The following is a 143186-nucleotide window of genomic DNA, read 5'->3' as shown; positions in this document are numbered from 1 at the left end:
GAAGCAAGGTGCTTTAGGGGCCATCTGCCCTTAAGGAAAGAAGGCAGCACTTTGTGCCTTGCAGCTCTAGGGCAATGTAGCACACCCAGAGCAGATGTTCTACTTCTGCCAGGTCAGGCCTGCAAAGAAACTTCGTTTCACAGGCCTTTGTAAGAGATGTTGCCGGTAGGCTGTAAGAGCACTGTGCAGAGCGACTTATTTCTTAGCTTCCCAGAGAGCTGGAAGCAAGATGCTTTGGGGCCCTTCTCACCCTTTGGAAAGAAGGCAGCACTTTGTGCCTTGCAGCTCTAGGGCAATGTAGCACACCCAGAGCAGAAGTTCTACTTCAACCAGATCAGGCCCGCAAAGAAACTGCGTTTCACAGGCCTTTGTAAGAGATGTTCCCGGTAGGCTGTTAGAGCACTGTGCAGAGCGAGTTGTTTCTTAGATTCCCAACGAGCTGGAAGCAAGATGCTTTGAGACTCATCTGCCCCTTTGGAAAGAAGGCAGCACTTTGTGTCTTGCAGGTCTAGGGCAATGTAGCACACCCAGAGCAGATGTTCTACTTCTTCCAGGTCAGTCCTCAAAGAAACTTCGTTTCACAGTCCTTTGTAAGAGATGTTCCCGGTAGGCTGTGAGAGCACTGTGCAGAGCGAGTTGTTTCTTAGCTTCCCAAAGAGCTGGAAGCAAGATGCTTTGGGGCCCTTCTCACCCTTTGGAAAGAAGGCAGCACTTTGTGCCTTGCAGCTCTAGGGCAATGTAGCACACCCAGAGCAGAAGTTCTACTTCAGCCAGATCAGGCCCGCAAAGAAACTGCGTTTCACAGGCCTTTGTAAGAGATGTTCCCTGTAGGCTGTTAGAGCACTGTGCAGAGCGAGTTGTTTCTTAGCTTCCCAAAGAGCTGGAATCAAGGTGCTTTAGGGGCCATTTGCCCTTAAGGAAAGAAGGCAGCACTTTGTGCCTTGCATCTCTAGGGCAATGTAGCACACCCAGAGCAGATGTTCTACTTCTGCCAGGTCAGGCCTGCAAAGAAACTGCGTTTCACAGGCCTTTGTAAGAGATGTTCCCGGTAGGCTGTAAGAGCACTGTGCAGAGCGACTTATTTCTTAGCTTCCCAGAGAGCCGGAAGCAAGACGCTTTGGGGCCCTTCTCACCCTTTGGAAAGAAGGCAGCACGTTGTGCCTTGCAGCTCTAGGGCAATGTAGCACACCCAGAGCAGAAGTTCTACTTCAACCAGATCAGGCCCGCAAAGAAACTGCGTTTCACAGGCCTTTGTAAGAGATGTTCCCGGTAGGCTGTTAGAGCACTGTGCAGAGCGAGTTGTTTCTTAGATTCCCAACGAGCTGGAAGCAAGATGCTTTGGGGCCCTTCTCACCCTTTGGAAAGAAGGCAGCACTTTGTGCCTTGCAGCTCTAGGGCAATGTAGCACACCCATTGCAGAAGTTCTACTTCAGCTAGATCAGACCTGGAAAGAAACTGCGTTTCACAGGCCTTTGTAAGAGATGTTCCCTGTAGGCTGTTAGAGCACTGTGCAGAGCGAGTTGTTTCTTAGCTTCCCAAAGAGCTGGAAGCAAGGTGCTTTAGGGGCCATCTGCCCTTAAGGAAAGAAGGCAGCACTTTGTGCCTTGCAGCTCTAGGGCAATGTAGCACCCCCGAGCAGGTGTTCTACTTCTGCCAGGTCAGGCCTGCAAAGAAACTGCGTTTCACAGGCCTTTGTAAGAGATGTTCCCGGTAGGCTGTAAGAGCACTGTGCAGAGCGACTTGTTTCTTAGCTTCCCAGAGAGCTGGAAGCAAGATGCTTTGGGGCCCTTCTCACCCTTTGGAAAGAAGGCAGCACTTTGTGCCTTGCAGCTCTAGGGCAATGTAGCACACGCAGAGCAGAAGTTCTACTTCAACCATATCAGGCCCGCAAAGAAACTGCGTTTCACAGGCCTTTGTAAGAGATGTTCCCGGTAGGCTGTTAGAGCACTGTGCAGAGCGAGTTGTTTCTTAGATTCCCAACGAGCTGGAAGCAAGATGCTTTGGGGCCCTTCTCACCCTTTGGAAAGAAGGCAGCACTTTGTGCCTTGCAGCTCTAGGGCAATGTAGCACACCCATTGCAGAAGTTCTACTTCAGCTAGATCAGACCTGGAAAGAAACTGCGTTTCACAGGCCTTTGTAAGAGATGTTCCCTGTAGGCTGTTAGAGCACTGTGCAGAGCGAGTTGTTTCTTAGCTTCCCAAAGAGCTGGAAGCAAGGTGCTTTAGGGGCCATCTGCCCTTAAGGAAAGAAGGCAGCACTTTGTGCCTTGCATCTCTAGGGCAATGTAGCACACCCAGAGCAGATGTTCTACTTCTGCCAGGTCAGGCCTGCAAAGAAACTTCGTTTCACAGGCCTTTGTAAGAGATGTTGCCGGGAGGCTGTAAGAGCACTGTGCAGAGCGACTTATTTCTTAGCTTCCCAGAGAGCTGGAAGCAAGATGCTTTGGGGCCCTTCTCACCCTTTGGAAAGAAGGCAGCACTTTGTGCCTTGCAGCTCTAGGGCAATGTAGCACACCCAGAGCGGAAGTTCTACTTCAGCCGTATCAGGCCTGCAAAGAAACTGCGTTTCACAGGCCTTTGTAAGAGATGTTCCCGGTAGGCTGTAAGAGCACTGTGCAGAGGGACTTGTTTCTTAGCTTCCCAAAGAGCTGGAAGCAAAATGCTTTGAGACTCATCTGCCCTTTTGGAAAGAAGGCAGCACTTTGTGTCTTGCAGGTCTAGGGCAATGTAGCACACCCAGAGCAGATGTTCTACTTCTTCCAGGTCAGTCCTGCAAAGAAACTTCGTTTCACAGTCCTTTGTAAGAGATGTTCCCGGTAGGCTGTTAGAGCACTGTGCAGAGCGAGTTGTTTCTCAGCTTCCCAAACAGCCGGAAGCAAGATGCTTTGGGGCCCTTCTCACCCTTTGGAAAGAAGGCAGCACTTTCTGCCTTGCAGCTCTAGGGCAATGTAGCACACCCACAGCAGAAGTTCTACTTCAGCCAGATCAGGCCCGCAAAGAAACTGCCTTTCACAGGCCTTTGTAAGAGATGTTCCCGGTAGGCTGTTAGAGCACTGTGCAGAGCGAGATGTTTCTTAGATTCCCAACGAGCTGGAAGCAAGGTGCTTTAGGGGCCATCTGCCCTTAAGGAAAGAAGGCAGCACTTTGTGCCTTGCAGCTCTAGGGCAATGTAGCACACCCAGAGCAGATGTTCTACTTCTGCCAGGTCAGGCCTGCAAAGAAACTTCGTTTCACAGGCCTTTGTAAGAGATGTTGCCGGTAGGCTGTAAGAGCACTGTGCAGAGCGACTTATTTCTTAGCTTCCCAGAGAGCTGGAAGCAAGATGCTTTGGGGCCCTTCTCACCCTTTGGAAAGAAGGCAGCACTTTGTGCCTTGCAGCTCTAGGGCAATGTAGCACACCCAGAGCAGAAGTTCTACTTCAACCAGATCAGGCCCGCAAAGAAACTGCGTTTCACAGGCCTTTGTAAGAGATGATCCCGGTAGGCTGTTAGAGCACTGTGCAGAGCGAGTTGTTTCTTAGATTCCCAACGAGCTGGAAGCAAGATGCTTTGAGACTCATCTGCCCCTTTGGAAAGAAGGCAGCGCTTTGTGTCTTGCAGGTCTAGGGCAATGTAGCACACCCAGAGCAGATGTTCTACTTCTTCCAGGTCAGTCCTCAAAGAAACTTCGTTTCACAGTCCTTTGTAAGAGATGTTCCCGGTAGGCTGTGAGAGCACTGTGCAGAGCGAGTTGTTTCTTAGCTTCCCAAAGAGCTGGAAGCAAGATGCTTTGGGGCCCTTCTCTCCCTTTGGAAAGAAGGCAGCACTTTGTGCCTTGCAGCTCTAGGGCAATGTAGCACACCCAGAGCAGAAGTTCTACTTCAGCCAGATCAGGCCCGCAAAGAAACTGCGTTTCACAGGCCTTTGTAAGAGATGTTCCCTGTAGGCTGTTAGAGCACTGTGCAGAGCGAGTTGTTTCTTAGCTTCCCAAAGAGCTGGAATCAAGGTGCTTTAGGGGCCATTTGCCCTTAAGGAAAGAAGGCAGCACTTTGTGCCTTGCATCTCTAGGGCAATGTAGCACACCCAGAGCAGATGTTCTACTTCTGCCAGGTCAGGCCTGCAAAGAAACTGCGTTTCACAGGCCTTTGTAAGAGATGTTCCCGGTAGGCTGTAAGAGCACTGTGCAGAGCGACTTATTTCTTAGCTTCCCAGAGAGCCGGAAGCAAGACGCTTTGGGGCCCTTCTCACCCTTTGGAAAGAAGGCAGCACTTTGTGCCTTGCAGCTCTAGGGCAATGTAGCACACCCAGAGCGGAAGTTCTACTTCAGCCGTATCAGGCCTGCAAAGCAACTGCGTTTCACAGGCCTTTGTAAGAGATGTTCCCGGTAGGCTGTAAGAGCACTGTGCAGAGGGACTTGTTTCTTAGATTCCCAAAGAGCTGGAAGCAAAATGCTTTGAGACTCATCTGCCCCTTTGGAAAGAAGGCAGCACTTTGTGTCTTGCATGTCTAGGGCAATGTAGCACACCCAGAGCAGATGTTCTACTTCTTCCAGGTCAGTCCTCAAAGAAACTTCGTTTCACAGTCCTTTGTAAGAGATGTTCCCGGTAGGCTGTTAGAGCACTGTGCAGAGCGAGTTGTTTCTTAGCTTCCCAAAGAGCTGGAAGCAAGATGCTTTAGGGGCCATCTGCCCTTAAGGAAAGAAGGCAGCACTTTGTGCCTTGCAGCTCTAGGGCAATGTAGCACCCCCGAGCAGATGTTCTACTTCTGCCAGGTCAGGCCTGCAAAGAAACTTCGTTTCACAGGCCTTTGTAAGAGATGTTGCCGGTAGGCTGTAAGAGCACTGTGCAGAGCGACTTATTTCTTAGCTTCCCAGAGAGCTGGAAGCAAGATGCTTTGGGGCCCTTCTCACCCTTTGGAAAGAAGGCAGCACTTTGTGCCTTGCAGCTCTAGGGCAATGTAGCACACCCAGAGCAGAAGTTCTACTTCAGCCAGATCAGGCCCGCAAAGAAACTGCGTTTCACAGGCCTTTGTAAGAGATGTTCCCGGTAGGCTGTTAGAGCACTGTGCAGAGCGAGTTGTTTCTTAGATTCCCAACGAGCTGGAAGCAAGATGCTTTAGGGGCCATCTGCCCTTAGGGAAAGAAGGCAACACTTTGTGCCTTGCGGCTCTAGGGCAATGTAGCACACCCAGAGCAGATGTTCTACTTCTGCTAGGTCAGGCCTGCAAGGAAACTTCGTTTCACAGGCCTTTGTAAGAGATGTTCCCGGTAGGCTGTAAGAGCACTGTGCAGAGTGACTTATTTCTTAGCTTCCCAGAGAGCTGGAAGCAAGATGCTTTGGGGCCCTTCTCACCCTTTGGAAAGAAGGCAGCACTTTGTGCCTTGCAGCTCTAGGGCAATGTAGCACACCCAGAGCAGATGTTCTACTTCTTCCAGGTCAGTCCTGCAAAGAAACTTCGTTTCACAGTCCTTTGTAAGAGATGTTCCCGGTAGGCTGTTAGAGCACTGTGCAGAGCGAGTTGTTTCTCAGCTTCCCAAACAGCCGGAAGCAAGATGCTTTGGGGCCCTTCTCACCCTTTGGAAAGAAGGCAGCACTTTCTGCCTTGCAGCTCTAGGGCAATGTAGCACACCCACAGCAGAAGTTCTACTTCAGCCAGATCAGGCCCGCAAAGAAACTGCCTTTCACAGGCCTTTGTAAGAGATGTTCCCGGTAGGCTGTTAGAGAACTGTGCAGAGCGAGATGTTTCTTAGATTCCCAACGAGCTGGAAGCAAGATGCTTTAGGGGCCATCTGCCCTTAAGGAAAGAAGGCAGCACTTTGTGCCTTGCAGCTCTAGGGCAATGTAGCACACCCAGAGCAGATGTTCTACTTCTGCCAGGTCAGGCCTGCAAAGAAACTTCGTTTCACAGGCCTTTGTAAGAGATGTTGCCGGTAGGCTGTAAGAGCACTGTGCAGAGCGACTTATTTCTTAGCTTCCCAGAGAGCTGGAAGCAAGATGCTTTGGGGCCCTTCTCAGCCTTTGGAAAGAAGGCAGCACTTTGTGCCTTGCAGCTCTAGGGCAATGTAGCACACCCAGAGCAGAAGTTCTACTTCAACCAGAGCAGGCCTGCAAATGAACTGCGTTTCACAGGCCTTTGTAAGAGATGTTCCCGGTAGGCTGTTAGAGCACTGTGCAGAGCGAGTTGTTTCTTAGATTCCCAACGAGCTGGAAGCAAGATGCTTTGGGGCCCTTCTCACCCTTTGGAAAGAAGGCAGCACTTTGTGCCTTGCAGCTCTAGGGCAATGTAGCACACCCATTGCAGAAGTTCTACTTCAGCTAGAGCAGACCTGGAAAGAAACTGCGTTTCACAGGCCTTTGTAAGAGATGTTCCCTGTAGGCTGTTAGAGCACTGTGCAGAGCGAGTTTTTTCTTAGCTTCCCAAAGAGCTGGAAGCAAGGTGCTTTAGGGGCCATCTGCCCTTAAGGAAAGAAGGCAGCACTTTGTGTCTTGCAGGTCCAGGGCAATGTAGCACACCCAGAGCAGATGTTCTACTTCTGCCAGGTCAGGCCTGCAAAGAAACTGCGTTTCACAGGCCTTTGTAAGAGATGTTCCCGGTAGGCTGTAAGAGCACTGTGCAGAGCGACTTGTTTCTTAGCTTCCCAGAGAGCTGGAAGCAAGATGCTTTGGGGCCCTTCTCACCCTTTGGAAAGAAGGCAGCACTTTGTGCCTTGCAGCTCTAGGGCAATGTAGCACACCCAGAGCAGAAGTTCTACTTCAGCCGTATCAGGCCTGCAAAGAAACTGCGTTTCACAGGCCTTTGTAAGAGATGTTCCCGGTAGGCTGTAAGAGCACTGTGCAGAGGGACTTGTTTCTTAGATTCCCAAAGAGCTGGAAGCAAAATGCTTTGAGACTCATCTGCCCCTTTGGAAAGAAGGCAGCACTTTGTGTCTTGCAGGTCTAGGGCAATGTAGCACACCCAGAGCAGATGTTCTACTTCTTCCAGGTCAGTCCTCAAAGAAACTTCGTTTCACAGTCCTTTGTAAGAGATGTTCCCGGTAGGCTGTTAGAGCACTGTGCAGAGCGAGTTGTTTCTTAGCTTCCCAAAGAGCTGGAAGCAAGATGCTTTAGGGGCCATCTGCCCTTAAGGAAAGAAGGCAGCACTTTGTGCCTTGCAGCTCTAGGGCAATGTAGCACCCCCGAGCAGATGTTCTACTTCTGCCAGGTCAGGCCTGCAAAGAAACTTCGTTTCACAGGCCTTTGTAAGAGATGTTGCCGGTAGGCTGTAAGAGCACTGTGCAGAGCGACTTATTTCTTAGCTTCCCAGAGAGCTGGAAGCAAGATGCTTTGGGGCCCTTCTCACCCTTTGGAAAGAAGGCAGCACTTTGTGCCTTGCAGCTCTAGGGCAATGTAGCACACCCAGAGCAGAAGTTCTACTTCAGCCAGATCAGGCCCGCAAAGAAACTGCGTTTCACAGGCCTTTGTAAGAGATGTTCCCGGTAGGCTGTTAGAGCACTGTGCAGAGCGAGTTGTTTCTTAGATTCCCAACGAGCTGGAAGCAAGATGCTTTAGGGGCCATCTGCCCTTAGGGAAAGAAGGCAACACTTTGTGCCTTGCGGCTCTAGGGCAATGTAGCACACCCAGAGCAGATGTTCTACTTCTGCTAGGTCAGGCCTGCAAGGAAACTTCGTTTCACAGGCCTTTGTAAGAGATGTTCCCGGTAGGCTGTAAGAGCACTGTGCAGAGCGACTTATTTCTTAGCTTCCCAGAGAGCTGGAAGCAAGATGCTTTGGGGCCCTTCTCACCCTTTGGAAAGAAGGCAGCACTTTGTGCCTTGCAGCTCTAGGGCAATGTAGCACACCCAGAGCGGAAGTTCTACTTCAGCCGTATCAGGCCTGCAAAGAAACTGCGTTTCACAGGCCTTTGTAAGAGATGTTCCCGGTAGGCTGTAAGAGCACTGTGCAGAGGGACTTGTTTCTTAGCTTCCCAAAGAGCTGGAAGCAAAATGCTTTGAGACTCATCTGCCCTGTTGGAAAGAAGGCAGCACTTTGTGTCTTGCAGGTCTAGGGCAATGTAGCACACCCAGAGCAGATGTTCTACTTCTTCCAGGTCAGTCCTGCAAAGAAACTTCGTTTCACAGTCCTTTGTAAGAGATGTTCCCGGTAGGCTGTTAGAGCACTGTGCAGAGCGAGTTGTTTCTCAGCTTCCCAAACAGCCGGAAGCAAGATGCTTTGGGGCCCTTCTCACCCTTTGGAAAGAAGGCAGCACTTTCTGCCTTGCAGCTCTAGGGCAATGTAGCACACCCACAGCAGAAGTTCTACTTCAGCCAGATCAGGCCCGCAAAGAAACTGCCTTTCACAGGCCTTTGTAAGAGATGTTCCCGGTAGGCTGTTAGAGAACTGTGCAGAGCGAGATGTTTCTTAGATTCCCAACGAGCTGGAAGCAAGATGCTTTAGGGGCCATCTGCCCTTAAGGAAAGAAGGCAGCACTTTGTGCCTTGCAGCTCTAGGGCAATGTAGCACACCCAGAGCAGATGTTCTACTTCTGCCAGGTCAGGCCTGCAAAGAAACTTCGTTTCACAGGCCTTTGTAAGAGATGTTGCCGGTAGGCTGTAAGAGCACTGTGCAGAGCGACTTATTTCTTAGCTTCCCAGAGAGCTGGAAGCAAGATGCTTTGGGGCCCTTCTCAGCCTTTGGAAAGAAGGCAGCACTTTGTGCCTTGCAGCTCTAGGGCAATGCAGCACACCCAGAGCAGAAGTTCTACTTCAACCAGATCAGGCCTGCAAAGAAACTGCGTTTCACAGGCCTTTGTAAGAGATGTTCCCGGTAGGCTGTTAGAGCACTGTGCAGAGCGAGTTGTTTCTTAGATTCCCAACGAGCTGGAAGCAAGATGCTTTGGGGCCCTTCTCACCCTTTGGAAAGAAGGCAGCACTTTGTGCCTTGCAGCTCTAGGGCAATGTAGCACACCCATTGCAGAAGTTCTACTTCAGCTAGAGCAGACCTGGAAAGAAACTGCGTTTCACAGGCCTTTGTAAGAGATGTTCCCTGTAGGCTGTTAGAGCACTGTGCAGAGCGAGTTTTTTCTTAGCTTCCCAAAGAGCTGGAAGCAAGGTGCTTTAGGGGCCATCTGCCCTTAAGGAAAGAAGGCAGCACTTTGTGTCTTGCAGGTCTAGGGCAATGTAGCACACCCAGAGCAGATGTTCTACTTCTGCCAGGACAGGCCTGCAAAGAAACTGCGTTTCACAGGCCTTTGTAAGAGATGTTCCCGGTAGGCTGTAAGAGCACTGTGCAGAGCGACTTGTTTCTTAGCTTCCCAGAGAGCTGGAAGCAAGATGCTTTGGGGCCCTTCTCACCCTTTGGAAAGAAGGCAGCACTTTGTGCCTTGCAGCTCTAGGGCAATGTAGCACACCCAGAGCAGAAGTTCTACTTCAGCCGTATCAGGCCTGCAAAGAAACTGCGTTTCACAGGCCTTTGTAAGAGATGTTCCCGGTAGGCTGTAAGAGCACTGTGCAGAGGGACTTGTTTCTTAGATTCCCAAAGAGCTGGAAGCAAAATGCTTTGAGACTCATCTGCCCCTTTGGAAAGAAGGCAGCACTTTGTGTCTTGCAGGTCTAGGGCAATGTAGCACACCCAGAGCAGATGTTCTACTTCTTCCAGGTCAGTCCTCAAAGAAACTTCGTTTCACAGTCCTTTGTAAGAGATGTTCCCGGTAGGCTGTTAGAGCACTGTGCAGAGCGAGTTGTTTCTTAGCTTCCCAAAGAGCTGGAAGCAAGATGCTTTAGGGGCCATCTGCCCTTAAGGAAAGAAGGCAGCACTTTGTGCCTTGCAGCTCTAGGGCAATGTAGCACCCCCGAGCAGATGTTCTACTTCTGCCAGGTCAGGCCTGCAAAGAAACTTCGTTTCACAGGCCTTTGTAAGAGATGTTGCCGGTAGGCTGTAAGAGCACTGTGCAGAGCGACTTATTTCTTAGCTTCCCAGAGAGCTGGAAGCAAGATGCTTTGGGGCCCTTCTCACCCTTTGGAAAGAAGGCAGCACTTTGTGCCTTGCAGCTCTAGGGCAATGTAGCACACCCAGAGCAGAAGTTCTACTTCAGCCAGATCAGGCCCGCAAAGAAACTGCGTTTCACAGGCCTTTGTAAGAGATGTTCCCGGTAGGCTGTTAGAGCACTGTGCAGAGCGAGTTGTTTCTTAGATTCCCAACGAGCTGGAAGCAAGATGCTTTAGGGGCCATCTGCCCTTAGGGAAAGAAGGCAACACTTTGTGCCTTGCGGCTCTAGGGCAATGTAGCACACCCAGAGCAGATGTTCTACTTCTGCTAGGTCAGGCCTGCAAGGAAACTTCGTTTCACAGGCCTTTGTAAGAGATGTTCCCGGTAGGCTGTAAGAGCACTGTGCAGAGCGACTTATTTCTTAGCTTCCCAGAGAGCTGGAAGCAAGATGCTTTGGGGCCCTTCTCACCCTTTGGAAAGAAGGCAGCACTTTGTGCCTTGCAGCTCTAGGGCAATGTAGCACACCCAGAGCGGAAGTTCTACTTCAGCCGTATCAGGCCTGCAAAGAAACTGCGTTTCACAGGCCTTTGTAAGAGATGTTCCCGGTAGGCTGTAAGAGCACTGTGCAGAGGGACTTGTTTCTTAGCTTCCCAAAGAGCTGGAAGCAAAATGCTTTGAGACTCATCTGCCCTTTTGGAAAGAAGGCAGCACTTTGTGTCTTGCAGGTCTAGGGCAATGTAGCACACCCAGAGCAGATGTTCTACTTCTTCCAGGTCAGTCCTGCAAAGAAACTTCGTTTCACAGTCCTTTGTAAGAGATGTTCCCGGTAGGCTGTTAGAGCACTGTGCAGAGCGAGTTGTTTCTCAGCTTCCCAAACAGCCGGAAGCAAGATGCTTTGGGGCCCTTCTCACCCTTTGGAAAGAAGGCAGCACTTTCTGCCTTGCAGCTCTAGGGCAATGTAGCACACCCACAGCAGAAGTTCTACTTCAGCCAGATCAGGCCCGCAAAGAAACTGCCTTTCACAGGCCTTTGTAAGAGATGTTCCCGGTAGGCTGTTAGAGAACTGTGCAGAGCGAGATGTTTCTTAGATTCCCAACGAGCTGGAAGCAAGATGCTTTAGGGGCCATCTGCCCTTAAGGAAAGAAGGCAGCACTTTGTGCCTTGCAGCTCTAGGGCAATGTAGCACACCCAGAGCAGATGTTCTACTTCTGCCAGGTCAGGCCTGCAAAGAAACTTCGTTTCACAGGCCTTTGTAAGAGATGTTGCCGGTAGGCTGTAAGAGCACTGTGCAGAGCGACTTATTTCTTAGCTTCCCAGAGAGCTGGAAGCAAGATGCTTTGGGGCCCTTCTCAGCCTTTGGAAAGAAGGCAGCACTTTGTGCCTTGCAGCTCTAGGGCAATGTAGCACACCCAGAGCAGAAGTTCTACTTCAACCAGATCAGGCCTGCAAAGAAACTGCGTTTCACAGGCCTTTGTAAGAGATGTTCCCGGTAGGCTGTTAGAGCACTGTGCAGAGCGAGTTGTTTCTTAGATTCCCAACGAGCTGGAAGCAAGATGCTTTGGGGCCCTTCTCACCCTTTGGAAAGAAGGCAGCACTTTGTGCCTTGCAGCTCTAGGGCAATGTAGCACACCCATTGCAGAAGTTCTACTTCAGCTAGAGCAGACCTGGAAAGAAACTGCGTTTCACAGGCCTTTGTAAGAGATGTTCCCTGTAGGCTGTTAGAGCACTGTGCAGAGCGAGTTTTTTCTTAGCTTCCCAAAGAGCTGGAAGCAAGGTGCTTTAGGGGCCATCTGCCCTTAAGGAAAGAAGGCAGCACTTTGTGTCTTGCAGGTCTAGGGCAATGTAGCACACCCAGAGCAGATGTTCTACTTCTGCCAGGTCAGGCCTGCAAAGAAACTGCGTTTCACAGGCCTTTGTAAGAGATGTTCCCGGTAGGCTGTAAGAGCACTGTGCAGAGCGACTTGTTTCTTAGCTTCCCAGAGAGCTGGAAGCAAGATGCTTTGGGGCCCTTCTCACACTTTGGAAAGAAGGCAGCACTTTGTGCCTTGCAGCTCTAGGGCAATGTAGCACACCCAGAGCAGAAGTTCTACTTCAGCCGTATCAGGCCTGCAAAGAAACTGCGTTTCACAGGCCTTTGTAAGAGTTGTTCCCGGTAGGCTGTAAGAGCACTGTGCAGAGGGACTTGTTTCTTAGCTTCCCAAAGAGCTGGAAGCAAAATGCTTTGAGACTCATCTGCCCTTTTGGAAAGAAGGCAGCAGTTTGTGTCTTGCAGGTCTAGGGCAATGTAGCACACCCAGAGCAGATGTTCTACTTCTGCCAGGTCAGGCCTGCAAAGAAACTGCGTTTCACAGGCCTTTGTAAGAGATGTTCCCGGTAGGCTGTAAGAGCACTGTGCAGAGGGACTTGTTTCTTAGCTTCCCAAAGAGCTGGAAGCAAAATGCTTTGAGACTCATCTGCCCCTTTGGAAAGAAGGCAGCACTTTGTGTCTTGCAGGTCTAGGGCAATGTAGCACACCCAGAGCAGATGTTCTACTTCTTCCAGGTCAGTCCTCAAAGAAACTTCGTTTCACAGTCCTTTGTAAGAGATGTTCCCGGTAGGCTGTTAGAGCACTGTGCAGAGCGAGTTGTTTCTTAGCTTCCCAAAGAGCTGGAAGCAAGATGCTTTGGGGCCCTTCTCACCCTTTGGAAAGAAGGCAGCACTTTGTGCCTTGCAGCTCTAGGGCAATGTAGCACACCCAGAGCAGAAGTTCTACTTCAGCTAGATCTGGCCTGCAAAGAATCTGCGTTTCACAGGCCTTTGTAAGAGATGTTCCCGGTAGGCTGTTAGAGCACTGTGCAGAGCGAGTTGTTTCTCAGCTTCCCAAACAGCCGGAAGCAAGATGCTTTGGGGCCCTTCTCACCCTTTGGAAAGAAGGCAGCACTTTGTGCCTTGCAGCTCTAGGGCAATGTAGCACACCCAGAGCAGAAGTTCTACTTCAGCCAGATCAGGCCCGCAAAGAAACTGCGTTTCACAGGCCTTTGTAAGAGATGTTCCCGGTAGGCTGTTAGAGCACTGTGCAGAGCGAGTTGTTTCTTAGCTTCCCAAAGAGCTGGAAGCAAGGTGCTTTAGGGGCCATCTGCCCTTAAGGAAAGAAGGCAGCACTTTGTGCCTTGCATCTCTAGGGCAATGTAGCACACCCAGAGCAGATGTTCTACTTCTGCCAGGTCAGGCCTGCAAAGAAACTGCGTTTCACAGGCCTTTGTAAGAGATGTTCCCGGTAGGCTGTAAGAGCACTGTGCAGAGCGACTTATTTCTTAGCTTACCAGAGAGCCGGAAGCAAGATGCTTTGGGGCCCTTCTCACCCTTTGGAAAGAAGGCAGCACTTTGTGCCTTGCAGCTCTAGGGCAATGTAGCACACCCAGAGCGGTAGTTCTACTTCAGCCGTATCAGGCCTGCAAAGAAACTGCGTTTCACAGGCCTTTGTAAGAGATGTTCCCGGTAGGCTGTAAGAGCACTGTGCAGAGGGACTTGTTTCTTAGCTTCCCAAAGAGCTGGAAGCAAAATGCTTTGAGACTCATCTGCCCCTTTGGAAAGAAGGCAGCACTTTGTGTCTTGCAGGTCTAGGGCAATGTAGCACACCCAGAGCAGATGTTCTACTTCTTCCAGGTCAGTCCTCAAAGAAACTTCGTTTCACAGTCCTTTGTAAGAGATGTTCCCGGTAGGCTGTTAGAGCACTGTGCAGAGCGAGTTGTTTCTTAGCTTCCCAAAGAGCGGGAAGCAAGATGCTTTGGGGCCCTTCTCACCCTTTGGAAAGAAGGCAGCACTTTGTGCCTTGCAGCTCTAGGGCAATGTAGCACACCCAGAGCAGAAGTTCTACTTCAGCCAGATCAGGCCCGCAAAGAAACTGCGTTTCACAGGCCTTTGTAAGAGATGTTCCCGGTAGGCTGTTAGAGCACTGTGCAGAGCGAGTTGTTTCTTAGATTCCCAACGAGCTGGAAGCAAGATGCTTTAGGGGCCATCTGCCCTTAAGGAAAGAAGGCAGCACTTTGTGCCTTGCATCTCTAGGGCAATGTAGCACACCCAGAGCAGATGTTCTACTTCTTCCAGGTCAGTCCTCAAAGAAACTTCGTTTCACAGTCCTTTGTAAGAGATGTTCCCGGTAGGCTGTTAGAGCACTGTGCAGAGCGAGTTGTTTCTTAGCTTCCCAAAGAGCGGGAAGCAAGATGCTTTGGGGCCCTTCTCACCCTTTGGAAAGAAGGCAGCACTTTGTGCCTTGCAGCTCTAGGGCAATGTAGCACACCCAGAGCAGAAGTTCTACTTCAGCTAGATCAGACCTGCAAAGAAACTGCGTTTCACAGGCCTTTGTAAGAGATGTTCCCTGTAGGCTGTTAGAGCACTGTGCAGAGCGAGTTGTTTCTTAGCTTCCCAAAGAGCTGGAAGCAAGATGCTTTGGGGGCCATCTGCCCTTAAGGAAAGAAGGCAGCACTTTGTGCCTTGCATGTCTAGGGCAATGTAGCACACCCAGAGCAGATGTTCTACTTCTGCCAGGTCAGGCCTGCAAAGAAACTGCGTTTCACAGGCCTTTGTAAGAGATGTTCCCGGTAGGCTGTAAGAGCACTGTGCAGAGGGACTTGTTTCTTAGCTTCCCAAAGAGCTGGAAGCAAAATGCTTTGAGACTCATCTGCCCCTTTGGAAAGAAGGCAGCACTTTGTGTCTTGCAGGTCTAGGGCAATGTAGCACACCCAGAGCAGATGTTCTACTTCTTCCAGGTCAGTCCTGCAAAGAAACTTCGTTTCACAGTCCTTTGTAAGAGATGTTCCCGGTAGGCTGTTAGAGCACTGTGCAGAGCGAGTTGTTTCTTAGCTTCCCAAAGAGCTGGAAGCAAGATGCTTTGGGGCCCTTCTCACCCTTTGGAAAGAAGGCAGCACTTTGTGCCTTGCAGCTCTAGGGCAATGTAGCACACCCACAGCAGAAGTTCTACTTCAGCTAGATCTGGCCTGCAAAGAAACTGCGTTTCACAGGCCTTTGTAAGAGATGTTCCCGGTAGGCTGTTAGAGCACTGTGCAGAGCGAGTTGTTTCTTAGCTTCCCAAAGAGCTGGAAGCAAGATGCTTTGGGGCCCTTCTCACCCTTTGGAAAGAAGGCAGCACTTTGTGCCTTGCAGCTCTAGGGCAATGTAGCACACCCACAGCAGAAGTTCTACTTCAGCCAGATCAGGCCCGCAAAGAAACTGCGTTTCACAGGCCTTTGTAAGAGATGTTCCCGGTAGGCTCTTAGAGCACTGTGCAGAGCGAGTTGTTTCTTAGATTCCCAACGAGCTGGAAGCAAGATGCTTTGGGGCCCTTCTCACCCTTTGGAAAGAAGGCAGCACTTTGTGCCTTGCAGCTCTAGGGCAATGTAGCACACCCATTGCAGAAGTTCTACTTCAGCTAGATCAGACCTGCAAAGAAACTGCGTTTCACAGGCCTTTGTAAGAGATGTTCCCTGTAGGCTGTTAGAGCACTGTGCAGAGCGAGTTGTTTCTTAGCTTCCCAAAGAGCTGGAAGCAAGGTGCTTTAGGGGCCATCTGCCCTTAAGGAAAGAAGGCAGAACTTTGTGCCTTGCAGCTCTAGGGCAATGTAGCACACCCAGAGCAGATGTTCTACTTCTGCCAGGTCAGGCCTGCAAAGAAACTGCGTTTCACAGGCCTTTGCAAGAGATGTTTCCGGTAGGCTGTTAGAGCACTGTGCAGAGCGATTTGTTTCTTAGCTTCCCAAAGAGCTGGAAGCAAGAAGCTTTGGGGCCTTCTCACCCTTTGGAAAGAAGGCAGCACTTTGTGGCTTGCAGCTCTAGGGCAATGTAGCACACCCCGAGCAGAAGTTCTACTTCAGCTAGATCAGACCTGCAAAGAAACTGCGTTTCACAGGCCTTTGTAAGAGATGTTCCCGGTAGGCTGTAAGAGCACTGTGCAGAGCGACTAGTTTCTTAGCTTCCCAGAGAGCTGGAAGCAAGATGCTTTGGGGCCCATCTGACCCTATGGAAAGAACGCAGCACTTTGTGCCTTGCAGCTCTAGGGCAATGCAGCACACCCCGAGCAGAAGTTCTACTTCAGCCAGATCAGGCCTGCAAAGAAACTGCGTTTCACAGGCCTTTGTAAGAGATGTTCCCGGTAGGCTGTTAGAGCACTGTGCAGAGCGAGTTGTTTCTTAGCTTCCCAGAGAGCTGGAAGCAAGATGCTTTGGGGCCCGTTAATTTTATACCCTGCTACTTTGCTGTAGTTGTTGATTATTTCTAATAGTTTTTCTGTGGATTCTTTGGGGTTTTCTATGTATAAGATCATGTCGTCTGCAAACAACGCGAGTTTTACTTCTTCGTTACCTATTTGGATTCCTTTTATTTTTTTTTCCTGCCGAATTGCTCTGCCCAGCACCTCCAGTACTATGTTGAATAGGAGTGGTGAAAGTGGTCACCCTTGTCTTGTTCCTGTCCTCAGAGGGATGGCTTTCAGCTTTTGTCCATTGAGTATGATGTTGGCTGTGGGTCTATCATATATGGCCTTTATTATGTTGAGGTACTTTCCTTCTATACCCATTTTACTGAGGGTTTTTATCATAAATGGGTGTTGGATCTTGTCGAATGCTTTCTCTGCGTCTATTGAGAAGATCATGTGGTTTTTGTTTTTCATTTTGTTGATGTAGTGTATCACGTTGATTGACTTGCGGGTGTTGAACCATCCCTGTGTCCCTGGTATAAATCCCACTTGATCATGGTGTATAATCTTTTTGATGTATTGCTGTAATCGGTTTGCCAAAATTTGGTTGAGGATTTTTGCATCTATGTTAATCAGTGATATCGGCCTGTAGTTCTCCTTCTTTGTGTTGTCCTTGTCAGGTTTGGGGATCAGAGTGATGTTGGCTTCATAGAATGTGTTAGGGAGTTCTCCATCTTTCTCAATTTTCTGGAACAGTTTGAGGAGAATAGGTACAAAGAACTCACACTGGTTAACAACAAAAAAACAAACAACCCGATCAAAAAATGGGCAGAGGACATGAACAGACATTTCTCAAAAGAAGATATGAACATGGCCAATAGACACATGAAAAGATGTTCATCATCGCTAATCATCAGGGAAATGCAAATCAAAACTACACTAAGATATCACCTTACCCCCGTTAGATTGGCAAAAACATCCAAAACCAAGAACGACGAATGTTGGAGAGGTTGTGGAGAAAGAGGAACCCTCATACACTGTTGGTGGGAATGCAAACTGGTACAGCCACTATGGAAAACAGTATGGAGATTTCTCAAAAAGTTAAAAATAGAAATACCCTATGACCCAGCCATCCCATTACTGGGTATCTATCCTAAGAACCTGATATCAGATATCTCAAGAGTCCGTTGCACCCCTATGTTCATCGCAGCATTATTTACAATAGCCAAGACGTGGAACCAGCCTAAATGCCCAGAAAGTGATGATTGGATAAAGAAGATGTGGTATATATACACAATGGAATACTACTCAGCCCTAAAAAAAGACGACATTGGCCCATTCACAACAATGTGGATGGACCTCGAGGGCATTATGTTAAGCGAAATAAGTCAGTCAGAGAAAGACAGACTCTATATGACTCCACTCATAGGTGGAAATTAGTATATTGAGAAGTAGATCTGATCGGTGGTTACCAGGGAAAAGGGGGGGTGGGGGGAGGGCACGGAGGGGGAAGTGGTGTTCCCACAACATGACTAACAAAAATGTACAACTGAAATTTCACAAGCTTGTAATCCATCATAACATTAATAAACAAAATAAAAAAAAAGATGCTTTGGGGCCCATCTGCCCCTATGGAAAGAACGCAGCACTTTGTGCCTTTCAGCTCTAGGGCAATGTAGCACACCCAGAGCAGAAGTTCTACTTCAGCCAGATCAGGCCCGCAAAGAAACTGCGTTTCACAGGCCTTTGTAAGAGATGTTCCCGGTAGGCTGGTAGAGCACTGTGTAGAGCGAGTTGTTTCTTAGCTTCCCAACGAGCTGGAAGCAAGATGCTTTAGGGGCCATCTGCCCTTAAGGAAAGAAGTCAGCACTTTGTGCCTTGCAGCTCTAGGGCAATGTAGCACACCCAGAGCAGTTGTTCTACTTCTGCCAGGTCAGACCTGCAAAGAAACTTCGTTTCACAGGCCTTTGTAAGAGATGTTCCCGGTAGGCTGTTAGAGCACTGTGCAGAGCGACTAGTTTCTTAGCTTCCCAGAGAGCTGGAAGCAAGATGCTTTGGGGCCCATCTGCCCCTATGGAAAGAACGCAGCACTTTGTGCCTTGCAGCTCTAGGGCAATGCAGCACACCCCGAGCAGAAGTTCTACTTCAGCCAGATCAGGCCTGCAAAGAAACTGCGTTTCACAGGCCTTTGTAAGAGATGTTCCCGGTAGGCTGTTAGAGCACTGTGCAGAGCGAGTTGTTTCTTAGCTTCCCAGAGAGCTGGAAGCAAGATGCTTTGGGGCCCGTTAATTTTATACCCTGCTACTTTGCTGTAGTTGTTGATTATTTCTAATAGTTTTTCTGTGGATTCTTTGGGGTTTTCTATGTATAAGATCATGTCGTCTGCAAACAACGCGAGTTTTACTTCTTCGTTACCTATTTGGATTCCTTTTATTTTTTTTTCCTGCCGAATTGCTCTGCCCAGCACCTCCAGTACTATGTTGAATAGGAGTGGTGAAAGTGGTCACCCTTGTCTTGTTCCTGTCCTCAGAGGGATGGCTTTCAGCTTTTTCCATTGAGTATGATGTTGGCTGTGGGTCTATCATATATGGCCTTTATTATGTTGAGGTACTTTCCTTCTATACCCATTTTACTGAGGGTTTTTATCATAAATGGGTGTTGGATCTTGTCGAATGCTTTCTCTGCGTCTATTGAGATGATCATGTGGTTTTTGTTTTTCATTTTGTTGATGTAGTGTATCACGTTGATTGACTTGCGGGTGTTGAACCATCCCTGTGTCCCTGGTATAAATCCCACTTGATCATGGTGTATAATCTTTTTGATGTATTGCTGTAATCGGTTTGCCAAAATTTGGTTGAGGATTTTTGCATCTATGTTCATCAGTGATATCGGCCTGTAGTTCTCCTTCTTTGTGTTGTCCTTGTCAGGTTGGGGGATCAGAGTGATGTTGGCTTCATAGAATGTGTTAGGGAGTTCTCCATCTTTCTCAATTTTCTGGAACAGTTTGAGGAGAATAGGTACAAAGAACTCACACTGCTTAACAACAAAAAAACAAACAACCCGATCAAAAAATGGGCAGAGGACATGAACAGACATTTCTCAAAAGAAGATATGAATATGGCCAATAGACACATGAAAAGATGTTCATCATCGCTAATCATCAGGGAAATGCAAATCAAAACTACACTAAGATATCACCTTACCCCCGTTAGATTGGCAAAAACATCCAAAACCAAGAACGACGAATGTTGGAGAGGTTGTGGAGAAAGAGGAACCCTCATACACTGTTGGTGGGAATGCAAACTGGTACAGCCACTATGGAAAACAGTATGGAGATTTCTCAAAAAGTTAAAAATAGAAATACCCTATGACCCAGCCATCCCATTACTGGGTATCTATCCTAAGAACCTGATATCAGATATCTCAAGAGTCCGTTGCACCCCTATGTTCATCGCAGCATTATTTACAATAGCCAAGACGTGGAACCAGCCTACATGCCCAGAAACTGATGATTGGATAAAGAAGATGTGGTATATATACACAATGGAATACTACTCAGCCATAAAAAAAGACGACATTGGCCCATTCACAACAATGTGGATGGACCTCGAGGGCATTATGTTAAGCGAAATAAGTCAGTCAGAGAAAGACGAACTCTATACGACTCCACTCATAGGTGGAAATTAGTATATTGAGAAGGAGATCTGATCGGTGGTTACCAGGGAAAAGGGGGGGTGGGGGAGGGCACGGAGGGGGAAGTGGTGTTCCCACAACATGACTAACAAAAATGTACAACTGAAATTTCACAAGCTTGTAATCCATCATAACATTAATAAACAAACAAAGAAAAAGTTGCTTTGCGGCCCATCTGCCCCTATGGAAAGAACGCAGCACTTTCTGCCTTGCAGCTCTAGGGCAATGTAGCACACCCAGAGCAGAAGTTCTACTTCTGCCAGGTCAGGCCTGCAAAGAAACTGCGTTTCACAGGCCTTTGCAAGAGATGTTTCCGGTAGGCTGTTAGAGCACTGTGCAGAGCGACTTGTTTCTTAGCTTCCCAAAGAGCTGGAAGCAAGATGCTTTGGGGCCCTCTCACCCTTTGGAAAGAAGGCAGCACTTTGTGCCTTGCAGCTCTAGGGCAATGTAGCACACCCAGAGCCGAAGTTCTACTTCAGCTAGATCAGACCTGCAAAGAAACTTCGTTTCACAGGCCTTTGTAAGAGATGTTCCCGGTAGGCTGTAAGAGCACTGTGCAGAGCGACTAGTTTCTTAGCTTCCCAGAGAGCTGGAAGCAAGATGCTTTGGGGCCCTTCTGCCCCTATGGAAAGAACGCAGCACTTTGTGCCTTGCAGCTCTAGGGCAATGCAGCACACCCCGAGCAGAAGTTCTACTTCAGCCAGATCAGGCCTGCAAAGAAACTGCGTTTCACAGGCCTTTGTAAGAGATGTTCCCGATAGGCTGTTAGAGCACTGTGCAGAGCGAGTTGTTTCTTAGCTTCCCAGAGAGCTGGAAGCAAGATGCTTTGGGGCCCGTTAATTTTATACCCTGCTACTTTGCTGTAGTTGTTGATTATTCCTAATAGTTTTTCTGTGGATTCTTTGGGGTTTTCTATGTATAAGATCATGTCGTCTGCAAACAACGCGAGTTTTACTTCTTCGTTACCTATTTGGATTCCTTTTATTTTTTTTTCCAGCCGAATTGCTCTGGCCAGCACCTCCAGTACTATGTTGAATAGGAGTGGTGAAAGTGGTCACCCTTGTCTTGTTCCTGTCCTCAGAGGGATGGCTTTCAGCTTTTGTCCATTGAGTATGATGTTGGCTGTGGGTCTATCATATATGGCCTTTATTATGTTGAGGTACTTTCCTTCTATACCCATTTTACTGAGGGTTTTTATCATAAATGGGTGTTGGATCTTGTCGAATGCTTTCTCTGCGTCTATTGAGAAGATCATGTGGTTTTTGTTTTTCATTTTGTTGATGTAGTGTATCACGTTGATTGACTTGCGGGTGTTGAACCATCCCTGTGTCCCTGGTATAAATCCCACTTGATCATGGTGTATAATCTTTTTGATGTATTGCTGTAATCGGTTTGCCAAAATTTGGTTGAGGATTTTTGCATCTATGTTCATCAGTGATATCGGCCTGTAGTTCTCCTTCTTTGTGTTGTCCTTGTCAGGTTTGGGGATCAGAGTGATGTTGGCTTCATAGAATGTGTTAGGGAGTTCTCCATCTTTCTCAATTTTCTGGAACAGTTTGAGGAGAATAGGTACAAAGAACTCACACTGCTTAACAACAAAAAAACAAACAACCCGATCAAAAAATGGGCAGAGGACATGAACAGACATTTCTCCAAAGAAGATATGAATATGGCCAATAGACACATGAAAAGATGTTCATCATCGCTAATCATCAGGGAAATGCAAATCAAAACTACACTAAGATATCACCTTACCCCCGTTAGATTGGCAAAAACATCCAAAACCAAGAACGACGAATGTTGGAGAGGTTGTGGAGAAAGAGGAACCCTCATACACTGTTGGTGGGAATGCAAACTGGTACAGCCAGTATGGAAAACAGTATGGAGATTTCTCAAAAAATTAACAATAGAAATACCCTATGACCCAGCCATCCCATTACTGGGTATCTATCCTAAGAACCTGATATCAGATATCTCAAGAGTCCGTTGCACCCCTATGTTCATCGCAGCATTATTTACAATAGCCAAGACGTGGAACCAGCCTAAATGCCCAGAAACTGATGATTGGATAAAGAAGATGTGGTATATATACACAATGGAATACTACTCAGCCATAAAAAAAGACGACATTGGCCCATTCACAACAATGTGGATGGACCTCGAGGGCATTATGTTAAGCGAAATAAGTCAGTCAGAGAAAGACAGACTCTATATGACTCCACTCATAGGTGGAAATTAGTATATTGAGAAGTAGATCTAATCGGTGGTTACCAGGGAAAAGGGGGGGTGGGGGGAGGGCACGGAGGGGGAAGTGGTGTTCCCACAACATGACTAACAAAAATGTACAACTGAAATTTCACAAGCTTGTAATCCATCATAACATTAATAAACAAAATAAAAAAAAAGATGCTTTGGGGCCCATCTGCCCCTATGGAAAGAACGCAGCACTTTGTGCCTTTCAGCTCTAGGGCAATGTAGCACACCCAGAGCAGAAGTTCTACTTCAGCCAGATCAGGCCCGCAAAGAAACTGCGTTTCACAGGCCTTTGTAAGAGATGTTCCCGGTAGGCTGGTAGAGCACTGTGTAGAGCGAGTTGTTTCTTAGCTTCCCAACGAGCTGGAAGCAAGATGCTTTAGGGGCCATCTGCCCTTAAGGAAAGAAGTCAGCACTTTGTGCCTTGCAGCTCTAGGGCAATGTAGCACACCCAGAGCAGTTGTTCTACTTCTGCCAGGTCAGACCTGCAAAGAAACTTCGTTTCACAGGCCTTTGTAAGAGATGTTCCCGGTAGGCTGTTAGAGCACTGTGCAGAGCGACTAGTTTCTTAGCTTCCCAGAGAGCTGGAAGCAAGATGCTTTGGGGCCCATCTGCCCCTATGGAAAGAACGCAGCACTTTGTGCCTTGCAGCTCTAGGGCAATGCAGCACACCCCGAGCAGAAGTTCTACTTCAGCCAGATCAGGCCTGCAAAGAAACTGCGTTTCACAGGCCTTTGTAAGAGATGTTCCCGGTAGGCTGTTAGAGCACTGTGCAGAGCGAGTTGTTTCTTAGCTTCCCAGAGAGCTGGAAGCAAGATGCTTTGGGGCCCGTTAATTTTATACCCTGCTACTTTGCTGTAGTTGTTGATTATTTCTAATAGTTTTTCTGTGGATTCTTTGGGGTTTTCTATGTATAAGATCATGTCGTCTGCAAACAACGCGAGTTTTACTTCTTCGTTACCTATTTGGATTCCTTTTATTTTTTTTTCCTGCCGAATTGCTCTGCCCAGCACCTCCAGTACTATGTTGAATAGGAGTGGTGAAAGTGGTCACCCTTGTCTTGTTCCTGTCCTCAGAGGGATGGCTTTCAGCTTTTGTCCATTGAGTATGATGTTGGCTGTGGGTCTATCATATATGGCCTTTATTATGTTGAGGTACTTTCCTTCTATACCCATTTTACTGAGGGTTTTTATCATAAATGGGTGTTGGATCTTGTCGAATGCTTTCTCTGCGTCTATTGAGATGATCATGTGGTTTTTGTTTTTCATTTTGTTGATGTAGTGTATCACGTTGATTGACTTGCGGGTGTTGAACCATCCCTGTGTCCCTGGTATAAATCCCACTTGATCATGGTGTATAATCTTTTTGATGTATTGCTGTAATCGGTTTGCCAAAATTTGGTTGAGGATTTTTGCATCTATGTTCATCAGTGATATCGGCCTGTAGTTCTCCTTCTTTGTGTTGTCCTTGTCAGGTTTGGGGATCAGAGTGATGTTGGCTTCATAGAATGTGTTAGGGAGTTCTCCATCTTTCTCAATTTTCTGGAACAGTTTGAGGAGAATAGGTACAAAGAACTCACACTGCTTAACAACAAAAAAACAAACAACCCGATCAAAAAATGGGCAGAGGACATGAACAGACATTTCTCAAAAGAAGATATGAATATGGCCAATAGACACATGAAAAGATGTTCATCATCGCTAATCATCAGGGAAATGCAAATCAAAACTACACTAAGATATCACCTTACCCCCGTTAGATTGGCAAAAACATCCAAAACCAAGAACGACGAATGTTGGAGAGGTTGTGGAGAAAGAGGAACCCTCATACACTGTTGGTGGGAATGCAAACTGGTACAGCCACTATGGAAAACAGTATGGAGATTTCTCAAAAAGTTAAAAATAGAAATACCCTATGACCCAGCCATCCCATTACTGGGTATCTATCCTAAGAACCTGATATCAGATATCTCAAGAGTCCGTTGCACCCCTATGTTCATCGCAGCATTATTTACAATAGCCAAGACGTGGAACCAGCCTACATGCCCAGAAACTGATGATTGGATAAAGAAGATGTGGTATATATACACAATGGAATACTACTCAGCCATAAAAAAAGACGACATTGGCCCCATCACAACAATGTGGATGGACCTCGAGGGCATTATGTTAAGCGAAATAAGTCAGTCAGAGAAAGACAGACTCTATATGACTCCACTCATAGGTGGAAATTAGTATATTGAGAAGGAGATCTGATCGGTGGTTACCAGGGAAAAGGGGGGGTGGGGGGAGGGCACGGAGGGGGAAGCGGTGTTCCCACAACATGACTAACAAAAATGTACAACTGAAATTTCACAAGCTTGTAATCCATCATAACATTAATAAACAAAAAAAAAAAAAAGATGCTTTGGGGCCCATCTGCCCCTATGGAAAGAAGGCAGCACTTTGTGCCTTGCATCTCTAGGGCAATGTAGCACACCCAGAGCAGTTGTTCTACTTCAGCCAGATCAGGCCCGCAAAGAAACTTCGTTTCACAGGCCTTTGTAAGAGATGTTCCTGGTAGGCTGTTAGAGCACTGTGCAGAGCGACTTGTTTCGTAGCTTCCCAAAGAGCTGGAAGCAAGATGCTTTGGGGCCCATCTGCCCCTATGGAAAGAACGCAGCACTTTGTGCCTTGCAGCTCTAGGGCAATGCAGCACACCCCGAGCAGAAGTTGTACTTCAGCCAGATCAGGCCTGCAAAGAAACTGCGTTTCACAGGCCTTTGTAAGAGATGTTCCCGGTAGGCTGTTAGAGCACTGTGCAGAGCGAGTTGTTTCCTAGCTTCCCAAAGAGCTGGAAGCAAGATGCTTTAGAGGCCATCTGCCCTTAAGGAAAGAAGGCAGCACTTTGTGCCTTGCATCTCTAGGGCAATGTAGCACACCCAGAGCAGTTGTTCTACTTCTGCCAGGTCAGGCCTGCAAAGAAACTGCGTTTCACAGGCCTTTGCAAGAGATGTTTCCGGTAGGCTGTTAGAGCACTGTGCAGAGCGACTTGTTTCTTAGCTTCCCAAAGAGCTGGAAGCAAGATGCTTTGGGGCCCTCTCACCCTTTGGAAAGAAGGCAGCACTTTGTGCCTTGCAGCTCTAGGGCAATGTAGCACACCCAGAGCCGAAGTTCTACTTCAGCTAGATCAGACCTGCAAAGAAACTTCGTTTCACAGGCCTTTGTATGAGATGTTCCCGGTAGGCTGTAAGAGCACTGTGCAGAGCGACTAGTTTCTTAGCTTCCCAGAGAGCTGGAAGCAAGATGCTTTGGGGCCCATCTGCCCCTATGGAAAGAACGCAGCACTTTGTGCCTTGCAGCTCTAGGGCAATGCAGCACACCCCGAGCAGAAGTTCTACTTCAGCCAGATCAGGCCTGCAAAGAAACTGCGTTTCACAGGCCTTTGTAAGAGATGTTCCCGGTAGGCTGTTAGAGCACTGTGCAGAGTGAGTTGTTTCTTAGCTTCCCAGAGAGCTGGAAGCAAGATGCTTTGGGGCCCGTTAATTTTATACCCTGCTACTTTGCTGTAGTTGTTGATTATTTCTAATAGTTTTTCTGTGGATTCTTTGGGGTTTTCTATGTATAAGATCATGTCGTCTGCAAACAACGCGAGTTTTACTTCTTCGTTACCTATTTGGATTCCTTTTATTTTTTTTTCCTGCCGAATTGCTCTGCCCAGCACCTCCAGTACTATGTTGAATAGGAGTGGTGAAAGTGGGCACCCTTGTCTTGTTCCTGTCCTCAGAGGGATGGCTTTCAGCTTTTGTCCATTGAGTATGATGTTGGCTGTGGGTCTATCATATATGGCCTTTATTATGTTGAGGTTCTTTCCTTCTATACCCATTTTACTGAGGGTTGTTATCATAAATGGGTGTTGGATCTTGTCGAATGCTTTCTCTGCGTCTATTGAGATGATCATGTGGTTTTTGTTTTTCATTTTGTTGATGTAGTGTATCACGTTGATTGACTTGCGGGTGTTGAACCATCCCTGTGTCCCTGGTATAAATCCCACTTGATCATGGTGTATAATCTTTTTGATGTATTGCTGTAATCGGTTTGCCAAAATTTGGTTGAGGATTTTTGCATCTATGTTCATCAGTGATATCGGCCTGTAGTTCTCCTTCTTTGTGTTGTCCTTGTCAGGTTTGGGGATCAGAGTGATGTTGGCTTCATAGAATGTGTTAGGGAGTTCTCCATCTTTCTCAATTTTCTGGAACAGTTTGAGGAGAATAGGTACAAAGAACTCACACTGCTTAACAACAAAAAAACAAACAACCCGATCAAAAAATGGGCAGAGGACATGAACAGACATTTCTCAAAAGAAGATATGAATATGGCCAATAGACACATGAAAAGATGTTCATCATCGCTAATCATCAGGGAAATGCAAATCAAAACTACACTAAGATATCACCTTACCCCCGTTAGATTGGCAAAAACATCCAAAACCAAGAACGACGAATGTTGGAGAGGTTGTGGAGAAAGAGGAACCCTCATACACTGTTGGTGGGAATGCAAACTGGTACAGCCACTATGGAAAACAGTATGGAGATTTCTCAAAAAGTTAAAAATAGAAATACCCTATGACCCAGCCATCCCATTACTGGGTATCTATCCTAAGAACCTGATATCAGATATCTCAAGAGTCCGTTGCACCCCTATGTTCATCGCAGCATTATTTACAATAGCCAAGACGTGGAACCAGCCTACATGCCCAGAAACTGATGATTGGATAAAGAAGATCTGGTATATATACACAATGGAATACTACTCAGCCATAAAAAAAGACGACATTGGCCCATTCACAACAATGTGGATGGACCTCGAGGGCATTATGTTAAGCGAAATAAGTCAGTCAGAGAAAGACAGACTCTATATGACTCCACTCATAGGTGGAAATTAGTATATTGAGAAGGAGATCTGATCGGTGGTTACCAGGGAAAAGGGGGGGTGGGGGGAGGGCACGGAGGGGGAAGTGGTGTTCCCACAACATGACTAACAAAAATGTACAACTGAAATTTCACAAGCTTGTAATCCATCATAACATTAAAAACAAACAAACAAAAAAAGATGCTTTGGGGCCCATCTGCCCCTATGGAAAGAACGCAGCACTTTGTGCCTTTCAGCTCTAGGGCAATGTAGCACACCCAGAGCAGAAGTTCTACTTCAGCCAGATCAGGCCTGCAAAGAAACTGCGTTTCACAGGCCTTTTTAAGAGATGTTCCCGGTAGGCTGTTAGAGCACTGTGCAGAGCGAGTTGTTTCCTAGCTTCCCAAAGAGCTGGAAGCAAGATGCTTTAGGGGCCATCTGCCCTTAAGGAAAGAAGGCAGCACTTTGTGCCTTGCATCTCTAGGGCAATGTAGCACACCCAGAGCAGTTGTTCTACTTCTGCCAGGTCAGGCCTGCAAAGAAACTGCGTTTCACAGGCCTTTGCAAGAGATGTTTCCGGTAGGCTGTTAGAGCACTGTGCAGAGCGACTTGTTTCTTAGCTTCCCAAAGAGCTGGAAGCAAGATGCTTTGGGGCCCTCTCACCCTTTGGAAAGAAGGCAGCACTTTGTGCCTTGCAGCTCTAGGGCAATGTAGCACACCCAGAGCCGAAGTTCTACTTCAGCTAGATCAGACCTGCAAAGAAACTTCGTTTCACAGGCCTTTGTAAGAGATGTTCCCGGTAGGCTGTAAGAGCACTGTGCAGAGCGACTAGTTTCTTAGCTTCCCAGAGAGCTGGAAGCAAGATGCTTTGGGGCCCATCTGCCCCTATGGAAAGAACGCAGCACTTTGTGCCTTGCAGCTCTAGGGCAATGCAGCACACCCCGAGCAGAAGTTCTACTTCAGCCAGATCAGGCCTGCAAAGAAACTGCGTTTCACAGGCCTTTGTAAGAGATGTACCCGGTAGGCTGTTAGAGCACTGTGCAGAGCGAGTTGTTTCTTAGCTTCCCAGAGAGCTGGAAGCAAGATGCTTTGGGGCCCGTTAATTTTATACCCTGCTACTTTGCTGTAGTTGTTGATTATTTCTAATAGTTTTTCTGTGGATTCTTTGGGGTTTTTATGTATAAGATCATGTCGTCTGCCAAACAACGCGAGTTTTACTTCTTCGTTACCTATTTGGATTCCTTTTATTTTTTTTTCCTGCCGAATTGCTCTGCCCAGCACCTCCAGTACTATGTTGAATAGGAGTTGTGAAAGTGGTCACCCTTGTCTTGTTCCTGTCCTCAGAGGGATGGCTTTCAGCTTTTGTCCATTGAGTATGATGTTGGCTGTGGGTCTATCATATATGGCCTTTATTATGTTGAGGTACTTTCCTTCTATACCCATTTTACTGAGGGTTTTTATCATAAATGGGTGTTGGATCTTGTCGAATGCTTTCTCTGCATCTATTGAGATGATCATGTGGTTTTTGTTTTTCATTTTGTTGATGTAGTGTATCACGTTGATTGACTTGCGGGTGTTGAACCATCCCTGTGTCCCTGGTATAAATCCCACTTGATCATGGTGTATAATCTTTTTGATGTATTGCTGTAATCGGTTTGCCAAAATTTTGTTGAGGATTTTTGCATCTATGTTCATCAGTGATATCGTCCTGTAGTTCTCCTTCTTTGTGTTGTCCTTGTCAGGTTTGGGGATCAGAGTGATGTTGGCTTCATAGAATGTGTTAGGGAGTTCTCCATCTTTCTCAATTTTCTGGAACAGTTTGAGGAGAATAGGTACAAAGAACTCACACTGCTTAACAACAAAAAAACAAACAACCCGATCAAAAAATGGGCAGAGGACATGAACAGACATTTCTCAAAAGAAGATATGAATATGGCCAATAGACACATGAAAAGATGTTCATCATCGCTAATCATCAGGGAAATGCAAATCAAAACTACACTAAGATATCACCTTACCCCCGTTAGATTGGCAAAAACATCCAAAACCAAGAACGACGAATGTTGGAGAGGTTGTGGAGAAAGAGGAACCCTCATACACTGTTGGTGGGAATGCAAACTGGTACAGCCACTATGGAAAACAGTATGGAGATTTCTCAAAAAGTTAAAAATAGAAATACCCTATGACCCAGCCATCCCATTACTGGGTATCTATCCTAAGAACCTGATATCAGATATCTCAAGAGTCCGTTGCACCCCTATGTTCATCGCAGCATTATTTACAATAGCCAAGACGTGGAACCAGCCTACATGCCCAGAAACTGATGATTGGATAAAGAAGATCTGGTATATATACACAATGGAATACTACTCAGCCATAAAAAAAGACGACATTGGCCCATTCACAACAATGTGGATGGACCTCGAGGGCATTATGTTAAGCGAAATAAGTCAGTCAGAGAAAGACAGACTCTATATGACTCCACTCATAGGTGGAAATTAGTATATTGAGAAGGAGATCTGATCGGTGGTTACCAGGGAAAAGGGGGGGTGGGGGGAGGGCACGGAGGGGGAAGTGGTGTTCCCACAACATGACTAACAAAAATGTACAACTGAAATTTCACAAGCTTGTAATCCATCATAACATTAAAAACAAACAAACAAAAAAAGATGCTTTGGGGCCCATCTGCCCCTATGGAAAGAACGCAGCACTTTGTGCCTTTCAGCTCTAGGGCAATGTAGCACACCCAGAGCAGAAGTTCTACTTCAGCCAGATCAGGCCTGCAAAGAAACTGCGTTTCACAGGCCTTTTTAAGAGATGTTCCCGGTAGGCTGTTAGAGCACTGTGCAGAGCGAGTTGTTTCCTAGCTTCCCAAAGAGCTGGAAGCAAGATGCTTTAGGGGCCATCTGCCCTTAAGGAAAGAAGGCAGCACTTTGTGCCTTGCATCTCTAGGGCAATGTAGCACACCCAGAGCAGTTGTTCTACTTCTGCCAGGTCAGGCCTGCAAAGAAACTGCGTTTCACAGGCCTTTGCAAGAGATGTTTCCGGTAGGCTGTTAGAGCACTGTGCAGAGCGACTTGTTTCTTAGCTTCCCAAAGAGCTGGAAGCAAGATGCTTTGGGGCCCTCTCACCCTTTGGAAAGAAGGCAGCACTTTGTGCCTTGCAGCTCTAGGGCAATGTAGCACACCCAGAGCCGAAGTTCTACTTCAGCTAGATCAGACCTGCAAAGAAACTTCGTTTCACAGGCCTTTGTAAGAGATGTTCCCGGTAGGCTGTAAGAGCACTGTGCAGAGCGACTAGTTTCTTAGCTTCCCAGAGAGCTGGAAGCAAGATGCTTTGGGGCCCATCTGCCCCTATGGAAAGAACGCAGCACTTTGTGCCTTGCAGCTCTAGGGCAATGCAGCACACCCCGAGCAGAAGTTCTACTTCAGCCAGATCAGGCCTGCAAAGAAACTGCGTTTCACAGGCCTTTGTAAGAGATGTTCCCGGTAGGCTGTTAGAGCACTGTGCAGAGCGAGTTGTTTCTTAGCTTCCCAGAGAGCTGGAAGCAAGATGCTTTGGGGCCCGTTAATTTTATACCCTGCTACTTTGCTGTAGTTGTTGATTATTTCTAATAGTTTTTCTGTGGATTCTTTGGGGTTTTTATGTATAAGATCATGTCGTCTGCCAAACAACGCGAGTTTTACTTCTTCGTTACCTATTTGGATTCCTTTTATTTTTTTTTCCTGCCGAATTGCTCTGCCCAGCACCTCCAGTACTATGTTGAATAGGAGTTGTGAAAGTGGTCACCCTTGTCTTGTTCCTGTCCTCAGAGGGATGGCTTTCAGCTTTTGTCCATTGAGTATGATGTTGGCTGTGGGTCTATCATATATGGCCTTTATTATGTTGAGGTACTTTCCTTCTATACCCATTTTACTGAGGGTTTTTATCATAAATGGGTGTTGGATCTTGTCGAATGCTTTCTCTGCATCTATTGAGATGATCATGTGGTTTTTGTTTTTCATTTTGTTGATGTAGTGTATCACGTTGATTGACTTGCGGGTGTTGAACCATCCCTGTGTCCCTGGTATAAATCCCACTTGATCATGGTGTATAATCTTTTTGATGTATTGCTGTAATCGGTTTGCCAAAATTTTGTTGAGGATTTTTGCATCTATGTTCATCAGTGATATCGGCCTGTAGTTCTCCTTCTTTGTGTTGTCCTTGTCAGGTTTGCGGATCAGAGTGATGTTGGCTTCATAGAATGTGTTAGGGAGTTCTCCATCTTTCTCAATTTTCTGGAACAGTTTGAGGAGAATAGGTACAAAGAACTCACACTGCTTAACAACAAAAAAACAAACAACCCGATCAAAAAATGGGCAGAGGACATGAACAGACATTTCTCAAAAGAAGATATGAATATGGCCAATAGACACATGAAAAGATGTTCATCATCGCTAATCATCAGGGAAATGCAAATCAAAACTACACTAAGATATCACCTTACCCCCGTTAGATTGGCAAAAACATCCAAAACCAAGAACGACGAATGTTGGAGAGGTTGTGGAGAAAGAGGAACCCTCATACACTGTTGGTGGGAATGCAAACTGGTACAGCCACTATGGAAAACAGTATGGAGATTTCTCAAAAAGTTAAAAATAGAAATACCCTATGACCCAGCCATCCCATTACTGGGTATCTATCCTAAGAACCTGATATCAGATATCTCAAGAGTCCGTTGCACCCCTATGTTCATCGCAGCATTATTTACAATAGCGAAGACGTGGAACCAGCCTACATGCCCAGAAACTGATGATTGGATAAAGAAGATGTGGTATATATACACAATGGAATACTACTCAGCCATAAAAAAAGACGACATTGGCCCCTTCACAACAATGTGGATGGACCTCGAGGGCATTATGTTAAGCGAAATAAGTCAGTCAGAGAAAGACAGACTCTATATGACTCCACTCATAGGTGGAAATTAGTATATTGAGAAGGAGATCTGATCGGTGGTTACCAGGGAAAAGGGGGGGTGGGGGGAGGGCACGGAGGGGGAAGCGGTGTTCCCACAACATGACTAACAAAAATGTACAACTGAAATTTCACAAGCTTGTAATCCATCATAACATTAATAAACAAAAAAAAAAAAAAAGATGCTTTGGGGCCCATCTGCCCCTTTGGAAAGAAGGCAGCACTTTGTGTCTTGCATCTCTAGGGCAATGTAGCACACCCAGAGCAGTTGTTCTACTTCAGCCAGATCAGGCCCGCAAAGAAACTTCGTTTCACAGGCCTTTGTAAGAGATGTTCCTGGTAGGCTGTTAGAGCACTGTGCAGAGCGACTTGTTTCGTAGCTTCCCAAAGAGCTGGAAGCAAGATGCTTTGGGGCCCATCTGCCCCTATGGAAAGAACGCAGCACTTTGTGCCTTGCAGCTCTAGGGCAATGCAGCACACCCCGAGCAGAAGTTCTACTTCAGCCAGATCAGGCCTGCAAAGAAACTGCGTTTCACAGGCCTTTGTAAGAGATGTTCCCGGTAGGCTGTTAGAGCACTGTGCAGAGCGAGTTGTTTCCTAGCTTCCCAAAGAGCTGGAAGCAAGATGCCTTAGGGGCCATCTGACCTTAAGGAATGAAGGCAGCACTTTTTGCCTTGCATCTCTAGGGCAATGTAGCACACCCAGAGCAGTTGTTCTACTTCTGCCATGTCAGGACTGCAAAGAAACTGCGTTTCACAGGCCTTTGCAAGAGATGTTTCCGGTAATCTGTTAGAGCACTGTGCAGAGCGACTTGTTTCTTAGCTTCCCAAAGAGCTGGAAGCAAGATGCTTTGGGGCCCTCTCACCCTTTGGAAAGAAGGCAGCACTTTGTGCCTTGCAGCTCTAGGGCAATGTAGCACACCCAGAGCCGAAGTTCTACTTCAGCTAGATCAGACCTGCAAAGAAACTTCGTTTCACAGGCCTTTGTATGAGATGTTCCCGGTAGGCTGTAAGAGCACTGTGCAGAGCGACTAGTTTCTTAGCTTCCCAGAGAGCTGGAAGCAAGATGCTTTGGGGCCCATCTGCCCCTATGGAAAGAACGCAGCACTTTGTGCCTTGCAGCTCTAGGGCAATGCAGCACACCCCGAGCAGAAGTTCTACTTCAGCCAGATCAGGCCTGCAAAGAAACTGCGTTTCACAGGCCTTTGTAAGAGATGTTCCCGGTAGGCTGTTAGAGCACTGTGCAGAGCGAGTTGTTTCTTAGCTTCCCAGAGAGCTGGAAGCAAGATGCTTTGGGGCCCGTTAATTTTATACCCTGCTACTTTGCTGTAGTTGTTGATTATTTCTAATAGTTTTTCTGTGGATTCTTTTGGGTTTTCTATGTATAAGATCATGTCGTCTGCCAAACAACGCGAGTTTTACTTCTTCGTTACCTATTTGGATTCCTTTTATTTTTTTTTCCTGCCGAATTGCTCTGCCCAGCACCTCCAGTACTATGTTGAATAGGAGTGGTGAAAGTGGTCACTCTTGTCTTGTTCCTGTCCTCAGAGGGATGGCTTTCAGCTTTTGTCCATTGAGTATGATGTTGGCTGTGGGTCTATCATATATGGCCTTTATTATGTTGAGGTACTTTCCTTCTATACCCATTTTACTGAGGGTTTTTATCATAAATGGGTGTTGGATCTTGTCGAATGCTTTCTCTGCGTCTATTGAGATGATCATGTGGTTTTTGTTTTTCATTTTGTTGATGTAGTGTATCACGTTGATTGACTTGCGGGTGTTGAACCATCCCTGTGTCCCTGGTATAAATCCCACTTGATCATGGTGTATAATCTTTTTGATGTATTGCTGTAATCGGTTTGCCAAAATTTGGTTGAGGATTTTTGCATCTATGTTCATCAGTGATATCGGCCTGTAGTTCTCCTTCTTTGTGTTGTCCTTGTCAGGTTTGGGGATCAGAGTGATGTTGGCTTCATAGAATGTGTTAGGGAGTTCTCCATCTTTCTCAATTTTCTGGAAAAGTTTGAGGAGAATAGGTACAAAGAACTCACACTGCTTAACAACAAAAAAACAAACAACCCGATCAAAAAATGGGCAGAGGACATGAACAGACATTTCTCAAAAGAAGATATGAATATGGCCAATAGACACATGAAAAGATGTTCATCATCGCTAATCATCAGGGAAATGCAAATCAAAACTACACTAAGATATCACCTTACCCCCGTTAGATTGGCAAAAACATCCAAAACCAAGAACGACGAATGTTGGAGAGGTTGTGGAGAAAGAGGAACCCTCATACACTGTTGGTGGGAATGCAAACTGGTACAGCCACTATGGAAAACAGTATGGAGATTTCTCAAAAAGTTAAAAATAGAAATACCCTATGACCCAGCCATCCCATTACTGGGTATCTATCCTAAGAACCTGATATCAGATATCTCAAGAGTCCGTTGCACCCCTATGTTCATCGCAGCATTATTTACAATAGCCAAGACGTGGAACCAGCCTACATGCCCAGAAACTGATGATTGGATAAAGAAGATGTGGTATATATACACAATGGAATACTACTCAGCCATAAAAAAAGACGACATTGGCCCCTTCACAACAATGTGGATGGACCTCGAGGGCATTATGTTAAGCGAAATAAGTCAGTCAGAGAAAGACAGACTCTATATGACTCCACTCATAGGTGGAAATTAGTATATTGAGAAGGAGATCTGATCGGTGGTTACCAGGGAAAAGGGGGGGTGGGGGGAGGGCACGGAGGGGGAAGCGGTGTTCCCACAACATGACTAACAAAAATGTACAACTGAAATTTCACAAGCTTGTAATCCATCATAACATTAATAAACAAAAAAAAAAAAAAGATGCTTTGGGGCCCATCTGCCCCTATGGAAAGAAGGCAGCACTTTGTGCGTTGCATCTCTAGGGCAATGTAGCACACCCAGAGCAGTTGTTCTACTTCTGCCATGTCAGGACTGCAAAGAAACTGCGTTTCACAGGCCTTTGCAAGAGATGTTTCCGGTAATCTGTTAGAGCACTGTGCAGAGCGACTTGTTTCTTAGCTTCCCAAAGAGCTGGAAGCAAGATGCTTTGGGGCCCTCTCACCCTTTGGAAAGAAGGCAGCACTTTGTGCCTTGCAGCTCTAGGGCAATGTAGCACACCCAGAGCCGAAGTTCTACTTCAGCTAGATCAGACCTGCAAAGAAACTTCGTTTCACAGGCCTTTGTATGAGATGTTCCCGGTAGGCTGTAAGAGCACTGTGCAGAGCGACTAGTTTCTTAGCTTCCCAGAGAGCTGGAAGCAAGATGCTTTGGGGCCCATCTGCCCCTATGGAAAGAACGCAGCACTTTGTGCCTTGCAGCTCTAGGGCAATGCAGCACACCCCGAGCAGAAGTTCTACTTCAGCCAGATCAGGCCTGCAAAGAAACTGCGTTTCACAGGCCTTTGTAAGAGATGTTCCCGGTAGGCTGTTAGAGCACTGTGCAGAGCGAGTTGTTTCTTAGCTTCCCAGAGAGCTGGAAGCAAGATGCTTTGGGGCCCGTTAATTTTATACCCTGCTACTTTGCTGTAGTTGTTGATTATTTCTAATAGTTTTTCTGTGGATTCTTTGGGGTTTTCTATGTATAAGATCATGTCGTCTGCCAAACAACGCGAGTTTTACTTCTTCGTTACCTATTTGGATTCCTTTTATTTTTTTTTCCTGCCGAATTGCTCTGCCCAGCACCTCCAGTACTATGTTGAATAGGAGTGGTGAAAGTGGTCACCCTTGTCTTGTTCCTGTCCTCAGAGGGATGGCTTTCAGCTTTTGTCCATTGAGTATGATGTTGGCTGTGGGTCTATCATATATGGCCTTTATTATGTTGAGGTACTTTCCTTCTATACCCATTTTACTGAGGGTTTTTATCATAAATGGGTGTTGGATCTTGTCGAATGCTTTCTCTGCGTCTATTGAGATGATCATGTGGTTTTTGTTTTTCATTTTGTTGATGTAGTGTATCACGTTGATTGACTTGCGGGTGTTGAACCATACCTGTGTCCCTGGTATAAATCCCACTTGATCATGGTGTATAATCTTTTTGATGTATTGCTGTAATCGGTTTGCCAAAATTTGGTTGAGGATTTTTGCATCTATGTTCATCAGTGATATCGGCCTGTAGTTCTCCTTCTTTGTGTTGTCCTTGTCAGGTTTGGGGATCAGAGTGATGTTGGCTTCATAGAATGTGTTAGGGAGTTCTCCATCTTTCTCAATTTTCTGGAAAAGTTTGAGGAGAATAGGTACAAAGAACTCACACTGCTTAACAACAAAAAAACAAACAACCCGATCAAAAAATGGGCAGAGGACATGAACAGACATTTCTCAAAAGAAGATATGAATATGGCCAATAGACACATGAAAAGATGTTCATCATCGCTAATCATCAGGGAAATGCAAATCAAAACTACACTAAGATATCACCTTACCCCCGTTAGATTGGCAAAAACATCCAAAACCAAGAACGACGAATGTTGGAGAGGTTGTGGAGAAAGAGGAACCCTCATACACTGTTGGTGGGAATGCAAACTGGTACAGCCACTATGGAAAACAGTATGGAGATTTCTCAAAAAGTTAAAAATAGAAATACCCTATGACCCAGCCATCCCATTACTGGGTATCTATCCTAAGAACCTGATATCAGATATCTCAAGAGTCCGTTGCACCCCTATGTTCATCGCAGCATTATTTACAATAGCCAAGACGTGGAACCAGCCTACATGCCCAGAAACTGATGATTGGATAAAGAAGATGTGGTATATATACACAATGGAATACTACTCACCCATAAAAAAAGACGACATTGGCCCCTTCACAACAATGTGGATGGACCTCGAGGGCATTATGTTAAGCGAAATAAGTCAGTCAGAGAAAGACAGACTCTATATGACTCCACTCATAGGTGGAAATTAGTATATTGAGAAGGAGATCTGATCGGTGGTTACCAGGGAAAAGGGGGGGTGGGGGGAGGGCACGGAGGGGGAAGCGGTGTTCCCACAACATGACTAACAAAAATGTACAACTGAAATTTCACAAGCTTGTAATCCATCATAACATTAATAAACAAAAAAAAAAAAAAAGATGCTTTGGGGCCCATCTGCCCCTATGGAAAGAAGGCAGCACTTTGTGCCTTGCATCTCTAGGGCAATGTAGCACACCCAGAGCAGTTGTTCTACTTCAGCCAGATCAGGCCCGCAAAGAAACTTCGTTTCACAGGCCTTTGTAAGAGATGTTCCTGGTAGGCCGTTAGAGCACTGTGCAGAGCGACTTGTTTCGTAGCTTCCCAGAGAGCTGGAAGCAAGATGCTTTGGGGCCCATCTGCCCCTATGGAAAGAACGCAGCACTTTGTGCCTTGCAGCTCTAGGGCAATGCAGCACACCCCGAGCAGAAGTTCTACTTCAGCCAGATCAGGCCTGCAAAGAAACTGCGTTTCACAGGCCTTTGTAAGAGATGTTCCCGGTAGGCTGTTAGAGCACTGTGCAGAGCGAGTTGTTTCCTAGCTTCCCAAAGAGCTGGAAGCAAGATGCTTTAGGGGCCATCTGACCTTAAGGAAAGAAGGCAGCACTTTGTGCCTTGCATCTCTAGGGCAATGTAGCACACCCAGAGCAGTTGTTCTACTTCTGCCAGGTCAGGCCTGCAAAGAAACTGCGTTTCACAGGCCTTTGCAAGAGATGTTTCCGGTAATCTGTTAGAGCACTGTGCAGAGCGACTTGTTTCTTAGCTTCCCAAAGAGCTGGAAGCAAGATGCTTTGGGGCCCTCTCACCCTTTGGAAAGAAGGCAGCACTTTGTGCCTTGCAGCTCTAGGGCAATGTAGCACACCCAGAGCCGAAGTTCTACTTCAGCTAGATCAGACCTGCAAAGAAACTTCGTTTCACAGGCCTTTGTATGAGATGTTCCCGGTAGGCTGTAAGAGCACTGTGCAGAGCGGCTAGTTTCTTAGCTTCCCAGAGAGCTGGAAGCAAGATGCTTTGGGGCCCATCTGCCCCTATGGAAAGAACGCAGCACTTTGTGCCTTGCAGCTCTAGGGCAATGCAGCACACCCCGAGCAGAAGTTCTACTTCAGCCAGATCAGGCCTGCAAAGAAACTGCGTTTCACAGGCCTTTGTAAGAGATGTTCCCGGTAGGCTGTTAGAGCACTGTGCAGAGCGAGTTGTTTCTTAGCTTCCCAGAGAGCTGGAAGCAAGATGCTTTGGGGCCCGTTAATTTTATACCCTGCTACTTTGCTGTAGTTGTTGATTATTTCTAATAGTTTTTCTGTGGATTCTTTGGGGTTTTCTATGTATAAGATCATGTCGTCTGCAAACAACGCGAGTTTTACTTCTTCGTTACCTATTTGGATTCCTTTTATTTTTTTTTCCTGCCGAATTGCTCTGCCCAGCACCTCCAGTACTATGTTGAATAGGAGTGGTGAAAGTGGTCACCCTTGTCTTGTTCCTGTCCTCAGAGGGATGGCTTTCAGCTTTTGTCCATTGAGTATGATGTTGGCTGTGGGTCTATCATATATGGCCTTTATTATGTTGAGGTACTTTCCTTCTATACCCATTTTACTGAGGGTTTTTATCATAAATGGGTGTTGGATCTTGTCGAATGCTTTCTCTGCGTCTATTGAGATGATCATGTGGTTTTTGTTTTTCATTTTGTTGATGTAGTGTATCACGTTGATTGACTTGCGGGTGTTGAACCATCCCTGTGTCCCTGGTATAAATCCCACTTGATCATGGTGTATAATCTTTTTGATGTATTGCTGTAATCGGTTTGCCAAAATTTGGTTGAGGATTTTTGCATCTATGTTCATCAGTGATATCGGCCTGTAGTTCTCCTTCTTTGTGTTGTCCTTGTCAGGTTTGGGGATCAGAGTGATGTTGGCTTCATAGAATGTGTTAGGGAGTTCTCCATCTTTCTCAATTTTCTGGAACAGTTTGAGGAGAATAGGTACAAAGAACTCACACTGCTTAACAACAAAAAAACAAACAACCCGATCAAAAAATGGGCAGAGGACATGAACAGACATTTCTCAAAAGAAGATATGAATATGGCCAATAGACACATGTAAAGATGTTCATCATCGCTAATCATCAGGGAAATGCAAATCAAAACTACACTAAGATATCACCTTACCCCCGTTAGATTGGCAAAAACATCCAAAACCAAGAACGACGAATGTTGGAGAGGTTGTGGAGAAAGAGGAACCCTCATACACTGTTGGTGGGAATGCAAACTGGTACAGCCACTATGGAAAACAGTATGGAGATTTCTCAAAAAGTTAAAAATAGAAATACCCTATGACCCAGCCATCCCATTACTGGGTATCTATCCTAAGAACCTGATATCAGATATCTCAAGAGTCCGTTGCACCCCTATGTTCATCGCAGCATTATTTACAATAGCCAAGACGTGGAACCAGCCTACATGCCCAGAAACTGATGATTGGATAAAGAAGATGTGGTATATATACACAATGGAATACTACTCAGCCATAAAAAAAGACGACATTGGCCCCTTCACAACAATGTGGATGGACCTCGAGGGCATTATGTTAAGCGAAATAAGTCAGTCAGAGAAAGACAGACTCTATATGACTCCACTCATAGGTGGAAATTAGTATATTGAGAAGGAGATCTGATCGGTGGTTACCAGGGAAAAGGGGGGGTGGGGGGAGGGCACGGAGGGGGAAGTGGTGTTCCCACAACATGACTAACAAAAATGTACAACTGAAATTTCACAAGCTTGTAATCCATCATAACATTAATAAACAAACAAACCAAAAATGATGCTTTGGGGCCCTCTGCCCCTATGGAAAGAACGCAGCACTTTGTGCCTTTCAGCTCTAGGGCAATGTAGCACACCCAGAGCAGAAGTTCTACTTCAGCCAGAACAGGCCCGCAAAGAAACTGCGTTTCACAGGCCTTTGTAAGAGATGTTGCCGGTAGGCTGGTAGAGCACTGTGCAGAGCGAGTTGTTTCTTATCTTCCCAACGAGCTGGAAGCAAGATGCTTTAGGGGCCATCTGCCCTTAAGGAAAGAAGTCAGCACTTTGTGCCTTGCAGCTCTAGGGCAATGTAGCACACCCAGAGCAGTTGTTCTACTTCTGCCAGGTCAGGCCTGCAAAGAAACTGCGTTTCACAGGCCTTTGTAAGAGATGTTCCCGGTAGGCTGTTAGAGCAGTGTGCAGAGCGAGTTGTTTCCTAGCTTCCCAAAGAGCTGGAAGCAAGATGCTTTAGGGGCCATCTGCCCTTAAGGAAAGAAGGCAGCACTTTGTGCCTTGCATCTCTAGGGCAATGTAGCACACCCAGAGCAGTTGTTCTACTTCTGCCAGGTCAGGCCTGCAAAGAAACTGCGTTTCACAGGCCTTTGCAAGAGATGTTTCCGGTAGGCTGTTAGAGCACTGTGCAGAGCGACTTGTTTCTTAGCTTCCCAAAGAGCTGGAAGCAAGATGCTTTGGGGCCCTCTCACCCTTTGGAAAGAAGGCAGCACTTTGTGCCTTGCAGCTCTAGGGCAATGTAGCACACCCAGAGCCGAAGTTCTACTTCAGCTAGATCAGACCTGCAAAGAAACTTCGTTTCACAGGCCTTTGTATGAGATGTTCCCGGTAGGCTGTAAGAGCACTGTGCAGAGCGGCTAGTTTCTTAGCTTCCCAGAGAGCTGGAAGCAAGATGCTTTGGGGCCCATCTGCCCCTATGGAAAGAACGCAGCACTTTGTGCCTTGCAGCTCTAGGGCAATGCAGCACACCCCGAGCAGAAGTTCTACTTCAGCCAGATCAGGCCTGCAAAGAAACTGCGTTTCACAGGCCTTTGTAAGAGATGTTCCCGGTAGGCTGTTAGAGCACTGTGCAGAGCGAGTTGTTTCTTAGCTTCCCAGAGAGCTGGAAGCAAGATGCTTTGGGGCCCGTTAATTTTATACCCTGCTACTTTGCTGTAGTTGTTGATTATTTCTAATAGTTTTTCTGTGGATTCTTTGGGGTTTTCTATGTATAAGATCATGTCGTCTGCAAACAACGCGAGTTTTACTTCTTCGTTACCTATTTGGATTCCTTTTATTTTTTTTTCCTGCCGAATTGCTCTGCCCAGCACCTCCAGTACTATGTTGAATAGGAGTGGTGAAAGTGGTCACCCTTGTCTTGTTCCTGTCCTCAGAGGGATGGCTTTCAGCTTTTGTCCATTGAGTATGATGTTGGCTGTGGGTCTATCATATATGGCCTTTATTATGTTGAGGTACTTTCCTTCTATACCCATTTTACTGAGGGTTTTTATCATAAATGGGTGTTGGATCTTGTCGAATGCTTTCTCTGCGTCTATTGAGATGATCATGTGGTTTTTGTTTTTCATTTTGTTGATGTAGTGTATCACGTTGATTGACTTGCGGGTGTTGAACCATCCCTGTGTCCCTGGTATAAATCCCACTTGATCATGGTGTATAATCTTTTTGATGTATTGCTGTAATCGGTTTGCCAAAATTTGGTTGAGGATTTTTGCATCTATGTTCATCAGTGATATCGGCCTGTAGTTCTCCTTCTTTGTGTTGTCCTTGTCAGGTTTGGGGATCAGAGTGATGTTGGCTTCATAGAATGTGTTAGGGAGTTCTCCATCTTTCTCAATTTTCTGGAACAGTTTGAGGAGAATAGGTACAAAGAACTCACACTGCTTAACAACAAAAAAACAAACAACCCGATCAAAAAATGGGCAGAGGACATGAACAGACATTTCTCAAAAGAAGATATGAATATGGCCAATAGACACATGTAAAGATGTTCATCATCGCTAATCATCAGGGAAATGCAAATCAAAACTACACTAAGATATCACCTTACCCCCGTTAGATTGGCAAAAACATCCAAAACCAAGAACGACGAATGTTGGAGAGGTTGTGGAGAAAGAGGAACCCTCATACACTGTTGGTGGGAATGCAAACTGGTACAGCCACTATGGAAAACAGTATGGAGATTTCTCAAAAAGTTAAAAATAGAAATACCCTATGACCCAGCCATCCCATTACTGGGTATCTATCCTAAGAACCTGATATCAGATATCTCAAGAGTCCGTTGCACCCCTATGTTCATCGCAGCATTATTTACAATAGCCAAGACGTGGAACCAGCCTACATGCCCAGAAACTGATGATTGGATAAAGAAGATGTGGTATATATACACAATGGAATACTACTCAGCCATAAAAAAAGACGACATTGGCCCCTTCACAACAATGTGGATGGACCTCGAGGGCATTATGTTAAGCGAAATAAGTCAGTCAGAGAAAGACAGACTCTATATGACTCCACTCATAGGTGGAAATTAGTATATTGAGAAGGAGATCTGATCGGTGGTTACCAGGGAAAAGGGGGGGTGGGGGGAGGGCACGGAGGGGGAAGTGGTGTTCCCACAACATGACTAACAAAAATGTACAACTGAAATTTCACAAGCTTGTAATCCATCATAACATTAATAAACAAACAAACCAAAAATGATGCTTTGGGGCCCTCTGCCCCTATGGAAAGAACGCAGCACTTTGTGCCTTTCAGCTCTAGGGCAATGTAGCACACCCAGAGCAGAAGTTCTACTTCAGCCAGAACAGGCCCGCAAAGAAACTGCGTTTCACAGGCCTTTGTAAGAGATGTTGCCGGTAGGCTGGTAGAGCACTGTGCAGAGCGAGTTGTTTCTTATCTTCCCAACGAGCTGGAAGCAAGATGCTTTAGGGGCCATCTGCCCTTAAGGAAAGAAGTCAGCACTTTGTGCCTTGCAGCTCTAGGGCAATGTAGCACACCCAGAGCAGTTGTTCTACTTCTGCCAGGTCAGGCCTGCAAAGAAACTGCGTTTCACAGGCCTTTGTAAGAGATGTTCCCGGTAGGCTGTTAGAGCAGTGTGCAGAGCGAGTTGTTTCCTAGCTTCCCAAAGAGCTGGAAGCAAGATGCTTTAGGGGCCATCTGCCCTTAAGGAAAGAAGGCAGCACTTTGTGCCTTGCATCTCTAGGGCAATGTAGCACACCCAGAGCAGTTGTTCTACTTCTGCCAGGTCAGGCCTGCAAAGAAACTGCGTTTCACAGGCCTTTGCAAGAGATGTTTCCGGTAGGCTGTTAGAGCACTGTGCAGAGCGACTTGTTTCTTAGCTTCCCAAAGAGCTGGAAGCAAGATGCTTTGGGGCCCTCTCACCCTTTGGAAAGAAGGCAGCACTTTGTGCCTTGCAGCTCTAGGGCAATGTAGCACACCCAGAGCCGAAGTTCTACTTCAGCTAGATCAGACCTGCAAAGAAACTTCGTTTCACAGGCCTTTGTAAGAGATGTTCCCGGTAGGCTGTTAGAGCACTGTGCAGAGCGACTAGTTTCTTAGCTTCCCAGAGAGCTGGAAGCAAGATGCTTTGGGGCCCATCTGCCCCTATGGAAAGAACGCAGCACTTTGTGCCTTGCAGCTCTAGGGCAATGCAGCACACCCCGAGCAGAAGTTCTACTTCAGCCAGATCAGGCCTGCAAAGAAACTGCGTTTCACAGGCCTTTGTAAGAGATGTTCCCGGTAGGCTGTTAGAGCACTGTGCAGAGCGAGTTGTTTCTTAGCTTCCCAGAGAGCTGGAAGCAAGATGCTTTGGGGCCCGTTAATTTTATACCCTGCTACTTTGCTGTAGTTGTTGATTATTTCTAATAGTTTTTCTGTGGATTCTTTGGGGTTTTCTATGTATAAGATCATGTCGTCTGCCAAACAACGCGAGTTTTACTTCTTCGTTACCTATTTGGATTCCTTTTATTTTTTTTTCCTGCCGAATTGCTCTGGCCAGCACCTCCAGTACTATGTTGAATAGGAGTGGTGAAAGTGGTCACCCTTGTCTTGTTCCTGTCCTCAGAGGGATGGCTTTCAGCTTTTGTCCATTGAGTATGATGTTGGCTGTGGGTCTATCATATATGGCCTTTATTATGTTGAGGTACTTTCCTTCTATACCCATTTTACTGAGGGTTTTTATCATAAATGGGTGTTGGATCTTGTCGAATGCTTTCTCTGCATCTATTGAGATGATCATGTGGTTTTTGTTTTTCATTTTGTTGATGTAGTGTATCACGTTGATTGACTTGCGGGTGTTGAACCATCCCTGTGTCCCTGGTATAAATCCCACTTGATCATGGTGTATAATCTTTTTGATGTATTGCTGTAATCGGTTTGCCAAAATTTTGTTGAGGATTTTTGCATCTATGTTCATCAGTGATATCGGCCTGTAGTTCTCCTTCTTTGTGTTGTCCTTGTCAGGTTGGGGGATCAGAGTGATGTTGGCTTCATAGAATGTGTTAGGGAGTTCTCCATCTTTCTCAATTTTCTGGAACAGTTTGAGGAGAATAGGTACAAAGAACTCACACTGCTTAACAACAAAAAAACAAACAACCCGATCAAAAAATGGGCAGAGGACATGAACAGACATTTCTCAAAAGAAGATATGAATATGGCCAATAGACACATGAAAAGATGTTCATCATCGCTAATCATCAGGGAAATGCAAATCAAAACTACACTAAGATATCACCTTACCCCCGTTAGATTGGCAAAAACATCCAAAACCAAGAACGACGAATGTTGGAGAGGTTGTGGAGAAAGAGGAACCCTCATACACTGTTGGTGGGAATGCAAACTGGTACAGCCACTATGGAAAACAGTATGGAGATTTCTCAAAAAGTTAAAAATAGAAATACCCTATGACCCAGCCATCCCATTACTGGGTATCTATCCTAAGAACCTGATATCAGATATCTCAAGAGTCCGTTGCACCCCTATGTTCATCGCAGCATTATTTACAATAGCCAAGACGTGGAACCAGCCTACATGCCCAGAAACTGATGATTGGATAAAGAAGATGTGGTATATATACACAATGGAATACTACTCAGCCATAAAAAAAGACGACATTGGCCCATTCACAACAATGTGGATGGACCTCGAGGGCATTATGTTAAGCGAAATAAGTCAGTCAGAGAAAGACAGACTCTATATGACTCCACTCATAGGTGGAAATTAGTATATTGAGAAGGAGATCTGATCGGTGGTTACCAGGGAAAAGGGGGGGTGGGGGGAGGGCACGGAGGGGGAAGTGGTGTTCCCACAACATGACTAACAAAAATGTACAACTGAAATTTCACAAGCTTGTAATCCATCATAACATTAATAAACAAACAAACAAAAAAAGATGCTTTGGGGCCCATCTGCCCCTATGGAAAGAACGCAGCACATTGTGCCTTTCAGCTCTAGGGCAATGTAGCACACCCAGAGCAGAAGTTCTACTTCAGCCAGAACAGGCCCGCAAAGAAACTGCGTTTCACAGGCCTTTGTAAGAGATGTTGCCGGTAGGCTGGTAGAGCACTGTGCAGAGCGAGTTGTTTCTTATCTTCCCAACGAGCTGGAAGCAAGATGCTTTAGGGGCCATCTGCCCTTAAGGAAAGAAGTCAGCACTTTGTGCCTTGCAGCTCTAGGGCAATGTAGCACACCCAGAGCAGTTGTTCTACTTCTTCCAGGTCAGGCCTGCAAAGAAACTGCGTTTCACAGGCCTTTGTAAGAGATGTTCCCGGTAGGCTGTTAGAGCAGTGTGCAGAGCGAGTTGTTTCCTAGCTTCCCAAAGAGCTGGAAGCAAGATGCTTTAGGGGCCATCTGCCCTTAAGGAAAGAAGGCAGCACTTTGTGCCTTGCATCTCTAGGGCAATGTAGCACACCCAGAGCAGTTGTTCTACTTCTGCCAGGTCAGGCCTGCAAAGAAACTGCGTTTCACAGGCCTTTGCAAGAGATGTTTCCGGTAGGCTGTTAGAGCACTGTGCAGAGCGACTTGTTTCTTAGCTTCCCAAAGAGCTGGAAGCAAGATGCTTTGGGGCCCTCTCACCCTTTGGAAAGAAGGCAGCACTTTGTGCCTTGCAGCTCTAGGGCAATGTAGCACACCCAGAGCCGAAGTTCTACTTCAGCTAGATCAGACCTGCAAAGAAACTTCGTTTCACAGGCCTTTGTAAGAGATGTTCCCGGTAGGCTGTAAGAGCACTGTGCAGAGCGACTAGTTTCTTAGCTTCCCAGAGAGCTGGAAGCAAGATGCTTTGGGGCCCATCTGCCCCTATGGAAAGAACGCAGCACTTTGTGCCTTGCAGCTCTAGGGCAATGCAGCACACCCCGAGCAGAAGTTCTACTTCAGCCAGATCAGGCCTGCAAAGAAACTGCGTTTCACAGGCCTTTGTAAGAGATGTTCCCGGTAGGCTGTTAGAGCACTGTGCAGAGCGAGTTGTTTCTTAGCTTCCCAGAGAGCTGGAAGCAAGATGCTTTGGGGCCCGTTAATTTTATACCCTGCTACTTTGCTGTAGTTGTTGATTATTTCTAATAGTTTTTCTGTGGATTCTTTGGGGTTTTCTATGTATAAGATCATGTCGTCTGCCAAACAACGCGAGTTTTACTTCTTCGTTACCTATTTGGATTCCTTTTATTTTTTTTTCCTGCCGAATTGCTCTGGCCAGCACCTCCAGTACTATGTTGAATAGGAGTGGTGAAAGTGGTCACCCTTGTCTTGTTCCTGTCCTCAGAGGGATGGCTTTCAGCTTTTGTCCATTGAGTATGATGTTGGCTGTGGGTCTATCATATATGGCCTTTATTATGTTGAGGTACTTTCCTTCTATACCCATTTTACTGAGGGTTTTTATCATAAATGGGTGTTGGATCTTGTCGAATGCTTTCTCTGCATCTATTGAGATGATCATGTGGTTTTTGTTTTTCATTTTGTTGATGTAGTGTATCACGTTGATTGACTTGCGGGTGTTGAACCATCCCTGTGTCCCTGGTATAAATCCCACTTGATCATGGTGTATAATCTTTTTGATGTATTGCTGTAATCGGTTTGCCAAAATTTTGTTGAGGATTTTTGCATCTATGTTCATCAGTGATATCGGCCTGTAGTTCTCCTTCTTTGTGTTGTCCTTGTCAGGTTGGGGGATCAGAGTGATGTTGGCTTCATAGAATGTGTTAGGGAGTTCTCCATCTTTCTCAATTTTCTGGAACAGTTTGAGGAGAATAGGTACAAAGAACTCACACTGCTTAACAACAAAAAAACAAACAACCCGATCAAAAAATGGGCAGAGGACATGAACAGACATTTCTCAAAAGAAGATATGAATATGGCCAATAGACACATGAAAAGATGTTCATCATCGCTAATCATCAGGGAAATGCAAATCAAAACTACACTAAGATATCACCTTACCCCCGTTAGATTGGCAAAAACATCCAAAACCAAGAACGACGAATGTTGGAGAGGTTGTGGAGAAAGAGGAACCCTCATACACTGTTGGTGGGAATGCAAACTGGTACAGCCACTATGGAAAACAGTATGGAGATTTCTCAAAAAGTTAAAAATAGAAATACCCTATGACCCAGCCATCCCATTACTGGGTATCTATCCTAAGAACCTGATATCAGATATCTCAAGAGTCCGTTGCACCCCTATGTTCATCGCAGCATTATTTACAATAGCCAAGACGTGGAACCAGCCTACATGCCCAGAAACTGATGATTGGATAAAGAAGATGTGGTATATATACACAATGGAATACTACTCAGCCATAAAAAAAGACGACATTGGCCCATTCACAACAATGTGGATGGACCTCGAGGGCATTATGTTAAGCGAAATAAGTCAGTCAGAGAAAGACAGACTCTATATGACTCCACTCATAGGTGGAAATTAGTATATTGAGAAGGAGATCTGATCGGTGGTTACCAGGGAAAAGGGGGGGTGGGGGGAGGGCACGGAGGGGGAAGTGGTGTTCCCACAACATGACTAACAAAAATGTACAACTGAAATTTCACAAGCTTGTAATCCATCATAACATTAATAAACAAACAAACAAAAAATGATGCTTTGGGGCCCATCTGCCCCTATGGAAAGAACGCAGCACATTGTGCCTTTCAGCTCTAGGGCAATGTAGCACACCCAGAGCAGAAGTTCTACTTCAGCCAGAACAGGCCCGCAAAGAAACTGCGTTTCACAGGCCTTTGTAAGAGATGTTGCCGGTAGGCTGGTAGAGCACTGTGCAGAGCGAGTTGTTTCTTATCTTCCCAACGAGCTGGAAGCAAGATGCTTTAGGGGCCATCTGCCCTTAAGGAAAGAAGTCAGCACTTTGTGCCTTGCAGCTCTAGGGCAATGTAGCACACCCAGAGCAGTTGTTCTACTTCTTCCAGGTCAGGCCTGCAAAGAAACTGCGTTTCACAGGCCTTTGTAAGAGATGTTCCCGGTAGGCTGTTAGAGCAGTGTGCAGAGCGAGTTGTTTCCTAGCTTCCCAAAGAGCTGGAAGCAAGATGCTTTAGGGGCCATCTGCCCTTAAGGAAAGAAGGCAGCACTTTGTGCCTTGCATCTCTAGGGCAATGTAGCACACCCAGAGCAGTTGTTCTACTTCTGCCAGGTCAGGCCTGCAAAGAAACTGCGTTTCACAGGCCTTTGCAAGAGATGTTTCCGGTAGGCTGTTAGAGCACTGTGCAGAGCGACTTGTTTCTTAGCTTCCCAAAGAGCTGGAAGCAAGATGCTTTGGGGCCCTCTCACCCTTTGGAAAGAAGGCAGCACTTTGTGCCTTGCAGCTCTAGGGCAATGTAGCACACCCAGAGCCGAAGTTCTACTTCAGCTAGATCAGACCTGCAAAGAAACTTCGTTTCACAGGCCTTTGTAAGAGATGTTCCCGGTAGGCTGTAAGAGCACTGTGCAGAGCGACTAGTTTCTTAGCTTCCCAGAGAGCTGGAAGCAAGATGCTTTGGGGCCCATCTGCCCCTATGGAAAGAACGCAGCACTTTGTGCCTTGCAGCTCTAGGGCAATGCAGCACACCCCGAGCAGAAGTTCTACTTCAGCCAGATCAGGCCTGCAAAGAAACTGCGTTTCACAGGCCTTTGTAAGAGATGTTCCCGGTAGGCTGTTAGAGCACTGTGCAGAGCGAGTTGTTTCTTAGCTTCCCAGAGAGCTGGAAGCAAGATGCTTTGGGGCCCGTTAATTTTATACCCTGCTACTTTGCTGTAGTTGTTGATTATTTCTAATAGTTTTTCTGTGGATTCTTTGGGGTTTTCTATGTATAAGATCATGTCGTCTGCCAAACAACGCGAGTTTTACTTCTTCGTTACCTATTTGGATTCCTTTTATTTTTTTTTCCTGCCGAATTGCTCTGCCCAGCACCTCCAGTACTATGTTGAATAGGAGTGGTGAAAGTGGTCACCCTTGTCTTGTTCCTGTCCTCAGAGGGATGGCTTTCAGCTTTTGTCCATTGAGTATGATGTTGGCTGTGGGTCTATCATATATGGCCTTTATTATGTTGAGGTACTTTCCTTCTATACCCATTTTACTGAGGGTTTTTATCATAAATGGGTGTTGGATCTTGTCGAATGCTTTCTCTGCATCTATTGAGATGATCATGTGGTTTTTGTTTTTCATTTTGTTGATGTAGTGTATCACGTTGATTGACTTGCGGGTGTTGAACCATCCCTGTGTCCCTGGTATAAATCCCACTTGATCATGGTGTATAATCTTTTTGATGTATTGCTGTAATCGGTTTGCCAAAATTTTGTTGAGGATTTTTGCATCTATGTTCATCAGTGATATCGGCCTGTAGTTCTCCTTCTTTGTGTTGTCCTTGTCAGGTTTGGGGATCAGAGTGATGTTGGCTTCATAGAATGTGTTAGGGAGTTCTCCATCTTTCTCAATTTTCTGGAACAGTTTGAGGAGAATAGGTACAAAGAACTCACACTGCTTAACAACAAAAAAACAAACAACCCGATCAAAAAATGGGCAGAGGACATGAACAGACATTTCTCAAAAGAAGATATGAATATGGCCAATAGACACATGAAAAGATGTTCATCATCGCTAATCATCAGGGAAATGCAAATCAAAACTACACTAAGATATCACCTTACCCCCGTTAGATTGGCAAAAACATCCAAAACCAAGAACGACGAATGTTGGAGAGGTTGTGGAGAAAGAGGAACCCTCATACACTGTTGGTGGGAATGCAAACTGGTACAGCCACTATGGAAAACAGTATGGAGATTTCTCAAAAAGTTAAAAATAGAAATACCCTATGACCCAGCCATCCCATTACTGGGTATCTATCCTAAGAACCTGATATCAGATATCTCAAGAGTCCGTTGCACCCCTATGTTCATCGCAGCATTATTTACAATAGCCAAGACGTGGAACCAGCCTACATGCCCAGAAACTGATGATTGGATAAAGAAGATGTGGTATATATACACAATGGAATACTACTCAGCCATAAAAAAAGACGACATTGGCCCATTCACAACAATGTGGATGGACCTCGAGGGCATTATGTTAAGCGAAATAAGTCAGTCAGAGAAAGACAGACTCTATATGACTCCACTCATAGGTGGAAATTAGTATATTGAGAAGGAGATCTGATCGGTGGTTACCAGGGAAAAGGGGGGGTGGGGGGAGGGCACGGAGGGGGAAGTGGTGTTCCCACAACATGACTAACAAAAATGTACAACTGAAATTTCACAAGCTTGTAATCCATCATAACATTAATAAACAAACAAACAAAAAATGATGCTTTGGGGCCCATCTGCCCCTATGGAAAGAACGCAGCACATTGTGCCTTTCAGCTCTAGGGCAATGTAGCACACCCAGAGCAGAAGTTCTACTTCAGCCAGAACAGGCCCGCAAAGAAACTGCGTTTCACAGGCCTTTGTAAGAGATGTTGCCGGTAGGCTGGTAGAGCACTGTGCAGAGCGAGTTGTTTCTTATCTTCCCAACGAGCTGGAAGCAAGATGCTTTAGGGGCCATCTGCCCTTAAGGAAAGAAGTCAGCACTTTGTGCCTTGCAGCTCTAGGGCAATGTAGCACACCCAGAGCAGTTGTTCTACTTCTTCCAGGTCAGGCCTGCAAAGAAACTGCGTTTCACAGGCCTTTGTAAGAGATGTTCCCGGTAGGCTGTTAGAGCAGTGTGCAGAGCGAGTTGTTTCCTAGCTTCCCAAAGAGCTGGAAGCAAGATGCTTTAGGGGCCATCTGCCCTTAAGGAAAGAAGGCAGCACTTTGTGCCTTGCATCTCTAGGGCAATGTAGCACACCCAGAGCAGTTGTTCTACTTCTGCCAGGTCAGGCCTGCAAAGAAACTGCGTTTCACAGGCCTTTGCAAGAGATGTTTCCGGTAGGCTGTTAGAGCACTGTGCAGAGCGACTTGTTTCTTAGCTTCCCAAAGAGCTGGAAGCAAGATGCTTTGGGGCCCTCTCACCCTTTGGAAAGAAGGCAGCACTTTGTGCCTTGCAGCTCTAGGGCAATGTAGCACACCCAGAGCCGAAGTTCTACTTCAGCTAGATCAGACCTGCAAAGAAACTTCGTTTCACAGGCCTTTGTAAGAGATGTTCCCGGTAGGCTGTAAGAGCACTGTGCAGAGCGACTAGTTTCTTAGCTTCCCAGAGAGCTGGAAGCAAGATGCTTTGGGGCCCATCTGCCCCTATGGAAAGAACGCAGCACTTTGTGCCTTGCAGCTCTAGGGCAATGCAGCACACCCCGAGCAGAAGTTCTACTTCAGCCAGATCAGGCCTGCAAAGAAACTGCGTTTCACAGGCCTTTGTAAGAGATGTTCCCGGTAGGCTGTTAGAGCACTGTGCAGAGCGAGTTGTTTCTTAGCTTCCCAGAGAGCTGGAAGCAAGATGCTTTGGGGCCCGTTAATTTTATACCCTGCTACTTTGCTGTAGTTGTTGATTATTTCTAATAGTTTTTCTGTGGATTCTTTGGGGTTTTCTATGTATAAGATCATGTCGTCTGCCAAACAACGCGAGTTTTACTTCTTCGTTACCTATTTGGATTCCTTTTATTTTTTTTTCCTGCCGAATTGCTCTGCCCAGCACCTCCAGTACTATGTTGAATAGGAGTGGTGAAAGTGGTCACCCTTGTCTTGTTCCTGTCCTCAGAGGGATGGCTTTCAGCTTTTGTCCATTGAGTATGATGTTGGCTGTGGGTCTATCATATATGGCCTTTATTATGTTGAGGTACTTTCCTTCTATACCCATTTTACTGAGGGTTTTTATCATAAATGGGTGTTGGATCTTGTCGAATGCTTTCTCTGCGTCTATTGAGATGATCATGTGGTTTTTGTTTTTCATTTTGTTGATGTAGTGTATCACGTTGATTGACTTGCGGGTGTTGAACCATCCCTGTGTCCCTGGTATAAATCCCACTTGATCATGGTGTATAATCTTTTTGATGTATTGCTGTAATCGGTTTGCCAAAATTTGGTTGAGGATTTTTGCATCTATGTTCATCAGTGATATCGGCCTGTAGTTCTCCTTCTTTGTGTTGTCCTTGTCAGGTTTGGGGATCAGAGTGATGTTGGCTTCATAGAATGTGTTAGGGAGTTCTCCATCTTTCTCAATTTTCTGGAACAGTTTGAGGAGAATAGGTACAAAGAACTCACACTGCTTAACAACAAAAAAACAAACAACCCGATCAAAAAATGGGCAGAGGACATGAACAGACATTTCTCAAAAGAAGATATGAATATGGCCAATAGACACATGAAAAGATGTTCATCATCGCTAATCATCAGGGAAATGCAAATCAAAACTACACTAAGATATCACCTTACCCCCGTTAGATTGGCAAAAACATCCAAAACCAAGAACGACGAATGTTGGAGAGGTTGTGGAGAAAGAGGAACCCTCATACACTGTTGGTGGGAATGCAAACTGGTACAGCCACTATGGAAAACAGTATGGAGATTTCTCAAAAAGTTAAAAATAGAAATACCCTATGACCCAGCCATCCCATTACTGGGTTTCTATCCTAAGAACCTGATATCAGATATCTCAAGAGTCCGTTGCACCCCTATGTTCATCGCAGCTTTATTTACAATAGCCAAGACGTGGAACCAGCCTACACGCCCAGAAACTGATGATTGGATAAAGAAGATGTGGTATATATACACAATGGAATACTACTCAGCCATAAAAAAAGACGACATTGGCCCCTTCACAACAATGTGGATGGACCTCGAGGGCATTATGTTAAGCGAAATAAGTCAGTCAGAGAAAGACAGACTCTATATGACTCCACTCATAGGTGGAAATTAGTATATTGAGAAGGAGATCTGATCGGTGGTTACCAGGGAAAAGGGGGGGTGGGGGGAGGGCACGGAGGGGGAAGCGGTGTTCCCACAACATGACTAACAAAAATGTACAACTGAAATTTCACAAGCTTGTAATCCATCATAACATTAATAAACAAAAAAAAAAAAAAAGATGCTTTGGGGCCCATCTGCCCCTTTGGAAAGAAGGCAGCACTTTGTGTCTTGCATCTCTAGGGCAATGTAGCACACCCAGAGCAGTTGTTCTACTTCAGCCAGATCAGGCCCGCAAAGAAACTTCGTTTCACAGGCCTTTGTAAGAGATGTTCCTGGTACGCTGTTAGAGCACTGTGCAGAGCGACTTGTTTCGTAGCTTCCCAAATAGCTGGAAGCAAGATGCTTTGGGGCCCATCTGCCCCTATGGAAAGAACGCAGCACTTTGTGCCTTGCAGCTCTAGGGCAATGCAGCACACCCCGAGCAGAAGTTCTACTTAAGCCAGATCAGGCCTGCAAAGAAACTGCGTTTCACAGGCCTTTGTAAGAGATGTTCCCGGTAGGCTGTTAGAGCACTGTGCAGAGCGAGTTGTTTCCTAGCTTCCCAAAGAGCTGGAAGCAAGATGCTTTAGGGGCCATCTGACCTTAAGGAAAGAAGGCAGCACTTTGTGCCTTGCATCTCTAGGGCAATGTAGCACACCCAGAGCAGTTGTTCTACTTCTGCCAGGTCAGGACTGCAAAGAAACTGCGTTTCACAGGCCTTTGCAAGAGATGTTTCCGGTAATCTGTTAAGGCACTGTGCAGAGCGACTTGTTTCTTAGCTTCCCAAAGAGCTGGAAGCAAGATGCTTTGGGGCCTCTCACCCTTTGGAAAGAAGGCAGCACTTTGTGCCTTGCAGCTCTAGGGCAATGTAGCACACCCAGAGCCGAAGTTCTACTTCAGCTAGATCAGACCTGCAAATAAACTTCGTTTCACAGGCCTTTGTATGAGATGTTCCCGGTAGGCTGTAAGAGCACTGTGCAGAGCGACTAGTTTCTTAGCTTCCCAGAGAGCTGGAAGCAAGATGCTTTGGGGCCCATCTGCCCCTATGGAAAGAACGCAGCACTTTGTGCCTTGCAGCTCTAGGGCAATGCAGCACACCCCGAGCAGAAGTTCTACTTCAGCCAGATCAGGCCTGCAAAGAAACTGCGTTTCACAGGCCTTTGTAAGAGATGTTCCCGGTAGGCTGTTAGAGCACTGTGCAGAGCGAGTTGTTTCTTAGCTTCCCAGAGAGCTGGAAGCAAGATGCTTTGGGGCCCGTTAATTTTATACCCTGCTACTTTGCTGTAGTTGTTGATTATTTCTAATAGTTTTTCTGTGTATTCTTTGGGGTTTTCTGTGTATAAGATCATGTCGTCTGCAAACAACGCGAGTTTTACTTCTTCGTTACCTATTTGGATTCCTTTTATTTTTTTTTCCTGCCGAATTGCTCTGGCCAGCACCTCCAGTACTATGTTGAATAGGAGTGGTGAAAGTGGTCACCCTTGTCTTGTTCCTGTCCTCAGAGGGATGGCTTTCAGCTTTTGTCCATTGCGTATGATGTTGGCTGTGGGTCTATCATATATGGCCTTTATTATGTTGAGGTACTTTCCTTCTATACCCATTTTACTGAGGGTTTTTATCAAAAATGGGTGTTGGATCTTGTCGAATGCTTTCTCTGCGTCTATTGAGATGATCATGTGGTTTTTGTTTTTCATTTTGTTGATGTAGTGTATCACGTTGATTGACTTGCGGGTGTTGAACCATCCCTGTGTCCCTGGTATAAATCCCACTTGATCATGGTGTATAATCTTTTTGATGTATTGCTGTAATCGGTTTGCCAAAATTTGGTTGAGGATTTTTGCATCTATGTTCATCAGTGATATCGGCCTGTAGTTCTCCTTCTTTGTGTTGTCCTTGTCAGGTTTGGGGATCAGAGTGATGTTGGCTTCATAGAATGTGTTAGGGAGTTCTCCATCTTTCTCAATTTTCTGGAACAGTTTGAGGAGAATAGGTACAAAGAACTCACACTGCTTAACAACAAAAAAACAAACAACCCGATCAAAAAATGGGCAGAGGACATGAACAGACATTTCTCAAAAGAATATATGAATATGGCCAATAGACACATGTAAAGATGTTCATCATCGCTAATCATCAGGGAAATGCAAATCAAAACTACACTAAGATATCACCTTACCCCCGTTAGATTGGCAAAAACATCCAAAACCAAGAACGACGAATGTTGGAGAGGTTGTGGAGAAAGAGGAACCCTCATACACTGTTGGTGGGAATGCAAACTGGTACAGCCACTATGGAAAACAGTATGGAGATTTCTCAAAAAGTTAAAAATAGAAATACCCTATGACCCAGCCATCCCATTACTGGGTATCTATCCTAAGAACCTGATATCAGATATCTCAAGAGTCCGTTGCACCCCTATGTTCATCGCAGCATTATTTACAATAGCCAAGACGTGGAACCAGCCTACATGCCCAGAAACTGATGATTGGATAAAGAAGATGTGGTATATATACACAATGGAATACTACTCAGCCATAAAAAAAGACGACATTGGCCCCTTCACAACAATGTGGATGGACCTCGAGGGCATTATGTTAAGCGAAATAAGTCAGTCAGAGAAAGACAGACTCTATATGACTCCACTCATAGGTGGAAATTAGTATATTGAGAAGGAGATCTGATCGGTGGTTACCAGGGAAAAGGGGGGGTGGGGGGAGGGCACGGAGGGGGAAGTGGTGTTCCCACAACATGACTAACAAAAATGTACAACTGAAATTTCACAAGCTTGTAATCCATCATAACATTAATAAACAAACAAACCAAAAATGATGCTTTGGGGCCCTCTGCCCCTATGGAAAGAACGCAGCACTTTGTGCCTTTCAGCTCTAGGGCAATGTAGCACACCCAGAGCAGAAGTTCTACTTCAGCCAGAACAGGCCCGCAAAGAAACTGCGTTTCACAGGCCTTTGTAAGAGATGTTGCCGGTAGGCTGGTAGAGCACTGTGCAGAGCGAGTTGTTTCTTATCTTCCCAACGAGCTGGAAGCAAGATGCTTTAGGGGCCATCTGCCCTTAAGGAAAGAAGTCAGCACTTTGTGCCTTGCAGCTCTAGGGCAATGTAGCACACCCAGAGCAGTTGTTCTACTTCTGCCAGGTCAGGCCTGCAAAGAAACTGCGTTTCACAGGCCTTTGTAAGAGATGTTCCCGGTAGGCTGTTAGAGCAGTGTGCAGAGCGAGTTGTTTCCTAGCTTCCCAAAGAGCTGGAAGCAAGATGCTTTAGGGGCCATCTGCCCTTAAGGAAAGAAGGCAGCACTTTGTGCCTTGCATCTCTAGGGCAATGTAGCACACCCAGAGCAGTTGTTCTACTTCTGCCAGGTCAGGCCTGCAAAGAAACTGCGTTTCACAGGCCTTTGCAAGAGATGTTTCCGGTAGGCTGTTAGAGCACTGTGCAGAGCGACTTGTTTCTTAGCTTCCCAAAGAGCTGGAAGCAAGATGCTTTGGGGCCCTCTCACCCTTTGGAAAGAAGGCAGCACTTTGTGCCTTGCAGCTCTAGGGCAATGTAGCACACCCAGAGCCGAAGTTCTACTTCAGCTAGATCAGACCTGCAAAGAAACTTCGTTTCACAGGCCTTTGTAAGAGATGTTCCCGGTAGGCTGTAAGAGCACTGTGCAGAGCGACTAGTTTCTTAGCTTCCCAGAGAGCTGGAAGCAAGATGCTTTGGGGCCCATCTGCCCCTATGGAAAGAACGCAGCACTTTGTGCCTTGCAGCTCTAGGGCAATGCAGCACACCCCGAGCAGAAGTTCTACTTCAGCCAGATCAGGCCTGCAAAGAAACTGCGTTTCACAGGCCTTTGTAAGAGATGTTCCCGGTAGGCTGTTAGAGCACTGTGCAGAGCGAGTTGTTTCTTAGCTTCCCAGAGAGCTGGAAGCAAGATGCTTTGGGGCCCGTTAATTTTATACCCTGCTACTTTGCTGTAGTTGTTGATTATTTCTAATAGTTTTTCTGTGGATTCTTTGGGGTTTTCTATGTATAAGATCATGTCGTCTGCCAAACAACGCGAGTTTTACTTCTTCGTTACCTATTTGGATTCCTTTTATTTTTTTTTCCTGCCGAATTGCTCTGCCCAGCACCTCCAGTACTATGTTGAATAGGAGTGGTGAAAGTGGTCACCCTTGTCTTGTTCCTGTCCTCAGAGGGATGGCTTTCAGCTTTTGTCCATTGAGTATGATGTTGGCTGTGGGTCTATCATATATGGCCTTTATTATGTTGAGGTACTTTCCTTCTATACCCATTTTACTGAGGGTTTTTATCATAAATGGGTGTTGGATCTTGTCGAATGCTTTCTCTGCATCTATTGAGATGATCATGTGGTTTTTGTTTTTCATTTTGTTGATGTAGTGTATCACGTTGATTGACTTGCGGGTGTTGAACCATCCCTGTGTCCCTGGTATAAATCCCACTTGATCATGGTGTATAATCTTTTTGATGTATTGCTGTAATCGGTTTGCCAAAATTTGGTTGAGGATTTTTGCATCTATGTTCATCAGTGATATCGGCCTGTAGTTCTCCTTCTTTGTGTTGTCCTTGTCAGGTTGGGGGATCAGAGTGATGTTGGCTTCATAGAATGTGTTAGGGAGTTCTCCATCTTTCTCAATTTTCTGGAACAGTTTGAGGAGAATAGGTACAAAGAACTCACACTGCTTAACAACAAAAAAACAAACAACCCGATCAAAAAATGGGCAGAGGACATGAACAGACATTTCTCAAAAGAAGATATGAATATGGCCAATAGACACATGAAAAGATGTTCATCATCGCTAATCATCAGGGAAATGCAAATCAAAACTACACTAAGATATCACCTTACCCCCGTTAGATTGGCAAAAACATCCAAAACCAAGAACGACGAATGTTGGAGAGGTTGTGGAGAAAGAGGAACCCTCATACACTGTTGGTGGGAATGCAAACTGGTACAGCCACTATGGAAAACAGTATGGAGATTTCTCAAAAAGTTAAAAATAGAAATACCCTATGACCCAGCCATCCCATTACTGGGTATCTATCCTAAGAACCTGATATCAGATATCTCAAGAGTCCGTTGCACCCCTATGTTCATCGCAGCATTATTTACAATAGCCAAGACGTGGAACCAGCCTACATGCCCAGAAACTGATGATTGGATAAAGAAGATGTGGTATATATACACAATGGAATACTACTCAGCCATAAAAAAAGACGACATTGGCCCATTCACAACAATGTGGATGGACCTCGAGGGCATTATGTTAAGCGAAATAAGTCAGTCAGAGAAAGACAGACTCTATATGACTCCACTCATAGGTGGAAATTAGTATATTGAGAAGGAGATCTGATCGGTGGTTACCAGGGAAAAGGGGGGGTGGGGGGAGGGCACGGAGGGGGAAGTGGTGTTCCCACAACATGACTAACAAAAATGTACAACTGAAATTTCACAAGCTTGTAATCCATCATAACATTAATAAACAAACAAACAAAAAATGATGCTTTGGGGCCCATCTGCCCCTATGGAAAGAACGCAGCACATTGTGCCTTTCAGCTCTAGGGCAATGTAGCACACCCAGAGCAGAAGTTCTACTTCAGCCAGAACAGGCCCGCAAAGAAACTGCGTTTCACAGGCCTTTGTAAGAGATGTTGCCGGTAGGCTGGTAGAGCACTGTGCAGAGCGAGTTGTTTCTTATCTTCCCAACGAGCTGGAAGCAAGATGCTTTAGGGGCCATCTGCCCTTAAGGAAAGAAGTCAGCACTTTGTGCCTTGCAGCTCTAGGGCAATGTAGCACACCCAGAGCAGTTGTTCTACTTCTGCCAGGTCAGGCCTGCAAAGAAACTGCGTTTCACAGGCCTTTGTAAGAGATGTTCCCGGTAGGCTGTTAGAGCAGTGTGCAGAGCGAGTTGTTTCCTAGCTTCCCAAAGAGCTGGAAGCAAGATGCTTTAGGGGCCATCTGCCCTTAAGGAAAGAAGGCAGCACTTTGTGCCTTGCATCTCTAGGGCAATGTAGCACACCCAGAGCAGTTGTTCTACTTCTGCCAGGTCAGGCCTGCAAAGAAACTGCGTTTCACAGGCCTTTGCAAGAGATGTTTCCGGTAGGCTGTTAGAGCACTGTGCAGAGCGACTTGTTTCTTAGCTTCCCAAAGAGCTGGAAGCAAGATGCTTTGGGGCCCTCTCACCCTTTGGAAAGAAGGCAGCACTTTGTGCCTTGCAGCTCTAGGGCAATGTAGCACACCCAGAGCCGAAGTTCTACTTCAGCTAGATCAGACCTGCAAAGAAACTTCGTTTCACAGGCCTTTGTAAGAGATGTTCCCGGTAGGCTGTAAGAGCACTGTGCAGAGCGACTAGTTTCTTAGCTTCCCAGAGAGCTGGAAGCAAGATGCTTTGGGGCCCATCTGCCCCTATGGAAAGAACGCAGCACTTTGTGCCTTGCAGCTCTAGGGCAATGCAGCACACCCCGAGCAGAAGTTCTACTTCAGCCAGATCAGGCCTGCAAAGAAACTGCGTTTCACAGGCCTTTGTAAGAGATGTTCCCGGTAGGCTGTTAGAGCACTGTGCAGAGCGAGTTGTTTCTTAGCTTCCCAGAGAGCTGGAAGCAAGATGCTTTGGGGCCCGTTAATTTTATACCCTGCTACTTTGCTGTAGTTGTTGATTATTTCTAATAGTTTTTCTGTGGATTCTTTGGGGTTTTCTATGTATAAGATCATGTCGTCTGCCAAACAACGCGAGTTTTACTTCTTCGTTACCTATTTGGATTCCTTTTATTTTTTTTTCCTGCCGAATTGCTCTGCCCAGCACCTCCAGTACTATGTTGAATAGGAGTGGTGAAAGTGGTCACCCTTGTCTTGTTCCTGTCCTCAGAGGGATGGCTTTCAGCTTTTGTCCATTGAGTATGATGTTGGCTGTGGGTCTATCATATATGGCCTTTATTATGTTGAGGTACTTTCCTTCTATACCCATTTTACTGAGGGTTTTTATCATAAATGGGTGTTGGATCTTGTCGAATGCTTTCTCTGCATCTATTGAGATGATCATGTGGTTTTTGTTTTTCATTTTGTTGATGTAGTGTATCACGTTGATTGACTTGCGGGTGTTGAACCATCCCTGTGTCCCTGGTATAAATCCCACTTGATCATGGTGTATAATCTTTTTGATGTATTGCTGTAATCGGTTTGCCAAAATTTGGTTGAGGATTTTTGCATCTATGTTCATCAGTGATATCGGCCTGTAGTTCTCCTTCTTTGTGTTGTCCTTGTCAGGTTTGGGGATCAGAGTGATGTTGGCTTCATAGAATGTGTTAGGGAGTTCTCCATCTTTCTCAATTTTCTGGAACAGTTTGAGGAGAATAGGTACAAAGAACTCACACTGCTTAACAACAAAAAAACAAACAACCCGATCAAAAAATGGGCAGAGGACATGAACAGACATTTCTCAAAAGAAGATATGAATATGGCCAATAGACACATGAAAAGATGTTCATCATCGCTAATCATCAGGGAAATGCAAATCAAAACTACACTAAGATATCACCTTACCCCCGTTAGATTGGCAAAAACATCCAAAACCAAGAACGACGAATGTTGGAGAGGTTGTGGAGAAAGAGGAACCCTCATACACTGTTGGTGGGAATGCAAACTGGTACAGCCACTATGGAAAACAGTATGGAGATTTCTCAAAAAGTTAAAAATAGAAATACCCTATGACCCAGCCATCCCATTACTGGGTATCTATCCTAAGAACCTGATATCAGATATCTCAAGAGTCCGTTGCACCCCTATGTTCATCGCAGCATTATTTACAATAGCCAAGACGTGGAACCAGCCTACATGCCCAGAAACTGATGATTGGATAAAGAAGATGTGGTATATATACACAATGGAATACTACTCAGCCATAAAAAAAGACGACATTGGCCCATTCACAACAATGTGGATGGACCTCGAGGGCATTATGTTAAGCGAAATAAGTCAGTCAGAGAAAGACAGACTCTATATGACTCCACTCATAGGTGGAAATTAGTATATTGAGAAGGAGATCTGATCGGTGGTTACCAGGGAAAAGGGGGGGTGGGGGGAGGGCACGGAGGGGGAAGTGGTGTTCCCACAACATGACTAACAAAAATGTACAACTGAAATTTCACAAGCTTGTAATCCATCATAACATTAATAAACAAACAAACAAAAAATGATGCTTTGGGGCCCATCTGCCCCTATGGAAAGAACGCAGCACATTGTGCCTTGCGGCTCTAGGGCAATGTAGCACACCCAGAGCAGAAGTTCTACTTCAGCCAGAACAGGCCCGCAAAGAAACTGCGTTTCACAGGCCTTTGTAAGAGATGTTGCCGGTAGGCTGGTAGAGCACTGTGCAGAGCGAGTTGTTTCTTATCTTCCCAACGAGCTGGAAGCAAGATGCTTTAGGGGCCATCTGCCCTTAAGGAAAGAAGTCAGCACTTTGTGCCTTGCAGCTCTAGGGCAATGTAGCACACCCAGAGCAGTTGTTCTACTTCTTCCAGGTCAGGCCTGCAAAGAAACTGCGTTTCACAGGCCTTTGTAAGAGATGTTCCCGGTAGGCTGTTAGAGCAGTGTGCAGAGCGAGTTGTTTCCTAGCTTCCCAAAGAGCTGGAAGCAAGATGCTTTAGGGGCCATCTGCCCTTAAGGAAAGAAGGCAGCACTTTGTGCCTTGCATCTCTAGGGCAATGTAGCACACCCAGAGCAGTTGTTCTACTTCTGCCAGGTCAGGCCTGCAAAGAAACTGCGTTTCACAGGCCTTTGCAAGAGATGTTTCCGGTAGGCTGTTAGAGCACTGTGCAGAGCGACTTGTTTCTTAGCTTCCCAAAGAGCTGGAAGCAAGATGCTTTGGGGCCCTCTCACCCTTTGGAAAGAAGGCAGCACTTTGTGCCTTGCAGCTCTAGGGCAATGTAGCACACCCAGAGCCGAAGTTCTACTTCAGCTAGATCAGACCTGCAAAGAAACTTCGTTTCACAGGCCTTTGTAAGAGATGTTCCCGGTAGGCTGTAAGAGCACTGTGCAGAGCGACTAGTTTCTTAGCTTCCCAGAGAGCTGGAAGCAAGATGCTTTGGGGCCCATCTGCCCCTATGGAAAGAACGCAGCACTTTGTGCCTTGCAGCTCTAGGGCAATGCAGCACACCCCGAGCAGAAGTTCTACTTCAGCCAGATCAGGCCTGCAAAGAAACTGCGTTTCACAGGCCTTTGTAAGAGATGTTCCCGGTAGGCTGTTAGAGCACTGTGCAGAGCGAGTTGTTTCTTAGCTTCCCAGAGAGCTGGAAGCAAGATGCTTTGGGGCCCGTTAATTTTATACCCTGCTACTTTGCTGTAGTTGTTGATTATTTCTAATAGTTTTTCTGTGGATTCTTTGGGGTTTTCTATGTATAAGATCATGTCGTCTGCCAAACAACGCGAGTTTTATTTCTTCGTTACCTATTTGGATTCCTTTTATTTTTTTTTCCTGCCGAATTGCTCTGCCCAGCACCTCCAGTACTATGTTGAATAGGAGTGGTGAAAGTGGTCACCCTTGTCTTGTTCCTGTCCTCAGAGGGATGGCTTTCAGCTTTTGTCCATTGAGTATGATGTAGGCTGTGGGTCTATCATATATGGCCTTTATTATGTTGAGGTACTTTCCTTCTATACCCATTTTACTGAGGGTTTTTATCATAAATGGGTGTTGGATCTTGTCGAATGCTTTCTCTGCGTCTATTGAGATGATCATGTGGTTTTTGTTTTTCATTTTGTTGATGTAGTGTATCACGTTGATTGACTTGCGGGTGTTGAACCATCCCTGTGTCCCTGGTATAAATCCCACTTGATCATGGTGTATAATCTTTTTCATGTATTGCTGTAATCGGTTTGCCAAAATTTGGTTGAGGATTTTTGCATCTATGTTCATCAGTGATATCGGCCTGTAGTTCTCCTTCTTTGTGTTGTCCTTGTCAGGTTTGGGGATCAGAGTGATGTTGGCTTCATAGAATGTGTTAGGGAGTTCTCCATCTTTCTCAATTTTCTGGAACAGTTTGAGGAGAATAGGTACAAAGAACTCACACTGCTTAACAACAAAAAAACAAACAACCCGATCAAAAAATAGGCAGAGGACATGAACAGACATTTCTCAAAAGAAGATATGAATATGGCCAATAGACACATGAAAAGATGTTCATCATCGCTAATCATCAGGGAAATGCAAATCAAAACTACACTAAGATATCACCTTACCCCCGTTAGATTGGCAAAAACATCCAAAACCAAGAACGACGAATGTTGGAGAGGTTGTGGAGAAAGAGGAACCCTCATACACTGTTGGTGGGAATGCAAACTGGTACAGCCACTATGGAAAACAGTATGGAGATTTCTCAAAAAGTTAAAAATAGAAATACCCTATGACCCAGCCATCCCATTACTGGGTATCTATCCTAAGAACCTGATATCAGATATCTCAAGAGTCCGTTGCACCCCTATGTTCATCGCAGCTTTATTTACAATAGCCAAGACGTGGAACCAGCCTACACGCCCAGAAACTGATGATTGGATAAAGAAGATGTGGTATATATACACAATGGAATACTACTCAGCCATAAAAAAAGACGACATTGGCCCCTTCACAACAATGTGGATGGACCTCGAGGGCATTATGTTAAGCGAAATAAGTCAGTCAGAGAAAGACAGACTCTATATGACTCCACTCATAGGTGGAAATTAGTATATTGAGAAGGAGATCTGATCGGTGGTTACCAGGGAAAAGGGGGGGTGGGGGGAGGGCACGGAGGGGGAAGCGGTGTTCCCACAACATGACTAACAAAAATGTACAACTGAAATTTCACAAGCTTGTAATCCATCATAACATTAATAAACAAAAAAAAAAAAAAAGATGCTTTGGGGCCCATCTGCCCCTTTGGAAAGAAGGCAGCACTTTGTGTCTTGCATCTCTAGGGCAATGTAGCACACCCAGAGCAGTTGTTCTACTTCAGCCAGATCAGGCCCGCAAAGAAACTTCGTTTCACAGGCCTTTGTAAGAGATGTTCCTGGTAGGCTGTTAGAGCACTGTGCAGAGCGACTTGTTTCGTAGCTTCCCAAAGAGCTGGAAGCAAGATGCTTTGGGGCCCATCTGCCCCTATGGAAAGAACGCAGCACTTTGTGCCTTGCAGCTCTAGGGCAATGCAGCACACCCCGAGCAGAAGTTCTACTTAAGCCAGATCAGGCCTGCAAAGAAACTGCGTTTCACAGGCCTTTGTAAGAGATGTTCCCGGTAGGCTGTTAGAGCACTGTGCAGAGCGAGTTGTTTCCTAGCTTCCCAAAGAGCTGGAAGCAAGATGCTTTAGGGGCCATCTGACCTTAAGGAAAGAAGGCAGCACTTTGTGCCTTGCATCTCTAGGGCAATGTAGCACACCCAGAGCAGTTGTTCTACTTCTGCCAGGTCAGGACTGCAAAGAAACTGCGTTTCACAGGCCTTTGCAAGAGATGTTTCCGGTAATCTGTTAAGGCACTGTGCAGAGCGACTTGTTTCTTAGCTTCCCAAAGAGCTGGAAGCAAGATGCTTTGGGGCCTCTCACCCTTTGGAAAGAAGGCAGCACTTTGTGCCTTGCAGCTCTAGGGCAATGTAGCACACCCAGAGCCGAAGTTCTACTTCAGCTAGATCAGACCTGCAAATAAACTTCGTTTCACAGGCCTTTGTATGAGATGTTCCCGGTAGGCTGTAAGAGCACTGTGCAGAGCGACTAGTTTCTTAGCTTCCCAGAGAGCTGGAAGCAAGATGCTTTGGGGCCCATCTGCCCCTATGGAAAGAACGCAGCACTTTGTGCCTTGCAGCTCTAGGGCAATGCAGCACACCCCGAGCAGAAGTTCTACTTCAGCCAGATCAGGCCTGCAAAGAAACTGCGTTTCACAGGCCTTTGTAAGAGATGTTCCCGGTAGGCTGTTAGAGCACTGTGCAGAGCGAGTTGTTTCTTAGCTTCCCAGAGAGCTGGAAGCAAGATGCTTTGGGGCCCGTTAATTTTATACCCTGCTACTTTGCTGTAGTTGTTGATTATTTCTAATAGTTTTTCTGTGGATTCTTTGGGGTTTTCTGTGTATAAGATCATGTCGTCTGCAAACAACGCGAGTTTTACTTCTTCGTTACCTATTTGGATTCCTTTTATTTTTTTTTCCTGCCGAATTGCTCTGGCCAGCACCTCCAGTACTATGTTGAATACGAGTGGTGAAAGTGGTCACCCTTGTCTTGTTCCTGTCCTCAGAGGGATGGCTTTCAGCTTTTGTCCATTGCGTATGATGTTGGCTGTGGGTCTATCATATATGGCCTTTATTATGTTGAGGTACTTTCCTTCTATACCCATTTTACTGAGGGTTTTTATCAAAAATGGGTGTTGGATCTTGTCGAATGCTTTCTCTGCGTCTATTGAGATGATCATGTGGTTTTTGTTTTTCATTTTGTTGATGTAGTGTATCACGTTGATTGACTTGCGGGTGTTGAACCATCCCTGTGTCCCTGGTATAAATCCCACTTGATCATGGTGTATAATCTTTTTGATGTATTGCTGTAATCGGTTTGCCAAAATTTGGTTGAGGATTTTTGCATCTATGTTCATCAGTGATATCGGCCTGTAGTTCTCCTTCTTTGTGTTGTCCTTGTCAGGTTTGGGGATCAGAGTGATGTTGGCTTCATAGAATGTGTTAGGGAGTTCTCCATCTTTCTCAATTTTCTGGAACAGTTTGAGGAGAATAGGTACAAAGAACTCACACTGCTTAACAACAAAAAAACAAACAACCCGATCAAAAAATGGGCAGAGGACATGAACAGACATTTCTCCAAAGAAGATATGAATATGGCCAATAGACACATGAAAAGATGTTCATCATCGCTAATCATCAGGGAAATGCAAATCAAAACTACACTAAGATATCACCTTACCCCCGTTAGATTGGCAAAAACATCCAAAACCAAGAACGACGAATGTTGGAGAGGTTGTGGAGAAAGAGGAACCCTCATACACTGTTGGTGGGAATGCAAACTGGTACAGCCACTATGGAAAACAGTATGGAGATTTCTCAAAAAGTTAAAAATAGAAATACCCTATGACCCAGCCATCCCATTACTGGGTATCTATCCTAAGAACCTGATATCAGATATCTCAAGAGTCCGTTGCACCCCTATGTTCATCGCAGCATTATTTACAATAGCCAAGACGTGGAACCAGCCTACATGCCCAGAAACTGATGATTGGATAAAGAAGATGTGGTATATATACACAATGGAATACTACTCAGCCATAAAAAAAGACGACATTGGCCCCTTCACAACAATGTGGATGGACCTCGAGGGCATTATGTTAAGCGAAATAAGTCAGTCAGAGAAAGACAGACTCTATATGACTCCACTCATAGGTGGAAATTAGTATATTGAGAAGGAGATCTGATCGGTGGTTACCAGGGAAAAGGGGGGGTGGGGGGAGGGCACGGAGGGGGAAGTGGTGTTCCCACAACATGACTAACAAAAATGTACAACTGAAATTTCACAAGCTTGTAATCCATCATAACATTAATAAACAAAAAAAAAAAAAAAGATGCTTTGGGTCCCATCTGCCCCTTTGGAAAGAAGGCAGCACTTTGTGTCTTGCATCTCTAGGGCAATGTAGCACACCCAGAGCAGTTGTTCTACTTCAGCCAGATCAGGCCCGCAAAGAAACTTCGTTTCACAGGCCTTTGTAAGAGATGTTCCTGGTAGGCTGTTAGAGCACTGTGCAGAGCGACTTGTTTCGTAGCTTCCCAAAGAGCTGGAAGCAAGATGCTTTGGGGCCCATCTGCCCCTATGGAAAGAACGCAGCACTTTGTGCCTTTCAGCTCTAGGGCAATGTAGCACACCCAGAGCAGAAGTTCTACTTCAGCCAGAACAGGCCCGCAAAGAAACTGCGTTTCACAGGCCTTTGTAAGAGATGTTCCCGGTAGGCTGGTAGAGCACTGTGAAGAGCGAGTTCTTTCTTAGCTTCCCAACGAGCTGGAAGCAAGATGCTTTAGGGGCCATCTGCCCTTAAGGAAAGAAGTCAGCACTTTGTGCCTTGCAGCTCTAGGGCAATGTAGCACACCCAGAGCAGTTGTTCTACTTCTGCCAGGTCAGGCCTGCAAAGAAACTTCGTTTCACAGGCCTTTGTAAGAGATGTTCCCGGTAGGCTGTTAGAGCACTGTGCAGGGCGACTTGTTTCGTAGCTTCCCAAAGAGCTGGAAGCAAGATGCTTTGGGGCCCATCTGGCCCTATGGAAAGAACGCAGCACTTTGTGCCTTGCAGCTCTAGGGCAATGCAGCACACCCCGAGCAGAAGTTGTACTTCAGCCAGATCAGGCCTGCAAAGAAACTGCGTTTCACAGGCCTTTGTAAGAGATGTTCCCGGTAGGCTGTTAGAGCACTGTGCAGAGCGAGTTGTTTCCTAGCTTCCCAAAGAGCTGGAAGCAAGATGCTTTAGGGGCCATCTGCCCTTAAGGAAAGAAGGCAGCACTTTGTGCCTTGCATCTCTAGGGCAATGTAGCACACCCAGAGCAGTTGTTCTACTTCTGCCAGCTCAGGCCTGCAAAGAAACTTCGTTTCACAGGCCTTTGCAAGAGATGTTTCCTGTAGGCTGTTAGAGCACTGTGCAGAGCGACTTGTTTCTTAGCTTCCCAAAGAGCTGGAAGCAAGATGCTTTGGGGCCCTCTCACCCTTTGGAAAGAAGGCAGCACTTTGTGCCTTGCAGCTCTAGGGCAATGTAGCACACCCAGAGCCGAAGTTCTACTTCAGCTAGATCAGACCTGCAAAGAAGCTTCGTTTCACAGGCCTTTGTAAGAGATGTTCCCGGTAGGCTGTAAGAGCACTGTGCAGAGCGACTAGATTCTTAGCTTCCCAGAGAGCTGGAAGCAAGATGCTTTGGGGCCCATCTGCCCCTATGGAAAGAACGCAGCACTTTGTGCCTTGCAGCTCTAGGGCAATGCAGCACACCCCGAGCAGAAGTTCTACTTCAGCCAGATCAGGCCTGCAAAGAAACTGCGTTTCACAGGCCTTTGTAAGAGATGTTCCCGGTAGGCTGTTAGAGCACTGTGCAGAGCGAGTTGTTTCTTAGCTTCCCAGAGAGCTGGAAGCAAGATGCTTTGGGTCCCGTTAATTTTATACCCTGCTACTTTGCTGTAGTTGTTGATTATTTCTAATAGTTTTTCTGTGGATTCTTTGGGGTTTTCTATGTATAAGATCATGTCGTCTGCAAACAACGCGAGTTTTACTTCTTCGTTACCTATTTGGATTCCTTTCATTTTTTTTTCCTGCCGAATTGCTCTGCCCAGCACCTCCAGTACTATGTTGAATAGGAGTGGTGAAAGTGGTCACCCTTGTCTTGTTCCTGTCCTCAGAGGGATGGCTTTCAGCTTTTGTCCATTGAGTATGATGTTGGCTGTGGGTCTATCATATATGGCCTTTATTATGTTGAGGTACTTTCCTTCTATACCCATTTTACTGAGGGTTGTTATCATAAATGGGTGTTGGATCTTGTCGAATGCTTTCTCTGCGTCTATTGAGATGATCATGTGGTTTTTGTTTTTCATTTTGTTGATGTAGTGTATCACGTTGATTGACTTGCGGGTGTTGAACCATCCCTGTGTCCCTGGTATAAATCCCACTTGATCATGGTGTATAATCTTTTTGATGTATTGCTGTAATCGGTTTGCCAAAATTTTGTTGAGGATTTTTGCATCTATGTTCATCAGTGATATCGGCCTGTGGTTCTCCTTCTTTGTGTTGTCCTTGTCAGGTTTGGGGATCAGAGTGATGTTGGCTTCATAGAATGTGTTAGGGAGTTCTCCATCTTTCTCAATTTTCTGGAACAGTTTGAGGAGAATAGGTACAAAGAACTCACACTGCTTAACAACAAAAAAACAAACAACCCGATCAAAAAATGGGCAGAGGACATGAACAGACATTTCTCAAAAGAAGATATGAATATGGCCAATAGACACATGAAAAGATGTTCATCATCGCTAATCATCAGGGAAATGCAAATCAAAACTACACTAAGATATCACCTTACCCCCGTTAGATTGGCAAAAACATCCAAAACCAAGAACGACGAATGTTGGAGAGGTTGTGGAGAAAGAGGAACCCTCATACACTGTTGGTGGGAATGCAAACTGGTACAGCCACTATGGAAAACAGTATGGAGATTTCTCAAAAAGTTAAAAATAGAAATACCCTATGACCCAGCCATCCCATTACTGGGTATCTATCCTAAGAACCTGATATCAGATATCTCAAGAGTCCGTTGCACCCCTATGTTCATCGCAGCTTTATTTACAATAGCCAAGACGTGGAACCAGCCTACACGCCCAGAAACTGATGATTGGATAAAGAAGATGTGGTATATATACACAATGGAATACTACTCAGCCATAAAAAAAGACGACATTGGCCCATTCACAACAATGTGGATGGACCTCGAGGGCATTACGTTAACCGAAATAAGTCAGTCAGAGAAAGACAGACTCTATATGACTCCACTCATAGGTGGAAATTAGTATATTGAGAAGGAGATCTGATCGGTGGTTACCAGGGAAAAGGGGGGGTGGGGGGAGGGCATGGAGGGGGAAGTGGTGTTCCCACAACATGACTAACAAAAATGTACAACTGAAATTTCACAAGCTTGTAATCCATCATAACATTAATAAACAAAATAAAAAAAAAGATGCTTTGGGGCCCATCTGCCCGTATGGAAAGAACGCAGCACTTTGTGCCTTTCAGCTCTAGGGCAATGTAGCACACCCAGAGCAGAAGTTCTACTTCAGCCAGAACAGGCCCGCAAAGAAACTGCGTTTCACAGGCCTTTGTAAGAGATGTTCCCGGTAGGCTGTTAAAGCACTGTGCAGGGCGACTTGTTTCGTAGCTTCCCAAAGAGCTGGAAGCAAGATGCTTTGGGGCCCATCTGCCCCTATGGAAAGAAGGCAGCACTTTGTGCCTTGCAGCTCTAGGGCAATGCAGCACACCCCGAGCAGAAGTTGTACTTCAACCAGATCAGGCCTGCAAAGAAACTGCGTTTCACAGGCCTTTGTAAGAGATGTTCCCGGTAGGCTGCTAGAGCACTGTGCAGAGCGAGTTGTTTCCTAGCCTCCCAAAGAGCTGGAAGCAAGATGCTTTAGGGGCCATCTGCCCTTAAGGAAAGAAGGCAGCACTTTGTGCCTTGCATCTCTAGGGCTATGTAGCACACCCCGAGCAGTTGTTCTACTTCTGCCAGTTCAGGCCTGCAAAGAAACTGCGTTTCACAGGCCTTTGTAAGAGATGTTTCCGGTAGGCTGTTAGAGCACTGTGCAGAGCGACTTGTTTCTTAGCTTCCCAAAGAGCTGGAAGCAAGATGCTTTGGGGCCCTCTCACCCTTTGGAAAGAAGGCAGCACTTTGTGCCTTGCAGCTCTAGGGCAATGTAGCACACCCAGAGCCGAAGTTCTACTTCAGCTAGATCAGACCTGCAAATAAACTTCGTTTCACAGGCCTTTGTAAGAGATGTTCCCGGTAGGCTGTAAGAGCACTGTGCAGAGCGACTAGTTTCTTAGCTTCCCAGAGAGCAGGAAGCAAGATGCTTTGGGGCCCATCTGCCCCTATGGAAAGAACGCAGCACTTTGTGCCTTGCAGCTCTAGGGCAATGCAGCTCACCCCGAGCAGAAGTTCTACTTCAGCCAGATCAGGCCTGCAAAGAAACTGCGTTTCACAGGCCTTTGTAAGAGATGTTCCCGGTAGGCTGTTAGAGCACTGTGCAGAGCGAGTTGTTTCTTAGCTTCCCAGACAGCTGGAAGCAAGATGCTTTGGGTCCCGTTAATTTTATACCCTGCTACTTTGCTGTAGTTGTTGATTATTTCTAATAGTTTTTCTGTGGATTCTTTGGGGTTTTCTATGTATAAGATCATGTCGTCTGCAAACAACGCGAGTTTTACTTCTTCGTTACCTATTTGGATTCCTTTCATTTTTTTTTCCTGCCGAATTGCTCTGCCCAGCACCTCCAGTACTATGTTGAATAGGAGTGGTGAAAGTGGTCACCCTTGTCTTGTTCCTGTCCTCAGAGGGATGGCTTTCAGCTTTTGTCCATTGAGTATGATGTTGGCTGTGGGTCTATCATATATGGCCTTTATTATGTTGAGGTACTTTCCTTCTATACCCATTTTACTGAGGGTTGTTATCATAAATGGGTGTTGGATCTTGTCGAATGCTTTCTCTGCGTCTATTGAGATGATCATGTGGTTTTTGTTTTTCATTTTGTTGATGTAGTGTATCACGTTGATTGACTTGCGGGTGTTGAACCATCCCTGTGTCCCTGGTATAAATCCCACTTGATCATGGTGTATAATCTTTTTGATGTATTGCTGTAATCGGTTTGCCAAAATTTTGTTGAGGATTTTTGCATCTATGTTCATCAGTGATATCGGCCTGTGGTTCTCCTTCTTTGTGTTGTCCTTGTCAGGTTTGGGGATCAGAGTGATGTTGGCTTCATAGAATGTGTTAGGGAGTTCTCCATCTTTCTCAATTTTCTGGAACAGTTTGAGGAGAATAGGTACAAAGAACTCACACTGCTTAACAACAAAAAAACAAACAACCCGATCAAAAAATGGGCAGAGGACATGAACAGACATTTCTCCAAAGAAGATATGAATATGGCCAATAGACACATGAAAAGATGTTCATCATCGCTAATCATCAGGGAAATGCAAATCAAAACTACACTAAGATATCACCTTACCCCCGTTAGATTGGCAAAAACATCCAAAACCAAGAACGACGAATGTTGGAGAGGTTGTGGAGAAAGAGGAACCCTCATACACTGTTGGTGGGAATGCAAACTGGTACAGCCACTATGGAAAACAGTATGGAGATTTCTCAAAAAGTTAAAAATAGAAATACCCTATGACCCAGCCATCCCATTACTGGGTATCTATCCTAAGAACCTGATATCAGATATCTCAAGAGTCCGTTGCACCCCTATGTTCATCGCAGCTTTATTTACAATAGCCAAGACGTGGAACCAGCCTACACGCCCAGAAACTGATGATTGGATAAAGAAGATGTGGTATATATACACAATGGAATACTACTCAGCCATAAAAAAAGACGACATTGGCCCATTCACAACAATGTGGATGGACCTCGAGGGCATTACGTTAAGCGAAATAAGTCAGTCAGAGAAAGACAGACTCTATATGACTCCACTCATAGGTGGAAATTAGTATATTGAGAAGGAGATCTGATCGGTGGTTACCAGGGAAAAGGGGGGGTGGGGGGAGGGCACGGAGGGGGAAGTGGTGTTCCCACAACATGACTAACAAAAATGTACAACTGAAATTTCACAAGCTTGTAATCCATCATAACATTAATAAACAAAATAAAAAAAAAGATGCTTTGGGGCCCATCTGCCCGTATGGAAAGAACGCAGCACTTTGTGCCTTTCAGCTCTAGGGCAATGTAGCACACCCAGAGCAGAAGTTCTACTTCAGCCAGAACAGGCCCGCAAAGAAACTGCGTTTCACAGGCCTTTGTAAGAGATGTTCCCGGTAGGCTGTTAGAGCACTGTGCAGGGCGACTTGTTTCGTAGCTTCCCAAAGAGCTGGAAGCAAGATGCTTTGGGGCCCATCTGCCCCTATGGAAAGAAGGCAGCACTTTGTGCCTTGCAGCTCTAGGGCAATGCAGCACACCCCGAGCAGAAGTTGTACTTCAACCAGATCAGGCCTGCAAAGAAACTGCGTTTCACAGGCCTTTGTAAGAGATGTTCCCGGTAGGCTGCTAGAGCACTGTGCAGAGCGAGTTGTTTCCTAGCCTCCCAAAGAGCTGGAAGCAAGATGCTTTAGGGGCCATCTGCCCTTAAGGAAAGAAGGCAGCACTTTGTGCCTTGCATCTCTAGGGCTATGTAGCACACCCCGAGCAGTTGTTCTACTTCTGCCAGTTCAGGCCTGCAAAGAAACTGCGTTTCACAGGCCTTTGTAAGAGATGTTTCCGGTAGGCTGTTAGAGCACTGTGCAGAGCGACTTGTTTCTTAGCTTCCCAAAGAGCTGGAAGCAAGATGCTTTGGGGCCCTCTCACCCTTTGGAAAGAAGGCAGCACTTTGTGCCTTGCAGCTCTAGGGCAATGTAGCACACCCAGAGCCGAAGTTCTACTTCAGCTAGATCAGACCTGCAAATAAACTTCGTTTCACAGGCCTTTGTAAGAGATGTTCCCGGTAGGCTGTAAGAGCACTGTGCAGAGCGACTAGTTTCTTAGCTTCCCAGAGAGCAGGAAGCAAGATGCTTTGGGGCCCATCTGCCCCTATGGAAAGAACGCAGCACTTTGTGCCTTGCAGCTCTAGGGCAATGCAGCACACCCCGAGCAGAAGTTCTACTTCAGCCAGATCAGGCCTGCAAAGAAACTGCGTTTCACAGGCCTTTGTAAGAGATGTTCCCGGTAGGCTGTTAGAGCACTGTGCAGAGCGAGTTGTTTCTTAGCTTCCCAAAGAGCTGGAAGCAAGATGCTTTGGGGCCCGTTAATTTTATACCCTGCTACTTTGCTGTAGTTGTTGATTATTTCTAATAGTTTTTCTGTGGATTCTTTGGGGTTTTCTATGTATAAGATCATGTCGTCTGCAAACAACGCGAGTTTTACTTCTTCGTTACCTATTTGGATTCCTTTTATTTTTTTTTCCTGCCGAATTGCTCTGCCCAGCACCTCCAGTACTATGTTGAATAGGAGTGGTGAAAGTGGTCACCCTTGTCTTGTTCCTGTCCTCAGAGGGATGGCTTTCAGCTTTTGTCCATTGAGTATGATGTTGGCTGTGGGTCTATCATATATGGCCTTTATTATGTTGAGGTACTTTCCTTCTATACCCATTTTACTGAGGGTTGTTATCATAAATGGGTGTTGGATCTTGTCGAATGCTTTCTCTGCATCTATTGAGATGATCATGTGGTTTTTGTTTTTCATTTTGTTGATGTAGTGTATCACGTTGATTGACTTGCGGGTGTTGAACCATCCCTGTGTCCCTGGTATAAATCCCACTTGATCATGGTGTATAATCTTTTTGATGTATTGCTGTAATCGGTTTGCCAAAATTTTGTTGAGGATTTTTGCATCTATGTTCATCAGTGATATCGGCCTGTGGTTCTCCTTCTTTGTGTTGTCCTTGTCAGGTTTGGGGATCAGAGTGATGTTGGCTTCATAGAATGTGTTAGGGAGTTCTCCATCTTTCTCAATTTTCTGGAACAGTTTGAGGAGAATAGGTACAAAGAACTCACACTGCTTAACAACAAAAAAACAAACAACCCGATCAAAAAATGGGCAGAGGACATGAACAGACATTTCTCCAAAGAAGATATGAATATGGCCAATAGACACATGAAAAGATGTTCATCATCGCTAATCATCAGGGAAATGCAAATCAAAACTACACTAAGATATCACCTTACCCCCGTTAGATTGGCAAAAACATCCAAAACCAAGAACGACGAATGTTGGAGAGGTTGTGGAGAAAGAGGAACCCTCATACACTGTTGGTGGGAATGCAAACTGGTACAGCCACTATGGAAAACAGTATGGAGATTTCTCAAAAAGTTAAAAATAGAAATACCCTATGACCCAGCCATCCCATTACTGGGTATCTATCCTAAGAACCTGATATCAGATATCTCAAGAGTCCGTTGCACCCCTATGTTCATCGCAGCATTATTTACAATAGCCAAGACGTGGAACCAGCCTACATGCCCAGAAACTGATGATTGGATAAAGAAGATGTGGTATATATACACAATGGAATACTACTCAGCCATAAAAAAAGACGACATTGGCCCATTCACAACAATGTGGATGGACCTCGAGGGCATTATGTTAAGCGAAATAAGTCAGTCAGAGAAAGACAGACTCTATATGACTCCACTCATAGGTGGAAATTAGTATATTGAGAAGGAGATCTGATCGGTGGTTACCAGGGAAAAGGGGGGGTGGGGGGAGGGCACGGAGTGGGAAGTGGTGTTCCGACAACATGACTAACAAAAATGTACAACTGAAATTTCACAAGCATGTAATCCATCATAACATTAATAAACAAAAAAAAAAAAAAGATGCTTTGGGGCCCATCTGCCCCTATGGAAAGAACGCAGCACATTGTGCCTTGCAGCTCTAGGGCAATGTAGCACATCCAGAGCAGAAGTTCTACTTCAGCCAGATCAGGCCCGCAAAGAAACTGCGTTTCACAGGCCTTTGTAAGAGATGTTCCCGGTAGGCTGGTAGAGCACTGTGCAGAGCGAGTTGTTTCTTAGCTTCCCAACGAGCTGGAAGCAAGATGCTTTAGGGGCCATCTGCCCTTAAGGAAAGAAGTCAGCACTTTGTGCCTTGCAGCTCTAGTTCAATGTAGCACACCCAGAGCAGAAGTTCTTCTTCAGCCAGGTCAGGCCTGCAAAGAAACTGCGTTTCACATGCCTTTGTAAGAGATGTTCCCTGTAGGCTGTTAGAGCACTGTGCAGATCGAGTTCTTTCTTAGCTTCCCAAAGACCTGGAAGCAAGATGCTTTGGGGGCCATCTGCCGTTAAGTAAAGAAGGCAGCACTTTGTGCCTTTCAGCTCTAGGGCAATGCAGCACACCCCGAGCAGAAGTTCTACTTCAGCCAGATCAGGCCTGCAAAGAAACTGCGTTTCACAGGCCTTTGTAAGAGATGTTCCCGGTAGGCTGTTAGAGCACTGTGCAGAGCGAGTTGTTTCTTAGCTTCCCAGAGAGCTGGAAGCAAGATGCTTTGGGGCCCGTTAATTTTATACCCTGCTACTTTGCTGTAGTTGTTGATTATTTCTAATAGTTTTTCTGTGGATCCTTTGGGGTTTTCTATGTATAAGATCATGTCGTCTGCAAACAACGCGAGTTTTACTTCTTCGTTACCTATTTGGATTCCTTTTATTTTTTTTTCCTGCCGAATTGCTCTGGCCAGCACCTCCAGTACTATGTTGAATAGGAGTGGTGAAAGTGGGCACCCTTGTCTTGTTCCTGTCCTCAGAGGGATGGCTTTCAACTTTTGTCCATTGCGTATGATGTTGGCTGTGGGTCTATCATATATGGCCTTTATTATGTTGAGGTACTTTCCTTCTATACCCATTTTACTGAGGGTTGTTATCATAAATGGGTGTTGGATCTTGTCGAATGCTTTCTCTGCGTCTATTGAGATGATCATGTGGTTTTTGTTTTTCATTTTGTTGATGTAGTGTATCACGTTGATTGACTTGCGGGTGTTGAACCATCCCTGTGTCCCTGGTATAAATCCCACTTGATCATGGTGTATAATCTTTTTGATGTATTGCTGTAATCGGTTTGCCAAAATTTTGTTGAGGATTTTTGCATCTATGTTCATCAGTGATATCGGCCTGTGGTTCTCCTTTTTTGTGTTGTCCTGTCAGGTTTGGGGATCAGAGTGATGTTGGCTTCATAGAATGTGTTAGGGAGTTCTCCATCTTTCTCAATTTTCTGGAACAGTTTGAGGAGAATAGGTACAAAGAACTCACACTGCTTAACAACATAAAAACAAACAACCCGATCAAAAAATGGGCAGAGGACATGAACAGACATTTCTCCAAAGAAGATATGAATATGGCCAATAGACACATGAAAAGATGTTCATCATCGCTAATCATCAGGGAAATGCAAATCAAAACTACACTAAGATATCACCTTACCCCCGTTAGATTGGCAAAAACATCCAAAACCAAGAACGACGAATGTTGGAGAGGTTGTGGAGAAAGAGGAACCCTCATACACTGTTGGTGGGAATGCAAACTGGTACAGCCACTATGGAAAACAGTATGGAGATTTCTCAAAAAGTTAAAAATAGAAATACCCTATGACCCAGCCATCCCATTACTGGGTATCTATCCTAAGAACCTGATATCAGATATCTCAAGAGTCCGTTGCACCCCTATGTTCATCGCAGCATTATTTACAATAGCCAAGACGTGGAACCAGCCTACATGCCCAGAAACTGATGATTGGATAAAGAAGATGTGGTATATATACACAATGGAATACTACTCAGCCATAAAAAAAGACGACATTGGCCCATTCACAACAATGTGGATGGACCTCGAGGGCATTATGTTAAGCGAAATAAGTCAGTCAGAGAAAGACAGACTCTATATGACTCCACTCATAGGTGGAAATTAGTATATTGAGAAGGAGATCTGATGGGTGGTTACCAGGGAAAAGGGGGGGTGGGGGGAGGGCACGGAGGGGGAAGTGGTGTTCCCACAACATGACTAACAAAAATGTACAACTGAAATTTCACAAGCTTGTAATCCATCATTACATTAATAAACAAAACAAAACAAAAAAAGATGCTTTGGGGCCCATCTGCCCCTATGGAAAGAACGCAGCACTTTGTGCCTTGCAGCTCTAGGGCAATGTAGCACACCCAGAGCAGAAGTTCTACTTCAGCCAGATCAGGCCCGCAAAGAAACTGCGTTTCACAGGCCTTTGTAAGAGATGTTCCCGGTAGGCTGTTAGAGCACTGTGCAGAGCGAGTTGTTTCTTAGCTTCCCAACGAGCTGGAAGCAAGATGCTTTAGGGGTCATCTGCCCTTAAGGAAAGAATGCAGCACTTTGTGCCTTGCAGCTCTAGGGCAATGTAGCACACCCAGAGCAGAAGTTCTTCTTCAGCCAGATCAGGACTGCAAAGAAACTGCGTTTCACAGGCCTTTGTAAGAGATGTTCCCTGTAGGCTGTTACAGCACTGTGCAGAGCAAGTTCTTTCTTAGCTTCCCAAAGACCTGGAAGCAAGATGCTTTGGGGGCCATCTGCCGTTAAGTAAAGAAGGCAGCACTTTGTGTCTTGCAGGTCTAGGGCAATGTAGCACACCCAGAGCAGATGTTCTACTTCTGCCAGGTCAGGCCTGCAAAGAAACTGCGTTTCACAGGCCTTTGTAAGAGATGTTCCCGGTAGGCTGTTAGAGCACTGTGCAGAGCGAGTTGTTTCCTAGCTTCCCAAAGAGCTGGAAGCAAGATGCTTTGGGGCCCTCTCACCCTTTGGAAAGAAGGCAACACTTTGTGCCTTGCAGCTCTAGGGCAATGTAGCACACCCAGAGCCGAAGTTCTACTTCAGCTAGATCAGACCTGCAAAGAAACTTCGTTTCACAGGCCTTTGTGAGATGTTCCCTGTAGGCTGTAAGAGCACTGTGCAGAGCGACTAGTTTCTTAGCTTCCCAGAGAGCTGGAAGCAAGATGCTTTGGGGCCCATCTGCCCCTATGGAAAGAACGCAGCACTTTGTGCCTTGCAGCTCTAGGGCAATGCAGCACACCCTGAGCAGAAGTTCTACTTCAGCCAGATCAGGCCTGCAAAGAAACTGCGTTTCACAGGCCTTTGTAAGAGATGTTCCCGGTAGGCTGTTAGAGCACTGTGCAGAGCGAGTTGTTTCTTAGCTTCCCAGAGAGCTGGAAGCAAGATGCTTTGGGGCCCGTTAATTTTATACCCTGCTACTTTGTTGTAGTTGTTGATTATTTCTAATAGTTTTTCTGTGGATCCTTTGGGGTTTTCTATGTATAAGATCATGTCGTCTGCAAACAACGCGAGTTTTACTTCTTCGTTACCTATTTGGATTCCTTTTATTTTTTTTTCCTGCCGAATTGCTCTGGCCAGCACCTCCAGTACTATGTTGAATAGGAGTGGTGAAAGTGGGCACCCTTGTCTTGTTCCTGTCCTCAGAGGTATGGCTTTCAGCTTTTGTCCATTGCGTATGATGTTGGCTGTGGGTCTATCATATATGGCCTTTATTATGTTGAGGTACTTTCCTTCTATACCCATTTTACTGAGGGTTTTTATCATAAATGGGTGTTGGATCTTGTCAAATGCTTTCTCTGCATCTATTGAGATGATCATGTGGTTTTTGTTTTTCATTTTGTTGATGTAGTGTATCACGTTGATTGACTTGCGGGTGTTGAACCATCCCTGTGTCCCTGGTATAAATCCCACTTGATCATGGTGTATAATCTTTTTGATGTATTGCTGTAATCGGTTTGCCAAAATTTGGTTGAGGATTTTTGCATCTATGTTCATCAGTGATATCGGCCTGTGGTTCTCCTTCTTTGTGTTGTCCTTGTCAGGTTTGGGGATCAGAGTGATGTTGGCTTCATAGAATGTGTTAGGGAGTTCTCCATCTTTCTCAATTTTCTGGAACAGTTTGAGGAGAATAGGTACAAAGAACTCACACTGCTTAACAACAAAAAAACAAACAACCCGATCAAAAAATGGGCAGAGGACATGAACAGACATTTCTCCAAAGAAGATATGAATATGGCCAATAGACACATGAAAAGATGTTCATCATCGCTAATCATCAGGGAAATGCAAATCAAAACTACACTAAGATATCACCTTACCCCCGTTAGATTGGCAAAAACATCCAAAACCAAGAACGACGAATGTTGGAGAGGTTGTGGAGAAAGAGGAACCCTCATACACTGTTGGTGGGAATGCAAACTGGTACAGCCACTATGGAAAACAGTATGGAGATTTCTCAAAAAGTTAAAAATAGAAATACCCTATGACCCAGCCATCCCATTACTGGGTATCTATCCTAAGAACCTGATATCAGATATCTCAAGAGTCCGTTGCACCCCTATGTTCATCGCAGCATTATTTACAATAGCCAAGACGTGGAACCAGCCTACATGCCCAGAAACTGATGATTGGATAAAGAAGATGTGGTATATATACACAATGGAATACTACTCAGCCATAAAAAAAGACGACATTGGCCCATTCACAACAATGTGGATGGACCTCGAGGGCATTACGTTAAGCGAAATAAGTCAGTCAGAGAAAGACAGACTCTATATGACTCCACTCATAGGTGGAAATTAGTATATTGAGAAGGAGATCTGATCGGTGGTTACCAGGGAAAAGGGGGGGTGGGGGGAGGGCACGGAGGGGGAAGTGGTGTTCCCACAACATGACTAACAAAAATGTACAACTGAAATTTCACAAGCTTGTAATCCATCATTAAATTAATGAACAAAACAAAACAAATAAAGATGCTTTGGGGCCCATCTGCCCCTATGGAAAGAACGCAGCACTTTGTGCCTTGCAGCTCTAGGGCAATGTAGCACACCCACCGCAGAAGTTCTACTTCAGCCAGATCAGGCCCGCAAAGAAACTGCGTTTCACAGGCCTTTGTAAGAGATGTTCCCGGTAGGCTGTTAGAGCACTGTGCAGAGCGAGTTGTTTCTTAGCTTCCCAACGAGCTGGAAGCAAGATGCTTTAGGGGTCATCTGCCCTTAAGGAAAGAATGCAGCACTTTGTGCCTTGCAGCTCTAGGGCAATGTAGCACACCCAGAGCAGAAGTTCTTCTTCAGCCAGATCAGGACTGCAAAGAAACTGCGTTTCACAGGCCTTTGTAAGAGATGTTCCCTGTAGGCTGTTACAGCACTGTTCAGAGCAAGTTCTTTCTTAGCTTCCCAAAGACCTGGAAGCAAGATGCTTTGGGGGCCATCTGCCGTTAAGTAAAGAAGGCAGCACTTTGTGTCTTGCAGGTCTAGGGCAATGTAGCACACCCAGAGCAGATGTTTTACTTCTGCCAGGTCAGGCCTGCAAAGAAACTGCGTTTCACAGGCCTTTGTAAGAGATGTTCCCGGTAGGCTGGTAGAGCACTGTGCAGAGCGAGTTGTTTCCTAGCTTCCCAAAGAGCTGGAAGCAAGATGCTTTGGGGCCCTCTCACCCTTTGGAAAGAAGGCAACACTTTGTGCCTTGCAGCTCTAGGGCAATGTAGCACACCCAGAGCCGAAGTTCTACTTCAGCTAGATCAGACCTGCAAAGAAACTTCGTTTCACAGGCCTTTGTGAGATGTTCCCTGTAGGCTGTAAGAGCACTGTGCAGAGCGACTAGTTTCTTAGCTTCCCAGAGAGCTGGAAGCAAGATGCTTTGCGGCCCATCTGCCCCTATGGAAAGAACGCAGCACTTTGTGCCTTGCAGCTCTAGGGCAATGCAGCACACCCCGAGCAGAAGTTCTACTTCAGCCAGATCAGGCCTGCAAAGAAACTGCGTTTCACAGGCCTTTGTAAGAGATGTTCCCGGTATTCTGTTAGAGCACAGTGCAGAGCGAGTTGTTTCTTAGCTTCCCAGAGAGCTGGAAGCAAGATGCTTTGGGGCCCGTTAATTTTATACCCTGCTACTTTGCTGTAGTTGTTGATTATTTCTAACAGTTTTTCTGTGGATTCTTTGGGGTTTTCTATGTATAAGATCATGTCGTCTGCAAACAACGCGAGTTTTACTTCTTCGTTACCTATTTGGATTCCTTTTATTTTTTTTTCCTGCCGAATTGCTCTGGCCAGCACCTCCAGTACTATGTTGAATAGGAGTGGTGAAAGTGGGCACCCTTGTCTTGTTCCTGTCCTCAGAGGGATGGCTTTCAGCTTTTGTCCATTGAGTATGCTGTTGGCTGTGGGTCTATCATATATGGCCTTTATTATGTTGAGGTACTTTCCTTCTATACCCATTTTACTGAGGGTTGTTATCATAAATGGGTGTTGGATCTTGTCGAATGCTTTCTCTGCGTCTATTGAGATGATCATGTGGTTTTTGTTTTTCATTTTGTTGATGTAGTGTATCACGTTGATTGACTTGCGGGTGTTGAACGATCCCTGTGTCCCTGGTATAAATCCCACTTGATCATGGTGTATAATCTTTTTGATGTATTGCTGTAATCGGTTTGCCAAAATTTTGTTGAGGATTTTTGCATCTATGTTCATCAGTGATATCGGCCTGTAGTTCTCCTTCTTTGTGTTGTCCTTGTCAGGTTTGGGGATCAGAGTGATGTTGGCTTCATAGAATGTGTTAGGGAGTTCTCCATCTTTCTCAATTTTCTGGAAAAGTTTGAGGAGAATAGGTACAAAGAACTCACATTGCTTAACAACAAAAAAACAAACAACCCGATCAAAAAATGGGCAGAGGACATGAACAGACATTTCTCCAAAGAAGATATGAATATGGCCAATAGACACATGAAAAGATGTTCATCATCGCTAATCATCAGGGAAATGCAAATCAAAACTACACTAAGATATCACCTTACCCCCGTTAGATTGGCAAAAACATCAAAAACCAAGAACGACGAATGTTGGAGAGGTTGTGGAGAAAGAGGAACCCTCATACACTGTTGGTGGGAATGCAAACTGGTACAGCCACTATGGAAAACAGTATGGAGATTTCTCAAAAAGTTAAAAATAGAAATACCCTATGACCCAGCCATCCCATTACTGGGTATCTATCCTAAGAACCTGATATCAGATATCTCAAGAGTCCATTGCACCCCTATGTTCATCGCAGCATTATTTACAATAGCCAAGACGTGGAACCAGCCTACATGCCCAGAAACTGATGATTGGATAAAGAAGATGTGGTATATATACACAATGGAATACTACTCAGCCATAAAAAAAGACGACATTGGCCCATTCACAACAATGTGGATGGACCTCGAGGGCATTATGTTAAGCGAAATAAGTCAGTCAGAGAAAGACAGACTCTATATGACTCCACTCATAGGTGGAAATTAGTATATTGAGAAGGAGATCTGATCGGTGGTTACCAGGGAAAAGGGGGGGTGGGGGGAGGGCACGGAGGGGGAAGTGGTGTTCCCACAACATGACTAACAAAAATGTACAACTGAAATTTCACAAGCTTGTAATCCATCATAACATTAATAAACAACAACAAAAAAAAAGATTCTTTGGGGCCCATCTGCGCCTATGGAAAGAACGCAGCACTTTGTGCCTTGCAGCTCTAGGGCAATGTAGCACACCCAGAGCAGAAGTTCTACTTCAGCCAGATCAGGCCCGCAAAGAAACTGCGTTTCACAGGCCTTTGTAAGAGATGTTCCCGGTAGGCTGGTAGAGCACTGTGCAGAGCGAGTTGTTTCTTAGCTTCCCAACGAGCTGGCAGCAAGATGCTTTAGGGGCCATCTGCCCTTAAGGAAAGAAGTCAGCACTTTGTGCCTTGCAGCTCTAGGGCAATGTAGCACACCCAGAGCAGAAGTTCTTCTTCAGCCAGGTCAGGCCTGCAAAGAAACTTCGTTTCACAGGCCTTTGTAAGAGATGTTCCCTGTAGGCTGTTAGAGCACTGTGCAGAGCGAGTTCTTTCTTAGCTTCCCAAAGACCTGGAAGCAAGATGCTTTGGGGGCCATCTGCCGTTAAGTAAAGAAGGCAGCACTTTGTGCCTTTCAGCTCTAGGGCAATGCAGCACACCCCGAGCAGAAGTTCTACTTCAGCCAGATCAGGCCTGCAAAGAAACTGCGTTTCACAGGCCTTTGTAAGAGATGTTCCCGGTAGGCTGTTAGAGCACTGTGCAGAGCGAGTTGTTTCTTAGCTTCCCAGAGAGCTGGAAGCAAGATGCTTTGGGGCCCGTTAATTTTATACCCTGCTACTTTGCTGTAGTTGTTGATTATTTCTAATAGTTTTTCTGTGGATCCTTTGGGGTTTTCTATGTATAAGATCATGTCGTCTGCAAACAACGCGAGTTTTACTTCTTCGTTACCTATTTGGATTCCTTTTATTTTTTTTTCCTGCCGAATTGCTCTGGCCAGCACCTCCAGTACTATGTTGAATAGGAGTGGTGAAAGTGGGCACCCTTGTCTTGTTCCTGTCCTCAGAGGGATGGCTTTCAGCTTTTGTCCATTGAGTATGCTGTTGTCTGTGGGTCTATCATATATGGCCTTTATTATGTTGAGGTACTTTCCTTCTATACCCATTTTACTGAGGGTTGTTATCATAAATGGGTGTTGGATCTTGTCGAATGCTTTCTCTGCGTCTATTGAGATGATCATGTGGTTTTTGTTTTTCATTTTGTTGATGTAGTGTATCACGTTGATTGACTTGCGGGTGTTGAACCATCCCTGTGTCCCTGGTATAAATCCCACTTGATCATGGTGTATAATCTTTTTGATGTATTGCTGTAATCGGTTTGCCAAAATTTTGTTGAGGATTTTTGCATCTATGTTCATCAGTGATATCGGCCTGTAGTTCTCCTTCTTTGTGTTGTCCTTGTCAGGTTTGGGGATCAGAGTGATGTTGGCTTCATAGAATGTGTTAGGGAGTTCTCCATCTTTCTCAATTTTCTGGAACAGTTTGAGGAGAATAGGTACAAAGAACTCACACTGCTTAACAACAAAAAAACAAACAACCCGATCAAAAAATGGGCAGAGGACATGAACAGACATTTCTCAAAAGAAGATATGAATATGGCCAATAGACACATGAAAAGATGTTCATCATCGCTAATCATCAGGGAAATGCAAATCAAAACTACACTAAGATATCACCTTACCCCCGTTAGATTGGCAAAAACATCCAAAACCAAGAACGACGAATGTTGGAGAGGTTGTGGAGAAAGAGGAACCCTCATACACTGTTGGTGGGAATGCAAACTGGTACAGCCACTATGGAAAACAGTATGGAGATTTCTCAAAAAGTTAAAAATAGAAATACCCTATGACCCAGCCATCCCATTACTGGGTATCTATCCTAAGAACCTGATATCAGATATCTCAAGAGTCCGTTGCACCCCTATGTTCATCGCAGCATTATTTACAATAGCCAAGACGTGGAACCAGCCTACATGCCCAGAAACTGATGATTGGATAAAGAAGATGTGGTATATATACACAATGGAATACTACTCAGCCATAAAAAAAGACGACATTGGCCCATTCACAACAATGTGGATGGACCTCGAGGGCATTATGTTAAGCGAAATAAGTCAGTCAGAGAAAGACAGACTCTATATGACTCCACTCATAGGTGGAAATTAGTATATTGAAAAGGAGATCTGATCGGTGGTTACCAGGGAAAAGTGGGGGTGGGGGGAGGGCACGGAGGGGGAAGTGGTGTTCCCACAACATGACTAACAAAAATGTACAACTGAAAATTCACAAGCTTGTAATTCATCATAACATTAATAAACAAAACAAAAAAAAAAAAGATGCTTTGGGGCGCATCTGCCCCTATGGAAAGAACGCAGCACTTTGTGCCTTGCAGCTCTAGGGCAATGTAGCACACCCAGAGCAGAAGTTCTACTTCAGCCAGATCAGGCCCGCAAAGAAACTGCGTTTCACAGGCCTTTGTAAGAGATGTTCCCGGTAGGCTGTTAGAGCACTGTGCAGAGCGAGTTGTTTCTTAGCTTCCCAACGAGCTGGAAGCAAGATGCTTTAGGGGTCATCTGCCCTTAAGGAAAGAATGCAGCACTTTGTGCCTTGCAGCTCTAGGGCAATGTAGCACACCCAGAGCAGAAGTTGTACTTCAGCCAGATCAGGCCTGCAAAGAAACTGCGTTGCACAGGCCTTTGTAAGAGATGTTCCCGGTAGGCTGTTAGAGCACTGTGCAGAGCGAGTTGTTTCTTAGCTTCCCAAAGAGCTGGAAGCAAGATGCTTTGGAGCCCTTCTCACCCTTTGGACAGAAGGCAGCACTTTGTGCCTTACAGCTCTAGGGCAATGTAGCACACCCAGAGAAGAAGTTCTTCTTCAGCCAGATCAGGCCTGCAAAGAAACTGCGTTTCACAGGCCTTTGTAAGAGATGTTCCCTGTAGGCTGTTAGAGCACTGTGCAGAGCGAGTTCTTTCTTAGCTTCCCAAAGACCTGGAAGCAAGATGCTTTGGGGGCCATCTGCCGTTAAGTAAAGAAGGCAGCACTTTGTGCCTTTCAGCTCTAGGGCAATGTAGCACACGCAGAGCAGTTGTTCTACTTCTGCCAGGTCAGGCCTGCAAAGAAACTGCGTTTCACAGGCCTTTGTAAGAGATGTTCCCGGTAGGCTGTTAGAGCACTGTGCAGAGCGAGTTGTTTCCTAGCTTCCCAAAGAGCTGGAAGCAAGATGCTTTGGGGCCCTCTCACCCTTTGGAAAGAAGGCAACACTTTGTGCCTTGCAGCTCTAGGGCAATGTAGCACACCCAGAGCCGAAGTTCTACTTCAGCTAGATCAGACCTGCAAAGAAACTTCGTTTCACAGGCCTTTGTAAGAGATGTTCCCGGTAGGCTGTAAGAGCACTGTGCAGAGCGACTAGTGTCTTAGCTTCCCAGAGAGCTGGAAGCAAGATGCTTTGGGGCCCATCTGCCCCTATGGAAAGAACGCAGCACTTTGTGCCTTGCAGCTCTAGGGCAATGCAGCACACCCCGAGCAGAAGTTCTACTTCAGCCAGATCAGGCCTGCAAAGAAACTGCGTTTCACAGGCCTTTGTAAGAGATGTTCCCGGTAGGCTGTTAGAGCACTGTGCAGAGCGAGTTGTTTCTTAGCTTCCCAGAGAGCTGGAAGCAAGATGCTTTGGGGCCCGTTAATTTTATACCCTGCTACTTTGTTGTAGTTGTTGATTATTTCTAATAGTTTTTCTGTGGATCCTTTGGGGTTTTCTATGTATAAGATCATGTCGTCTGCAAACAACGCGAGTTTTACTTCTTCGTTACCTATTTGGATTCCTTTTATTTTTTTTTCCTGCCGAATTGCTCTGGCCAGCACCTCCAGTACTATGTTGAATAGGAGTGGTGAAAGTGGGCACCCTTGTCTTGTTCCTGTCCTCAGAGGGATGGCTTTCAGCTTTTGTCCATTGCGTATGATGTTGGCTGTGGGTCTATCATATATGGCCTTTATTATGTTGAGGTACTTTCCTTCTATACCCATTTTACTGAGGGTTGTTATCATAAATGGGTGTTGGATCTTGTCGAATGCTTTCTCTGCGTCTATTGAGATGATCATGTGGTTTTTGTTTTTCATTTTGTTGATGTAGTGTATCACGTTGATTGACTTGCGGGTGTTGAACCATCCCTGTGTCCCTGGTATAAATCCCACTTGATCATGGTGTATAATCTTTTTGATGTATTGCTGTAATCGGTTTGCCAAAATTTGGTTGAGGATTTTTGCATCTATGTTCATCAGTGATATCGGCCTGTGGTTCTCCTTCTTTGTGTTGTCCTTGTCAGGTTTGGGGATCAGAGTGATGTTGGCTTCATAGAATGTGTTAGGGAGTTCTCCATCTTTCTCAATTTTCTGGAACAGTTTGAGGAGAATAGGTACAAAGAACTCACACTGCTTAACAACAAAAAAACAAACAACCCGATCAAAAAATGGGCAGAGGACATGAACAGACATTTCTCCAAAGAAGATATGAATATGGCCAATAGACACATGAAAAGATGTTCATCATCGCTAATCATCAGGGAAATGCAAATCAAAACTACACTAAGATATCACCTTACCCCCGTTAGATTGGCAAAAACATCCAAAACCAAGAACGACGAATGTTGGAGAGGTTGTGGAGAAAGAGGAACCCTCATACACTGTTGGTGGGAATGCAAACTGGTACAGCCACTATGGAAAACAGTATGGAGATTTCTCAAAAAGTTAAAAATAGAAATACCCTATGACCCAGCCATCCCATTACTGGGTATCTATCCTAAGAACCTGATATCAGATATCTCAAGAGTCCGTTGCACCCCTATGTTCATCGCAGCATTATTTACAATAGCCAAGACGTGGAACCAGCCTACATGCCCAGAAACTGATGATTGGATAAAGAAGATGTGGTATATATACACAATGGAATACTACTCAGCCATAAAAAAAGACGACATTGGCCCATTCACAACAATGTGGATGGACCTCGAGGGCATTACGTTAAGCGAAATAAGTCAGTCAGAGAAAGACAGACTCTATATGACTCCACTCATAGGTGGAAATTAGTATATTGAGAAGGAGATCTGATCGGTGGTTACCAGGGAAAAGGGGGGGTGGGGGGAGGGCACGGAGGGGGAAGTGGTGTTCCCACAACATGACTAACAAAAATGTACAACTGAAATTTCACAAGCTTGTAATCCATCATTACATTAATGAACAAAACAAAACAAAAAAAGATGCTTTGGGGCCCATCTGCCCCTATGGAAAGAACGCAGCACTTTGTGCCTTGCAGCTCTAGGGCAATGTAGCACACCCACCGCAGAAGTTCTACTTCAGCCAGATCAGGCCCGCAAAGAAACTGAGTTTCACAGGCCTTTGTAAGAGATGTTCCCGGTAGGCTGTTAGAGCACTGTGCAGAGCGAGTTGTTTCTTAGCTTCCCAACGAGCTGGAAGCAAGATGCTTTAGGGGTCATCTGCCCTTAAGGAAAGAATGCAGCACTTTGTGCCTTGCAGCTCTAGGGCAATGTAGCACACCCAGAGCAGAAGTTCTTCTTCAGCCAGATCAGGACTGCAAAGAAACTGCGTTTCACAGGCCTTTGTAAGAGATGTTCCCTGTAGGCTGTTACAGCACTGTGCAGAGCAAGTTCTTTCTTAGCTTCCCAAAGACCTGGAAGCAAGATGCTTTGGGGGCCATCTGCCGTTAAGTAAAGAAGGCAGCACTTTGTGTCTTGCAGGTCTAGGGCAATGTAGCACACCCAGAGCAGATGTTTTACTTCTGCCAGGTCAGGCCTGCAAAGAAACTGCGTTTCACAGGCCTTTGTAAGAGATGTTCCCGGTAGGCTGGTAGAGCACTGTGCAGAGCGAGTTGTTTCCTAGCTTCCCAAAGAGCTGGAAGCAAGATGCTTTGGGGCCCTCTCACCCTTTGGAAAGAAGGCAACACTTTGTGCCTTGCAGCTCTAGGGCAATGTAGCACACCCAGAGCCGAAGTTCTACTTCAGCTAGATCAGACCTGCAAAGAAACTTCGTTTCACAGGCCTTTGTGAGATGTTCCCTGTAGGCTGTAAGAGCACTGTGCAGAGCGACTAGTTTCTTAGCTTCCCAGAGAGCTGGAAGCAAGATGCTTTGGGGCCCATCTGCCCCTATGGAAAGAACGCAGCACTTTGTGCCTTGCAGCTCTAGGGCAATGCAGCACACCCCGAGCAGAAGTTCTACTTCAGCCAGATCAGGCCTGCAAAGAAACTGCGTTTCACAGGCCTTTGTAAGAGATGTTCCCGGTATTCTGTTAGAGCACAGTGCAGAGCGAGTTGTTTCTTAGCTTCCCAGAGAGCTGGAAGCAAGATGCTTTGGGGCCCGTTAATTTTATACCCTGCTACTTTGCTGTAGTTGTTGATTATTTCTAATAGTTTTTCTGTGGATTCTTTGGGGTTTTCTATGTATAAGATCATGTCGTCTGCAAACAACGCGAGTTTTACTTCTTCGTTACCTATTTGGATTCCTTTTATTTTTTTTTCCTGCCGAATTGCTCTGGCCAGCACCTCCAGTACTATGTTGAATAGGAGTGGTGAAAGTGGGCACCCTTGTCTTGTTCCTGTCCTCAGAGGGATGGCTTTCAGCTTTTGTCCATTGAGTATGCTGTTGGCTGTGGGTCTATCATATATGGCCTTTATTATGTTGAGGTACTTTCCTTCTATACCCATTTTACTGAGGGTTGTTATCATAAATGGGTGTTGGATCTTGTCGAATGCTTTCTCTGCGTCTATTGAGATGATCATGTGGTTTTTGTTTTTCATTTTGTTGATGTAGTGTATCACGTTGATTGACTTGCGGGTGTTGAACCATCCCTGTGTCCCTGGTATAAATCCCACTTGATCATGGTGTATAATCTTTTTGATGTATTGCTGTAATCGGTTTGCCAAAATTTTGTTGAGGATTTTTGCATCTATGTTCATCAGTGATATCGGCCTGTAGTTCTCCTTCTTTGTGTTGTCCTTGTCAGGTTTGGGGATCAGAGTGATGTTGGCTTCATAGAATGTGTTAGGGAGTTCTCCATCTTTCTCAATTTTCTGGAAAAGTTTGAGGAGAATAGGTACAAAGAACTCACATTGCTTAACAACAAAAAAACAAACAACCCGATCAAAAAATGGGCAGAGGACATGAACAGACATTTCTCCAAAGAAGATATGAATATGGCCAATAGACACATGAAAAGATGTTCATCATCGCTAATCATCAGGGAAATGCAAATCAAAACTACACTAAGATATCACCTTACCCCCGTTAGATTGGCAAAAACATCAAAAACCAAGAACGACGAATGTTGGAGAGGTTGTGGAGAAAGAGGAACCCTCATACACTGTTGGTGGGAATGCAAACTGGTACAGCCACTATGGAAAACAGTATGGAGATTTCTCAAAAAGTTAAAAATAGAAATACCCTATGACCCAGCCATCCCATTACTGGGTATCTATCCTAAGAACCTGATATCAGATATCTCAAGAGTCCGTTGCACCCCTATGTTCATCGCAGCATTATTTACAATAGCCAAGACGTGGAACCAGCCTACATGCCCAGAAACTGATGATTGGATAAAGAAGATGTGGTATATATACACAATGGAATACTACTCAGCCATAAAAAAAGACGACATTGGCCCATTCACAACAATGTGGATGGACCTCGAGGGCATTATGTTAAGCGAAATAAGTCAGTCAGAGAAAGACAGACTCTATATGACTCCACTCATAGGTGGAAATTAGTATATTGAAAAGGAGATCTGATCGGTGGTTACCAGGGAAAAGTGGGGGTGGGGGGAGGGCACGGAGGGGGAAGTGGTGTTCCCACAACATGACTAACAAAAATGTACAACTGAAAATTCACAAGCTTGTAATTCATCATAACATTAATAAACAAAACAAAAAAAAAAAAGATGCTTTGGGGCGCATCTGCCCCTATGGAAAGAACGCAGCACTTTGTGCCTTGCAGCTCTAGGGCAATGTAGCACACCCAGAGCAGAAGTTCTACTTCAGCCAGATCAGGCCCGCAAAGAAACTGCGTTTCACAGGCCTTTGTAAGAGATGTTCCCGGTAGGCTGTTAGAGCACTGTGCAGAGCGAGTTGTTTCTTAGCTTCCCAACGAGCTGGAAGCAAGATGCTTTAGGGGTCATCTGCCCTTAAGGAAAGAATGCAGCACTTTGTGCCTTGCAGCTCTAGGGCAATGTAGCACACCCAGAGCAGAAGTTGTACTTCAGCCAGATCAGGCCTGCAAAGAAACTGCGTTGCACAGGCCTTTGTAAGAGATGTTCCCGGTAGGCTGTTAGAGCACTGTGCAGAGCGAGTTGTTTCTTAGCTTCCCAAAGAGCTGGAAGCAAGATGCTTTGGAGCCCTTCTCACCCTTTGGACAGAAGGCAGCACTTTGTGCCTTACAGCTCTAGGGCAATGTAGCACACCCAGAGAAGAAGTTCTTCTTCAGCCAGATCAGGCCTGCAAAGAAACTGCGTTTCACAGGCCTTTGTAAGAGATGTTCCCTGTAGGCTGTTAGAGCACTGTGCAGAGCGAGTTCTTTCTTAGCTTCCCAAAGACCTGGAAGCAAGATGCTTTGGGGGCCATCTGCCGTTAAGTAAAGAAGGCAGCACTTTGTGCCTTTCAGCTCTAGGGCAATGTAGCACACGCAGAGCAGTTGTTCTACTTCTGCCAGGTCAGGCCTGCAAAGAAACTGCGTTTCACAGGCCTTTGTAAGAGATGTTCCCGGTAGGCTGTTAGAGCACTGTGCAGAGCGAGTTGTTTCCTAGCTTCCCAAAGAGCTGGAAGCAAGATGCTTTGGGGCCCTCTCACCCTTTGGAAAGAAGGCAACACTTTGTGCCTTGCAGCTCTAGGGCAATGTAGCACACCCAGAGCCGAAGTTCTACTTCAGCTAGATCAGACCTGCAAAGAAACTTCGTTTCACAGGCCTTTGTAAGAGATGTTCCCGGTAGGCTGTAAGAGCACTGTGCAGAGCGACTAGTGTCTTAGCTTCCCAGAGAGCTGGAAGCAAGATGCTTTGGGGCCCATCTGCCCCTATGGAAAGAACGCAGCACTTTGTGCCTTGCAGCTCTAGGGCAATGCAGCACACCCCGAGCAGAAGTTCTACTTCAGCCAGATCAGGCCTGCAAAGAAACTGCGTTTCACAGGCCTTTGTAAGAGATGTTCCCGGTAGGCTGTTAGAGCACTGTGCAGAGCGAGTTGTTTCTTAGCTTCCCAGAGAGCTGGAAGCAAGATGCTTTGGGGCCCGTTAATTTTATACCCTGCTACTTTGTTGTAGTTGTTGATTATTTCTAATAGTTTTTCTGTGGATCCTTTGGGGTTTTCTATGTATAAGATCATGTCGTCTGCAAACAACGCGAGTTTTACTTCTTCGTTACCTATTTGGATTCCTTTTATTTTTTTTTCCTGCCGAATTGCTCTGGCCAGCACCTCCAGTACTATGTTGAATAGGAGTGGTGAAAGTGGGCACCCTTGTCTTGTTCCTGTCCTCAGAGGGATGGCTTTCAGCTTTTGTCCATTGCGTATGATGTTGGCTGTGGGTCTATCATATATGGCCTTTATTATGTTGAGGTACTTTCCTTCTATACCCATTTTACTGAGGGTTGTTATCATAAATGGGTGTTGGATCTTGTCGAATGCTTTCTCTGCGTCTATTGAGATGATCATGTGGTTTTTGTTTTTCATTTTGTTGATGTAGTGTATCACGTTGATTGACTTGCGGGTGTTGAACCATCCCTGTGTCCCTGGTATAAATCCCACTTGATCATGGTGTATAATCTTTTTGATGTATTGCTGTAATCGGTTTGCCAAAATTTGGTTGAGGATTTTTGCATCTATGTTCATCAGTGATATCGGCCTGTGGTTCTCCTTCTTTGTGTTGTCCTTGTCAGGTTTGGGGATCAGAGTGATGTTGGCTTCATAGAATGTGTTAGGGAGTTCTCCATCTTTCTCAATTTTCTGGAACAGTTTGAGGAGAATAGGTACAAAGAACTCACACTGCTTAACAACAAAAAAACAAACAACCCGATCAAAAAATGGGCAGAGGACATGAACAGACATTTCTCCAAAGAAGATATGAATATGGCCAATAGACACATGAAAAGATGTTCATCATCGCTAATCATCAGGGAAATGCAAATCAAAACTACACTAAGATATCACCTTACCCCCGTTAGATTGGCAAAAACATCCAAAACCAAGAACGACGAATGTTGGAGAGGTTGTGGAGAAAGAGGAACCCTCATACACTGTTGGTGGGAATGCAAACTGGTACAGCCACTATGGAAAACAGTATGGAGATTTCTCAAAAAGTTAAAAATAGAAATACCCTATGACCCAGCCATCCCATTACTGGGTATCTATCCTAAGAACCTGATATCAGATATCTCAAGAGTCCGTTGCACCCCTATGTTCATCGCAGCATTATTTACAATAGCCAAGACGTGGAACCAGCCTACATGCCCAGAAACTGATGATTGGATAAAGAAGATGTGGTATATATACACAATGGAATACTACTCAGCCATAAAAAAAGACGACATTGGCCCATTCACAACAATGTGGATGGACCTCGAGGGCATTACGTTAAGCGAAATAAGTCAGTCAGAGAAAGACAGACTCTATATGACTCCACTCATAGGTGGAAATTAGTATATTGAGAAGGAGATCTGATCGGTGGTTACCAGGGAAAAGGGGGGGTGGGGGGAGGGCACGGAGGGGGAAGTGGTGTTCCCACAACATGACTAACAAAAATGTACAACTGAAATTTCACAAGCTTGTAATCCATCATTACATTAATGAACAAAACAAAACAAAAAAAGATGCTTTGGGGCCCATCTGCCCCTATGGAAAGAACGCAGCACTTTGTGCCTTGCAGCTCTAGGGCAATGTAGCACACCCACCGCAGAAGTTCTACTTCAGCCAGATCAGGCCCGCAAAGAAACTGAGTTTCACAGGCCTTTGTAAGAGATGTTCCCGGTAGGCTGTTAGAGCACTGTGCAGAGCGAGTTGTTTCTTAGCTTCCCAACGAGCTGGAAGCAAGATGCTTTAGGGGTCATCTGCCCTTAAGGAAAGAATGCAGCACTTTGTGCCTTGCAGCTCTAGGGCAATGTAGCACACCCAGAGCAGAAGTTCTTCTTCAGCCAGATCAGGACTGCAAAGAAACTGCGTTTCACAGGCCTTTGTAAGAGATGTTCCCTGTAGGCTGTTACAGCACTGTGCAGAGCAAGTTCTTTCTTAGCTTCCCAAAGACCTGGAAGCAAGATGCTTTGGGGGCCATCTGCCGTTAAGTAAAGAAGGCAGCACTTTGTGTCTTGCAGGTCTAGGGCAATGTAGCACACCCAGAGCAGATGTTTTACTTCTGCCAGGTCAGGCCTGCAAAGAAACTGCGTTTCACAGGCCTTTGTAAGAGATGTTCCCGGTAGGCTGGTAGAGCACTGTGCAGAGCGAGTTGTTTCCTAGCTTCCCAAAGAGCTGGAAGCAAGATGCTTTGGGGCCCTCTCACCCTTTGGAAAGAAGGCAACACTTTGTGCCTTGCAGCTCTAGGGCAATGTAGCACACCCAGAGCCGAAGTTCTACTTCAGCTAGATCAGACCTGCAAAGAAACTTCGTTTCACAGGCCTTTGTGAGATGTTCCCTGTAGGCTGTAAGAGCACTGTGCAGAGCGACTAGTTTCTTAGCTTCCCAGAGAGCTGGAAGCAAGATGCTTTGGGGCCCATCTGCCCCTATGGAAAGAACGCAGCACTTTGTGCCTTGCAGCTCTAGGGCAATGCAGCACACCCCGAGCAGAAGTTCTACTTCAGCCAGATCAGGCCTGCAAAGAAACTGCGTTTCACAGGCCTTTGTAAGAGATGTTCCCGGTATTCTGTTAGAGCACAGTGCAGAGCGAGTTGTTTCTTAGCTTCCCAGAGAGCTGGAAGCAAGATGCTTTGGGGCCCGTTAATTTTATACCCTGCTACTTTGCTGTAGTTGTTGATTATTTCTAATAGTTTTTCTGTGGATTCTTTGGGGTTTTCTATGTATAAGATCATGTCGTCTGCAAACAACGCGAGTTTTACTTCTTCGTTACCTATTTGGATTCCTTTTATTTTTTTTTCCTGCCGAATTGCTCTGGCCAGCACCTCCAGTACTATGTTGAATAGGAGTGGTGAAAGTGGGCACCCTTGTCTTGTTCCTGTCCTCAGAGGGATGGCTTTCAGCTTTTGTCCATTGAGTATGCTGTTGGCTGTGGGTCTATCATATATGGCCTTTATTATGTTGAGGTACTTTCCTTCTATACCCATTTTACTGAGGGTTGTTATCATAAATGGGTGTTGGATCTTGTCGAATGCTTTCTCTGCGTCTATTGAGATGATCATGTGGTTTTTGTTTTTCATTTTGTTGATGTAGTGTATCACGTTGATTGACTTGCGGGTGTTGAACCATCCCTGTGTCCCTGGTATAAATCCCACTTGATCATGGTGTATAATCTTTTTGATGTATTGCTGTAATCGGTTTGCCAAAATTTTGTTGAGGATTTTTGCATCTATGTTCATCAGTGATATCGGCCTGTAGTTCTCCTTCTTTGTGTTGTCCTTGTCAGGTTTGGGGATCAGAGTGATGTTGGCTTCATAGAATGTGTTAGGGAGTTCTCCATCTTTCTCAATTTTCTGGAAAAGTTTGAGGAGAATAGGTACAAAGAACTCACATTGCTTAACAACAAAAAAACAAACAACCCGATCAAAAAATGGGCAGAGGACATGAACAGACATTTCTCCAAAGAAGATATGAATATGGCCAATAGACACATGAAAAGATGTTCATCATCGCTAATCATCAGGGAAATGCAAATCAAAACTACACTAAGATATCACCTTACCCCCGTTAGATTGGCAAAAACATCAAAAACCAAGAACGACGAATGTTGGAGAGGTTGTGGAGAAAGAGGAACCCTCATACACTGTTGGTGGGAATGCAAACTGGTACAGCCACTATGGAAAACAGTATGGAGATTTCTCAAAAAGTTAAAAATAGAAATACCCTATGACCCAGCCATCCCATTACTGGGTATCTATCCTAAGAACCTGATATCAGATATCTCAAGAGTCCGTTGCACCCCTATGTTCATCGCAGCATTATTTACAATAGCCAAGACGTGGAACCAGCCTACATGCCCAGAAACTGATGATTGGATAAAGAAGATGTGGTATATATACACAATGGAATACTACTCAGCCATAAAAAAAGACGACATTGGCCCATTCACAACAATGTGGATGGACCTCGAGGGCATTATGTTAAGCGAAATAAGTCAGTCAGAGAAAGACAGACTCTATATGACTCCACTCATAGGTGGAAATTAGTATATTGAGAAGGAGATCTGATCGGTGGTTACCAGGGAAAAGGGGGGGTGGGGGGAGGGCACGGAGGGGGAAGTGGTGTTCCCACAACATGACTAACAAAAATGTACAACTGAAATTTCACAAGCTTGTAATCCATCATAACATTAATAAACAACAACAAAAAAAAAGATGCTTTGGGGCCCATCTGCGCCTATGGAAAGAACGCAGCACTTTGTGCCTTGCAGCTCTAGGGCAATGTAGCACACCCAGAGCAGAAGTTCTACTTCAGCCAGATCAGGCCCGCAAAGAAACTGCGTTTCACAGGCCTTTGTAAGAGATGTTCCCGGTAGGCTGGTAGAGCACTGTGCAGAGCGAGTTGTTTCTTAGCTTCCCAACGAGCTGGCAGCAAGATGCTTTAGGGGCCATCTGCCCTTAAGGAAAGAAGTCAGCACTTTGTGCCTTGCAGCTCTAGGGCAATGTAGCACACCCAGAGCAGAAGTTCTTCTTCAGCCAGGTCAGGCCTGCAAAGAAACTTCGTTTCACAGGCCTTTGTAAGAGATGTTCCCTGTAGGCTGTTAGAGCACTGTGCAGAGCGAGTTCTTTCTTAGCTTCCCAACGAGCTGGAAGCAAGATGCTTTAGGGGTCATCTGCCCTTAAGGAAAGAATGCAGCACTTTGTGCCTTGCAGCTCTAGGGCAATGTAGCACACCCAGAGCAGAAGTTGTACTTCAGCCAGATCAGGCCTGCAAAGAAACTGCGTTGCACAGGCCTTTGTAAGAGATGTTCCCGGTAGGCTGTTAGAGCACTGTGCAGAGCGAGTTGTTTCTTAGCTTCCCAAAGAGCTGGAAGCAAGATGCTTTGGAGCCCTTCTCACCCTTTGGACAGAAGGCAGCACTTTGTGCCTTACAGCTCTAGGGCAATGTAGCACACCCAGAGAAGAAGTTCTTCTTCAGCCAGATCAGGCCTGCAAAGAAACTGCGTTTCACAGGCCTTTGTAAGAGATGTTCCCTGTAGGCTGTTAGAGCACTGTGCAGAGCGAGTTCTTTCTTAGCTTCCCAAAGACCTGGAAGCAAGATGCTTTGGGGGCCATCTGCCGTTAAGTAAAGAAGGCAGCACTTTGTGCCTTTCAGCTCTAGGGCAATGTAGCACACGCAGAGCAGTTGTTCTACTTCTGCCAGGTCAGGCCTGCAAAGAAACTGCGTTTCACAGGCCTTTGTAAGAGATGTTCCCGGTAGGCTGTTAGAGCACTGTGCAGAGCGAGTTGTTTCCTAGCTTCCCAAAGAGCTGGAAGCAAGATGCTTTGGGGCCCTCTCACCCTTTGGAAAGAAGGCAACACTTTGTGCCTTGCAGCTCTAGGGCAATGTAGCACACCCAGAGCCGAAGTTCTACTTCAGCTAGATCAGACCTGCAAAGAAACTTCGTTTCACAGGCCTTTGTAAGAGATGTTCCCGGTAGGCTGTAAGAGCACTGTGCAGAGCGACTAGTGTCTTAGCTTCCCAGAGAGCTGGAAGCAAGATGCTTTGGGGCCCATCTGCCCCTATGGAAAGAACGCAGCACTTTGTGCCTTGCAGCTCTAGGGCAATGCAGCACACCCCGAGCAGAAGTTCTACTTCAGCCAGATCAGGCCTGCAAAGAAACTACGTTTCACAGGCCTTTGTAAGAGATGTTCCCGGTATTCTGTTAGAGCACTGTGCAGAGCGAGTTGTTTCTTAGCTTGCCAGAGAGCTGGAAGCAAGATGCTTTGGGGCCCGTTAATTTCATACCCTGCTACTTTTCTGTAGTTGTTGATTATTTCTAATAGTTTTTCTGTGGATCCTTTGGGGTTTTCTATGTATAAGATCATGTCGTCTGCAAACAACGCGAGTTTTACTTCTTCGTTACCTATTTGGATTCCTTTTATTTTTTTTTCCTGCCGAATTGCTCTGGCCAGCACCTCCAGTACTATGTTGAATAGGAGTGGTGAAAGTGGGCACCCTTGTCTTGTTCCTGTCCTCAGAGGGATGGCTTTCAGCTTTTGTCCATTGAGTATGCTGTTGGCTGTGGGTCTATCATATATGGCCTTTGTTATGTTGAGGTACTTTCCTTCTATACCCATTTTACTGACGGTTTTTATCATAAATGGGTGTTGGATCTTGTCAAATGCTTTCTCTGCGTCTATTGAGATGATCATGTGGTTTTTGTTTTTCATTTTGTTGATGTAGTGTATCACGTTGATTGACTTGCGGGTGTTGAACCATCCCTGTGTCCCTGGTATAAATCCCACTTGATCATGGTGTATAATCTTTTTGATGTATTGCTGTAATCGGTTTGCCAAAATTTTGTTGAGGATTTTTGCATCTATGTTCATCAGTGATATCGGCCTGTAGTTCTCCTTCTTTGTGTTGTCCTTGTCAGGTTTGGGGATCAGAGTGATGTTGGCTTCATAGAATGTGTTAGGGAGTTCTCCATCTTTCTCAATTTTCTGGAACAGTTTGAGGAGAATAGGTACAAAGAACTCACACTGCTTAACAACAAAAAAACAAACAACCCGATCAAAAAATGGGCAGAGGACATGAACAGACATTTCTCAAAAGAAGATAGGAATATGGCCAATAGACACATGAAAAGATGTTCATCATCGCTAATCATCAGGGAAATGCAAATCAAAACAACACTAAGATATCACCTTACCCCAGTTAGATTGGCAAAAACATCCAAAACCAAGAACGACAAATGTTGGAGAGGTTGTGGAGAAAGAGGAACCCTCATACACTGTTGGTGGGAATGCAAACTGGTACAGCCACTATGGAAAACAGTATGGAGATTTCTCAAAAAGTTAAAAATAGAAATACCCTATGACCCAGCCATCCCATTACTGGGTATCTATCCTAAGAACCTGATATCAGATATCTCAAGAGTCCGTTGCACCCCTATGTTCATCGCAGCATTATTTACAATAGCCAAGACGTGGAACCAGCCTACATGCCCAGAAACTGATGATTGGATAAAGAAGATGTGGTATATATACACAATGGAATACTACTCAGCCATAAAAAAAGACGACATTGGCCCCTTCACAACAATGTGGATGGACCTCGAGGGCATTATGTTAAGCGAAATAAGTCAGTCAGAGAAAGACAGACTCTATATGACTCCACTCATAGGTGGAAATTAGTATATTGAGAAGGAGATCTGATCGGTGGTTACCAGGGAAAAGGGGGGGTGGGGGGAGGGCACGGAGGGGGAAGTGGTGTTCCCACAACATGACTAACAAAAATGTACAACTGAAATTTCACAAGCTTGTAATCCATCATAACATTAATAAACAACAACAAAAAAAAAGATGCTTTGGGGCCCATCTGCGCCTATGGAAAGAACGCAGCACTTTGTGCCTTGCAGCTCTAGGGCAATGTAGCACACCCAGAGCAGAAGTTCTACTTCAGCCAGATCAGGCCCGCAAAGAAACTGCGTTTCACAGGCCTTTGTAAGAGATGTTCCCGGTAGGCTGGTAGAGCACTGTGCAGAGCGAGTTGTTTCTTAGCTTCCCAACGAGCTGGCAGCAAGATGCTTTAGGGGCCATCTGCCCTTAAGGAAAGAAGTCAGCACTTTGTGCCTTGCAGCTCTAGGGCAATGTAGCACACCCAGAGCAGAAGTTCTTCTTCAGCCAGGTCAGGCCTGCAAAGAAACTTCGTTTCACAGGCCTTTGTAAGAGATGTTCCCTGTAGGCTGTTAGAGCACTGTGCAGAGCGAGTTCTTTCTTAGCTTCCCAAAGACCTGGAAGCAAGATGCTTTGGGGGCCATCTGCCGTTAAGTAAAGAAGGCAGCACTTTGTGCCTTTCAGCTCTAGGGCAATGCAGCACACCCCGAGCAGAAGTTCTACTTCAGCCAGATCAGGCCTGCAAAGAAACTGCGTTTCACAGGCCTTTGTAAGAGATGTTCCCGGTAGGCTGTTAGAGCACTGTGCAGAGCGAGTTGTTTCTTAGCTTCCCAGAGAGCTGGAAGCAAGATGCTTTGGGGCCCGTTAATTTTATACCCTGCTACTTTGCTGTAGTTGTTGATTATTTCTAATAGTTTTTCTGTGGATCCTTTGGGGTTTTCTATGTATAAGATCATGTCGTCTGCAAACAACGCGAGTTTTACTTCTTCGTTACCTATTTGGATTCCTTTTATTTTTTTTTCCTGCCGAATTGCTCTGGCCAGCACCTCCAGTACTATGTTGAATAGGAGTGGTGAAAGTGGGCACCCTTGTCTTGTTCCTGTCCTCAGAGGGATGGCTTTCAGCTTTTGTCCATTGAGTATGATGTTGTCTGTGGGTCTATCATATATGGCCTTTATTATGTTGAGGTACTTTCCTTCTATACCCATTATACTGAGGGTTGTTATCATAAATGGGTGTTGGATCTTGTCGAATGCTTTCTCTGCGTCTATTGAGATGATCATGTGGTTTTTGTTTTTCATTTTGTTGATGTAGTGTATCACGTTGATTGACTTGCGGGTGTTGAACCATCCCTGTGTCCCTGGTATAAATCCCACTTGATCATGGTGTATAATCTTTTTGATGTATTGCTGTAATCGGTTTGCCAAAATTTTGTTGAGGATTTTTGCATCTATGTTCATCAGTGATATCGGCCTGTAGTTCTCCTTCTTTGTGTTGTCCTTGTCAGGTTTGGGGATCAGAGTGATGTTGGCTTCATAGAATGTGTTAGGGAGTTCTCCATCTTTCTCAATTTTCTGGAACAGTTTGAGGAGAATAGGTACAAAGAACTCACACTGCTTAACAACAAAAAAACAAACAACCCGATCAAAAAATGGGCAGAGGACATGAACAGACATTTCTCAAAAGAAGATATGAATATGGCCAATAGACACATGAAAAGATGTTCATCATCGCTAATCATCAGGGAAATGCAAATCAAAACTACACTAAGATATCACCTTACCCCCGTTAGATTGGCAAAAACATCCAAAACCAAGAACGACGAATGTTGGAGAGGTTGTGGAGAAAGAGGAACCCTCATACACTGTTGGTGGGAATGCAAACTGGTACAGCCACTATGGAAAACAGTATGGAGATTTCTCAAAAAGTTAAAAATAGAAATACCCTATGACCCAGCCATCCCATTACTGGGTATCTATCCTAAGAACCTGATATCAGATATCTCAAGAGTCCGTTGCACCCCTATGTTCATCGCAGCATTATTTACAATAGCCAAGACGTGGAACCAGCCTACATGCCCAGAAACTGATGATTGGATAAAGAAGATGTGGTATATATACACAATGGAATACTACTCAGCCATAAAAAAAGACGACATTGGCCCATTCACAACAATGTGGATGGACCTCGAGGGCATTATGTTAAGCGAAATAAGTCAGTCAGAGAAAGACAGACTCTATATGACTCCACTCATTGGTGGAAATTAGTATATTGAAAAGGAGATCTGATCGGTGGTTACCAGGGAAAAGTGGGGGTGGGGGGAGGGCACGGAGGGGGAAGTGGTGTTCCCACAACATGACTAACAAAAATGTACAACTGAAATTTCACAAGCTTGTAATTCATCATAACATTAATAAACAAAACAAAAAAAAAAAGATGCTTTGGGGCGCATCTGCCCCTATGGAAAGAACGCAGCACTTTGTGCCTTGCAGCTCTAGGGCAATGTAGCACACCCAGAGCAGAAGTTCTACTTCAGCCAGATCAGGCCCGCAAAGAATCTGCGTTTCACAGGCCTTTGTAAGAGATGTTCCCGGTAGGCTGTTAGAGCACTGTGCAGAGCGAGTTGTTTCTTAGCTTCCCAACGAGCTGGAAGCAAGATGCTTTAGGGGTCATCTGCCCTTAAGGAAAGAATGCAGCACTTTGTGCCTTGCAGCTCTAGGGCAATGTAGCACACCCAGAGCAGAAGTTGTACTTCAGCCAGATCAGGCCTGCAAAGAAACTGCGTTGCACAGGCCTTTGTAAGAGATGTTCCCGGTAGGCTGTTAGAGCACTGTGCAGAGCGAGTTGTTTCTTAGCTTCCCAAAGAGCTGGAAGCAAGATGCTTTGGAGCCCTTCTCACCCTTTGGACAGAAGGCAGCACTTTGTGCCTTACAGCTCTAGGGCAATGTAGCACACCCAGAGAAGAAGTTCTTCTTCAGCCAGATCAGGCCTGCAAAGAAACTGCGTTTCACAGGCCTTTGTAAGAGATGTTCCCTGTAGGCTGTTAGAGCACTGTGCAGAGCGAGTTCTTTCTTAGCTTCCCAAAGACCTGGAAGCAAGATGCTTTGGGGGCCATCTGCCGTTAAGTAAAGAAGGCAGCACTTTGTGCCTTTCAGCTCTAGGGCAATGTAGCACACGCAGAGCAGTTGTTCTACTTCTGCCAGGTCAGGCCTGCAAAGAAACTGCGTTTCACAGGCCTTTGTAAGAGATGTTCCCGGTAGGCTGTTAGAGCACTGTGCAGAGCGAGTTGTTTCCTAGCTTCCCAAAGAGCTGGAAGCAAGATGCTTTGGGGCCCTCTCACCCTTTGGAAAGAAGGCAACACTTTGTGCCTTGCAGCTCTAGGGCAATGTAGCACACCCAGAGCCGAAGTTCTACTTCAGCTAGATCAGACCTGCAAAGAAACTTCGTTTCACAGGCCTTTGTAAGAGATGTTCCCGGTAGGCTGTAAGAGCACTGTGCAGAGCGACTAGTGTCTTAGCTTCCCAGAGAGCTGGAAGCAAGATGCTTTGGGGCCCATCTGCCCCTATGGAAAGAACGCAGCACTTTGTGCCTTGCAGCTCTAGGGCAATGCAGCACACCCCGAGCAGAAGTTCTACTTCAGCCAGATCAGGCCTGCAAAGAAACTACGTTTCACAGGCCTTTGTAAGAGATGTTCCCGGTATTCTGTTAGAGCACTGTGCAGAGCGAGTTGTTTCTTAGCTTGCCAGAGAGCTGGAAGCAAGATGCTTTGGGGCCCGTTAATTTCATACCCTGCTACTTTTCTGTAGTTGTTGATTATTTCTAATAGTTTTTCTGTGGATCCTTTGGGGTTTTCTATGTATAAGATCATGTCGTCTGCAAACAACGCGAGTTTTACTTCTTCGTTACCTATTTGGATTCCTTTTATTTTTTTTTCCTGCCGAATTGCTCTGGCCAGCACCTCCAGTACTATGTTGAATAGGAGTGGTGAAAGTGGGCACCCTTGTCTTGTTCCTGTCCTCAGAGGGATGGCTTTCAGCTTTTGTCCATTGAGTATGCTGTTGGCTGTGGGTCTATCATATATGGCCTTTGTTATGTTGAGGTACTTTCCTTCTATACCCATTTTACTGACGGTTTTTATCATAAATGGGTGTTGGATCTTGTCAAATGCTTTCTCTGCGTCTATTGAGATGATCATGTGGTTTTTGTTTTTCATTTTGTTGATGTAGTGTATCACGTTGATTGACTTGCGGGTGTTGAACCATCCCTGTGTCCCTGGTATAAATCCCACTTGATCATGGTGTATAATCTTTTTGATGTATTGCTGTAATCGGTTTGCCAAAATTTTGTTGAGGATTTTTGCATCTATGTTCATCAGTGATATCGGCCTGTAGTTCTCCTTCTTTGTGTTGTCCTTGTCAGGTTTGGGGATCAGAGTGATGTTGGCTTCATAGAATGTGTTAGGGAGTTCTCCATCTTTCTCAATTTTCTGGAACAGTTTGAGGAGAATAGGTACAAAGAACTCACACTGCTTAACAACAAAAAAACAAACAACCCGATCAAAAAATGGGCAGAGGACATGAACAGACATTTCTCAAAAGAAGATAGGAATATGGCCAATAGACACATGAAAAGATGTTCATCATCGCTAATCATCAGGGAAATGCAAATCAAAACAACACTAAGATATCACCTTACCCCAGTTAGATTGGCAAAAACATCCAAAACCAAGAACGACAAATGTTGGAGAGGTTGTGGAGAAAGAGGAACCCTCATACACTGTTGGTGGGAATGCAAACTGGTACAGCCACTATGGAAAACAGTATGGAGATTTCTCAAAAAGTTAAAAATAGAAATACCCTATGACCCAGCCATCCCATTACTGGGTATCTATCCTAAGAACCTGATATCAGATATCTCAAGAGTCCGTTGCACCCCTATGTTCATCGCAGCATTATTTACAATAGCCAAGACGTGGAACCAGCCTACATGCCCAGAAACTGATGATTGGATAAAGAAGATGTGGTATATATACACAATGGAATACTACTCAGCCATAAAAAAAGACGACATTGGCCCCTTCACAACAATGTGGATGGACCTCGAGGGCATTATGTTAAGCGAAATAACTCAGTCAGAGAAAGACGAACTCTATATGACTCCACTCATAGGTGGAAATTAGTATATTGAGAAGGAGATCTGATCGGTGGTTACCAGGGAAAAGGGGGGGTGGGGGGAGGGCACGGAGGGGAAAGTGGTGTTCCCACAACATGACTAACAAAAATGTACAACTGAAATTTCACAAGCTTGTAATCCATCATAACATTAATAAACAAAACAAAACAAAAAAAAGATGCTTTGGGGCCCATCTGCCCCTATGGAAAGAACGCAGCACTTTGTGCCTTGCAGCTCTAGGGCAATGTAGCACACCCAGAGCAGAAGTTCTACTTCAGCCAGATCAGGCCCGCAAAGAAACTGCGTTTCACAGGCCTTTGTAAGAGATGTTCCCGGTAGGCTGGTAGAGCACTGTGCAGAGCGAGTTCTTTCTTAGCTTCCCAACGAGCTGGAAGCAAGATGATTTAGGGGCCATCTGCCGTTAAGTAAAGAAGGCAGCACTTTGTGCCTTTCAGCTCTAGGGCAATGTAGCACACCCAGAGCAGTTGTTCTACTTCTGCCAGGTCAGGCCTGCAAAGAAACTGCGTTTCACAGGCCTTTGTAAGAGATGTTCCCTGTAGGCTGTTAGAGGACTGTGCAGAGCAAGTTGTTTCTTAGCTTCCCAGAGAGCTGGAAGCAAGATGCTTTGGGGCCCATCTGCCCCTATGGAAAGAACGCAGCACTTTGTGCCTTGCAGCTCTAGGGCAATGTAGCACACCCAGAGCAGAAGTTCTACTTCAGCCAGATCAGGCCTGCAAAGAAACTGCGTTTCACACGCCTTTGTAAGAGATGTTCCAGGTAGGCTGTTAGAGCACTGTGCAGAGCGAGTTGTTTCTTAGCTTCCCAAAGAGCTGGAAGCAAGATGCTTTGGGGCCCTTCTCACCCTTTGAAAAGAAGGCAGCACTTTGTGCCTTACAGCTCTAGGGCAATGTAGCACACCCAGAGCAGAAGTTCTTCTTCAGCCAGATCAGGCCTGCAAAGAAACTGCGTTTCACAGGCCTTTGTAAGAGATGTTCCCTGTAGGCTGTTAGAGCACTGTGCAGAGCGAGTTCTTTCTTAGCTTCCCAAAGACCTGGAAGCAAGATGCTTTGGGGGCCATCTGCCGTTAAGTAAAGAAGGCAGCACTTTGTGCCTTTCAGCTCTAGGGCAATGTAGCACACCCAGAGCAGATGTTCTACTTCTGCCAGTTCAGGCCTGCAAAGAAACTGCGTTTCACAGGCTTTTGTAAGAGATCTTCCCGGGAGGCTGTGAGAGCACTGTGCAGAGCGAGTTGTTTCTTAGGTTCCCAAACAGCCAGAAGCTAGATGCTTTGGGGCCCTTCTCTCCCTTTGTAAAGAAGGCAGCACTTTGTGCCTTGCAGCTGTAGGGCAATGTAGCACACCCAGAGCAGAAGTTGTACTTCAGCCAGATCAGGCCTGCAAAGAAACTGCGGTCCACAGGCCTTTGTAAGAGATGTTCCCGGTAGGCTGTTAGAGCACTGTGCAGAGCGAGTTGTTTCTTAGCTTCCCAAAGAGCTGGAAGCAAGATGCTTTGGAGCCCTTCTCACCCTTTGGAAAGAAGGCAGAACTTTGTGCCTTACAGCTCTAGGGCAATGTAGCACACCCAGAGAAGAAGTTCTTCTTCAGCCAGATCAGGACTGCAAAGAAACTGCGTTTCACAGGCCTTTGTAAGAGATGTTCCCTGTAGGCTGTTAGAGCACTGTGCAGAGCGAGTTCTTTCTTAGCTTCCCAAAGACCTGGAAGCAAGATGCTTTGGGGGCCATCTGCCGTTAAGTAAAGAAGGCAGCACTTTGTGCCTTTCAGCTCTAGGGCAATGTAGAACACCCAGAGCAGATGTTCTACTTCTGCCAGGTCAGGCCTGCAAAGAAACTGCGTTTCACAGGCCTTTGTAAGAGATGTTCCCGGTAAGCTGTTAGAGCACTGTGCAGAGCGAGTTGTTTCCTAGCTTCCCAGAGAGCTGGAAGCAAGATGCTTTGGGGCCCGTTAATTTCATACCCTGCTACTTTTCTGTAGTTGTTGATTATTTCTAATAGTTTTTCTGTGGATCCTTTGGGGTTTTCTATGTATAAGATCATGTCGTCTGCAAACAACGCGAGTTTTACTTCTTCGTTACCTATTTGGATTCCTTTTATTTTTTTTTCCTGCCGAATTGCTCTGGCCAGCACCTCCAGTACTATGTTGAATAGGAGTGGTGAAAGTGGGCACCCTTGTCTTGTTCCTGTCCTCAGAGGGATGGCTTTCAGCTTTTGTCCATTGCGTATGATGTTGGCTGTGGGTCTATCATATATGGCCTTTATTATGTTGAGGTACTTTCCTTCTATACCCATTTTACTGAGGGTTTTTATCATAAATGGGTGTTGGATCTTGTCGAATGCTTTCTCTGCGTCTATTGAGATGATCATGTGGTTTTTGTTTTTCATTTTGTTGATGTAGTGTATCACGTTGATTGACTTGCGGGTGTTGAACCATCCCTGTGTCCCTGGTATAAATCCCACTTGATCATGGTGTATAATCTTTTTGATGTATTGCTGTAATCGGTTTGCCAAAATTTGGTTGAGGATTTTTGCATCTATGTTCATCAGTGATATCGGCCTGTAGTTCTCCTTCTTTGTGTTGTCCTTGTCAGGTTTGGGGATCAGAGTGATGTTGGCTTCATAGAATGTGTTAGGGAGTTCTCCATCTTTCTCAATTTTCTGGAACAGTTTGAGGAGAATAGGTACAAAGAACTCACACTGCTTAACAACAAAAAAACAAACAACCCGATCAAAAAATGGGCAGAGGACATGAACAGACATTTCTCAAAAGAAGATATGAATATGGCCAATAGACACATGAAAAGATGTTCATCATCGCTAATCATCAGGGAAATGCAAATCAAAACTACACTAAGATATCACCTTACCCCCGTTAGATTGGCATAAACATCCAAAACCAAGAACGACGAATGTTGGAGAGGTTGTGGAGAAAGAGGAACCCTCATACACTGTTGGTGGGAATGCAAACTGGTACAGCCACTATGGAAAACAGTATGGAGATTTCTCAAAAAGTTAAAAATAGAAATACCCTATGACCCAGCCATCCCATTACTGGGTATCTATCCTAAGAACCTGATATCAGATATCTCAAGAGTCCGTTGCACCCCTATGTTCATCGCAGCATTATTTACAATAGCCAAGACGTGGAACCAGCCTACATGCCCAGAAACTGATGATTGGATAAAGAAGATGTGGTATATATACACAATGGAATACTACTCAGCCATAAAAAAAGACGACATTGGCCCATTCACAACAATGTGGATGGACCTCGAGGGCATTATGTTAAGCGAAATAAGTCAGTCAGAGAAAGACAGACTCTATATGACTCCACTCATAGGTGGAAATTAGTATATTGAGAAGGAGATCTGATCGGTGGTTACCAGGGAAAAGTGGGGGTGGGGGGAGGGCACGGAGGGGGAAGTGGTGTTCCCACAACATGACTAACAAAAATGTACAACTGAAATTTCACAAGCTTGTAATCCATCATAACATTAATAAACAAAACAAAAAAAAAAAGGTGCTTTGGGGCCCATCTGCCCCTATGGAAAGAACGCAGCACTTTGTGCCTTGCAGCTCTAGGGCAATGTAGCACACCCAGAGCAGAAGTTCTACTTCAGCCAGATCGAACCTGCAAAGAAACTGCGTTTCACAGGCCTTTGTAAGAGATGTTCCCAGTAGGCTGTTAGAGCACTGTGCAGAGCGAGTTGTTTCTTAGCTTCCCAACGAGCTGGAAGCAAGATGCTTTAGGGGTCATCTGCCCTTAAGGAAAGAATGCAGCACTTTGTGCCTTGCAGCTCTAGGGCAATGTAGCACACCCAGAGCAGAAGCTGTACTTCAGCCAGATCAGGCCTGCAAAGAAACTGCGTTTCACAGGCCTTTGTAAGAGATGTTCCCGGTAGGCTGTTAGAGCACTGTGCAGAGCGAGTTGTTTCTTAGCTTCCCAAAGAGCTGGAAGCAAGATGCTTTGGAGCCCTTCTCACCCTTTGGAAAGAAGGCAGCACTTTGTGCCTTACAGCTCTAGGGCAATGTAGCACACCCAGAGCAGAAGTTCTTCTTCAGCCAGATCAGGACTGCAAAGAAACTGCGTTTCACAGGCCTTTGTAAGAGATGTTCCCTGTAGGCTGTTAGAGCACTGTGCAGAGCGAGTTCTTTCTTAGCTTCCCAAAGACCTGGAAGCAAGATGCTTTGGGGGCCATCTGCCGTTAAGTAAAGAAGGCAGCACTTTGTGCCTTTCAGCTCTAGGGCAATGTAGCACACCCAGAGCAGTTGTTCTACTTCTGCCAGGTCAGGCCTGCAAAGAAACTGCGTTTCACAGGCCTTTGTAAGAGATGTTCCCGGTAGGCTGTTAGAGCACTGTGCAGAGCGAGTTGTTTCCTAGCTTCCCAAAGAGCTGGAAGCAAGATGCTTTGGGGCCCTCTCACCCTTTGGAAAGAAGGCAACACTTTGTGCCTTGCAGCTCTAGGGCAATGTAGCACACCCAGAGCCGAAGTTCTACTTCAGCTAGATCAGACCTGCAAAGAAACTTCGTTTCACAGGCCTTTGTAAGAGATGTTCCCTGTAGGCTGTAAGAGCACTGTGCAGAGCGACTAGTGTCTTAGCTTCCCAGAGAGCTGGAAGCAAGATGCTTTGGGGCCCATCTGCCCCTATGGAAAGAACGCAGCACTTTGTGCCTTGCAGCTCTAGGGCAATGCAGCACACCCCGAGCAGAAGTTCTACTTCAGCCAGATCAGGTCTGCAAAGAAACTACGTTTCACAGGCCTTTGTAAGAGATGTTCCCGGTATTCTGTTAGAGCACTGTGCAGAGCGAGTTGTTTCTTAGCTTCCCAGAGAGCTGGAAGCAAGATGCTTCGTGGCCTACCAAAGAACTTCCTAAAATATTCAGCACGTCGTGCCTTGAAGCTCTAGGGCAATGTAGCAGACGCAGAGCAGGAGTTCTACTTCAGCCAGATCAGGCCTGCAAAGAAAGTGCGTTTCACAGACATTTCTAGGAGATGTTCCCGGTAGGCTGTAAGAGCACTGTGCACAGCGCGTTGATTCTTAGCTTCACAAAGAGCTGGAAGCGAGATGCTTTGGGCTCTATCTCCGGGTTTCTAAACAAGGCAGGGCTTTGAGCCTTGGAGCTCTAGGGCAATGTAGCACACCAAGAGCAGAAGTTCTAATTCATCCAGATCGGGCCTTCAAAAAAGTGCGTTTCACAGGCCTTTGGAAGAGATGTTCCCGGTAGGCTGTAAGAGCACTGTGCAAAGAGAGTTGCTTCTTAGCTTCCCAAAGAGGTGGAAGCAAGATGCTTGGGGCCTATCTCTGTCTTTGGAAACAATTCAGCACTTTGTGCCTTGAAGCTCTAGGGCAATGTAGCACATACACAGCAGGAGTTCTACTTCAGCCAGATCAGGCCTGCCAAGAAACTGCGTTCAACAGGACTTTGTAAGAGATGTTCCCCTTAGGCTGTAAGAACACTGTGCAGAGCGAGTTGTTTCATAGCTTCCCATACAGCTGGAAGCAAGATTCTTTGGGGCCTATCTCCGCCTTTGGAAACAAGGCAGGGCTTTGAGCCTTGGAGCTCTAGGGCAATGTAGCACACCAAGAGCAGAAGTTCTACTTCATCCAGATCGTGCCTTCAAAAAAGTGCGTTTCACAGGCATTTGGAAGAAATGTTCCCGGTAGGCTGTAAGAGCACTGTGCAAAGAGAGTTGCTTCTTGGTTCCCCAAGAGCTGGAAGCAAGATGCTTTGGGGCCTATCTCTGTCTTTGGAAACAATTCAGCACTGTGTGCCTTGAAGCTCTAGGGCAATGTAGCACACCCAGAGCAGAAGTTCTACTTCAGCCAGATCGAACATGAAAAGAAACTGTGTTTCACAGGCCTTTGGAATAGATGTTCCCGATAGGCTGTCAGAGCACTGTGCAGAGCGGGTTGGTTCTTAGCTTCCCAAAGAGCTGGAAGCAAGATGCTTCGTGGCCTATCAACGAATTTCCTAAAATATTCAGCACCTTGTGCCTTGAAGCTCTAGGGCAATGTAGCACACCCACAGCAGAAGTTCTACTTCAGCCAGATCAAGCCTGCAAAGAAACTTCGTTTCACAGGCCTTTGGAATAGATGTTCCCGGTGGGCTGTAAGAGCACTGAGCAGAGCGAGTTGTTTCATAGGTCCCAAAGAGCTGGAAGCAAGATGCTTCGTGGCCTATCAAAGAACTTCCTAAAATATTCAGCACGTTGTGCCTTGAAGCTCTAGGGCAATGTAGCAGACCCAGAGCAGGAGATCTACTTCAGCCAGATCAGGCCTGCAAAGAAACTGCGTTTCACAGACATTTCTAGGAGATGTTCCCGGTAGGCTGTAAGAGCCCAATGCAGAGCGAGTTGTTTCTTAGCTTCCCAAAGAGCTGGAAGCAAGATGCTTTTGGGCTTATCTTCCCCTTTGGAAACAAGGCAGGGCTTTGTGCCTTGAATCTCTAGGGCAATGTAGCACACCAAGAGCAGAAGTTCTACTTCAGCCAGATCAGGCCTGCCAAGAAAGTGCGTTTCACAGGCCTTTGGAAGAGATGTTCCCGGTAGGCTGTAAGAGCACTGTGCACAGCGAGTTGATTCTTAGCTTCGCGAAGAGCTGGAAGCAAGATGCTTTGGGGCCTATCTCTGTCTTTGGAAACAATTCAGCACTTTGTGCCTTGAAGCTGTAGGGCAATGTAGGCCACCCACAGCAGAAGTTCTACTTCAGCCAGATCATGCATGCCAAGAAACTGCGTTCAACAGGACTCTGTAAGAGATGTTCCCCATAGTCTGTAAGAACACTGTGCAGAGCGAGTTGTTTCTAGCTTCCCATAGAGCTGGAAGCAAGATGCTTCGTGGCCTACCAAAGAACTTCCTAAAATATTCAGCACGTTGTGCCTTGAAACTCTAGGGCAATGTAGCACACCCAAAGCAGAAGTTCTACTTCAGCCAGATCAGGCCTGCCAAGAAAGTGCGTTTCACAGGCCTTTGGAAGAGATGTTCCCGGTAGGCTGTAAGAGCACTGGGCACAGCGAGTTGATTCTTAGCTTCACAAAGAGCTGGAAGCAAGATGCTTTGGGGCCTATCTCCGTCTTTGGAAACAAGGCAGGGCTTTGAGCCTTGGAGCTCTAGGGCAATGTAGCACACCCAGAGCAGAAGTTCTACTTCAGCCAGATCAAGCCATCAAAGAAACTGCGTTTCACAGACCTTTGTAAGAGATGTTGCCGGTGGGCTGTAAGAGCACTGAGCAGAGCGAGTTGTTTCATACGTTCCAAAGAGCTGGAAGCAAGATGCTTTGTGGCCTATCAAAGAACTTCCTAAATTATTCAGCACGTTGTGCCTTGAATCTCTAGGGCAATGTAGCACACCAAGAGCAGAAGTTCTACTTCAGCCAGATCAGGCCTGCCAAGAAAGTGCGTTTCACAGGCCTTTGGAAGAGATGTTCCCGGTAGGCTGTAAGAGCACTGTGCACAGCGAGTTGATTCTTAGCTTCGCAAAGAGCTGGAAGCGAGATGCTTTGGGGCCTATCTCCGGCTTTGGAAACAAGGCAGGGCTTTGAGACTTGGAGCTCTAGGGCAATGTAGCACACCAAGAGGAGAAGTTCTACTTCATCCAGATCGGGCCTTCAAAAAAGTGCGTTTCACAGGCCTTTGGAAGAGATGTTCCCGGTAGGCTGTAAGAGCACTGTGAAAAGAGAGTTGTTTCTTAGCTTCCCAAAGAGCTGGAAGCAAGATGCTTTGGTATCTATCTCCCACTTAGGAGACAAGGCAGGACTTTGTGCCTTGAAGTCTAGGGCAATGTAGCACACCCAGAGCAGGAGTTCTACTTCAGCCAGATCAGGCATGCCAAGAAATTGCGTTTCACAGGCCTTTGTAAGAGATGTTCCTGGTAAGGTGTAAGAGCACTGTGCAGAGCGAGTTGGTTCTTAGCTTCCCAAAGAACTGGAGGCAAGATGCTTTGAGGCCTCTCTCTGCCTTGCGAAACAAGGAAGGACATTGTGCCTTGAAGCTCTAGGGCAATGTAGCTCACCCAGAGCACTAGTTCTACTTCAGCCAGATCAGGCCTTCCAAGAAAGTGCGTTTCACAGGCGGTTGTAAGAGATGTTCCCGGTAGGGTGTAAGGGCACTGTGCAGAGCGAGTTGTTTCTTAGCTTCCCAAAGAGCTGGAGGCAAGATGCTTTCAGGCCTCTCTCCGCCTTTGGACACAAGGCAGGTCTTTGAGCCTTGAAGCTCTAGGGCAATGTAGCACACCACGAGCAGGTGTTCTACTTCAGACAGATCAGGCCTTCAAAGTAACTATGTTTCACAGGCCTTTGTATGAGATATTCACAGTAGGCTGTAAGAGCACTATGCAGAGCGAGTTTTTTCATAGCTTCCCAAAGAGCTGGAAGCATGATGCTTCGTGGCCTACCAAAGAACTTCCTAAAATATTCAGCACGTTGTGCCTTGAAACTCTAGGGCAATGTAGCACACCCAAAGCAGAAGTTCTACTTCAGCCAGATCAGGCCTGCCAAGAAAGTGCGTTTCACAGGCCTTTGGAAGAGATGTTCCCGGTAGGCTGTAAGAGCACTGTGCAGAGCGAGTTGGTTCTTAGCTTCCCAAAGAGCTGGAAGCAAGATGCTTTGGGGCCTATCTCCGTCTTTGGAAACAAGGCAGGGCTTTGAGCCTTGGAGCTCTAGGGCAATGTAGCACACCCAGAGCAGAAGTTCTACTTCAGCCAGATCAAGCCATCAAAGAAACTGCGTTTCACAGACCTTTGTAAGAGATGTTGCCGGTGGGCTGTAAGAGCACTGAGCAGAGCGAGTTGTTTCATACGTTCCAAAGAGCTGGAAGCAAGATGCTTTGTGGCCTATCAAAGAACTTCCTAAATTATTCAGCACGTTGTGCCTTGAATCTCTAGGGCAATGTAGCACACCCAGAGCAGAAGTTCTACTTCAGCCAGATCAGGCCTGCCAAGAAAGTGCGTTTCACAGGCCTTTGGAAGAGATGTTCCCGGTAGGCTGTAAGAGCACTGTGCACAGCGAGTTGATTCTTAGCTTCGCAAAGAGCTGGAAGCGAGATGCTTTGGGGCCTATCTCCGGCTTTGGAAACAAGGCAGGGCTTTGAGACTTGGAGCTCTAGGGCAATGTAGCACACCAAGAGGAGAAGTTCTACTTCATCCAGATCGGGCCTTCAAAAAAGTGCGTTTCACAGGCCTTTGGAAGAGATGTTCCCGGTAGGCTGTAAGAGCACTGTGAAAAGAGAGTTGTTTCTTAGCTTCCCAAAGAGCTGGAAGCAAGATGCTTTGGTATCTATCTCCCACTTAGGAGACAAGGCAGGACTTTGTGCCTTGAAGTCTAGGGCAATGTAGCACACCCAGAGCAGGAGTTCTACTTCAGCCAGATCAGGCATGCCAAGAAATTGCGTTTCACAGGCCTTTGTAAGAGATGTTCCTGGTAAGGTGTAAGAGCACTGTGCAGAGCGAGTTGGTTCTTAGCTTCCCAAAGAACTGGAGGCAAGATGCTTTGAGGCCTCTCTCTGCCTTGCGAAACAAGGAAGGACATTGTGCCTTGAAGCTCTAGGGCAATGTAGCTCACCCAGAGCACTAGTTCTACTTCAGCCAGATCAGGCCTTCCAAGAAAGTGCGTTTCACAGGCGGTTGTAAGAGATGTTCCCGGTAGGGTGTAAGGGCACTGTGCAGAGCGAGTTGTTTCTTAGCTTCCCAAAGAGCTGGAGGCAAGATGCTTTCAGGCCTCTCTCCGCCTTTGGACACAAGGCAGGTCTTTGAGCCTTGAAGCTCTAGGGCAATGTAGCACACCACGAGCAGGTGTTCTACTTCAGACAGATCAGGCCTTCAAAGTAACTATGTTTCACAGGCCTTTGTATGAGATATTCACAGTAGGCTGTAAGAGCACTATGCAGAGCGAGTTTTTTCATAGCTTCCCAAAGAGCTGGAAGCATGATGCTTCGTGGCCTATCAAAGAACGTCCTAAAATATTCAGCACGTTGTGCCTTGAAGCTCTAGGGCAATGTGGCACACCCAGAGCAGAAGTTCTATTTCAGACAGATCAGGCCCTCATAGAAATTGTGTTTCACAGGCCATTGTAAAATAGGCTCCCAAGCACCTTGCTGCCTGCTCTTTGGGAAGCTAAGAAACAACTCGCTCTGCACAGTGCTCTTACAGCCTACCTGGAACATGTCTTACAGAGGCCTGTGCAACGCAATTTCTTTGTGGGCCTGATGTTTCTGAAGTAGAACTTCTACTCTGGGTGTCCTACGTTGCCCTAGAGCTTCAAGGCACAAGCAATGCCTTATTTACAATCGAGGAGATAGGCCCCAAAGCATCTTGTTTCCAGCTCTTTGGGAAGCTGTGAAACAAGTCGTTCTGCACAGTGCTCTTACAGCCTACCAGGAACATCTCTTACCAAGGCCTGTTAAACACAGTTTCTCTGCGGGCCTGCACTGGCTGAAGTAGAACACCTGCTCTGGGTGTGCTACATTGACCTAGAGCTTCAAGGCACAACGTGCCGAATATTTTAGGAAGTTCTTTGATAGGCCACGAAACATCTTGCTTCCATCTCTTTGGGAAGGTAAGAAACAACTCTCTCTGCACAATGCTCTTACAGCCTACCGCGAACATCTCTTACCAAGGCCTGTGAAACGAAGTTTCTCTGCGGGCCTGATCTGGCTGAGGTAGAACTTCTGCTCTGGGTGTGCTACTTTGCCCTAGAGCTTCCAGGTGCAAAGCCCCGCCTTGTTTCCAAAGATGGAGATAGGCACCAAAGCATCCTTCATCCAGATCTTTGGGAAGCTAAGAAACAACTCGCTCTGCACAGTGCTCTACAGCTTACCTGGAATATATCTTACAAAGGCCTGTCAAACACAGTTTCTCTGCAGGCCTGATCTGGCTGAAATAGAACTTCTGCTCTGGATGTGCTACATTGCCCTAAAGCTTCAAGGCACAACGTGCTGAATATTTTAGGATGTTCTTTGATAGGCAACGAAGCATATTGCTTCCACCTCCTTGGGAAGCTAAGAAACAACTCGATCTGCTCAGTGCTCTTACAGCCTACCAGGAACATCTCATACAAAGGACCGTGAAACGCAGTTTCTTTTCAGGCCTGATCTGGATGAAGTAGAACTTCTTCTCTGGGTGTGCTACATTGCCCTAGAGCTTCAAAGCACAATGTCCCCGCCTGTTTCCAAATGGGAAGATAGGCCCCAAAGCGTCTTGCTTCCAGCTCTTTGGGAAGCTAAGAAACAAATCGCTCTGGACAGTGTTCTTACAGCCTACTGGGACCATCTCTTACAAAGGCCTGTGAAACGCAGTTTCTTTGCAGGCTTGATCTGGTTGAAGTACAACTTCTGCACTGGGTGTGCTACATTGCCCTAGAGCTTCAAGACACAAAGACCTACCTTGTTTCCAAAGATGGAGATAGGCCCCAAAGCATCCTGCATCCAGCTCTTTGGGAAGCTAAGAAACAACTTGCTCTGCACAGTGCTCTTACAACCTACCGGGAACATCTCTTCCAAAGGCCTGTGAAACGCACCTTCTTTGCAGGCCTGATGTTGCTGAAGTAGAACTCCTGCTCTGGGTGTGCTACATAGCCCTAGAACTTCAAGGCAGAAAGTGCTCCCTTGTTTCCAATCTTGGAGATAGGCCCCAAAGCATCTTGCTTCCAGCTGTTTGGGGAGCTAAGAAACAACTCGCTCTGCACAGTGCTCTTCCAGCCTACCGGGAACATCTCTTACAAAGGCCTGTGAAATGCAGTTTCTTGCAGGCCTGATCTGGCTGAAGTAGAACTTGTGCTCTGGGTGTGCTGCATTGCCCTAGAGCTTCAAGGCACAAAGTCCTGCCTTGTTTCCAAAGGGAAAGATAGACCAAATATAATCTTGGTTCCAGTACTTTGGGAAGCTAAGAAACAAATCGCTCTGCACACAGCTCTTACAGCCTACTGGGACCATCTATTACAAAGGCCTGTGAAACGCAGTTTCTTTGCAGGCCTGATCAGGCTGAAGGAGAACTTCTGCTCTGGGTGTGCTACATTGCCCTAGAGCTTCAAGGCTCAAAGACCTGCCTGGTTTCCAAAGGGAGAGATAGGCCCGAAAGCATCTTGCATCAAGCTCTTTGTGAAGCTAAGAATCAGCTCACTCTGCACAGTGCTCTTACAGCCTACCGGGAACATCTCTTCCAAAAGCCTGTGAAACGCAGTTTCTTTGCAGGCCTGATCTGGCTGAAGTAGAAATTCTGCTCTGGGTGTGCTACATTGCCCTAGAGCTTCAAAGCACAATGTCCCCCCTTGTTTCCAAATGGGAAGATAGGCCCCAAAGCGTCTTGCTTCCAGCTCTTTGGGAAGCTCAGAATATACTGGCTCTGCACAGTGCTCTTACAGACTACCGGGATCATCTCTTACAAAGGCCAGTGAAACGCATTTTCTTCGCTGCCCTGATCTGGCTGACGTTGAACTTCTGCTCTGCCGTGTGCTGCATTGCCCAGGAGATGCAAGGCACAAAGTCCTGCCTTGTTTCCAAAGAGGGAGATAGGCCCCAAAGCATCTTGCTTCCAGCTCTTTCGGAAGCTAAGAAACAACTCGCTCTGCACAGTGCTCTTACAGCCTCCCCGAACATCTCTTACAAAGGCCTGTGAAACGCAACTTCTTTGTAGGCCTCCTCTGGCTGAAGTAGAACTTCTGCTCTGGGTCTGCTACGTTGCCCTAGAGCTTCAAGACTCAAAGCCCTGCCTTGTTTCCAAAGGGGAAGATAGGCCCCAAAGCATCTTGCTTCCAGCTCATTGGGAAGCTAAGAAACAGCTCGGTCTGCACAGTGCTCTTACAGACAACTGGGAACATCTCTCACAAAGGCCTGTGAAACCCAGTTTCTTTGCAGGCCTGATATGGCTGAAGTAGAACTTCTGCTCTGGGTGTGCTGCATTGCCCTAGAGCTTCAAGGCACAAAGTGCTGAAATGTTTAGAAAGTTCGTAGATAGGCTCCCAAGCACCTTGCTTCCAGCTCTTTGGGAAGCTAAGAAACAACTCGCTCTGCACAGTGCTCTTACAGCCTACCTGGAACATGTCTTACAAAGGCCTGTGAAACGCAATTTCTTTGCGGGCCTGATGTTTCTGAAGTAGAACTTCTATTCTGGGTGTCCTATGTTGCCCTAGAGCTTCAAGGCACAAGCAATGCCTTACTTCCAATCGAGGAGATAGGCCCCAAAGCATCTTGTTTCCAGCTCTTTGGGAAGCTATGAAACAACTCGTTCTGCACAGTGCTCTTACAGCCTACCAGGAACATCTCTTACCAAGGCCTGAGAAACGCAGTTTCTCTGCGGGCCTGCACTGGCTGAAGTAGAACTCCTGCTCTGGGTGTGCTACATTGCCCTAGAGGTTCAAGGCACAACGTGCCGAATATTTTAGGAAGTTCTTTGATAGGCCACGAAACATCTTGCTTCCATCTCTTTGGGAAGGTAAGAAACAACTCTCTCTGCACAATGCTCTTACAGCCTACCGCGAACATCTCTTACCAAGGCCTGTGAAACGAAGTTTCTCTGCGGGCCTGATCTGGCTGAGGTAGAACTTCTGCTCTGGGTGTGCTACTTTGCCCTAGAGCTTCCAGGTGCAAAGCCCCGCCTTGTTTCCAAAGATGGAGATAGGCCCCAAAGCATCCTTCATCCAGATCTTTGGGAAGCTAAGAAACAACTCGCTCTGCAGAGTGCTCTACAGCTTACCTGGAATATATCTTACAAAGGCCTGTCAAACACAGTTTCTCTGCAGGCCTGATCTGGCTGAAATAGAACTTCTGCTCTGGATGTGCTACATTGCCCTAAAGCTTCAAGGCACAACGTGCTGAATATTTTAGGATGTTCTTTGATAGGCAACGAAGCATATTGCTTCCACCTCCTTGGGAAGCTAAGAAACAACTCGATCTGCTCAGTGCTCTTACAGCCTACCAGGAACATCTCATACAAAGGACCGTGAAACGCAGTTTCTTTTCAGGCCTGATCTGGATGAAGTAGAACTTCTTCTCTGGGTGTGCTACATTGCCCTAGAGCTTCAAAGCACAATGTCCCCGCCTGTTTCCAAATGGGAAGATAGGCCCCAAAGCGTCTTGCTTCCAGCTCTTTGGGAAGCTAAGAAACAAATCGCTCTGGACAGTGTTCTTACAGCCTACTGGGACCATCTCTTACAAAGGCCTGTGAAACGCAGTTTCTTTGCAGGCTTGATCTGGTTGAAGTACAACTTCTGCACTGGGTGTGCTACATTGCCCTAGAGCTTCAAGACACAAAGACCTACCTTGTTTCCAAAGATGGAGATAGGCCCCAAAGCATCCTGCATCCAGCTCTTTGGGAAGCTAAGAAACAACTTGCTCTGCACAGTGCTCTTACAACCTACCGGGAACATCTCTTCCAAAGGCCTGTGAAACGCACCTTCTTTGCAGGCCTGATGTTGCTGAAGTAGAACTCCTGCTCTGGGTGTGCTACATAGCCCTAGAACTTCAAGGCAGAAAGTGCTCCCTTGTTTCCAATCTTGGAGATAGGCCCCAAAGCATCTTGCTTCCAGCTGTTTGGGGAGCTAAGAAACAACTCGCTCTGCACAGTGCTCTTCCAGCCTACCGGGAACATCTCTTACAAAGGCCTGTGAAATGCAGTTTCTTGCAGGCCTGATCTGGCTGAAGTAGAACTTGTGCTCTGGGTGTGCTGCATTGCCCTAGAGCTTCAAGGCACAAAGTCCTGCCTTGTTTCCAAAGGGAAAGATAGACCAAATATAATCTTGGTTCCAGTACTTTGGGAAGCTAAGAAACAAATCGCTCTGCACACGGCTCTTACAGCCTACTGGGACCATCTATTACAAAGGCCTGTGAAACGAAGTTTCTCTGCGGGCCTGATCTGCATGAAGTAGAACTTCTGCTCTGGGTGTGCTACTTTGCCCTAGAGCTTCAAGGTGCAAAGCCGCGCCTTGTTTCCAAAGATGGAGATAGGCCCCAAAGCATCCTTCATCAAGATCTTTGGGAAGCTAAGAAACAACTCGCTCTGCACAGTGCTCTTACAGCCTACTGGGAACATCTCCTAGAAAGGTCTGTGAAACGCAGTTTCTTTGCAGACCTGATCTGGCTGAAGTAGAACTCCTGCTGTGGGTGTGCTACATTGGTCTAGAGCTTCAAGGCACATCGTGCTGAATATTTTAGTACGTTATTTGATAGGCCACGAAGCATCTTGCATCAAGCTCTTTGTGAAGCTAAGAATCAGCTCACTCTGCACAGTGCTCTTACAGCCTACCGGGAACATCTCTTCCAAAAGCCTGTGAAACGCAGTTTCTTTGCAGGCCTGATCTGGCTGAAGTAGAAATTCTGCTCTGGGTGTGCTACATTGCCCTAGAGCTTCAAAGCACAATGTCCCCCCTTGTTTCCAAATGGGAAGATAGGCCCCAAAGCGTCTTGCTTCCAGCTCTTTGGGAAGCTCAGAATATACTGGCTCTGCACAGTGCTCTTACAGACTACCGGGATCATCTCTTACAAAGGCCAGTGAAACGCATTTTCTTCGCTGCCCTGATCTGGCTGACGTTGAACTTCTGCTCTGCCGTGTGCTGCATTGCCCAGGAGATGCAAGGCACAAAGTCCTGCCTTGTTTCCAAAGAGGGAGATAGGCCCCAAAGCATCTTGCTTCCAGCTCTTTCGGAAGCTAAGAAACAACTGGGTCTGCACAGTGCTCTTACAGCCTCCCCGAACATCTCTTACAAAGGCCTGTGAAACGCAATTTCTTTGTAGGCCTCCTCTGGCTGAAGTAGAACTTCTGCTCTGGGTCTGCTACGTTGCCCTAGAGCTTCAAGACTCAAAGCCCTGCCTTGTTTCCAAAGGGGAAGATAGGCCCCAAAGCATCTTGCTTCCAGCTCATTGGGAAGCTAAGAAACAACTCGGTCTGCACAGTGCTCTTACAGACAACTGGGAACATCTCTCACAAAGGCCTGTGAAACCCAGTTTCTTTGCAGGCCTGATATGGCTGAAGTAGAACTTCTGCTCTGGGTGTGCTGCATTGCCCTAGAGCTTCAAGGCACAAAGTGCTGAAATGTTTAGAAAGTTCGTAGATAGGCTCCCAAGCACCTTGCTTCCAGCTCTTTGGGAAGCTAAGAAACAACTCGCTCTGCACAGTGCTCTTACAGCCGACCAGGAACATGTCTTACAAAGGCCTGTGAAACGCAATTTCTTTGCGGGCCTGATGTTTCTGAAGTAGAACTTCTACTCTGGGTGTCCTATGTTGCCCTAGAGCTTCAAGGCACAAGCAATGCCTTATTTCAAATCGAGGAGATAGGCCCCAAAGCATCTTGTTTCCAGCTCTTTGGGAAGCTATGAAACAACTCGTTCTGCACAGTGCTCTTACAGCCTACCAGGAACATCTCTTACCAAGGCCTGTGAAACGCAGTTTCTCTGCGGGCCTGCACTGGCTGAAGTAGAACTCCTGCTCTGGGTGTGCTACATTGCCCTAGAGGTTCAAGGCACAACGTGCTGAATATTGTAGGAAGTTCTTTGATAGGCCACGAAGCATCATGCTTCAAGCTCTTTGGGAAGCTAAGAAACAACTCGCTCTGCACAGTGCTCTTACAGCCTACTGGGAACATCTCCTAGAAAGGTCTGTGAAACGCAGTTTCTTTGCAGGCCTGATCTGGCTGAAGTAGAACTCTTGCTCTGGGTGTGGTACATTGCCCTAGACCTTCAAGGCACAATCTCCTGCCTTGTTTCCAAAGGGGAAGATAGGCCCCAAAGCATCTTGCTTCCAGCTCTTTGGGAAGATAAGAAACAACTCGCTCTGCAAAAGTGCTCTCACAGCTTACCGGGACAACTCTTACAAAGGACTGTGAAACGCAGTTTCTTTGCAGGCCTGATCTGGCTGAAGTAGATCTTCTGCTGTGGGCGTTCTACATTGCCCTGGAGCTTCAAGGTACAAAGCCGTGCCTTGTTTCCACAGGGGCAGATAGACCCCAATGCTTCTTGCTTCCAGCTCTTTGGGAAGCTAAGAAACAACTCGCTGTGCACAGTGCTCTTACAGCCTACCGGGAACATCTCTTACAAAGGCCTGTGAGATGCAGATTCTTTGCAGGCCTGAACTGGCTGAAGAACTTCTGCTCTAGGTGTGCTACATTGCCCTATAACTTCAAGGCAGAAAGTGCTCCCTAGTTTCCAATCTGGGAGATAGGCCCCAAAGCATCTTGCTTTCAGCTGTTTGGGGAGCTAAGAAACAACTCGCTCAGCACATTGCTCTTACAGCCTACCGGGAACATCTCTTCCAAAGGCCTGTGAAACGCAGTTTCTTTGCAGGCCTGATCTGGCTGAAGTAGAACTTCACCTCTGAGTGTGCTACGTTGCACTAGAGCTTTAAGGCACACTGTCCTGCCTTGTTGCCCAAGGCGGAGAGAGGTCTCAATCCATCTTGCTTTCAGCTTTGGGAAGCCAAGACACAACTCGCTCTGCACAGTGCTCTTACACCCTACCAGGAGCATCTCTTACAAAGGCCTGTGAAACGCAGTTTCTTTGCAGGCCTGATCTGGCTGAAGTAGAACTTGTGCTCTGCGTGTGCTACATTGCCCTAGAGCTTCAAGGCACAACGTGCTGAATATTTTAGGAAGTTCTTTGATAGGCCAGGAAGCATCTTGCTTCCAGCTGTTTGGGAAGCTGTGAAACAACTCGCTCTGCACAGTGCTCTTACAGCCTACCGGGAACATCTCTTACAAAGGCCTGTGAAACGCGGTTTCTTTGCCGGCCTGATCTGGCTGAAGTAGAACTCTTGCTCTGGGTGTGTTACATTGCCCTAGACCTTCAAGGTACAAAGCCGTGCCTTGTTTCCACAGGGGGAGATAGGCCCCAATGCTTCTTGCTTCCAACTCTTTGGGAAGCTAAGAAACAACTCGCTGTGCAGAGTGCTCTTACAGCCTACCGAGAACATCTCTTACAAAGGCCTGTGAGACGCAGATACTTTGCAGCCCTGATCTGGCTGAAGCATAACTTCTGCTCTGGGTGTGCTATATTGCCATAGAGCTTCAATGCACAAAGTGCTGAATTGTTTAGAAAGTTCTCAGATAGGCAGCAAAGCATCTTGCTTCCAGCTCTTTGGGAAGTTAAGAAGCAACTCTCTTTGCACAGTGCTCTTACAGTCTACCGGGAACATCTCTTCCAAAGGCCTGTGAAACACACTTTCTTTGCAGGCCCAATCTGGATGAAGTAGAACTTCTGCTTTTGGTGTGCTACATTGACCTAGAGCTCCAAGGTTCAAAGCCCTGCCTTGTTTCCAAAGGGGAAGATAAGCCCCAAAGCATCTTGATTCCAGTTCTTTGGGAAGATAAGAAACAACTCGCTCTGCATTCGGCTCTTACAGCCTACCGGGAACATCCCTTACAAAGGGCTGTGAAACGCAGTTTCTTTGCAGGCCTGATCTGGCAGAAGTAGAACTTTTGCTCTGGGTGTGCTACATTGCCCTAGAGCTTCAAGGCACAAAGTGCTGAATTGTTTCCAAAGACAGAGATAGGCCCCAAAGCATCTTGCTTCCAGCTCTTTGGGAAGCTAAGAAACAACTCGCTCTGCACAGTGCTCTGACAGCCTACCGGGAACATCTATTCCAAAGGCCTGTGAAACGCAGTTTCTTTGCAGGTTCGATCTGGCTGAAGAAGAACTTCTGCTCTGGGTGTGCTACATTGCCTTAGAGCTCCAAGGCTCAAATCCCTGCCTTGTTTCCAAAGCCAGAGATAGGCGCCAAAGCATCCTGCTTCCGGCTCTTTGGGAAGCTAAGAACCAACTCGCTCGGCACAGTGCTCTTACAGCCTATGGGGAACATCTCTTACAAAGTCCTGTAAAACGCAGTTTCTTGGCAGGCATGATCTGGCTGAAGTAGAACTTCTGCTATGGGTGTGCTACATTGCCCTAGAGCTTCAAGGCACAAAGTGCTGGATTGTTTCCAAAGACAGAGATAGGCCCCAAAGCATCTTGCTTCCAGCTCTTTGGGAAGGTAAGAAACAACTCTCTTTGCACAGTGCTCTTACAGCCTACCGGGAACATCTCTTCCATAGGACTGTGAAACGCACTTTTTTGAAGGCCCGATCTGGATGAAGTAGAACTTCTGCTCTTGGTGTGCTACATTGCCCTAGAGCTCCAAGGCTCAAAGCCCTGCCTTGTTTCCAAAGCCGGAGATAGGCGCCAAAGCATCTTGCTTCCAGCTCTATGAGAAGCTATGAAACAACTCGCTCTGCACAGTGTTCTTACAGCCTATGGGGAACATCTCTTACAAAGTCCTGTTGAACGCAGTTTCTTGGCAGGCCTGATCTGGCTGAAGTAGAACTTCTGCTGTGAGTGAGCTACATTGCCCTAGAGCTTCAAGGCGCAAAGTGCTGAATTGTTTCCAAAGACAGAGATAGGCCCCAAAGCATCTTGCTTCCAGCTCTTTGGGAAGCTAAGAGGCAACTCTCTTTGCACAGTGCTCTTACAGCCTACCGGGAACATCTCTTCCAAAGACCTGTGAAACGCAGTTTCTTTGCAGGTTCGATCGGGCTGAAGTAGAACTTCTGCTCTTGGTGTGATACATTGCCCTAGAGCTCCAAGCCTCAAAGCCCTGCCTTGTTTCCAAAGACGGAGATAGGCCCCAAAGCATCTTGCTTCCAGCTCTTTGGTAAGCTAAGAACGAACTCACTCTGCACAGTGCTCTTACAGCCTACCGGGAACATGTCTTCCAAAGGCCTGTGAAACGCACTTTCTTTGCAGGCCTGATCTGGCTGAAGTAGAACTTCTGCATTGGGTGTGCTACATTGCCCTAGAGCTCCAAGGCTCAAAGCCCTGCCTTGTTTCCAAAGGGGAAGATAAGCCGCAAAGCATCTTGTTTGCAGCTCTTTGGGAATCTAAGAAACAACTCGCTCTGCATTGGGCTCTTAGAGCTCCGGGAACATCTCCTAGAAATGCCTGTGAAACGCAGTTTCTTGGCAGGCGTAATCTGGCTGAAGTAGAACTCCTGCTCTGGGTCTGCTACATTGCCCTAGAGCTTCAAGGCACTACGTGCTGGATTGTTTCCAAAGACAGAGATAGGCCCCAAAGCATCTTGCTTCCAGCTCTTTGGGAAGGTAAGAAACAACTCTCTTTGCACAGTGCTCTTACAGCCTACCGGGAACATCTCTTCCATAGGACTGTGAAACGCACTTTTTTGAAGGCCCGATCTGGATGAAGTAGAACTTCTGCTCTTGGTGTGCTACATTGCCCTAGAGCTCCAAGGCTCAAAGCCCTGCCTTGTTTCCAAAGCCGGAGATAGGCGCCAAAGCATCTTGCTTCCAGCTCTATGAGAAGCTATGAAACAACTCGCTCTGCACAGTGTTCTTACAGCCTATGGGGAACATCTCTTACAAAGTCCTGTTGAACGCAGTTTCTTGGCAGGCCTGATCTGGCTGAAGTAGAACTTCTGTTGTGAGTGAGCTACATTGCCCTAGAGCTTCAAGGCGCAAAGTGCTGAATTGTTTCCAAAGACAGAGATAGGCCCCAAAGCATCTTGCTTCCAGCTCTTTGGGAAGCTAAGAGGCAACTCTCTTTGCACAGTGCTCTTACAGCCTACCGGGAACATCTCTTCCAAAGGCCTGTGAAACGCAGTTTCTTTGCAGGTTCGATCGGGCTGAAGTAGAACTTCTGCTCTTGGTGTGATACATTGCCCTAGAGCTCCAAGCCTCAAAGCCCTACCTTGTTTCCAAAGACGCAGATAGGCCCCAAAGCATCTTGCTTCCAGCTCTTTGGTAAGCTAAGAACGAACTCGCTCTGCACAGTGCTCTTACAGCCTACCGGGAACATGTCTTCCAAAGGCCTGTGAAACGCACTTTCTTTGCAGGCCTGATCTGGCTGAAGTAGAACTTCTGCATTGGGTGTGCTACATTGCCCTAGAGCTCCAAGGCTCAAAGCCCTGCCTTGTTTCCAAAGGGGAAGATAAGCCCCAAAGCATCTTGTTTCCAGCTCTTTGGGAATCTAAGAAACAACTCGCTCTGCATTGGGCTCTTAGAGCTCCGGGAACATCTCCTAGAAATGCCTGTGAAACGCAGTTTCTTGGCAGGCGTAATCTGGCTGAAGTAGAACTTCTGCTGTGGGTGTGCTACGTTGCCCTAGAGCTTCAAGGCACAAAGTGCTGAATTGTTTCCAAAGACAGAGATTGGCCCCAAAGCATCTTGCTTCCAGCTCTTTGGGAAGTTAAGAAGCAACTCTCTTTGCACAGTGCTCTTACAGCCTACCGGGAACATCTCTTCCAAAGGCCTGTGAAACGCACTTTCTTGGCAGGCCTGATCTGGCTGAAGTAGAAGTTCTGCTCTGGGTGTGCTACATTGCCCTAGAGATTCAAGGCACAAAGCCCTGCCTTGTTTCCAAAGGGGAACATAAGCCCCAAAGCATCTTCCTTCCAGCTCTTTGGGAAGATAAGAAACAACTCGCTCTGCATTGGGCTCTTACAGGCTACGGGGAACATCCCTTACAAAGGGCTGTGAAACGCAGTTTCTTTGCAGGCCTGATCTGGCAGAAGTAGAAGTCCTGCTCTCTGGCTGCTACATTGCCCTAGAGCTTCAAGGCACAAAGTGCTGAATTGTTTCCAAAGACAGAGATAGGCCCCAAAGCATCTTGCTTTCAGCTCTTTGGGAAGCTAAGAAACAACTCGCTCTGCACAGTACTCTGACAGCCTACCGGGAACATCTATTCCAAAGGCCTGTGAAACGCAGTTTCTTTGCAGGTTCGATCTGGCTGAAGAAGAACTTCTGCTCTGGGTGTGCTACATTGCCTTAGAGCTCCAAGGCTCAAATCCCTGCCTTTTTTCCAAAGCCAGAGATAGGCGCCAAAGCATCCTGCTTCCGGCTCTTTGGGAAGCTAAGAACCAACTCGCTCGGCACAGTGCTCTTACAGCCTATGGGGAACATCTCTTACAAAGTCCTGTAAAACGCAGTTTCTTGGCAGGCATGATCTGGCTGAAGTAGAACTTCTGCTATGGGTGTGCTACATTGCCCTAGAGCTTCAAGGCACAAAGTGCTGGATTGTTTCCAAAGACAGAGATAGGCCCCAAAGCATCTTGCTTCCAGCTCTTTGGGAAGGTAAGAAACAACTCTCTTTGCACAGTGCTCTTACAGCCTACCGGGAACATCTCTTCCATAGGACTGTGAAACGCACTTTTTTGAAGGCCCGATCTGGATGAAGTAGAACTTCTGCTCTTGGTGTGCTACATTGCCCTAGAGCTCCAAGGCTCAAAGCCGTGCCTTGTTTCCAAAGCCGGAGATAGGCGCCAAAGCATCTTGCTTCCAGCTCTTTGGGAAGCTAAGAGGCAACTCTCTTTGCACAGTGCTCTTACAGCCTACCGGGAACATCTCTTCCAAAGGCCTGTGAAACGCAGTTTCTTTGCAGGTTCGATCGGGCTGAAGTAGAACTTCTGCTCTTGGTGTGATACATTGCCCAAGAGCTCCAAGCCTCAAAGCCCTGCCTTGTTTCCAAAGACAGAGATAGGCCACAAAGCATCTTGCTTCCAGCTCTTTGGGAAGCTAAGAACGAACTCGCTCTGCACAGTGCTCTTACAGCCTACCGGGAACATGTCTTCCAAAGGCCTGTGAAACGCACTTTCTTTGCAGGCCTGATCTGGCTGAAGTAGAACTTCTGCATTGGGTGTGCTACATTGCCCTAGAGCTCCAAGGCTCAAAGCCCTGCCTTGTTTCCAAAGGGGAAGATGTGCCCCAAAGCATCTTGTTTCCAGCTCCTTGGGAATCTAAGAAACAACTCGCTCTGCATTGGGCTCTTAGAGCTCCGGGAACATCTCCTAGAAATGTCTGTGAAACGCAGTTTCTTGGCAGGCGTAATCTGGCTGAAGTAGAACTCCTGCTCTGGGTCTGCTACATTGCCCTAGAGCTTCAAGGCACTACGTGCTGAACATTTTAGGAAGTTCTTTGATAGGCCACGAAGCATCTTGCTTCCAGCTCTATGGGAAGCTATGAAACAACTCGCTCTGCACAGTGTTCTTACAGCCCATGGGAAACATCTCTTACAAAGTCATGGTGAATGCAGTTTCTTGGCAGGCCTGATCAGGCTGAAGTAGAACTTCTGCTGTGGGTGTGCTACGTTGCCCTAGAGCTTCAAGGCACAAAGTGCTGAATTGTTTCCAAAGACAGAGATTGGCCCCAAAGTATCTTGCTTCCAGCTCTTTGGGAAGTTAAGAAGCAACTCTCTTTGCACAGTGCTCTTACAGCCTACCGGGAACATCTCTTCCAAAGGCCTGTGAAACGCACTTTCTTGGCAGGCCTGATCTGGCTGAAGTAGAAGTTCTGCTCTGGGTGTGCTACATTGCCCTAGAGATTCAAGGCACAAAGCCCTGCCTTGTTTCCAAAGGGGAAGATAAGCCCCAAAGCATCTTGCTTCCAGCTCTTTGGGAAGATAAGAAACAACTCGCTCTGCATTGGGCTCTTACAGGCTATGGGGAACATCCCTTACAAAGGGCTGTGAAACGCAGTTTCTTTGCAGGCCTGATCTGGCAGAAGTAGAAGTCCTGCTCTCTGGCTGCTACATTGCCCTAGAGCTTCAAGGCACAAAGTGCTGAATTGTTTCCAAAGACAGAGATAGGCCCCAAAGCATCTTGCTTCCAGCTCTTTGGGAAGCTAAGAAACAACTCGCTCTGCACAGTGCTCTGACAGCCTACCGGGAACATCTATTCCAAAGGCCTGTGAAACGCAGTTTCTTTGCAGGTTCGATCTGGCTGAAGAAGAACTTCTGCTCTGGGTGTGCTACATTGCCTTAGAGCTCCAAGGCTCAAATCCCTGCCTTTTTTCCAAAGCCAGAGATAGGCGCCAAAGCATCCTGCTTCCGGCTCTTTGGGAAGCTAAGAACCAACTCGCTCGGCACAGTGCTCTTACAGCCTATGGGGAACATCTCTTACAAAGTCCTGTAAAACGCAGTTTCTTGGCAGGCATGATCTGGCTGAAGTAGAACTTCTGCTCTGGGTGTGCTACATTGCCCTAGAGCTTCAAGGCACAAAGTGCTGGATTGTTTCCAAAGACTGAGATAGGCCCCAAAGCATCTTGCTTCCAGCTCTTTGGGAAGGTAAGAAACAACTCTCTTTGCACAGTGCTCTTACAGCCTACCGGGAACATCTCTTCCATTGCCTGTGAAACGCACGTTTTTGAAGGCCCGATCTGGATGAAGTAGAACTTCTGCTCTTGGTGTGCTACATTGCCCTAGAGCTCCAAGGCTTAAAGCCCTGCCTTGTTTCCAAAGCCGGATATAGGCGCCAAAGCATCTTGCTTCCAGCTCTATGGGAAGCTATGAAACAACTCGCTCTGCACAGTGTTCTTACAGCCTATGGGGAACATCTCTTACAAGGTCCCGTTGAACGCAGTTTCTTGGCAGGCCTGATCTGGCTGAAGTAGAACTTCTGCTGTGAGTGGGCTACATTGCCCTAGAGCTTCAAGGCACAAAGTGCTGAATTGTTTCCAAAGACAGAGATAGGCCCCAAAGCATCTTGCTTCCAGCTCTTTGGGAAGCTAAGAAACAACTCGCTCTGCACAGTGCTCTGACAGCCTACCGGGAACATCTATTCCAAAGGCCTGTGAAACGCAGTTTCTTTGCAGGTTCGATCTGGCTGAAGAAGAACTTCTGCTCTGGGTGTGCTACATTGCCTTAGAGCTCCAAGGCTCAAATCCCTGCCTTGTTTCCAAAGCCAGAGATAGGCGCCAAAGCATCCTGCTTCCGGCTCTTTGGGAAGCTAAGAACCAACTCGCTCGGCACAGTGCTCTTACAGCCTATGGGGAACATCTCTTACAAAGTCCTGTAAAACGCAGTTTCTTGGCAGGCATGATCTGGCTGAAGTAGAACTTCTGCTATGGGTGTGCTACATTGCCCTAGAGCTTCAAGGCACAAAGTGCTGGATTGTTTCCAAAGACAGAGATAGGCCCCAAAGCATCTTGCTTCCAGCTCTTTGGGAAGGTAAGAAACAACTCTCTTTGCACAGTGCTCTTACAGCCTACCGGGAACATCTCTTCCATAGGACTGTGAAACGCACTTTTTTGAAGGCCCGATCTGGATGAAGTAGAACTTCTGCTCTTGGTGTGCTACATTGCCCTAGAGCTCCAAGGCTCAAAGCCCTGCCTTGTTTCCAAAGCCGGAGATAGGCGCCAAAGCATCTTGCTTCCAGCTCTTTGGGAAGCTAAGAGGCAACTCTCTTTGCACAGTGCTCTTACAGCCTACCGGGAACATCTCTTCCAAAGGCCTGTGAAACGCAGTTTCTTTGCAGGTTCGATCGGGCTGAAGTAGAACTTCTGCTCTTGGTGTGATACATTGCCCAAGAGCTCCAAGCCTCAAAGCCCTGCCTTGTTTCCAAAGACAGAGATAGGCCCCAAAGCATCTTGCTTCCAGCTCTTTGGGAAGCTAAGAACGAACTCGCTCTGCACAGTGCTCTTACAGCCTACCGGGAACATGTCTTCCAAAGGCCTGTGAAACGCACTTTCTTTGCAGGCCTGATCTGGCTGAAGTAGAACTTCTGCATTGGGTGTGCTACATTGCCCTAGAGCTCCAAGGCTCAAAGCCCTGCCTTGTTTCCAAAGGGGAAGATGTGCCCCAAAGCATCTTGTTTCCAGCTCCTTGGGAATCTAAGAAACAACTCGCTCTGCATTGGGCTCTTAGAGCTCCGGGAACATCTCCTAGAAATGTCTGTGAAACGCAGTTTCTTGGCAGGCGTAATCTGGCTGAAGTAGAACTCCTGCTCTGGGTCTGCTACATTGCCCTAGAGCTTCAAGGCACTACGTGCTGAATATTTTAGGAAGTTCTTTGATAGGCCACGAAGCATCTTGCTTCCAGCTCTATGGGAAGCTATGAAACAACTCGCTCTGCACAGTGTTCTTACAGCCCATGGGAAACATCTCTTACAAAGTCATGGTGAATGCAGTTTCTTGGCAGGCCTGATCTGGCTGAAGTAGAACTTCTGCTGTGGGTGTGCTACGTTGCCCTAGAGCTTCAAGGCACAAAGTGCTGAATTGTTTCCAAAGACAGAGATTGGCCCCAAAGTATCTTGCTTCCAGCTCTTTGGGAAGTTAAGAAGCAACTCTCTTTGCACAGTGCTCTTACAGCCTACCGGGAACATCTCTTCCAAAGGCCTGTGAAACGCACTTTCTTGGCAGGCCTGATCTGGCTGAAGTAGAAGTTCTGCTCTGGGTGTGCTACATTGCCCTAGAGATTCAAGGCACAAAGCCCTGCCTTGTTTCCAAAGGGGAAGATAAGCCCCAAAGCATCTTGCTTCCAGCTCTTTGGGAAGATAAGAAACAACTCGCTCTGCATTGGGCTCTTACAGGCTATGGGGAACATCCCTTACAAAGGGCTGTGAAACGCAGTTTCTTTGCAGGCCTGATCTGGCAGAAGTAGAAGTCCTGCTCTCTGGCTGCTACATTGCCCTAGAGCTTCAAGGCACAAAGTGCTGAATTGTTTCCAAAGACAGAGATAGGCCCCAAAGCATCTTGCTTCCAGCTCTTTGGGAAGCTAAGAAACAACTCGCTCTGCACAGTGCTCTGACAGCCTACCGGGAACATCTATTCCAAAGGCCTGTGAAACGCAGTTTCTTTGCAGGTTCGATCTGGCTGAAGAAGAACTTCTGCTCTGGGTGTGCTACATTGCCTTAGAGCTCCAAGGCTCAAATCCCTGCCTTTTTTCCAAAGCCAGAGATAGGCGCCAAAGCATCCTGCTTCCGGCTCTTTGGGAAGCTAAGAACCAACTCGCTCGGCACAGTGCTCTTACAGCCTATGGGGAACATCTCTTACAAAGTCCTGTAAAACGCAGTTTCTTGGCAGGCATGATCTGGCTGAAGTAGAACTTCTGCTATGGGTGTGCTACATTGCCCTAGAGCTTCAAGGCACAAAGTGCTGGATTGTTTCCAAAGACAGAGATAGGCCCCAAAGCATCTTGCTTCCAGCTCTTTGGGAAGGTAAGAAACAACTCTCTTTGCACAGTGCTCTTACAGCCTACCGGGAACATCTCTTCCATAGGACTGTGAAACGCACTTTTTTGAAGGCCCGATCTGGATGAAGTAGAACTTCTGCTCTTGGTGTGCTACATTGCCCTAGAGCTCCAAGGCTCAAAGCCCTGCCTTGTTTCCAAAGCCGGAGATAGGCGCCAAAGCATCTTGCTTCCAGCTCTTTGGGAAGCTAAGAGGCAACTCTCTTTGCACAGTGCTCTTACAGCCTACCGGGAACATCTCTTCCAAAGGCCTGTGAAACGCAGTTTCTTTGCAGGTTCGATCGGGCTGAAGTAGAACTTCTGCTCTTGGTGTGATACATTGCCCAAGAGCTCCAAGCCTCAAAGCCCTGCCTTGTTTCCAAAGACAGAGATAGGCCCCAAAGCATCTTGCTTCCAGCTCTTTGGGAAGCTAAGAACGAACTCGCTCTGCACAGTGCTCTTACAGCCTACCGGGAACATGTCTTCCAAAGGCCTGTGAAACGCACTTTCTTTGCAGGCCTGATCTGGCTGAAGTAGAACTTCTGCATTGGGTGTGCTACATTGCCCTAGAGCTCCAAGGCTCAAAGCCCTGCCTTGTTTCCAAAGGGGAAGATGTGCCCCAAAGCATCTTGTTTCCAGCTCCTTGGGAATCTAAGAAACAACTCGCTCTGCATTGGGCTCTTAGAGCTCCGGGAACATCTCCTAGAAATGTCTGTGAAACGCAGTTTCTTGGCAGGCGTAATCTGGCTGAAGTAGAACTCCTGCTCTGGGTCTGCTACATTGCCCTAGAGCTTCAAGGCACAAAGTGCTGAATTGTTTCCAAAGACAGAGATAGGCCCCAAAGCATCTTGCTTCCAGCTCTTTGGGAAGCTAAGAAACAACTCGCTCTGCACAGTGCTCTGACAGCCTACCGGGAACATCTATTCCAAAGGCCTGTGAAACGCAGTTTCTTTGCAGGTTCGATCTGGCTGAAGAAGAACTTCTGCTCTGGGTGTGCTACATTGCCTTAGAGCTCCAAGGCTCAAATCCCTGCCTTGTTTCCAAAGCCAGAGATAGGCGCCAAAGCATCCTGCTTCCGGCTCTTTGGGAAGCTAAGAACCAACTCGCTCGGCACAGTGCTCTTACAGCCTATGGGGAACATCTCTTACAAAGTCCTGTAAAACGCAGTTTCTTGGCAGGCATGATCTGGCTGAAGTAGAACTTCTGCTATGGGTGTGCTACATTGCCCTAGAGCTTCAAGGCACAAAGTGCTGGATTGTTTCCAAAGACAGAGATAGGCCCCAAAGCATCTTGCTTCCAGCTCTTTGGGAAGGTAAGAAACAACTCTCTTTGCACAGTGCTCTTACAGCCTACCGGGAACATCTCTTCCATAGGACTGTGAAACGCACTTTTTTGAAGGCCCGATCTGGATGAAGTAGAACTTCTGCTCTTGGTGTGCTACATTGCCCTAGAGCTCCAAGGCTCAAAGCCCTGCCTTGTTTCCAAAGCCGGAGATAGGCGAAAAAAGCATCTTGCTTCCAGCTCTTTGGGAAGCTAAGAGGCAACTCTCTTTGCACAGTGCTCTTACAGCCTACCGGGAACATCTCTTCCAAAGGCCTGTGAAACGCAGTTTCTTTGCAGGTTCGATCGGGCTGAAGTAGAACTTCTGCTCTTGGTGTGATACATTGCCCAAGAGCTCCAAGCCTCAAAGCCCTGCCTTGTTTCCAAAGACAGAGATAGGCCCCAAAGCATCTTGCTTCCAGCTCTTTGGGAAGCTAAGAACGAACTCGCTCTGCACAGTGCTCTTACAGCCTACCGGGAACATGTCTTCCAAAGGCCTGTGAAACGCACTTTCTTTGCAGGCCTGATCTGGCTGAAGTAGAACTTCTGCATTGGGTGTGCTACATTGCCCTAGAGCTCCAAGGCTCAAAGCCCTGCCTTGTTTCCAAAGGGGAAGATGTGCCCCAAAGCATCTTGTTTCCAGCTCCTTGGGAATCTAAGAAACAACTCGCTCTGCATTGGGCTCTTAGAGCTCCGGGAACATCTCCTAGAAATGTCTGTGAAACGCAGTTTCTTGGCAGGCGTAATCTGGCTGAAGTAGAACTCCTGCTCTGGGTCTGCTACATTGCCCTAGAGCTTCAAGGCACTACGTGCTGAATATTTTAGGAAGTTCTTTGATAGGCCACGAAGCATCTTGCTTCCAGCTCTATGGGAAGCTATGAAACAACTCGCTCTGCACAGTGTTCTTACAGCCCATGGGAAACATCTCTTACAAAGTCATGGTGAATGCAGTTTCTTGGCAGGCCTGATCTGGCTGAAGTAGAACTTCTGCTGTGGGTGTGCTACGTTGCCCTAGAGCTTCAAGGCACAAAGTGCTGAATTGTTTCCAAAGACAGAGATTGGCCCCAAAGTATCTTGCTTCCAGCTCTTTGGGAAGTTAAGAAGCAACTCTCTTTGCACAGTGCTCTTACAGCCTACCGGGAACATCTCTTCCAAAGGCCTGTGAAACGCACTTTCTTGGCAGGCCTGATCTGGCTGAAGTAGAAGTTCTGCTCTGGGTGTGCTACATTGCCCTAGAGATTCAAGGCACAAAGCCCTGCCTTGTTTCCAAAGGGGAAGATAAGCCCCAAAGCATCTTGCTTCCAGCTCTTTGGGAAGATAAGAAACAACTCGCTCTGCATTGGGCTCTTACAGGCTATGGGGAACATCCCTTACAAAGGGCTGTGAAACGCAGTTTCTTTGCAGGCCTGATCTGGCAGAAGTAGAAGTCCTGCTCTCTGGCTGCTACATTGCCCTAGAGCTTCAAGGCACAAAGTGCTGAATTGTTTCCAAAGACAGAGATAGGCCCCAAAGCATCTTGCTTCCAGCTCTTTGGGAAGCTAAGAAACAACTCGCTCTGCACAGTGCTCTGACAGCCTACCGGGAACATCTATTCCAAAGGCCTGTGAAACGCAGTTTCTTTGCAGGTTCGATCTGGCTGAAGAAGAACTTCTGCTCTGGGTGTGCTACATTGCCTTAGAGCTCCAAGGCTCAAATCCCTGCCTTTTTTCCAAAGCCAGAGATAGGCGCCAAAGCATCCTGCTTCCGGCTCTTTGGGAAGCTAAGAACCAACTCGCTCGGCACAGTGCTCTTACAGCCTATGGGGAACATCTCTTACAAAGTCCTGTAAAACGCAGTTTCTTGGCAGGCATGATCTGGCTGAAGTAGAACTTCTGCTATGGGTGTGCTACATTGCCCTAGAGCTTCAAGGCACAAAGTGCTGGATTGTTTCCAAAGACAGAGATAGGCCCCAAAGCATCTTGCTTCCAGCTCTTTGGGAAGGTAAGAAACAACTCTCTTTGCACAGTGCTCTTACAGCCTACCGGGAACATCTCTTCCATAGGACTGTGAAACGCACTTTTTTGAAGGCCCGATCTGGATGAAGTAGAACTTCTGCTCTTGGTGTGCTACATTGCCCTAGAGCTCCAAGGCTCAAAGCCCTGCCTTGTTTCCAAAGCCGGAGATAGGCGCCAAAGCATCTTGCTTCCAGCTCTTTGGGAAGCTAAGAGGCAACTCTCTTTGCACAGTGCTCTTACAGCCTACCGGGAACATCTCTTCCAAAGGCCTGTGAAACGCAGTTTCTTTGCAGGTTCGATCGGGCTGAAGTAGAACTTCTGCTCTTGGTGTGATACATTGCCCAAGAGCTCCAAGCCTCAAAGCCCTGCCTTGTTTCCAAAGACAGAGATAGGCCCCAAAGCATCTTGCTTCCAGCTCTTTGGGAAGCTAAGAACGAACTCGCTCTGCACAGTGCTCTTACAGCCTACCGGGAACATGTCTTCCAAAGGCCTGTGAAACGCACTTTCTTTGCAGGCCTGATCTGGCTGAAGTAGAACTTCTGCATTGGGTGTGCTACATTGCCCTAGAGCTCCAAGGCTCAAAGCCCTGCCTTGTTTCCAAAGGGGAAGATGTGCCCCAAAGCATCTTGTTTCCAGCTCCTTGGGAATCTAAGAAACAACTCGCTCTGCATTGGGCTCTTTGAGCTCCGGGAACATCTCCTAGAAATGTCTGTGAAACGCAGTTTCTTGGCAGGCGTAATCTGGCTGAAGTAGAACTCCTGCTCTGGGTCTGCTACATTGCCCTAGAGCTTCAAGGCACTACGTGCTGAATATTTTAGGAAGTTCTTTGATAGGCCACGAAGCATCTTGCTTCCAGCTCTATGGGAAGCTATGAAACAACTCGCTCTGCACAGTGTTCTTACAGCCCATGGGAAACATCTCTTACAAAGTCATGGTGAATGCAGTTTCTTGGCAGGCCTGATCTGGCTGAAGTAGAACTTCTGCTGTGGGTGTGCTACGTTGCCCTAGAGCTTCAAGGCACAAAGTGCTGAATTGTTTCCAAAGACAGAGATTGGCCCCAAAGTATCTTGCTTCCAGCTCTTTGGGAAGTTAAGAAGCAACTCTCTTTGCACAGTGCTCTTACAGCCTACCGGGAACATCTCTTCCAAAGGCCTGTGAAACGCACTTTCTTGGCAGGCCTGATCTGGCTGAAGTAGAAGTTCTGCTCTGGGTGTGCTACATTGCCCTAGAGATTCAAGGCACAAAGCCCTGCCTTGTTTCCAAAGGGGAAGATAAGCCCCAAAGCATCTTGCTTCCAGCTCTTTGGGAAGATAAGAAACAACTCGCTCTGCATTGGGCTCTTACAGGCTATGGGGAACATCCCTTACAAAGGGCTGTGAAACGCAGTTTCTTTGCAGGCCTGATCTGGCAGAAGTAGAAGTCCTGCTCTCTGGCTGCTACATTGCCCTAGAGCTTCAAGGCACAAAGTGCTGAATTGTTTCCAAAGACAGAGATAGGCCCCAAAGCATCTTGCTTCCAGCTCTTTGGGAAGCTAAGAAACAACTCGCTCTGCACAGTGCTCTGACAGCCTACCGGGAACATCTATTCCAAAGGCCTGTGAAACGCAGTTTCTTTGCAGGTTCGATCTGGCTGAAGAAGAACTTCTGCTCTGGGTGTGCTACATTGCCTTAGAGCTCCAAGGCTCAAATCCCTGCCTTTTTTCCAAAGCCAGAGATAGGCGCCAAAGCATCCTGCTTCCGGCTCTTTGGGAAGCTAAGAACCAACTCGCTCGGCACAGTGCTCTTACAGCCTATGGGGAACATCTCTTACAAAGTCCTGTAAAACGCAGTTTCTTGGCAGGCATGATCTGGCTGAAGTAGAACTTCTGCTCTGGGTGTGCTACATTGCCCTAGAGCTTCAAGGCACAAAGTGCTGGATTGTTTCCAAAGACTGAGATAGGCCCCAAAGCATCTTGCTTCCAGCTCTTTGGGAAGGTAAGAAACAACTCTCTTTGCACAGTGCTCTTACAGCCTACCGGGAACATCTCTTCCATTGCCTGTGAAACGCACGTTTTTGAAGGCCCGATCTGGATGAAGTAGAACTTCTGCTCTTGCTGTGCTACATTGCCCTAGAGCTCCAAGGCTTAAAGCCCTGCCTTGTTTCCAAAGCCGGATATAGGCGCCAAAGCATCTTGCTTCCAGCTCTATGGGAAGCTATGAAACAACTCGCTCTGCACAGTGTTCTTACAGCCTATGGGGAACATCTCTTACAAGGTCCCGTTGAACGCAGTTTCTTGGCAGGCCTGATCTGGCTGAAGTAGAACTTCTGCTGTGAGTGGGCTACATTGCCCTAGAGCTTCAAGGCACAAAGTGCTGAATTGTTTCCAAAGAGAGAGATAGGCCCCAAAGCATCTTGCTTCCAGCTCTTTGGGAAGCTAAGAAACAACTCGCTCTGCACAGTGCTCTGACAGCCTACCGGGAACATCTATTCCAAAGGCCTGTGAAACGCAGTTTCTTTGCAGGTTCGATCTGGCTGAAGAAGAACTTCTGCTCTGGGTGTGCTACATTGCCTTAGAGCTCCAAGGCTCAAATCCCTGCCTTGTTTCCAAAGCCAGAGATAGGCGCCAAAGCATCCTGCTTCCGGCTCTTTGGGAAGCTAAGAACCAACTTGCTCGGCACAGGGCTCTTACAGCCTATGGGGAACATCTCTTACAAAGTCCTGTAAAATGCAGTTTCTTGGCAGGCATGATCTGGCTGAAGTAGAACTTCTGCTCTGGGTGTGCTACATTGCCCTAGAGCTTCAAGGCACAAAGTGCTTGATTGTTTCGAAAGACTGAGATAGGCCCCAAAGCATCTTGCTTCCAGCTCTTTGGGAAGGTAAGAACCAACTCTCTTTGCACAGTGCTCTTACAGCCTACCGGGAAGATCTCTTCCGAAGGCCTGTGAAAAGCACTTTCTTGGCAGGCCTGATCTGGCTGAAGTAGAACTTCTGCTCTGGGTGTGCTACATTGCCCTAGAGATTCAAGGCACAAAGCCCTGCCTTGTTTCCAAAGGGGAAGATAAGCCCCAAAGCATCTTGCTTCCAGCTCTTTGGGAAGCTACGAAACCACTCGCTCTGCATTGGACTCTTAGAGCCTACCTGGAACATCTCCTAGAAATGTCTGTGAAACGCAGTTTCATTGCAGGCCTGATCTTGCTGAAGTAGAACTCCTGCTCTGGGTCTGCTACATTGCCCTAGAGCTTCAAGGCACAACGTGCTTAATTGTTTCCAAAGACAGAGATAGGCCCCAAAGCATCTTGCTTCCACCTCTTTGGGAAGCTAAGAAGCAACTCTCTTTGCACAGTGGTCTTACAGCCTACCGGGAACATCTCTTCCAAAGGCCTGTGAAACGCACTTTCTTTGCAGGCCTTATCTGGCTGAAATAGAACTTCTGCTCTGGATGTGCTACATTGCCCTAGAGATTCCAGGCACAAAGCCCTGCCTTGTTTCCAAAGGGGAAGATAAGCCCCAAAGCATCTTGCTTCCAGCTCTTTGGGAAGCTAAGAAACAACTCGCTCTGCATTGGGCTCTTAGAGCCTACTGGGAACATCTCCAAGAAATGTCTGTGAAACGCAGTTTCTTTTAAGGCCTGATGTGGCTGAAGTAGAACTCCTGCTCTGGGTCTGCTACATTGCCCTAGAACTTCAAGGCACAACGTGCTGAATATTTTAGGAAGTTCTTTGATAGGCCACGAAGCATCTTGCTTCCAGCTCTATGGGAAGCTATGAAACAACTCGCTCTGCACAGTGTTCTTACAGCCCATGGGGAACTTCTCTTACAAAGTCATGGTGAATGCAGTTTCTTGGCAGGCCTGATCTGGCTGAAGTAGAAATTCTGCTGTGGGTGTGCTACATTGCCCTAGAGCTTCAAGGCACAAAGTGCTGAATTGTTTCCAAAGACAGAGATAGTCCCCAAAGCATCTTGCTTCCAGCTCTTTGGGAAGCTAAGAACCAACTCTCTTTGCACAATGCTCTTACAGCCTACCGGGAACATCTCTTCCAAAGGCCTGTGAAACGCACTTTCTTGGCAGGCCTGATCTGGCTGAAGTAGAACTTCTGCTGTGGGCGTGCTACATTGCCCTAGAGATTCAAGGCACAAAGCCCTGCCTTGTTTCCAAAGGGGAAGATAAGCCCCAAAGCATCTTGCTTCCAGCTCTTTGGGAAGCTAAGAAACAACTCGCTCTGCACAGTGCTCTGACAGCCTACCGGGAACATCTATTCCAAAGGCCTGTGAAACGCAGTTTCATTGCAGGTTCGATCGGGCTGAATTAGAACTTCTGCTCTTGGTGTGCTACATTGCCCGAGAGCTCCAATCCTCAAAGCCCTGCCTTGTTTCCAAAGACGGAGATAGGCCCCAAAGCATCTTGCATCCAGCTCTTTGGGAAGCTAAGAACCAACTCTCTTTGCGCAGTGCTCTTACAGCCTACCGGGAACATCTCTTCCGAAGGCCTGTGAAACGCACTTTCTTGGCAGGCCTGATCTGGCTGAAGTAGAACTTCTGCTCTGGGTGTGCTACATTGCCCTAGAGATTCAAGGCACAAAGCCCTGCCTTGTTTCCAAAGGGGAAGATAAGCCCCAAAGCATCTTGCTTCCAGCTCTTTGGGAAGCTACAAAACCACTCGCTCTGCATTGGACTGTTAGAGCCTACCCGGAACATCTCCTAAAAATGTCTGTGAAACGCAGTTTCTTTGCAGGCCTGATCTGGCAGAAGTAGATCTCCTGCTCTGGGTCTGCTACATTGCCCTAGAGCTTCAAGGCACAACGTGCTGAATATTTTAGGAAGTTCTTTGATAGGCCACGAAGCATCTTGCTTCCAGCTCTATGGGAAGCTATGAAACAACTCGCTCTGCACAGTGTTCTTGCAGCCCATGGGGAACATCTCTTACAAAGTCATGGTGAATGCAGTTTCTTGGCAGGCCTGATCTGTCTGAAGTAGAAATTCTGCCCTTGGTGTGCTACATTGCCCTAGAGCTCCAAGGCTCAAAGCCCTGCCTTGTTTCCAAAGCTGAAGATAGGCCCCAAAGCATCTTGCTTCCAGCTCTTTGCGAAGCTAAGAAACAACTCGCTCTGCATTGGGCTCTTACAGCCTACCGGGAACATGCGTTACAAAGGGCTGTGAAACGCAGTTTCTTTGCGGGCCTGATCTGGCTCAAGTAGAACTTCTGCTGTGGGTGTGCTACATTGCCCTAGAGCTTCAAGGCACAAAGTGCTGAATTGTTTCCAAAGACAGAGATAGGCCCCAAAGCATCTTGCTTCCAGCTCTTTGGGAAGCTAAGAAGCAACTCTCTTTGCACAGTGGTCTTACAGCCTACCGGGAACATCTCTTCCAAAGGCCTGTGAAACGCACTTTTGTGAAGGCCCGATCTGGATGAAGTAGAACTTCTGCTCTTGGTGTGCTACATTGCCCTAGAGCTGCAAGGCTCAAAGCCGTGCCTTGTTTCCAAAGCTGGAGATTGGCCCCAAAGCATCTTCCTTCCAGCTCTTTGGGAAGCTAAGAAACAACTCGCTCTGCACAGTGCTCTGACAGCCTACCGGGAACATCTATTCCAAAGGCCTGTGAAACGCAGTTTCATTGCAGGTTCGATCGGGCTGAAGTAGAACTTCTGCTCTTGGTGTGCTACATTGCCCTAGAGCTCCAATCCTCAAAGCCCTGCCTTGTTTCCAAAGACGGAGATAGGCCCCAAAGCATCTTGCTTCCAGCTCTTTGGGAAGCTAAGAACCAACTCTCTTTGCACAGTGCTCTTACAGCCTACCGGGAACATCTCTTCCGAAGGCCTGTGAAAAGCACTTTCTTGGCAGGCCTGATCTGGCTGAAGTAGAACTTCTGCTCTGGGTGTGCTACATTGCCCTAGAGATTCAAGGCACAAAGCCCTGCCTTGTTTCCAAAGGGGAAGATAAGCCCCAAAGCATCTTGCTTCCAGCTCTTTGGGAAGCTACGAAACCACTCGCTCTGCATTGGACTCTTAGAGCCTACCCGGAACATCTCCTAGAAATGTCTGTGAAACGCAGTTTCATTGCAGGCCTGATCTTGCTGAAGTAGAACTCCTGCTCTGGGTCTGCTACATTGCCCTAGAGCTTCAAGGCACAACGTGCTTAATTGTTTCCAAAGACAGAGATAGGCCCCAAAGCATCTTGCTTCCAGCTCTTTGGGAAGGTAAGAAACAACTCTCTTTGCACAGTGCTCTTACAGCCTACCGGGAACATCTCTTCCATAGGACTGTGAAACGCACTTTTTTGAAGGCCCGATCTGGATGAAGTAGAACTTCTGCTCTTGGTGTGCTACATTGCCCTAGAGCTCCAAGGCTCAAAGCCCTGCCTTGTTTCCAAAGCCGGAGATAGGCGCCAAAGCATCTTGCTTCCAGCTCTATGAGAAGCTATGAAACAACTCGCTCTGCACAGTGTTCTTACAGCCTATGGGGAACATCTCTTACAAAGTCCTGTTGAACGCAGTTTCTTGGCAGGCCTGATCTGGCTGAAGTAGAACTTCTGCTGTGAGTGAGCTACATTGCCCTAGAGCTTCAAGGCGCAAAGTGCTGAATTGTTTCCAAAGACAGAGATAGGCCCCAAAGCATCTTGCTTCCAGCTCTTTGGGAAGCTAAGAGGCAACTCTCTTTGCACAGTGCTCTTACAGCCTACCGGGAACATCTCTTCCAAAGGCCTGTGAAACGCAGTTTCTTTGCAGGTTCGATCGGGCTGAAGTAGAACTTCTGCTCTTGGTGTGATACATTGCCCAAGAGCTCCAAGCCTCAAAGCCCTGCCTTGTTTCCAAAGACAGAGATAGGCCCCAAAGCATCTTGCTTCCAGCTCTTTGGGAAGCTAAGAACGAACTCGCTCTGCACAGTGCTCTTACAGCCTACCGGGAACATGTCTTCCAAAGGCCTGTGAAACGCACTTTCTTTGCAGGCCTGATCTGGCTGAAGTAGAACTTCTGCATTGGGTGTGCTACATTGCCCTAGAGCTCCAAGGCTCAAAGCCCTGCCTTGTTTCCAAAGGGGAAGATGTGCCCCAAAGCATCTTGTTTCCAGCTCCTTGGGAATCTAAGAAACAACTCGCTCTGCATTGGGCTCTTAGAGCTCCGGGAACATCTCCTAGAAATGTCTGTGAAACGCAGTTTCTTGGCAGGCGTAATCTGGCTGAAGTAGAACTCCTGCTCTGGGTCTGCTACATTGCCCTAGAGCTTCAAGGCACTACGTGCTGAATATTTTAGGAAGTTCTTTGATAGGCCACGAAGCATCTTGCTTCCAGCTCTATGGGAAGCTATGAAACAACTCGCTCTGCACAGTGTTCTTACAGCCCATGGGGAACATCTCTTACAAAGTCATGGTGAATGCAGTTTCTTGGCAGGCCTGATCTGGCTGAAGTAGAACTTCTGCTGTGGGTGTGCTACGTTGCCCTAGAGCTTCAAGGCACAAAGTGCTGAATTGTTTGCAAAGACAGAGATTGGCCCCAAAGCATCTTGCTTCCAGCTCTTTGGGAAGTTAAGAAGCAACTCTCTTTGCACAGTGCTCTTACAGTCTACCGGGAACATCTCTTCCAAAGGCCTGTGAAACACACTTTCTTTGCAGGCCCAATCTGGATGAAGTAGAACTTCTGCTTTTGGTGTGCTACATTGACCTAGAGCTCCAAGGTTCAAAGCCCTGCCTTGTTTCCAAAGGGGAAGATAAGCCCCAAAGCATCTTGCTTCCAGCTCTTTGGGAAGATAAGAAACAACTCGCTCTGCATTGGGCTCTTACAGCCTACCGGGAACATCCCTTACAAAGGGCTGTGAAACGCAGTTTCTTTGCAGGCCTGATCTGGCAGAAGTAGAACTTTTGCTCTGGGTGTGCTACATTGCCCTAGAGCTTCAAGGCACAAAGTGCTGAATTGTTTCCAAAGACAGAGATAGGCCCCAAAGCATCTTGCTTCCAGCTCTTTGGGAAGCTAAGAAACAACTCGCTCTGCACAGTGCTCTGACAGCCTACCGGGAACATCTATTCCAAAGGCCTGTGAAACGCAGTTTCTTTGCAGGTTCGATCTGGCTGAAGAAGAACTTCTGCTCTGGGTGTGCTACATTGCCTTAGAGCTCCAAGGCTCAAATCCCTGCCTTGTTTCCAAAGCCAGAGATAGGCGCCAAAGCATCCTGCTTCCGGCTCTTTGGGAAGCTAAGAACCAACTCGCTCGGCACAGTGCTCTTACAGCCTATGGGGAACATCTCTTACAAAGTCCTGTAAAACGCAGTTTCTTGGCAGGCATGATCTGGCTGAAGTAGAACTTCTGCTATGGGTGTGCTACATTGCCCTAGAGCTTCAAGGCACAAAGTGCTGGATTGTTTCCAAAGACAGAGATAGGCCCCAAAGCATCTTGCTTCCAGCTCTTTGGGAAGGTAAGAAACAACTCTCTTTGCACAGTGCTCTTACAGCCTACCGGGAACATCTCTTCCATAGGACTGTGAAACGCACTTTTTTGAAGGCCCGATCTGGATGAAGTAGAACTTCTGCTCTTGGTGTGCTACATTGCCCTAGAGCTCCAAGGCTCAAAGCCCTGCCTTGTTTCCAAAGCCGGAGATAGGCGCCAAAGCATCTTGCTTCCAGCTCTTTGGGAAGCTAAGAGGCATCTCTCTTTGCACAGTGCTCTTACAGCC

The sequence above is a fragment of the Equus asinus genome, chromosome 1 (genome assembly GCF_041296235.1).
Source record: "Equus asinus isolate D_3611 breed Donkey chromosome 1, EquAss-T2T_v2, whole genome shotgun sequence".
Classification (NCBI taxonomy): Eukaryota; Metazoa; Chordata; class Mammalia; order Perissodactyla; family Equidae; genus Equus; species Equus asinus.
This window is presented reverse-complemented; position numbering follows the sequence as displayed.